Genomic DNA, 144179 nt, shown 5'->3' with positions numbered 1-144179 from the left:
TTGCTCCCTCTCCTCTTTTCCTTTCCTGTACTGGTGTGTGGTGTACGGCACGTTACTCTGACCGGATGTTAGCGCCTGAGTAGCTGATGGCAATGGCATGTTGAGAAGCATCATCTGAGAGCTTCCAGGCACAACCTATGAGGGTCCAGGGCAGGCACTTGAGGAAGCTGCACCATGTATGGTGTTGAGAAGGGTGGAGTCGGTGCAAGGAAGGGAAGAGCATAGTATGGAGGTGGTGGTGGGACCTGTGAGATTGCCACTGGTTGTGAGCTGTTCTGGAGCTTTGCCTCACCAGCAGTGTTTGGTGGCAGAACAAAGTCGTGAGGCTCAGCCAAACTGCCAGGATACAGAGATGTCCCTTTCTGCATTGCCACAAGAAGCTGCTCAGGTCCTGCCATGGGAGCGTCAGGAGCGGAGATACCCTGCTTCAGGATCTGCTCTCCCTGAGACCCGCAACGCCTGTCGAACCTGCGGAAACATGAGACAATCAATATTAATGAACTAAATGGAATATTTGTAATAAAAAAAAGTTGGGATTATTTTGAACGGTAAATCATTTTATAGGGTAAGTATTACTGTGTAAGTATACATGTTTTTGCATGCAGTATGCTTATGCTCACCATTGTGTGACAGTTGCAACATTCACTTCTGGGAGCTGGATGGTGGTCTCAGTCATCAGCTTGGCGTTGGGGATCACGCACTCTCGGGTGTGCTTATATAAGCACGTACCACCATTTTGAACCGGGCCTCCACCACTCTGTTGCAGTTTGGTCACTGTGCAGGACTGTGTGCCCCAATGAAGCACCTGCAAATCCAACAGAATACTTATTAATTACTAAAGATTGAGATGTATTTGTACTTTTCTGTAATTTTACTTCCCTAAAGTTATGGGGGAAACCCAGAAAGTGTTGTTCTGCTTTACTCCATCTGACACACACACTTGCTTATTGTATGTCTCTTAAGTAATTGTTTGTTTTGGACCCAAGAAAGGAAAGGTGGTATTCAAGTAAATAAGGATCCTTTAATAACATTGACTACACTTATTAAGGTGAAGACAGTATTTCAGCCAGTTTCAGTCATGTTAAAATGTTGTAGATAATGTCTCTGTGTTTACTTAATGTAACAACCTCTTGTTTGGGTGTGTGAGGGTGGATGCTGGGGCCTTTGCTGTCTCGAAGGACACAGGCAGTTGGATGAGGTGGGTTTTTTGCCGTGCACGGACCAAAGCTAAATAAAGACAAATTAAGGACAAACAGATAAACATCACAAGTATTGAAGAGTACTACACATAAAAAATAAGTGTTATTGAATAAATGTTTGCTTACAGGGTTTGGTTTTGAGGGGGGGAAACCAGCCGTTTCACTGCGTTTGTCAGGCTCCTTTGATTTGGCACCTTCTGTCCAACCAAAAGGGAGCGGAGTGAAGAGGTTGAGACATGCTGGCTGGTCCCAGCTTGCTGGGTGGGAGCAGCATGCTCTGTGGTGGTCAAGTGCTTGGCAGGGGGAGTGACCTAGGCAGGACGGTGTGCTAGGGAGCTTTGGCAGCATATTGCTCTTCTTTCATGGCAATGGCAATTATACCAGAAGGAAAGAGCTCAATATACTCTTTGAAACAGCCCTTGTTCAGGGCATGTTCTTTGGAGTCTTTGAGTCTTGAGTCTTGGAGTCTTTGCAGCCTCCTGTCGGGTCTCTTTTCATTGCTGCCACCAGGTAAGCAGCATAGCCAAGATAATTTTCCGCCACCCAACGGAAAGTCTGCCCGCAAAACAGACCAAACTGGATTTCAAAGAAACCCAGCAGGTGTCTTCTGCTGGATGGATCGCCACGGTGCTGGGTTATGGCTGTCCTGGCCTTGTCTATCACTTCCTCGGGAGAAAGAGGTTGAATCCACGGCCTAGCTTTGCTTCCAAAGTGTCTGTCATGTTTTCAAAAGCGTGGTTCCATCTAGAGAATAATAAAATAGTCATATTTGAAAAAACTGAGAAATATATCATTTATAATAAATATTTAATAAACAAGCTGTAAAAGATTACATATTGATTCAAAGAAAAACTGATGACTCATACAATACAAATGAAAGATGAATACAAACTAGTACAAATGCAGATTATGCATTTAAATGTAATCAATCAATCAAAATGTAAAAATAGCATATATTTTGTATGAAAAACTTGACTTCATCGCAACTATTTAATAATTTCCTCTCAATTATAGTTTATTAAAGTACCTTACAATGGAAACAGGCCTGCCTAATCAAGTAGAGTACAAGCATTTCGTTAAAAAAAAGGTGGTGTAAACTGCATTGTAACTTCCCTTCACTGTCCCCCCCGGACTTTCATTGTTTACAAGTCATGTTTAGTATTTAAATTAATGGTAAAATAAAAACGGTTGTCCGGTTACAGTCAAGGGCAAGATTTGTTTTGCCCTTGTTTTATTTGTATCTCATGCTGTTAAAGCTCGCTTAAAGAATAAATTAACTTTTAAAACACGTCGGTCGCTGCCATAGACTGTAGATATAAAGGTCGCTGCACCGGTGACGGAGAAAAAAAAGACAACAAAAGAAGTTCCGCTCGCTCGCTCCCTCCCGTCCCGTCCGAGATGCTCTCTAGCTCATACCGTAGTTACGTTAGTCCTTAACTTTAGCTGGGTAATGTCAAAAACAGGCATGTTATTTAGCCAGATATGTCAACATTAAATTGACGATACATGTACATAATAATCCGCTACCGGTAAACATCATATACATGGAACGGGACATGTCCGGTTCGCTAGTCATTCGTAAAATGTCCCTGAGCAACATGTTGTTTACTTAAAATATATCTATACATCTAATATGACAGTTTATAAGCGTTGACAAAATAGTTAAAGGATGATTTATTTACTTGTGATGTTGGGAAACAGTTCATCTCTCGCTCGCGGCGAGTATACCCCGCCTACGGAGACGCTGATTGGTCAATTCTTGGTTGCTGCGGAGCCAATTCTTGGTAGCAATACGGGCGCTGATTGGCCAGAGCTCTCAATTCTTGGTAGCAATACGGGCGCTGATTGGCCAGAGCTCTCAATTCTTGGTAGAATCTTGGTAGAATGTTGGTAGCAGACGTTAAGGTGATTGGCTGTCGCTACCAGGAATGAGCTCGACTCACAGGTGACGGGGAATATCATGTTACAAACTGTACAGTCTACAAGTGTCCTCTCAGATAAGGAATTTCCAGATGTATCCACACGGTTTCCATCATGAATCTGTTTAGCCCAGACTTTAAATTTACATATTTGATTAAAACAACTACATGCCATAAGGGTAGGGTTAACTCCTGTCAAACATATTATAATGCCTCCTATGTTCGAGATGTTTAGGCTTTTAAACGAACATACAGTAGGGAAGGTGCACTATTTGATTTATGTTTAAATACAATGGGGAAAAGTGCATTATTTGATTATGTATGAATGCAATAGGGAAAGTGCAATATTTGATTTATGTATGTGCAATAGGTGTATGTGCAATAGGGAAAGTGCTGTACCTGTATGTTTCTTGTTTGTTTCTTTGCCATGTGATATGTGATCTCTGTTCTGTATCTATGACTGATTGTCCTAAATGTTTATGTTTATTATCTCGATGCCCAAGACAAATGTCTCCTTAGGGAGACAATAAAGCTCTATCTATCTATCTAACAAGGTACTCGCAATATCAGGAAGGATGTCATAGAATGTTTGAAATTACCAAACAAAGTCCATTGGAAGGTTAAACTTTGTGTGTTTGTAATATATCTGGAGGACTTTATACAAACAGATTCAACTTTCAAAATGGAGTTGATTTAAATATGATGTATTGCAGAGCCGGCCCGACCAATTAAGTGAAATAGGCGGCCGCTTAGGGCCCTGCAGCCACTAAGGGGCCCCCTAGCAAACAAAAAAAATAAATAATTTGAAAAGAAAAAAAGATCTCAGTAGGCTACACCGTCGCCGTGATAAGTATGTTTAATTAATGGTGTTAATATGTCTAGATTGCTTACTCTCAAAGTCATGTATTATATTATTGAGTCAATAATATAATACATTAACCGTGCTTTACCTGAACCTCATCATGACACTAGAGAGGACGGCAGGATTGTAATTTCCCGTGTTCAGTGAATGCAACAGAGGCAAGACACCAGACCAACCAGAGAGTTGAATGCAAATAAACATCTGTCTTATTGGCTGACAGGCACCTATCTTGTGAGCTGTGACAATGTTTAAACTAAACTGTCAGTCGGACTCAGAGTTTTTGAAGATGGACATCTTAAAAAGACGACAATTCTCAAGTGGTAGCTCACACAACAACCCCAGATCCACCACTTGAGCCAGGTAAACAAGGTATGTAAATGTAAGTAAACTTCCAAGTTATGCGAACATGTAAGCAAAGCATAAGTTACAGCTACGTTGACGTTACTTTGAATCGCGGGGGTAAGCTAAACTGTTAGCAAGTAGCTATAGCTAGCCAGATATATTAAATAAACACTTTGTCATACAATCTAAATGTAATGTTTTTTAGCGTTACCAGGTGATTTCAAAGAAAGCTCCCTCGGAAATGTTGACTTACTGTTCGACATGAAGCTAGACGCAGCCTTACAGTACACAGTTGATCCTGAGTGAAGAAATTATAATTCTTCTGAATGATATTCCTAGTGACAGCTAGTTTATATGTGAACATTATGAGATGGACAGCCAGAGAGAATAAATGAAAAACAGTTATGAAATACTATATGACAAAACAAGAATACAGTTTAAGTGATTTGTAAAATATCCATAAAGAAAAATCTGTTACAGCTTTGTTTCATATGAGTGTTGAGAGATGTATCCATAGATCTCTTAATTTTGCTCTCAAAGTGCACCAGATTGATGCTTTTAACTTCAATATTTTTTTTTTAAATCCCGGGGGAGCATGCCCCCGGACCCCCCTAAAGGAGGTGAGGACCCCCTTAGAGGAGGTGAGGACCCCCTAGGTCCACAGTGTTTACTTGCTTATTTATACAATATGTATGCTTATGTTAACATCATAAGACAAAAGTTGGTTCCGTGTTGCGTGTAGTGAGAACGCGCTAGAGTGAGGGGGGCCCCCAAGCCAAAGCTCGCTTAGGGCCCCCAAAAGTCTAGGGCCGGCCCTGATGTATTGAATAATAGAGAATTGGATTAAGACGTTTTCAAAATTTTTACACATTGAGTTAACATCAAAAAGAGACCTTTTTAGGAAAGTATGTACAAAGTTGTTTGTAATGTCTCTCTGTAATATGGTTGGCTTTATGTTTATATATATAATATTGGATGGATTAATCTATATCAAATAATGTTTTTCCGAAGTATAGTGTGTCAAAATCTGGATTTATAAGAAACTAGTAAATACATCTGTAAAATAAATACAGGGGAGTAGATACAACATTTGCTTCCAAAATGTAATAGAGTAGAAGTATAAAGTGTTATAAAATGGAAATACTTCAGTTAAGTACAAGTACCTAAAATCTGTACTTAAGTACCATATTTATAAAGGAAAAAGCACTTTAATATGTATACAAGTGCCTCGCATCTTCACAGTGACTTAAAGATGTTAAATGCAATGATTTGTTGTCCTGGTTGAAAAATAATTAACCAAAGAATTCAGTGGTAAGTTAAAACACATACTTTAATTTGCATGTTTAAAATAATAGAATAATCTCCACTTGCAAGACAAAACTAAAACATAACAGTGATGACCGAACAACACACAAAACAAGAACACAATTAAGACAAATAAAAATGAGCTTGGTAATACCGGTGATGGACGAGACTGATGGATAAGTGCTAGACAGGAGGACGAAAACAAACGAAAGGGGAATCATGTTTTTAAAAAAAGGTCACACAAGGCCACATGCTAGCACGGTAGTGTTAAAAATACACAACCCAATACACGGATGGCTTCAAAATCGTAGTGTTCTCAGGTCAAACCTTTTGCATGTATACATGTTACTCTTATAAAAGTGTTTTCAGTTGAAGTGCAGTTGCTTTAATCCATCCCTTGTTTACGAGGCAGGAATCTGTGGCAGGCCGAACTCATCCACCAGAACGCCGTCCTGAAATGACAAAAACAAAACACTTAAAAAACAGAGGCTATCCGAGGCCCCCAACAGCTTAAAAGACCCATCTAATAACAAGTTCACCTTGTTTGCTCAAAGTGAATATGTGGCATGCATACAGTCATCATTTGGGTTATATTGAGCTCGTTTTTATTTGGACTTGGTCTTTTTGTTGATCATTTTTAGTGGAGCAAAACACTGAATATGATTCCAACAGTCTCACACATTATAGCCCGTTAACTGCATGACCATTTTTACTTCAGGAAGCACACATTATGTTTTAAACGTGACGCATGCAAATCTTTATTTTTATTTCCCTTCCATGCATTCTTTATTCTGTAATTCTCCACTTGGTGCCTTCATTATAAAGTGTTAGTGACCACGATCTTCTGAATACTGTTACCTTGTTTTTCTTGGCGTCGCTGGGCATTCCCTCGGGGATGGATGGGGAGGCCGAGGCGTCCTCCAGGTACGAGCTGTCGTCGTCCAGCAGCAGCTCGTCGCCCAGCGCGTCCAGCTCTGAAACACAGTCACACCATCAACACAGTACTGCACGCGCTGTAGCAGGTTTGGCCAAGCTCGCATCCCAACAACAGATTTTCCACCACTAGATTTTTCTCAATTGTTAAAAGAGTGAATATGACTATTTGTATCAATCAATAAGGGCTGCACCATTAATCGCAAACGTATAGCAATTGCAACATGGACTAGTGCAATATTCAAATCGCAGGAGGAACAATATTTGTTAAATGCTAAATATGTCATAAGAATCACATTTAAATCTAAAGTATCGTGGTGCTGCAGAGGTGCTACAAATCCTCTTTTTGTTTGCTACAGATCCTCTTAAAAAGATATCTAAATATGTTTTTCAATGATATTGAGAATAATGATGCAAAATGATCATTCCCTTAAATATCATGAATATCATATCGCAATTGGAATACCAGTCAAAATTATCACAATGAGTTATTTTTCCCAAATCGTGCAGATCTACAGTCAATTACTTTCATGTTTGCCTGTGAGCGTGAACAATAGTTACATTCTACAGTTCTCTACCTGTGTTTTTAATTCTGGTTAAATCAAGTCAAATTCCTCGTACGTGTAAACCTACCTGTTTCTGATTCTTGTTTCAGAATTTTTAAAGTACTTTGTGTTCTATTTTGAAAAGCTTAGAAAGAACCATTAGTTGTTTCTTTATTAAACTAGCAGCATCAAAATGGCGTGGGCCCAGAGACTAAATAAAAAACAAACATGTCAGGTATACCTGCTTCAAGATCATCCTCGTCTATATCTGGAGTGCCGTAGCTGCGGCTCAGCGCCTCTTGGACCTCGCTGGCATCCTCCATCATGTCCCCCAGTTGGTCCTGTAGATCCTGAAATATCAAACACACATGGTCACTCAATATGTATCATACCTCTGAATGAAACAAGGGTACGTCTTGACATAGTTTAGGACATTCTGAGGCACAAATAGAGAAAATAGATGATCCTTTGTTAGCATTGATGTTCAGTGTACCTATTATTGAATTATAATACAAATAGTTTAGCGGTAAACCCACATCGATTTGATCAACTTTGACGTCCTTGTAAGCACTTTTCATTTCCTTTGCACCGATCTTCATGGCCTCCACCTGTAAACAAAAAATACATTGCACAAGGTTTATATTTTGTCATTGGTAAAAAGGACATTATTAGCCCTGGAATAGAATCAGTTATGTGTCTTTTTCAGGTAGAGACACATGGAAAAAGATGAAGAAACGTCTGAATCTGAATATGTGAGATTTCTTGTCTCAGGCACTCCTTAGGTATCTAAGACAGCACGAGAGGACTGTTTGGCATGACAACGTTTCATCCCTTACTTAACACATATGACTAAGTTTGCTTATCAAGTCGTTTGGCTCTTACGGTTGTTTTGGTGTCCTTTAATGTCTGGATGGTGTAGTTTGTCTGCTCCATGTTGAAAGACTGCTGAGCCAGCTGCTCTCTTTGACCTTCATACCTGCGTAAAACAAACACAGGTGAGTTTTAAAACAATGAGCACTTCATATTATTCTAAGTAGAGACATTCCAATACTGGATTTTTTAAGGCTGCAATAGATAGACATTCGAGTGGCCATATATTGGCTAATATTTGTAACATGCAAGCATTTTTTAATGAAGAATGAAGTCCATAACTGTATTCATCATTAATCATAACCAAGGAAACTGAAAAGTAACCCTGTAATGGTGACACAACTTATGAATTATAGTATTGACATATATGGCATTTCCATACAGAAACAAATTGATACAGTACTTATTTATGTATACATCTTAGGGTATAAACTGTGCAGTGGACTCACATTCTCTTCTGCTTCAGGACTCTCAAAGCCTTCTGTTTGACCATGTTCTGTATTAAAAAAAAAATGAATCATGTTGTAGGGCTGCTCAATTAATCGTATTTTAATCGCGATTACGATTACGGCTTGCAATGATTACGAAAACAACGTAATCGAAATAAAACGATTATCTTTTTATTTATTTTTTTGTTTTTGTTTTTTCAGTTGAATTATACTTAAAGTTCAGGGTAATCAACTGTTAAAAACATACTGTTAACATTTTTTTTCTCCAATAAATGGATGTTTTCAAAGTCAATGAATAATAGCATTTACAGAATCGCAATTACAATTATTGACCCAAATAATCGAGATTATGATTTTTGCCATAATCGAGCAGCTTCGAGTAATCTTCATAATTCCTGTGGTTTACTTGTTGTGTTTGTGATACCTTCGAGGGCCCGTCTCTCATCTTCTTCATCTGATCTTTGTACTTCACAAGCTCAACGTCTAGTCTGCCAATCTTCTTCTCTATGGACTCTGATCTTGCATCCACCTGCAGAAAAGAGGGGGTTGATTAGAGGAGTATTGATTTGCAGCATCCTTGCAGAACAAACACACAGCCTTAATACCCGCTCTGTGTGCTGCATGTGGAAAACAGGAAGGGAGACAGAAAGCGCATAAACAGCATAGTCTACTATGTTCCCAAACTCAATAATCTCTTAATTTGGCAAATCAAGGAGAGATGCAAAGAGTAATATGTTTGCATCAATGTTTTTCTTACATTTAGTGTATTTTTCTCTAGGTCAATATGTTTCAAACACCTAAAGCTCGTAGCCTATTATGATAAATACCTTGAAACCACCTCAAAGTTGTGGGCAAGACGATTTTTTCTTAACTTTAGACATTCCCTCGACCCAAACAATATAAATAAATATACATGTAATTTTTTTAATTTGATTTAGTTATATTATCATCTCGTTTATTCTAACAACTAATATTGTAAATCCCTTGTTTTGGTTCTTTCATTGATTGAAATTTATTTCACTGTATTTGTTATTATTATTTGTTGTCATTTTGCTTGAGTTATAAATTATATAAATAAATAAATGTTATTTGCGCTGCCTTTGAATTTCATAATTGTATTTGCTTAGGAAACACATGTCAAATGTCATGCTAATAAATCCCATTAACCTGAATTGATAGCTCTCATTTCACAATCAAGACCCTGGAATATATAAGGATAAGAAAGCTAGAGGTGTAAAAGCATGTGCAAAGGAAAATAATTGACGGCTGTTGGTTAACAAATATATACCTATTTCACAGTCTAAACCAGAATGAAAAATAAAAGCGAGGGGGTATTTATATTGCTGGTAGTGGGGCAGGTGTTTATTAACAGAAGCATGTTAGCAGTGTTAGCTCAGTAATGGCACCTGAGGTTGTAAACAACAAAACAGAGACTCACATTTCCGATACAGTCCGACAGATTTGGAGTAGGCGACTTCGGCTTTCCACGTCCAAATATTCGGTTCATTTTCTAAACGTTTTGTAGCTTTATTTCGTAGCTTTATTTAGATGAAATACAAAGAATCATCAAATGAAAACGGACTTACACCCGGAAGTAACGGTTCAGACGCAAACGGTTCCTATTGGTTGGTGTGAACGGTTGTGGCGAATGAGATGAGGTATTTTCTCCAAACACGCCTGCCCCCGTGTGGCGAATAGCTGAACATGAGCTGTAGTGAAAACCCATTGTCCCCGCAGATGCAATAGTCTTTGTTAAACCTCCACACTGAAGATACAGAGGGATTGAATATAGCTTTTAATTATATTGTTGACCTAACTTTACTCCACTACATTTATCTGAAAACTTTTGTGATTTTAAAGACTTGGATTATTAGCAATACAATAGATACATCAACTAATAAATGATGACATAATAGGTTAATATTTCCAGCATCAGTATACTAAGTATTTTAAATTAGCTCAACATTTACCATCAGTGATAAACCCAATAATGCTTCAATATTCATAATCCGGTATGTTGATATACATTATTCTGAAAGGGGCTATAACACATAATTACTTTTGGTACTTTAAATATATTTTGTTACTAATACTTTTGTACTTTTACCTAAGGAAGATTTTAAATGCAGGAGTCTTCTGTACTGCAAATTGTACTTAAGTGTGAGTATTTCTTACATCTATAGGAATATAACCCCATCTGCATGTAAATATGATTTGGTAGCAAACAAAGGTAATCATAAAAGTATTAGTGCTTTTTTTAAATCAAAATGGTTTCATGATTAAGAGGGTTACTATATGTAGACTTCGCTGTGTGTCATGGATAATTTATTTTAGTTAATTTATGAACCGCTTGTTTGTAAATGTATATGTATCAACACAAGCCAAACTGGCAACCTTAGACCTGTTCTCAATTTATGTATTTTGAAAACCAGTAAATACATAAACAAGTAATAGCACATGCATGTTCAAATTCTGTTTTTGTCAATCATTGTTTTAGGATGTGCTTTATGCAGCTGCAGTGATTTACGGTTTTCCCCTGAACGATGAAGTCTATTAGAGCCTAATTAGGCACAGGAGCCTATTTCTGAACTTGGCTATGTAATGGCTTCCCAATGCACACAGACCTTGACAGACAGAAAACTGCAGTAATCTTCGTCATTATGGCTAATAGCATAATCAATGCACACAGGAACTGACTGATTTAATTTGCCTCTCAAATATCTGAGAATCCCTCTGCACACCACTATGAAAAACCTTTGTCCTTTCCAATTATATCCACAATTTTAAAAAGCGGAAGCCTCAAACTAGCAAAAGCGAGGCGTAGTGGAAGTAGCGGCAGGAGAAAGCAGGCGTGTCAGTAATAATTATATAGCAGTACTGGTATTAGCACAAGTATTGTAACTACAGTATTATCAAATATAATACATCAGTAGTATTTCAGCTGGAGCATATTCCCAATAGACCCAAAATAAACTTCATAGAAACCAAACAGGTCATGCTAATGCACAATTAGACACCATTTACAAGATCATAATTAGATACTAAATACAAATGTCAGTATTAGATTGAAAATATTCTGCAGTTATACGCTATTCTTCCCTAACTACCAAATGATTCTGTAATTAGACATGACACTAAATGCTATCAACATGAACATAGCAATACCATTTTTTTCAAACCAAATAAACTGTATATATCTATAAGGTCATAACGCAATTTAGCGCATGGCCACCAACAAAAAAAGGAAACACTTAGGCTACTTTGGGTTGAGTTGAAGTGAAAACAGAAGATACACTTTGATATTGATCTTTAAATGAAGAAAATTCACTTTTCACCGCTTTAATGTGACACATGGAGCATGTTTTGATATTCAAAGCTAAAAGATACAGCAACATATCCAACAGATACAGTCAATTTATAATGCAGCAGCACATTATACATACAGTATGTGGTGCTCAGACCTGGGCTGATCATTTTAATAGGAAAACAATACTTTCTATTGTTTAAAATACAGTATTTGAGGAATAGATAAGAAATACATACCAGGGGTCCTCAGTAGGACTTCTAGTGCTACAATAATTAAAAGCAGTACGTTTATACCACAACATACTTTCATATCATTAAAGGGAAAGAAAGGCAGCACAAAAATGGATGTGGCTAATTGCTGATCTTTTAAAAATAAGGAAAATATCTGAGTTCAGAGGCCAATTAAAATAAGGCACACAGAAAAAGGCACAACAAAACATGTTCTGCTATAACTACCCTATCAGATTTAGACAGATACATATATTAACAGGTTGCTCTACATTAAGAAAAACCATCACAAGCATGATTTGATTTGATCTAGTGACTCATATGAAAGCTAAAATAATTCAGGAAACAACGACAGTAATCAGTTACATGTACATTTCCAAGACAATAAACTAATGAGTTCATTGTTATTTACAGTATGAACGTTGAATTGCATTGAACACCAAAAGGCATGTTGGATTGATACATATGTGGTTGTCATGTGAGCTGTTTCCTTGGAGCGCTGTAACCCAGTTTTTCCAATAACTAGTATTTCAGACAAGGTGTGAACAGGCCAGGTTGACGTAACAATGTATACAACCAACACCTACTGCCTGGAATAAAAGGTGTGGATCCATGTCAGATGTAATTGTAGTTTGTTAAAATGGCTTCAAAGAACAGACTGTGCACATAGCTTTGAGACCAAAGCCTCATGAAAGTCAGCCATCAGGAGAATACTTAATGTAGTACGTTCTAGTGGTGAATTACACAGGATGATCCCTGAGAGATTACTATATTACATTACATTACATGTCATTTTGTTAGACGCTTTTATCCAAAGCGACTTACATACATTCAGTACTGTGGACAATCCCCACAGTAGCAATTTGGGGTGAAGTGTCTTGCCCAGGGACACAATGACATGCTGACTACAGTGGGACTCAAACTTGCTACCCCCTGATTCGAAGTCCATCACACTACCCACTGAGCCACAGCCTCCCTATATATTTTTCATGGGTTCACTGCCAATGATATATAGACTATTCACACATTTTTACAGCATCAAAAATACAATTCACAAAAATAAACAATCAGTTAAAAACAATGCCCATAATGCAGTTTGTTCCCGAAATAATTAGGGCTGATTTCTTTTTTAAATTTTGTTCACAAACCACTAGTTGACTTACCAAGTAAGGTGAACAAAATCTGGTCAAGCTACATAATAATAAATATGTTTTGGTTTGTCTCATCTTAATCATATGTTCATTGTTCATACCAACAATATGAACAATAATGACACTTTTCTTTTCTTTTCTGGATTTCAGCTTTGTACATTTTATACATTTCAAAATATTAGATTTATTATCTGGGTTGTGACTCCAGAGGCATTAACTACACTTCACAATCACGGTCTCAAAGGCTTAAACCTAAAGTACATTTGAAATGATTGTTCCAACAATCTTTATTTTTCTAAATGTCAACAGATCCCACGGAAAAACAAACTTTAAAAGAAAAATGTCTCACTACTTTTTCACTTCTCTGCCCTGTGTGTAGCCCTTAGCCCCAAGCACAATCATTGTCACTGTTACATATAGTAATAAGAATTGCTATCATGTAGTAAATAGTCAATTAAGTTGTAAATGTAGTAAATGATCAGCGGTCGACTTGCAGTAACACTAGATTTATAATTGTTGAAGCGTAAATGAAATCGCCAGAAGTCCCAAGATGAGGGAACCAGAAGTGCCAACATACTTACGAATAGTTGGGTTTATGACACTATGACACTAAAACCTACACACTTGACCTTTAAGTAAACCTGGCTGTCGAGTATCTGAGCATCACGCTGGATAAATAAATAAAAGCTAGCCCTGGCTTTAGCCCCTCCCTCAGATGGCAGTGGTGACTTGAGTCGGCAGGTCGTTTGAGTCCTCCCAGCTCTGACAGGGCATGAGGGACGTGTCCATGGCTAGTCATACGGGCCGGGCCTGCCTCCCACCCCCCCGGGCCTCTGTGGGACACGAGTGGTCCCGCAGGGTGCTCCTCACCCGACTCACCCCATGAGAGTCTCCGTGTCCTTTGACTCCGGGGCAGCAGAAGTCCCTGAAGCACCTCTTGAAGTTCTCGTCCAAGAAGGCGTAGAGGATGGGGTTGAGGCTGCTGTTGGTGTAGCCCAGCGCCACACAGAAGAAGTAGGCGGCCATGACGGCGGTGGTCTCGGGAACGTTGCCAGACAGCGCCTTGACTAAGATGAAGATGTGGATGGGCGTCCAGCACACCACGAAGACGGCGACCACCACCAGGACCAGGCGGGTGATCCGGCGGAGGTTACGGTCCTTCTCTCGTGAGCCCGACAGCAGGCGCACGCTCTTCAGACGCAGCACCATCAGCGTGTAGCAGACGGTGATGATGATGACGGGTGCCACGAAGCCAAAGATGAAGACGCAGATCTTCATCAGGGTGTCCCAGTAGCTGTAGGGTTCAGGGAACTGCATGGCACACTCTGTAGTCCCTGTTAGTCCCAGAACAACAGTTTTACCAGTCAAACACAAAGAAAAGCCATAATAAACCTAACCCCAAATTCAGAGGAAACCAAAAAGACAAAGAGTACTCAGCCAGAATCCGGTTCGTCACCTAGTCTCATAGTGCATTGAGCTTTATAATCGTGCACGATCTATCAAACCTTTGCTGGAAAAGAATGCCTCCTTTGAGCTCTATTAACTAGAAGGACCTATAATGTCTATAACTGCTTCATCTATTCAGAAAGATGCAATGCAGGATCTCATCAAACCTACAGAACATCCTCTTCAGGAAAGAAGGATACTTGCTGCATCTAATTGAGATATTTAAGGAACTATGGTGCTATGAAGTGGGGCTTGAAGTTTGAAATTGCTTGTTAGAGCCCTTTTGCAGCTGATAGATCTTTTGTCTACTTAGCAGGGAGGGACTGAACCAGAGAGAGATGAGCAGAAAGGCTTATGACTTCTATCAACACACACTATGTCATTATCTGCCCTTAAGAGCCTAGGGGTTGGTGGTGTGGTGAAGTAGATAGGGATCATAGGGTTGGTTATTTTCAACGCATAACCACACCATAGCAGTCAGGGAGGATTTCACAGGAAGCTAAGTCTATTCAAAGATGAATGAGGATTTTAACCATTAAAAACACAATTGAAAGCTGTTACAAGTTAAATATTAGTATTCCCCCAATAATGGAACCGCATATGTTGGCTGTATTGGCTGTGAGCAAACCGCTAATGTTTGTCAAGCTCGTTCCTCTGATTACTTAAGATATAGACATGTTTTACATTAAGAGTAAATTAACTAAAGAGGTCTCCTCTCCAAAGCAATGTACCTGAATTATAATCAGTTTCTAATCAACGTTCAGAATTCAAAATCTGTGTTTCCCCTTGCGTTGCTAAGCTATTGGTAAGCTATTGCTAAGCTATTGCTAAACCTATTGCTAAGCTATTGCTAACATTCGTGAAACTTCTTCCTCTGATAACTTAATGTCAATGTTTAAAATGACTCACATTTTTTTCCCAGTTAAAATATGTAGATGGGAAAAAAAGTTTACAAATGTGGCTAGATTAGAGTAGGGTAGATAATTCACTTCAGAAACACTTTTTGTTATATTCCATGGAATGCTCTTAAAAGTGGGTAGGTAAGTTTGAGAAACCGGCTCGAGATACACTTTTTGTTATATTCCATGGAATGCTCTTAACATCCCGATAGCAATAGATATCTTAAGTGCTTTGACAAAAAATCCATTAAAAAATGTCATCTGTGGAAGCCGTGGTGCTGTAAAAAGCACGACCAATCATTTTAGCTGGTTGTGTACTTTCAATTTCTAGCGCACTCGAGCTGGTTTCTCTATTCTTACCTACCCTACCTTTAATACTCGATACACCAATGATGCACGTTCAAAGGGAATGTGGGGCTATTACAGGCGCCCAACAGGCTTTTGATTGGTACTTTGAATCAGAGGCTACAGATAGCCTACCTTTAGGTTTTAAAATTGTTGTTATAATACAAGAATGCAATTTAATAATATAACAGGGTGTATTATTTTTAGGTTAATTTTAATGCCGAATGGATCACATCAGAGGTGGAGTCCTAGCAGTGTGAATGTATGAAGGTCAAGGTACCATTATTGCTCTTGGTGCTGCCCAGTATCATGGCGGGGATCCCGGCAGCAGACGACAGCAGCCAGATGACCACGTTGATGATCTTGGCCTTGACGGGCGTGCGGAAGTCCAGAGCCTTGATGGGGTGGCACACGGCCACGTAGCGGTCCACGCTCATCATGGTCAGGGTGAAGATGCTGGTGAACATGTTGTAATAATCGATGGAGATGAAGACTTTGCACGCCACCTCGCCAAATGGCCATGAGCTCAGCAGGTAGTCGGTGCTCTGGAAAGGCATGGTGGTGGTGACCAGAGCGTCGGCCACAGCCAGGTTGAAGATGTAGATGTTGGTGGCTGTTTTCATTTTGGTGTATCTGTTGTGAGAAGAAGACATGAAGAGGTTGAAAGGATAAGATAGTCGTTTGGCTCCTTTTTGTGTTGTTAAAGCCTTTAAAGGTGAACAAGGTTAATGAAATCCATTTCTGAGATGGAGTTTAGTGCTAAGCCGTTATCCTATCAAACAGATTGCAGTCAAAATGACACAAAGGGAACTAATGGGGAGAAAAAGAAAATCTGAGTTGTCATCATGTCTTGCCTAAGTAAGTCTTTGAACTGTAATCAGGTTGACAAACAACACTTAAAATGAAAAGACCATTGAGAGGAAATATTGATTTCAAAGCTTTTACACTGTTTAAGGTATTGTTGTCATTGGTGAAGAGAATAAAACGAGCCAAGTTTACCAACTAAAACCTAATTTCAATGCACAGAAAGACAATATGGCCCTACATTCAAGATGTAACTGTTTCCCTTAAAATCCGATTAGTTCTTATGATATAAGGATGCAATTGATCCAAAATATATATATATATATATATTATTGCTATATGAATTGAGCAGTTAATGTGAATTTGCGTGCAACTCGCATTGCTTTTGGCATGACTTGAATAACGGACATATTTCCGAGAGGAAAACTCACCTGATGATGACATACATCACCAAACAATTGCCCGCCAAGCCCACCACAAACACCACGGAGTACAACGCGACTATGATGGGGATGATGGGCGACATGGGCTCGGGTTCAGCGTCCCAGGTGCCGTTGGAGGTGTAGTTGAAGACGTCTGAGGAGCCGGGTAGATCGGTGAAGTTTGGAAAACAGTCCTCCGAGGGACACCTGTCCTCTTTGAAGATGTGCACCACGCTGCTCTCCATGGTGCCGATCGCTGCCTGCACCCGGCTGTTCAACTTAAACAGAAATCTCTCCAAAACAAGCTGAATTTCAGATGATCGCTACCACAAAAAAAAAAAGAAGCAAATGTCTCTATTAGAACAGAATATGTCTCCAACGAAACCGCGCGCAACAGCCTGCGCTCAAGGACACCAGTGCACAAGTGAAACACCACCTTACCTTATTCTCTGCTCCAAATAAAGTTCATGCAAATGCAGCAATACAGATAAGGAGTTTCTTATAAGAAGCTTAGACACTGATTGAAATCCAGAAACTGTGAATATGGCAGAAACAAAGGGTTTCTGGGTTAAAGTGGACGAGCAGAAAATCCACTGCCTGTGCCACCGCTGCGTCCCCGGAGGTGCGCACTGCGAGCCCGCACTGCTCATTCAGTGACATCAGAGGCTTAGCCAGCTGATAGACAGCATCCAGCAGAAAACCATACATTACACACAGCTGGACGTATATTTACCGTACACGATCAGTTATTATTTACTGGTAAAATGGTAAAATGCGTAACTTGTGTTATTATCACACTTTTTACATTCTTGTGTCTCTTAAACTGTTATATTGTGTTGCCAAAAAGGTAGTTTTTTAGTTTGCGATTTGTGCCATTTTGTTAAAAGCACTTTTTATGAGTATTATATACTCCCAAGCTGTCACCTTTACATCATTCAGCACGTTGACCTTATGTTATAGGTATCTATTTTTGTAAGTATTCTGATGAGTTCACAAGTTGCCTGTTGAAAAAGTGAAAGTACAAAATGGTTTGCACTTCTTTCTGAATATGTTTAAATTCCCATCAATGCTGCCATTAGATGTTCCCTAGCAACTCTTGTGAGAACAACGCCTACGATGCAAACATGAAGAGTTCAATTAGATGTTGAAGAGGCATCAAGTCAGAGAGACATCTTCAGATGAATGCATCTCTGAGCTCTGTGTATCATTTATGTTATTACATTTTCCCCACAGAGACACAAACAAACGCAGCACGGAGAGCTCAAAATCAAAAATAAATGCTGTAACTAAAGATTACATGTTGACAAAAATGATGGGTTATTCCTGTCTAACATGTCTCTCCTTTTATCTCCCTCAGCACAACAGAGACAGATTTCCACCAGCACGTAATTAGGTGGATGCTGTTTCCTTTCCTTCGTTTCATGCATTAGCACTTGTTGCTTAGAGACCCATCAGGGCCAGGTGTCATGAGTGACATAGCCTTTTCTAGGTGACTTTCAATTGTTACTGACTATAGAGGCCTGGCTGTGAGATGCTTACGATATTAGGGACAGTCTTCAGCCTCGGACTGACAGTTAATAAAGTATGAGTCACATCTTCCCTCTTTATAGAGCTCTGATCCCGGAAAAAACAAGTTATGGTACCCAGTTATCTCTCAACAGACAAACTCCTGCTGCTCGTGGTTCCAAAATGGTGAAACGAGCCCCCCCCCCATTGATATCAGGACTGCAGAAAGTGCAAATATTTTACGTCAGAGACAGAAAACCCACTTGTTTTAACTGCACCTTAGCAATTAAAATCTTAAAACAAAAACAATTTAATTCATTTTGTTCAAAAACAGTGTGAAAAAAGGTGCAGCAGCACAGTCAGAACATTACAGCATGTAAACACATCACAGTGGAGGCTCAAAATAGAAATATGAACCTGGAAACAGCATCATAGGGCCCCCTTAAAAATACAAGTACAATCATAAAAAATAATAGAGAAATATGAAATTGAACGCCTTGATAAGCTATAGGTGTTTGAGAATAAGGGACCAGACACTCAACAGACATATTCCAAATATATCCTACTTACACATTTAGAATTGAATAGAGTTAATATACTATACAGAAACGGTTACAACCTACAGAACACCTAACCCTAACCCGAATAACCTTAGATATAAACTAATCAAATCCTAACTGCTGAATGATCCCAAAACGTTGATCGTTGTTGTTGTAGTTGTTGTTCATCAGTCTATTTTATTATAAACAGTCTCCCATTTTTAAAATCAGAAATAGATAAAGACATTTTTATGGTGTTAACATCCCATTCCAAACCACACTAAAGCAAACTTCTTATTTCTGTATATTGCACTTAGACGTGTTTAGTTTAATGAAAGCTAATGAACTTCTAGGATAATTGCTGTTCTGAGTTTGTATCTCCGTGGTTGATTGCACCTATGTGAGTCACTTTGGATAAAAGCGTCAGACAAATGAAAGGTCATCAATCCTTAACCCTAATAACGCAGAGATGAAGGTCTGTTTGTGTCAAGATACGAACCGCTCCTCTTCCTCTGGCACTTGAACGTTTGTTTCATTTGAGATCCAGAGGAGGAGAGAAAATCATTGTTATATAACATCCAGTAGACAAGGTCAAGTATGAAATCCTTTTTGCATTTTAATGGCCTTCTCATAATGCCCTGAGGTGATGTCTGTTCAGTGAAATGCTTCAATTAACAGTTTTATGATGAATGCAGGTATTCAACTCAAACACAGAACAGCTTTACCTTTGGAAGAATTATTAGTAACCATGAGGAAAGAAGCTAGAATACTGTTGAAGTTTTCCCAAATGACTTTCTAAAAAGCCTTGGTTTTCAAGTGTGCTTCACCACCAGTCTGGTGATTTTCATTTACGATTTGAAAATGGTCCCAGTACTCCCATGCACTGTGAGCTTACTCTGAAATCCATTGCCTCATTGCAGCAACAACAGAAGGAGCCATCTGAATTTCAGAGATAAAGAAAGCTCTCCTCCACAGTAGCGACATTTCACAGACAGAAACCCCTCTACATCCGAAATGCAATATTCTTTTGATCCTGCAATACTATTGATTACACTTCAAAATATCTGCCTTCCCTCCCACGCTCAGACGGACCTGTTGCACAAGGAAGAAAAAGTGGGCAAAAAATATCACCTCATTTATGACTATAGATCATACATGTCCATGTTAGTCCGGGAGAAAATCAACATCATAAAGCAGCCTGACAATTTCTGTAAAACAAGAAATAAATCAAGCGTGGTAGAGGACCCTGGACACATTTGTGTAGGTGATAAACTGGGTGCTGACCCTCCCAACAGTAATACAATAACTTGTAATGATAAAAATAGCATGATGTCCTTTCGTCTCTCCTCCTCTTGTCCCGTTCCCCTCCCTTTTCTTTCTCCTTGTCTTGTAATTTTTGTATTTCTTCATTACAGGTCAGTACAACTTACATGTGTTGTAAATACTTTGATGTTACCACTGATATATAAGGCTTGTCACAGCCTTTTTGCTTTATAGTTAATCTACTTCTCTGACTATCAAAGCCTGTTTGTTATACGATACGGTGTGATACGATACGATGTGATACGAAACGATGAGACACGATACGATGTGATACGATACGATGTGATACGATACGATGTGATATGATCCGATGTAATACGATACGATGTGATACGATACGATGTGATACGATACGATGTGATACGATACGATGTGATACGATACGATGTGACACGATACGATGTGACACGATACGATGTGATACGATACGATGTGATACGATACGATGTGATACGATACGATGTGACACGATACGATGTGATACGATACGATGTGATACGATGTGATACGAAACGATGTGATACGAAACGATGTGATACGAAACGATGTGACACGATACGATGTGATACGATACGATGTGATACGATGTGATACGAAACGATGTGATACGAAACGATGTGATACGAAACGATGTGACACGATACGATGTGATACGAAACGATGTGATACGATACGATGTGATACGATGTGATACGATACGATGTGATACGAAACGATGTGATACGAAACGATGTGACACGATACGATGTGATACGATACGATGTGACACGATACGATGTGATACGATACGATGTGATACGATGTGATACGAAACGATGTGATACGAAACGATGTGATACGAAACGATGTGATACGAAACGATGTGATACGATGTGATACGATACGATGTGATATGATACGATGTGATATGATACGATGTGATACGATACGATGTGATACGATACGATGTGATACGAAACGATGTGATACGATACGATGTGATACGATACGATGTGATACGATACGATGTGATACGATACGATGTGATACGAAACGATGCAATACAATACAATGTGATACGATACAATAAGATGCGATACGTTGTAATACAATGCGAAAAAAATGCGGCTCGATGCAATACAATATAATGAAATGCGAAACAATACGGTACGATGAGATACAATATGATTAGACTCAGTGCAATACAATAGGGTACGATGCGATACAATGCGATACATGCGAGACAATACAATACAATACAGTGTGATATGCGATACGATGTGATACGTTGCAAAACAATACGTTGCAAAACAATACGTTAGGATGCGATAGATAGCTAAATGGACATTGGCAGGACAACGTGTATGTAATGGTGTAGCCTGCTTTGGGGACCCTATATCTCCTACCAGAAGGTAAGAGCAGGAACTCTGGGTGGAGGTGTGGGTGGGATCAGATAAAAAATGTTTGTCTAATGATGGAATGCTCATATAAGTTTATGGGATGGATGTTTTTTAACTACCATAATTTTGATAGCACTAGGCGAGCGATCTCTGATTTCAGCTGCACTATATACCAGGCTGGAATAACATACCGATGACTTTCTATAATATATACATGTATTATATTTTTAATATCCAGAGCTTATCTTCATTCTTTTACTGGGATGCTTATCAGCTAACAGATAATTTATTCATTTTTAAAAGCTACTTTGAACGGTTCGCTTAATTTTTTACGAGATATATAAAATCTCCACAATGTCGGGGTTTTAGTAATTTGTTCCTATTGATGAGATGTGTAATTTTTATTATATAACTCCAGCTCCAGATCCATTATGCAATCACTATACAGCTCATAACAATGTCTCATTACCCAGATTTACATTCATTGTACAGCTCTTTGTTAGAAATCTCCAGAGTGTGAAAAAAAAGGTGAAATGGCGATTTGTTCATCACAGTCCAGTGAACACCGCGCAGCCTTAAGATGTTAACTTCTCATGAGCCAAGAAAAAAAAGGCTTGTTTCAAGCTTCGGGAGATTTTCCAGATGTTTTTTCTAGTGTAAGGATAGTAGAGAAAGAAATACTTATTTGTTTTTTTAATGTACATAATTTGGAGATATGGATGTACAGATTTTTTTTGTTTTATTTTCACTAAACTGAAAAGGATGTCTTTGGATTTTCTCATATGCTTTAAACAAAAAATGTGCTTAAATGGTGAAATAAGTCAATCTAAAATCCGATAATTTCACTATTTTCAGACACTTTTTGTTTTGATAGAATACGTTCTACCTGAAAAACAGCTTTAAGATTATACAAACAAATCGTTCCTTGGCATCATACCTGTTAAGCATGCCAGAAATTATGACAGTATATGTATGAAATTGGGAAAAGGAACAAAAGTGAAAGGCAGAGAATCACAGAGAAGATTGTTTGTGATCGATACCCAGCGCCGTCAGATGAAACATGTGGAGGCCATCTGATGAACATCATAAACACTTCAGCAGCATAATGGCACCCTGGCTTTGTATGCAGACACTGTGCCGCCTCAGAGATCATCACCTCCTTCACAGGTGTCCAGATGGCGTCACTCCAGGTGTGCCTGTGTCTGCTCTGGGTGAGAATGAGTTGGTTTGTGTTAATGTGATGGGCCTGTGTTTGGCGCTGATGTCCTGTTTCTTCAACAAGAATTGGGTACAAAATGTTCTCTGCTTTTGGTCGAGTTGTTTGTACAAGCAGTACTAGTGGTGACATTACAGCAGTGAAGACAATAGAACATTGTTTGGCAGTAAATGAAAGACTTACATTGTCTGTTAGTTGCTTTTGTGCCTGAAAGAATCACCGTTTTCAGACATATTTTTAATTTTGTACCTGAAGCAGCATCTTAACCCTTTAACTACCAGCACCACCATTTGGTAGAGCACATTTTGCGTCTTGATATATTGTTGAAAAAAAAAAAAAAAGTTGAACTCCATCTGATTCAGCCAGCTCTACCCTTTGGTTGACATGTTATGCACAAAACAACCTCTAGATGTCACTGTGGTTCGAACAGAAAGCCCTTCGGCTAGCTTCAACTGAGAAAGTTGGCAATGCTAAAAATCACTGGTGAAGAAATCACTCTTTTTGGTCAACTTTTGTAAGGTAACCATATCATTTTTGACATATTTTAGTGGCAGGGCACTGACTGAACATAATTAGATAACTTGATGCACAAAAAAAGTTTTAACAAGGGTTTCATTATTTTTGTGAAAATATGCTCAACCAATCGGTTGAATTGGCCTTTTATGGTAAGCTAGCAATATGACTTTTTCAGAGTTTCAGAGATGTTTTCCAATAAAATATGGTAAATAAATGGCTAGATTCATGGTAATATTACTAAATCTAGTACTGCCTTATGAGTCTCAGAGTGATAATAATTTATATAGCACCTTTCATGCATGGCATTCAGCCCAAAATTGCACACAGATGAGCAAGTTAGGCCAACACAGGATATGGACATGTGCTGTTAGGCTAGTGGTTTCCCGTTAGGCCAATTCAGCATATACAGTAAGATGAGCAAGTATTTCTTTTATCATGAAAAACACTTTACATGACTTTTTTCCATTTTTTTTTTTTTACAATTATAATTTATTATCTTTTATGAGTATATCTGGTTGTATATATTGCTCATTTTCAATAAAATAAACAAATATATTTGAGTTTGTGTTTTATTTGAGTTTGATGCATACAAATACTGTACTGTATATGATGATTACTTTTACCATAGAAGGCCAGGTCGACCATTTGGTAGAGGCTCATAAAAACAAAACTGTGTGGTCAGTCAGAAAAAAAAAAAGTGTTTGTGCTTATTTGTGGCCCATTTGATAAGAAAATGCAACAACAAAAAAATGTCCATAGCTTTTTTCTTGGTCCGGCAGTTAAAGGGTTTTTAAATGTTTAAATAAACATGTGTATCTACAGGTATAGGAAAACACTGTTTGTGTTTGCAAATGTCACCTGATGTTTCCTTACATTACTCATTTACATACAGACTTGTATTTTACTCAATAAGCCTCTGAACTAGGCTTTTATTAGTCGTTATTAAATAATGGCACATAATTGTAACATTAACTTTTTATTTATACTACATTTATGAATTATAGCGGCATTAATCCCATTTTCTGGACTTAACAAGCTAGATAGAAGTTAAATATATTATAACCTATTAAAGTTTTATTAACTAATGCTAAATCGGCAACATTATCATTCATTTGGAGTCACGTCTCTGCACATCTCGTAAGTTTATTACGGTCTCTACCAACTCATGGAGAAAATATATTTATCCTACACCCCTAAATACTCCGCTTTGTTCAGAAGATAGTCACAAACTGTGTCTGTCTGCTGTTTTGGGCTGCTCAGGTAGAGTCTTTAAATAGCTTTTCTTTCATTAAATCAGCTGCTTAAATGTTGATGAAAGTGAACCAAAACCGCAATGTTGTGGTATATAGGCCTACATAACATATAAGTACTTTTTTGGTATTTTTCTTTCCCATAAAATAACCCATTCTTAGTAAATAATAACTATGGATTTAAGAATGAAATTGCCATTTGGTTTTTGGTAAATAATACATATTGGGAAGTGAGCCGACCTTATCTATGTAAACAGTGCCAACACTCAGGAGTTGCATTAGGTAAACAGTTGACTGTGTACCACATGGGTTTGGATTTGCTTTCAAAATCACGATAGAATGATCAAGTAGCACTTCAGAAACTAAATTGGAACACGATAAAAACAATATTTTACCAATATAATAAATAATAAAACGTGCACTTTAGAACACGCTGCTATTTTACAAAGACGGTTCAGCACAGGCTTGACTGCACACAGCCCAGTGGGGAAAAGATGTCTCGATCATGAGTTGGCAGAGGCTTGTTTTATTGGTCACTATGGGAACGGACAGTTTCTGACTGCTGGGTGCAGAAGATCGATGAAGTGGGGCAGCAACACTCCTCTCTCAGTGAGATCATATCACACAGTGCAGGCTCGGCACATTGACAAAAACATACCATTTGTAAGCAGGACTCGAACATATCAAATGAAAAACCAAAGCACTAAACATCTTTCTGGGAGTGAAGGACTAACACTGATTTTATAAGTTTAAGGGAAGATAGAAACAAGCACTGCCTCAGAGGATGTTCATGAAGATATCAAACACACACGATTTGGGAGCAGGACATGAATATATCAAATGAAAAACCTTGGCATGAAACCGCTTTCCGGGTTTAAAGGAATACAACTGAATATGAAAGTGAGACAAGATAGAAAACAAGCACTGCCTCAGAGGATATTTATATAACCCAGACCCAAGAGACCAACATAGCCGGATTCACCCTCTGCATTCACTCAGAACAACAAATGTGGGCAGCATAATACAAATAATGCAGCGGGGGGGGGAAACAACCATCTGTTTCAGGGTCCAGAGTTCACTCAGTTGTTGCAGGTGAGTGCCAGCCACTGTAAATAGTGTCCGCAGAGCAGACCACTGCAGACTGAGCCTCTACATAAATATTGACTCTGCGTTCATTAGGGGTGGGCGATACCACAAAATCTGGAAGTATTTCAGGGCCAGTATCGCCTATACCGATACTTTTTTAGATGAAAAGCGTGTACTTTCATATAGGGGGGAGCTGCATGACCTGATTTTTGAGCTGAAAGCATCATAAATAGACTAAATCTGAATTCATTTTCATGAATAAAGACAGAACAGTTTTATAGACAAATAAACGTTTTACTTTTCCAAATTTAAAGTGCAAACATGAAAAATAACAACACAAAGTGGCCAGAGAAGCGAACTGTGTTCTTGCACACATCACAGTTCACTAAATTTTAATTGCCAGTTGTGAAATTGCTCCACACAACGCTCCTCTTTCTCTCAGCCATCATGCGCGTGTGTGTGTTGCACTCGCGAGTCGCTGGCTGCTGCTGTCCTGCCCTGCTGGCTGCTGTCTGTCATCTTGATAATCGGCGTTCAGGCAGGGAGCGCGCTGCGCGTGTGCGAGCCTCCAGGATAGGAGGACAGCAGTGGAGAGAGAAGAAAAGAGCATATACTTGTGTTCGTCTGCACATAGTTTTTTGAAGAAATTGACGAGTAGAGGAGACGGGGAAAAAAGTATCGATCCTATGGGTTCTAGTATCGATATTTTGAAAGGTAACGTAATATCGAAGTATCGATATTTTGGGATCGATCTGCCCACCCCTAGCGTTCATCCCGCTCTCACACCTTTCAGAGCACAAAGCACGAGGGAGGAGAGCATCAGAGTTTGCAAAGACTGAAGCCTGAATTTAATGCTTGCTAACGAAGTTGAAGGACATTTAGATGCTTCAAAACACTGTAGGTGGGAATGATAAACAAATCTTTATCTACCAAGGTAAAAGAAGCAGCTTCGAGGCGAATGTGGAGGTGTGTGTGGGAAAGTTTGAACAGACTTCTTAATAAGATAATATGACTCCCGCAGAGAAAAACATCTGTAATCTCCTTATGGAGTTTCACTTCATCACTGAAGGAATCTGGAGGCACATCAGATGGGCTTGGAAACCAGTAGCTGCTGTAAATACTCAAAAATAATATCTGTTTACTGCAGAGCTTATTAAAAATGACAACATTTTCACGATTGCCTGTACATATTCAGTATCAAATCAAAGTATTAGGGTGGAGATGTTATTCAATATAAATGTTCAATTACCTTCAAAGGAATTTAAATTGTGTTCATTTTTGGTTGTTATGTCACAGCAAACGGTTTCAAATATAAGAAAAATATGAGAGAACAAGTTAGTTTTGTCGGGCTAACAAAGATTTATTGGAGTTATAATATAATATTACTCATGGCTCTCCATACAAATGTGTTTATGTTCTTTAAATGGTAATGCCATTAGGGGATTCATTAAAAAGATAAAATAAATAGCGCCCTGGAACTTACAAAACAAAAAGCCTCGGGTGCTGTTTCTTAGGTATAATTAAAACTCAAGACTCAGTCCCTAATCAACACATGCTTATATAAAGGCAAATTACTTTCAAACAGCTGCTTCTTTCTCCCCATAGAAATCATATGTTCCCATGTTGCCAATTCTGATGGCAGAACACCGAACAGCAGGCTCTGAAAGCTAATTTACTGCATAAGACCGTCACAAATTGAGTTCCTTTCTAAGAGCCTCTCACCCGCAACAAACGGGTTACTGTAATTTAAGGGGAGATTATAGATAGAAGCAGAGAATAAGGTTACACAGGATATAGTCCATGGGCCAGAGGCCAAAATTGGACTTTTTGGTACCACTCAGAGTGGCAAAGTCTAGTAACATTTTTTGAAAAGGTACATGTCCATAGATGATATTTTGGTATGATAACCCATCCTAAGTGGTAGCTTTTTGACAGTTATCAGCTCATAAAGTTATCAACCCCCTGCAAAAAATAGGCCTCTAAACGCCGGGGGCATATTTTGTTTTGTGCTCATTTTCAGAACTTTACTCATATGTTATGAGGGCATGTTTGGTAGCATTTTAAAGTGTACAATCCTAGCTTTCATTTAGACCTAGTTTTGGGCCTATCTAAAAAATATAAAGGTCACATGGTCAAAGGTCAAACTGTCTCAACAACATTTTTTCCACTATTTTCGCCTAAACTGTAGTCTTTTTTATAGCACTGTGAAATGTAGGAACAGCACTGACACAAATAACAAAAACTGAAATACTCACAGGACTGTAACAATTCAGGAAATGTTTAATCTTCCCATAATATCCTGCTATGAGGGAGGATATGGGTCTTTAAGTGGAACATGGGCCCAGGCGAGAATTGACAATAACTGCTAATTATTTGGTATTTGTCACAGAGTTTTTATTTAGATTTCTATATATCTTTGCCCTAATCATCATCATCATCATCATCATCATCATCATCATCATCATCATCATCATCATCATCATCATCATCATCATCATCGTTGTTGTCCAGAGTTAAGACAACTTCTTCATCCTCCTCAACCCTCTGATTTGTGCATGTTTGCAGTTTGCACATTTTCGTGCAGTCAAGATTGTTGGTGAGGCAGGAGAAATCTGGTAGTCTACAGGTCTTCACACACTTGCAGGCCATGAGAGATTTTATTTAGTTTTCTTTACATCTTTGCCCTAATATCAGCAGCAGCAGTCCAAAGTACATACAGTAGCTCTGGAGGTTTGAGCATCCTAGCCCTTTAAATTTGAACAGCCAATGGCTGACAGTTATACTGGAGAGGAAGCATATCAGAAGTTCAGAAGTGAGCGTTTGGAAAAAGAATCACCAGAAACCAAATTCCACGACAGAATGAAAAAACAGAATCTGAAGACATTCTCAAGCCTCACAAAAAGAGACAGAGGAAATCAAAAACAAAACAAGGAGTTGATATTGAAAGCAGACAGAAATCTCTTTGGGCATATGATAATTGTTTCACAAAGTAGAAGTCTTCACATTAAAGATGTCCTGGCTCATCCACTTGGTCCACTGCCTTGGTCACTTTCAAATCCAGACGGTTCGCTGCGAAAGACCAATAAGGCCGCTCTTGCTAGAGAGTTAGAGAAATCAGCATCAGCAGTTGAAGATATTGGAAATCTCTCTGCATGCATCATTGATGGAATGAGCCTTGTTCAGAAACTGAAAGGTGATGGCAAGACTTTTGGAGAGATTGCTGGTTCTGTGCTGAACTTTGCTTTGCATGAAGGAGGAAAGAGTACACGAATAGATGTGGTGTTTGATGTGTACAGGAAAACATCCATCAAGAATGCTGAGAGAGACAATCGAGGTGCAACAAGTAGCACTCAATGGAAGAACATTGCCCCGGGACATAATGTTGTGCAGTGGAGAAAACTCTTAAGCAATCCAGAGAGCAAAACTGCCTTGATCAAGTTCATTGTGGACCAGTGGAAACTGCCAGAAAACCAGGTGAAGCTTCAAGAAAAGCAGCTTTTTGTAACATGTGGAGAGACATGCTATTGTCTTAAGAACAAAGATGTGAAAGTTGTGATGGAGTTAAAGTGTTCCCATGAGGAGGCAGACACCCGCATGCTCCTACATGCTGCTCATGCCAGCCAGAATGGCTATAAAACTACAGTGATTGTGAGTGAGGACACAGATGTCATGGTCCTTTGCTTAGGGAACTGTAAGAAGATAAACTGCACCATGTACCTGAAATGTGGGAGTCAGAATAGAACAAGATACATCAACATTAGCACCCTTGCTGAACTCCATCGAGATGATCTCTGTGATGCTCTTGTAGGTCTCCATGCCTTTACAGGTTGTGATAGTGTGAGTGCTTTTGCAGGAAGAGGGAAACTCTGTGCTTTCAAACTTGTTAAAGGAAACAGGACATATCAAGAGGGCTTCAAATCCCTGGGAACATCATGGGATGTATCAGAGCACTTACACAGAGCCATGGAATCCTTTGTGTGTCAGATGTATGCACCATCATCCGACATATGTGATGTGAACGACCTTCGGTACCTGATGTTCTGCACCAAAAGGGGTGAAATGGAGTCAAGCCTTCTTCCGCCTTGCAGGGACTGCTTACAGCTGCATACACAGCGCGCAAATTACCAGGCAGCAGTATGGAGGCAATGTCTGGAAGGACAACCAGGCATACCAGAGCCAAAAGGTTATGGATGGAAAACAGACGTCAAAGGTATGCTTTTAGTAAATTCACTGCAACAGTATAGGTAATTTCTGTACATTTCAGTTCTTTAGTGAAGTAGATGAGACATGGAAAGTGTGTGACTTGGATCTTACACTTCTTCTTTTACTGTAGGTATGCTGGTGTTGGACTGGATGCGAGGGCTCCCAGCTCCAAAGGCTGTCTTGGAGCTCATGGCCTGCAAGTGTGTAAAGACCTGTAGGCTTCCAGGCTGCTCCTGCCTCGCCAACAACTTCAAGTGCACAGAAATGTGCAAACTTCAAAAATGCACAAATCAGAGGGTGGAGGAGGATGAAGAAGTTGCCTTCACTGTGGACTATGATGATGATGATGATGATGATGATGGATGTGATGATTAGGGCAACCCCCACATGAGACCCCAGGTAAGATACAAAAAATAGTAAAAGGTAGCGATAAATTAAAGATTTAAATAAAATAAGATAAAATAAAATAGAATAAAGATAAAGATCGATCTATATAGGATACAGAAAAAAGTTATTGTGCAAATGTTCCTGTAGTTTTTATTCCTGTGCCCCATGTGCTCCAGGTGCTAGTGCATCAGACGCTGAAGGAGCTGCTGATCCTAAGAGCGGAGCTGCAGAAGGAGGCCACCTCCCACTCCCTGTCCTCCTCCTCCGAACACTGCCCCTCCGCCCACACACACCACAGGAACTCCCCTGCACTTGGCCGTCTGATACACACACAGTATAGTTCATGTTTCAGTGTTTACACTCTGAGGGATTCTTCTTACATTTCTATTAACATTATAACAAAAACCCATATGTTTGTAAAGTTTTTTGAAAAGTATTTAAAGAGAATTTAAAACCTGACGCCCCACCATGCCCCACCACCCCCACCCCACCTTAACGCTCTTAACGCTGACTTCAGATGTTCAATGTTTTCAAAAATGCACAAATCAGAGGGTGGAGGAGGATGAAGAAGTTGTGTCTTCACTGTGGACTATGATGATGATGGATGTGATGATTAGGGCAAATCTAAATAAAAACTCTGTGACAAATACCAAATAATTAGCAGTTATTGTCAATTCTCGCCTGGGCCCATGTTCCACTTAAAGACCCATATCCTCCCTCATAGCAGGATATTATGGGAAGATTAAACATTTCCTGAATTGTTACAGTCCTGTGAGTATTTCAGTTTTTGTTATTTGTGTCAGTGCTGTTCCTACATTTCACAGTGCTATAAAAAAGACTACAGTTTAGGCGAAAATAGTGGAAAAAATGTTGTTGAGACAGTTTGACCTTTGACCATGTGACCTTTATATTTTTTAGATAGGCCCAAAACTAGGTCTAAATGAAAGCTAGGATTGTACACTTTAAAATGCTACCAAACATGCCCTCATAACATATGAGTAAAGTTCTGAAAATGAGCACAAAACAAAATATGCCCCCGGCGTTTAGAGGCCTATTTTTTGCAGGGGGTTGATAACTTTATGAGCTGATAACTGTCAAAAAGCTACCACTTAGGATGGGTTATCATACCAAAATATCATCTATGGACATGTACCTTTTCAAAAAATGTTACTAGACTTTGCCACTCTGAGTGGTACCAAAATCTGGTCTGGCCCATGGACTAATAATAGGATGATAGGATACACAGGTTGGTCTTTCTGTGAAGCGGTTTGAGAACAAAGCTCTGCAGTGAGACCGAAGAAACACTTTTTGGGTGGCTTGCACAACAACCAAAACAAGTTTCCTATATTCATATCGACATATAATAACCTCAGCATACTGTATTCCGAAACTTTTGTGCTGATGATTCACTGATATGTGGATGGCATTCTGTGAAAGACTTAGCTTATCTGCTTCTCTGCAATCGTGGAAGGATTGCACTGGGATAGCGTCCATGATTGGAAGAAGGCAGATTTTCCTCGGGAAGTGTCAGATATAGACAACCTGGTTTGGAAAAGCTGCTGCTTATGAAAGGAAAGCTGGAACTGATGATATCAATCTGTTTTCAAATAACAGAACATGGTGACGGATGGCGATTAAATGTCTCATGTGTTGTTGGTCCAAAATCCAGAAGTATTCACTTTCAAAAACGTTGCAAATAAAAAACACTGCAAAAAGCTCAACACTCAATGGAAACAGAGACAATAAAAAGTGATACACAGCTACTGTAGGGGTGGAGCGCTTGTTGACGTTCAAGGATTATAAACTATTGGCCGGATCAGCCGAACAGACACATGTCCGATCTATTACTGTTTGGACATAAAGCCTGCTTTCATGTTGCCTATAATGTGAATTATTATTTTTCACTTAGCTGTTATTCACAGAACATGTGTTTTGGTTTATGATGGCATTGCACTGGACAGCATTATATTATACAATCAATAGGACCTAAACAGAATCAACTCATTATAATGCAGTCCACTACATCAGCTTGACTTCAATGATTTCTGCATTATTTGAACAACATACCTAAATGTCACAAAGACACAACATTATCGAACGTATCGAATTGTGTGATTTCACGGGTGTACCTAATAACGTGACCACTAAGTGTTTATTTCCGATAGAAGTGCACATTTGAATGGTGAATGCACATTGATTTCCATGCATCTGTACTGCTTTTCAACATCCAACAGGAGATAGGCTGTTATTTATTTTGTCAATTAACTCAACACTGAATAGCAATTCACAAGCAACACAAACTCTTGCATTCATTCCCCCTCACACTTCACCCCTCCAGCGCCGTTAAGTGTCAATTATTCATTCTATATTGTAACACATGTAATTACTCCCTACAGAAAAAGATTCCAGGAAGAACAGATGAAGGTTACATTTAACTTGAGCATGACGAGGGAAACATGAGGACAACAGAACACTCTGACTTCAGAAGTTTTCACCATTTGAGAGCTTTTCGAAAATGGTTCATCACAGCAAATCTCTGTAGAAGAAATAAGACCGCACAGAATCACGATAGATAAGAATCTTTATTGGAACACAGACGATATGTTTTACAGGAAAGACTTAAATAAGTTGCAGTTTTGTACATTATCACAGACATAAAGTGCGACTTCATCACCACACGTCACTGAGTTCACGACACGAAGCACGACAGTCAAATCAAGTTACATCGAGGATCATCCGGGTGCAGATCGAAGGAGGAGACCACACCGTCTGAAGTCATTACACAAAATGAACAGCAGGTAATTCAAATGGAATGGAACAATGTACATACAGGACACACTCATCCACACAGCGAGACACAAACACACGTGTTCAGGAAGTGTTCAGCGGGCGGCCACGGCTGGAGTTTGTTGCTGATCGGACGACTGCAGCTGTCTACCCAGGTACTCCCTGTGAGAAAAAGAAAAACACTTTTATACCTCAGCGCTTCCAACACAAACCAACCAAAAGCTGAATAACATGTATTATAATTCCCCTTCCCCTAATGGTCCAAACTTTCAAATAAAAATAGCATTAATGATTCATGGATATTTCAATAACCTTTTGCATGTTCCAGGAAAAATACAGCTCTTCTACCATCACAGCATTCTTACCTGCACTTTAAAGGGTCCTTGTTATGCTCATTTTCAGGTTTAATAGTTGTATGTGGAGCCTCTACTGTGACATGTCTCCATGCTTTAATGTTCAAAAAGCTCTTTATTTGTCTCATAATGCCTGTGCTACAGCACCTCTTTTCACCCTCTGTCTGAAACCAGAGCCCAGTCTGCTCTGATTTGTTAGCTGGCCGGCTCTGTTGTGATTAGTCAACCGCTTAGAGATGACCCGCCCCTTAGCCTATCACGTACAATGTGTTGGAGCACTAGCCAATAAAAGCACGATTGTTAAATAGTGATGTCTTTTTTGTATGAGTTCAAGTGTGGAGGGAACTTTGGGATTTGAGCCTTTGCGGACTATTTACTTACAAAAACTTGACACACTACAGGAAAGGGGGGAATCCCAAAAGCAGAATGTCTCCTCTGATTGTTGACTTAGTCCCGTGTTTTCTGAACAAATCAAGAAGGTATTCACTGTGTTCCAAGGGACCGAGAATCTCCTTCTACACTTGGGTACTTTAATTAAAGACATATACACATGTTCTTTGTTGTGGCAACAATGAAATCTGCGGACTCTCCAGGGATCCCTCCTCACAGCTGCTAAAGATTCATTCAAATCTACCAAAACCAAGCGGTTTGATACCTCTGAGCTTCACTGAACCATCCCCTGCTTGCTATAAGAGCTCACTCGAACAGAGAATGTCAGCTTTAAGATGAAAATGAATCATCTAAGATGAGATATCTCCACACCTACCCCCTGATGTTGCCACTGATAACCCTTTCGCTGGTCTACAAATAGCAGCTATCTGTTGATCCAGAATATCTCCAGGGAGTTAAAAGAGAATGAGCAAGAATTGGACGGATGAGACGCAGTTATGAAGTTCTGGCTCATCCAGAGCTTTGGAAGGATTTCAACCTACACAGTTAGGTTGCAACAGTAAAAGATTTGTCAGAAAATACAACGCTATCCCGTACAACACTATTATTATTATTATTATTATTATCAGTGACGATGCAATTCAAAAGGAACAAGAGAAGAGTTTAACCTAACAGAATAAAAAACCTAATAAAGATTGATGATAACATGTTTAATTAAAGCATCTTAGTGTAAATGTTAGCAGCACTATAGCAAATGAAATACTCAATGAACAATAACAACAGCTGTGAGCTTTTAAAACATATCCTTTGATTACTGTTTCAAAATACAACATTAGGGCTAATAAATTACAATTAGTTCAATATGAATGAAGAGGGTTATTCAATGATCAGGTCTACAAGGTAAAGACACACTAGCAAATAAACCAGCAGATTGTGTTCAGGGATGTGTTCAGTAAAAAGAGGACTGGAGAGAGAAAGCCTCACCAAGGTCAGTCATTCTTTTTGCCTTTGTGCACAGTGGTTCTGAACTGACATCTGGGTATGTTTGCAGCCCTTGTTCTGCCAGGCTAAAACATCCTGAGATTCACATGAAAACTTTTACAGAGGAGGCTGTGAGTCATCCTGGAGGCAGAGCAGCACAAGGACAACACCACTCTCAATAGCTGATGGGCTTAAAACCAATGACATTTCATGAAAGTTCCACAATCACCATAAATAAAATTACTTTTCAAAAGCAGTTTGAAGGGCGCGATGATAAATAAGATACTTTTTTTTCTCAGATTACACATTCATCTGTGCTGTTGTCATGACAGCAGGGGCGGAGAAACTCTTCTCATGGACACATTGGCAAGGCAACGTGAGGTTAGGTGTGGTGTTGCATTGAAAATATCTCTGCACCACATCTCACCTTCTATAGAAGCTCCAGTATTCTCCTCACTCTGTACGCTGCTTATTACTCAATGTGACGAAACAACCTTGACACAGAACCCTCTCCCTATCAGAGAAGTCCTGTCGAGATACAGTCCGACAGAAAAGCAGCCAATAAATAATAGAGAGAACTGACACCACAACAAAGCAAGAAATATTTACGCCATTGTCCCTTTCAAACCCTATTGTACTATTTCAACACAAAACACTATCAATCATTGCGCTGCTGCCTCAACATATCAAACTGTATTTGTCAGAAGGCGCAGACAAAAACAATTGTCCTTTCTTCTACCTCTTACGGCAGATTAATATAATAAGAACATGAGAAGTGAATTCTGGGTTTCAACAAAAGGCCTATTTCCTATCACTGGATAGACTGGATTTAACTCATTGTTAAAAGACAGTTTCTTCCCCAGAGCAATAATTGCACTAAGCTCCAGCTTGCACTGACACAATATTTTTTTTATACAAATTCAAATATATTCATTTTTACTTAAACCGATATATTCCTGCACTTTAATAACTGTATCTGCATATTGAAGTATGAATTCTTGTTGTTTATATGTTGTTGTCTCCTGAATGTTGTACGTCTCTTGTTGTTGTTTTGAGCTACGTAGCACACGAAAGGACAGGTGATAACCGGAAAAGCATACGATGGGACATTTAAGATATAATTATAGATTAAAACATTACTTTGAAGGTTATAGTATTCAGGATGAAATGAGGGAAAAAAACATCCTTCTTTGTAAGTAGATAATGGAAATCTGCTTTTGTTCCATGGTTACTGAAACCCTTTGTCCCACACTTCAGGGAACAAACAGTGTGCTTAAAACATTAGAGTTCACTTAGATGGGAAAACAGCACTACACTATTATATAGAACACAATACCTCCATCCAGTTACTCTGGGAGCACAATGAGCTTTAGATAGCGGCAGCAGAACAAACACATTTTCACTTTGCTGTTTGATAATGTTCAGTGTTTCCAAGCAATCCAGTAGAGAACACAAGCAAAGACGATGGGCATGTTGAGTGTGTGAATGGGAAGAGTGGTGCAGAGCTGAAGCTAGATAAAGCATATAGAGTTTGTAACGGTGCTGGTGAGAGACTTGAATAGAGAATGTCTAAAGAACCATATTTGAGAGTTTAAGAATTTGATAGTGGAAAAATAAGAAAGAAAGAAGTTTGCTAAAACGTCCGTTATGCAAAATGTTGTTTTCATTGTATTTTCTAAATAAATATGTGTCCCCTCTGTGTTCTGATCCATCTATGTAAAAACATGACCGCAGATTAGCAGATCACATTTGGGCCACTTTGTGATGTTTTGTGCAATCATTAGCCAATCACCAACCAAGGTCACACCCCCCACCTTATCACCTGAATCTCCTCCTTTTTCACTAATTACTTCTCAAAGGGGCGTGGCCAGCAGCAGCTCCTTTGCATTTAAAGGAGACCTATCATGCTATATTTGAATAATATATTGGAGGGCCATACCTATATAAGCAGGGGTGCACATAAGTGGTACGCAGGTACGCATGCGCGGCAACAATCTGAAATGCGTACCGTCACTTGTGTCACAAAGCGCATTTGCGTACCGATGTATATGTGAAGCTTTTCCAGAAGGCGGTTAGATCATCGGACGACGGAGTTGGTCTCCGTGTGCACAGACAGGGCTGCTGTTAACGTCGGCCTGTACAGCAGCACTGCGCTAAAACAGCTGATCACAACGTCTCTACTACTACCCCCCCCCCCGTTGACATTCGCGATACAGAGGGCTTCATCATACTCCACTAGCACCCCCACCCGCTGACATTCGCGATACAGAGGGCTTCATGGGAACTTTGAGGGGAGCCGGAAGTTGGAGTACCAAACACTGACTCCAGGTACTCATCTGAGTACCTCACTGAGAAAGTTGTGTGCACCCCTGTATATAAGGTATATTTATATGTTTTTTTTTTCAAAATACCAAACAGATCATGCATTTTAGCCATGCCTCATTTCGCTCTAGTTTGCTCTCCTCCACCCTGTCTTTGCATGAGCTGCAGCTGACCACGCCCCCCAGCAAAGGAGGGGCCCGAGTTACAAGCGTCATGTTACCATGCTGTTACCATGCTGTTACCATGCTGTTACCATGCTGTTACCATGCTGTTACCATGCCACGGCAACCTCTCATTCCCCTGATTGGTGGAGAGTTGGCCATATAGGCAGAGCTCCTCGTCACTGAAGTCACACTATTTTCAAATCTGTATCAGATCCGTTGCAGCCCCGTTTTTAGAGATTTGTGTACGGAGGAAAAGAGAGACGGTTGTGTGAGTCCCCTGACACACCGGGGACACATATTCATGTATAAAAGACGTACAAAAGGTATATTTTGCATGATAGGTCCCCTTTAAAGCTACAGACGGAGAATCAGACCTTTTGGAACAGGGCTGAAACAATCAGAGGGGTGTATAGGATGCTACAATTAATGATCTGTTTGGTATTTTGAGCCGAACCCTTCAGAGACATGTTTTGCATATATCTATAATATATTGATGAGAAGAGAATAATAGGGGACCTTTAAAGACAAACTCACCGAGCTGACAAAGCCTTGCACATTGAGCCTCGGTTATGACGCTGAATGGCAAAGAAAAGACGTTGAATCTTTTATACTCCTTCGGGCTCTCCCTCTGGAAAAACAGATATTCTCCAAGCTCCACAGAGTGATTGATTTTGTCATTGAAAGTTGATCAGGGGAAAACCCTGACGCTCTCGACCAGTCTGATGTGATTATTTGAGCTGCTAATCCAATGGCAATATTATGATAATGATACTAGAGGTAATGATCATTGTAACATCATTATTCAATTCATTACAAAAACATTAAAATGCTTATGATGTCATTTTTTCTAGAGATCTGTATAAAAAGGAATGTTTTCTTTGCATCTCTGCAACACAGCAATTATTTTAAAGTATTTTAAATACATTTGATCATAAACAAAAACATTGAACCTCCAGAATTTGAAAGTTGCAATAGCCATTTCAATTATATTTAGATGAATCATTTAGGCATGAATAAAATCAGGAACTAAAAAAAAACTTTAAAATGGATCAGCCAACATTTGATTTCCAGCATCAAATCAAAAGTGAGGAAAACTTTTTTTTCATGTGAAGAATAAAACGATTAAATAAACTAATTTCTGTCTTCTATGTTTTTTTAATTAGAATGATCTATGAGCCATATGGTCGGTCATAACCTATTGAACACCGGATGAAGTAAAACATAGATTTGAAGTTGATCTTTAAAGGCCTTAGCATTGCCCACCGACGCAGGTGATGTCATTATTGATCTTGATTCGATTTGTTTCCCTTTAGGACCGAGCGGTCGTGTACAGACAGAGCTTGAGTGACATCTCTTTGAATGTCTTGTTGTTTTTGTTTGAGAAATTGATAGTTGTATCCATCTTATCCCAGCTTCAACATAAGCAGAAGTCTAATCTGTCAAAAAGAACTGAAAAGACCTTTGATTGTGTGCAAGGCCTTTTATCATTTATATGCAAATGTATGGTTGTTATTTAATGTCAGAAAGCCTGTTTTGAATACAATTGGAATTGCTCAAGTTCAATTATGACAACATCTGAACGCCATTATGAGCGTGTTCTTACCAGTTGTGGACCATGAGCTTCTGCACGGCCAGCAGGGCGTTGTAGCGCACGAGCTGGTCCTCGTGGTGCATGTGATTCATCACCAGCTGTTTCCCGCCCAGCTGCTCGATCACCCTGAAATACAGGACAAAAAGGGGATAATGGGAGAAAGTCTTTAACCACACTGAAAACAGGTGTTATTTTACAGGTAATGTTTCAGGTCACTCATCCCCAGGTAACTGAATGCTGCCTGAATGAAATGTGCACTGCATCTAATGAAGGGTCAGTAGCCTTAGAGAATGATGTCGTTTTTGGGGGAGGAAAACAGACATAATGCATGTGATAACAATACATGGTGTGACCAGGAAGAAAAATAAACACATATCGAATTGGGGTGAATTGAATTGAATATAATGGACTTCAATCTGAATGTATGAATACATTATCTATCAAAATCTGTATGAGATTACTTTATTTATCCTGGGGGGGTAAAAGGGGCGTATTAACCCTGACACCTTACTACAGAGTATACGATTCGTATGGGAGACAAGAAACAGTCCATTATTGATCTGTCAATCATGTGATTAGGATGACAAACATTAGGGCAGGAGTGTCAAACTCAAATACACAGTGGGCCAAAATAAAAAAATCGGTACCAGTCGAGGGCCGGACTGGTTCAATGTTTATTGAAATGAACTTATTGAAATGAACTTATTGAAATGAACTTATTGAAATGAACTTATTGAAATGAACTTATTGCACATATTAAACCTGGAACTAACTAATCTTAAATTATTGCCTACAAAAACAACATTAAATAATCAGTTGCATTCATTCCTTATGGCTCTATCTGCAGCTTTTCCAGAGTCATTTCTTATGATTACATTTTTCCACAGGCCAACAGCAGCTTCAACAAAAATATTTCCCTCAAAGAAAAAAACAAACCTGCCCTGTTGTCACAAGAAAGAAAGTGCAGAAGGAAACATCCATTAAACTCAGTGTGCTGCTCTGTGATACACACTAAGCCAGATACTTGGCATCTCATCTCAGGTGCAAGCTCATCAATGTTTGGGCTCAGGCTCTGAGCTGAGGAAACCCTCAGGGTTGAGTGAAGGTGTGTGTGCAATATACCGGCGGGCCAGATCTAATAATAATTAGAAATTATCCTGGGCCTGATTTGGCCCCCGGGCCTTGAGTTTGACACATGGGGAATAGGGGACACATAGGGGAAGCTGACACTAGAGAACTAGCTGTAGCTTCGGAGGATTTCAGAAGATAAATATGATAAACTTCCTGAATGTTGTTCACTAACTGACACGGAGACAAGAATCTCTTATTTCCTGGAGGTTGTGAGCAGATGGGATGAGCTTAATGTGTGCAGGCTAATCGGTGAAAATCAACAAACGTGATTAGTCACATCGGGGGCACTGGCTACTTGAAGGTGTTTTACCCATAGTGGCTTTAAGCTTTGATATGTCTTGCTTTTCAGAGAAATATGCCGTACCGTTTGCCGCGTGGGTAATGTCGCACGTACTCTCCGACATCATGCGCTGCCACTGCGATGACTTGAGGATCATCAGACACCTCCAACAGCCGCGTCAAGATCCTGTTTAAGAAAGGCAGACAAAAGGAAAGGTGTTTGACGGGAAAGGACTTTCTTACATTCAAAGACTGACAACTCATTCACTTCCAAAAAATGACTCCTATGCTTTTAGGCAAAGACTTTTCAGAGAAATACATTTGCTCAAAATTATTTTCCCTGAAGAAGTGTTCCATGTATTAAATAAGTGGTTTCTCTGAAAGCCAAGGTTAGAAACCCTCCAATCTAAAACCCAAGGACATCTGAATGAGTAACACCTCTGGGGTCAGAGTGAGACACAGAGAGGTTGAGAGTAATTTAAGCCAAGATGATGCCTGAGCTGATTACAGAGAGAGGACAATGAGATGTGATGATCAGAGTCTTTACTGAACATCAACAGCCCCAGAGTGTGCTACTGAATAACAAAGAACACAGACATGAACTAAAGTCTTTTCTCTTTTGATCTGTGTCCTTCCATTGGACACAAACACAACAAGAAAGGAAAACAATGTTAAGAGGCTCTGCAATAATCAGACATGATGCTGAGTGCATGGCATTTCCACAGCTGCTAAAAGCACAACCTTTGGGTGAAGTGTTTTGAACATGTGGCCAGGGACATTTCATAGTGACTAAAGTCTTTATATTTTTATTTAGGAACAGCAGAGTTCAAATTGAATTAACTTCTCTAACATCTCAGGTTCAGGTTATGTATTTGTACCTGTAGGTCGATTTGGTTTGCAGTTAAAGGACAAGGTATCCATTAAGACACACATTTCAAACAATACAGACAGCAGGCAAATGTGGAACACATGAACAATTAAATAAATGAGTAGCTGTTGCTTCCACAGCCTCTGTACGACGTGAACCTGTTTTTATACGGCTTTGTTCTCCACCTTGGACTGTGAGTGAGTGTGTATTATGTTTCCCTTCAACTCATGCTTACTTTAGGAGCTCGTAGTTCTTCTCGTTCAGGCGGACAGCGTTCTCACGCCAGAACTTCTCAGACTTGTGGACAGGACTCCATTCCAGGCGGCCAGACTTGAGTTCAGAGCTGTACTCATCAAATGAGCTGTGGAAATAAAATAAAAAAAGATTGTTAAGAGGATAACCTTGTATTTGTCCATCAGCTACTTCCTCTCAACCCATACTGAGAAGGTGGTCGAGAGGTCCAGATGGTGTTCAGACAAGCCTCTCATGTCTGAAGATGTCTGGTTGCTTGTTCATAAATGTTCTGCTTACCTGAGATCCTGCACGCTCTCTGCCAGCTTCTCCAGCAGGAACTTAATGTCCTCGGTGATGTCCTCGTCGTCGTATTTCTGCTGCTCGAGGTTCTCCAGTTGCTTAAGCACTTTGCACTGAATCATGGCCAGGGCGTACTCCTGACGAGTCTCCTTCTCGGCACACTTCTCCAGGAGATTCTGTAAGAGACAGAGACAGTGTGAGGAAGGCCACTTTTATTACGTGATATTAAATACAGTTGTATCCAAAACTTCTAATATAAAATAACATGATTTTGGTTATGAACTTCTTCCAAGGTGGACACTGCATTTTAAAAAGCTCTTAAAGCAGGGTTCAAGGTATTATAGAATAGAATGGGATGAAACCCTCTTTAATGGTCACACATGCAGAGCACACAGTGAAATGTGTTCTCTGCTTTTAACCCATCCTAGTACCAGGAGTCTAGTACTAGGAGCAGTGGGCAGCTATTGCACAGCGCTCGGGGAGCAATGTTGGGGGGGGGCCTTGCTCAAGGGCACCACGGCAGGGCACAAGGTGAACTGGGACCTCTCCAAGTAGTCCACACTCCATTTTTTAGGTCTGGTCGGGGACTTGAACCGGCGACCCTACGGCTCACAGTCCAAGCCCCTACTGACTGAGCCACTGCTGGAGTGATGTGTGGAAAGGTTGATTGCAGAGCTGCACTGCAACAAGCACACATTGTTAGGTATTGTAAAAAGCTATTTCTAAAGCAAAATATCTGGTCAAAGAAACTCCAGGTACCTTGAGAGAATAATAGTGGCTTCAGCTGTGGGACTCGTGACCCAGCATTGAGGACAAATCTACAACTGGCAATTTCCTTCCCAACATCCCTCTCTAGTAAGTCAACAAGTCACAGCAAATGTATAACGCATGCTTGCCTATGAAGGAATATGGCTAAAAGAAAGTTTTCTGGGGCACTTATATCAAAGATAGAGAACATATTTATGTTAAGTTAGGGGGAACACATCACAAGCACAGCAGTGATGCCTCTAAGGGTTGTGTTCAAGGACTCCCAGATGGTTCGGATAATTCAAGTCACAATCATAGTCCCATGCGGTGAGAAGAATTTGCATAATGAGTACATTAGGGAAAACAAATAAATGTGGGAGATTTTTCTAAAAGGATGTGGTAAAAAGACAATTCCCAGTGCATGTGATAATCTTAATTTGACAAAAAACCTGCAAGATGCACTGTGTGGTTCTTCAACTAAATGTGTTGGTGAGGAATAATGTTTTAATCTCACTTTAATTCTCACACACTCACTGCAAGGTACGTTTCAATGACTCTCGGGAAAACCCGCTCAACTCCACGACGTTCCAGGGTTTCCCTTCAATGCACACAATTGATTTTAATTAGCTGTAATATATAACAGTCGAATTGAACTTCAAACTTCTTCCACCAATTAAGAAACCAAGCCCCTTTCTTTTTAACGGGTGCATTCACAGACGATTGATGTGACAGCTCTGCAGCAGGAGGGGTGATGAATGAGCTTTGGGGAAGAATCTAAGAATGAACATATGCGGCGCATTGAGGCGAACATAATACAACACAACATATTCCCTCTGAAATCTGGTCTCAGAGCAATTTCTTAGAGTAAACAAAAGACACAAGAAAGATATTCCATCAGGAGCACAGATGCCCATTCACTGAGGTGACAATGGCAGTGAAATACTGATTGGATCTGGCTTTAGAAATACAAGCAACCTTAAATACCTTCCTGGAAGTTGGGTTTTAAAATGAGCTCTAACTTTCCTCCACTAGTGTTTCGAGCTCATGATTCAATCATGTAATCATCATTTGCCTCCCCATTGTGCTGTGAGCGAGGTCGCTGAGGCTGCCTGGTGTAGCACACAGCTGGGATATCGTTGAAGCCCTTCATTTAAAATCTGCATTCCTTCAATGCTGTAATTCGTTGACTTGGTGTACTTTATGATACATGTTAGAGGTGGCCAGGTATAGCAGGCTGTACAGTCAAATGTATAAGTACACTGTAAGAGAGGTTATCTGTAACATTTGATATAAACATTGATATACTCTTCCAAATACCGAACCCTCTGAAAATCTGGAAGCTATCACCAGTGTTGTAAGAAGTACTCCGATACTTTACTTTAGTGAAAGCTCAAATACTATAGTGTCAAAAGACTCCACCACTAGTTAAAGTCCTGATTTAGAAGTGTCCTTAAAAACAAAAAGGACACAAGTATTAGCATCAGAATGTACTTAAAGCACAACAAGTGCTCATTCTGCACAAAGGCCCATTTCAGAAAAATATAAAGTATTATCAGCTAAATGTATTAAAAGTACTGGTTACGCAGAATGGATATTTTCTTAGCGATTTATTGTTATGGTTTAATATGATCCCTTAAGAGCATTTCAGTTTTGTAGTTTGTCAATGTGGACCAAATTAAGATAAATACTGTAGATGAGTAGCACTTCATTATAACATATCAGCATATCATGTGCTTGTATATGTATTAACTAACTCGAAATACTCAAGTAAAGTACAAATATGTCAAAAAAGTACTTGAGTGAATATACTTTCCACCATTGGTTATCACACAGATTTGAAATGTGTTTTCCCCAGAGGTCCAGACCCATGCTGGTGCCGTGTCAGACTCACTGAGTTCCTTCATATAAAAGCCCCACAGCATATGAAGATAAATGTGGCGTCTTCTGTTTAATTTGATTTAGTCGGAGTGAGTATGGGGAGTTCATTACCAAACGAGAAACAACCGAGCGAGTCCAGACCGAAGCTTTTACTTAGGACCGCATTATATATTCAGTTTGGAGCAATCGCAGCAGGAAGGTGAAAAGGCAGAACAATCATAAATCGTTTTTATGTATTTTGAAGGGCTTTGTAGTTTTATTGGCTGCCTCGTCTGTTGCGTAGGAGGTGTGTTTCACTTTGCTCATGTTGTTATCAAAAGGTGCTGTGCTGAAAACTGCAAACGGGCTGTTTTATATCAAAACTAAAAGGCTGGCACTGAACTATGATCTGAAAACTTTTGCAAGCAATTTAAGTTAAAAAAAAATGTTTAAAGCTCCAAAATTAGCTGAAAATAAAAAGTACCTTGAGATCGGTGGTTTTCAAACTTGATCAAAAGTGCCCCCCTTTCATGTGCCCTTTTTAAGCAGTGACAGATGTTTCCACCAGGTGCTCCAATAGGCTCGTTCTCTGACACATCTGTACCTGGAAAACTCATCATGTTTCACATTGGATCCTGATTTATATGGTGAGAACAATAGTGATTATTATTATTATTAAGTGTTCAGTTTGATACCAGATACATTAAATATCAAATGAAGCTATTGTTATTATTACCTTTTTTTGTTAAATAAAACATGTTGTACTTTGAGATTCAAAAGACATTGGCTTCTTCTTTTCAAATCGAGTTGAATTGATTCCCCTATTTTCAAAGGCAAGGCAAGTTTATTTATATAGCACCTTTCAACACAAGGCAATTCAAACTGCTTTACAAAAAATGAAAGACATTAAGAAAATGGCATTTAAAAACAGTCATTAAAAAGAAAAGCTAATAAAATAAACATTAAATAAAAGTTACAGAGTTCAGTGTGAGATGTGAATATATCAATTAAAAGCAGCGGCAAAAAGAAAAGTCTTTAGTCTGGATTTAAAAGTAGTAAGAGTTGGTTTCTGGGAGTTTGTTCCAGATATTTGGAGCATATTAACTGAACGTCATGTTTAGTTCGGACTCTGGGGATAGAAAGCTGATCTGAACATTATTACCTACTAAAGAACTTTCTATCTCCATTAAAACACTTTATAATAGTTTGGGCTCATGGTAAAAATGTGGGAAAGAAAATACATTTTGCAGGCATGGGAAATAAATCCAACTAGTGTGCTCAAAACTTTTTTAGTGAATAGTGGCATTTGAGATTCCTCCACTTACCCTGAGAGCAGCCAGAATGATCCGGGTGACCTTCTCCTTGACGGACTCCTGCAGGATGTCGGACAGCGCCGGCACCACGTTGTAGCGCCTCAGCTGCTCACAGAGCTGAGGGCTGAAGGCCAGCAGCCACACGCAGAAGATCATCTGGTACTGGAGCTGGAAGCCACACTTGTTGCTCAGCACCGCTGTGATGCTTTAAAGTAAAAACATTATATTAATGATTCAAAAACAACATGAATAACAAAAAACCACTGAGTGCTGGGGAAAAGACCCCCATGTATATCTGCCATCTGTTAACAGCTGTGCGCCTGAATGCGGCTCATCCATTATCTCTTTTAATAACGCAAAGTGAAGGGAAAGGTTCTGACAGTCTTTAGATGCAGAAGAATTGCTTGAAATAGAGAGTAATTATGACTACAGCGAGGGAGCGAGTCGCACATCTGACAAAATAGCATAATGATCAAACACATATCAAGCAGCTGGGCTGGTTTCACAATGCAGTATTAAGGAAAGAAATGGAGTGACCAAGTGAGACGGGATTCAGCTCTACTTTGTGCGAGAGACAATATTGATTATTCACTCACCATAACATCCTCCCCTCAGAAATGTGCCGTCACAATATAATGCATGGAGGAAGGAAGGAAACCGATGGACTGTCCACTCCAAGTAGGGAATGAGTCCTTACCCCAAGTGAAGGAGTTCAAGTATCTCGGGGTCTTGTTCTCGAGTGAGGGAACAATGGAGCGTGAGATGGGTCGGAGAATCGGAGCAGCGGGAGCGGTACTGCAGTCTCTTTACCGCACCGTTGTGACGAAAAGGGAGCTGAGCCAAAAGGCAAAGCTCTCTGTCTACCGGGCCATTTTCGTTCCTACCCTCACCTATGGTCATGAAGGATGGGTCATGACCGAAAGAACGAGATCGCGGGTACAAGCGGCCGAGATGGGTTTTCTCCGCAGGGTGGCTGGTGTCTCCCTTAGGGATAAGGTGAGAAGTTCGGTCATCCGGGAGGGACTCGGAGTTGAACCGCTCCTCCTTCGCGTCGAAAGGAGCCAGTTGAGGTGGTTCGGGCACCTAGTTAGGATGCCACCTGGGCGCCTCCCTAGGGAGGTGTTCCAGGCACGTCCAGCTGGGAAGAGACCAAGGGGTAGACCTAGAACCAGATGGAGGGATTATATCTCTTCTCTGGCCTGGGAGCGCCTTGGGATCCCCCAGTCAGAGCTGGTTGATGTGGCCAGGGAAAAGAAAGTTTGGGGCTCTCTGCTGGAACTGCTACCTCCGCGACCCGACCACGGATAAGCGGGAGAAGATGGATGGATGGATGGATGGAATATAATGCATCAATCACTCAAACAAGTATATTGTGTGAACATGTCTATTAAAACCACAGGGCTTTTTCTCCAAACACAGGAATGATAAACATTTCCTAGCTCTATAGCACTATGGTGTTTTGGTGTGGTGGAAGTCTTCTTTATGGAAGGTTTATTCTTCTATCAACAATGTGACGCAAAGTCAAAAACATGAAAGGTTTTCTGAAAGGGTGGCCTTTGAAAATGCAATAAAGATTGATTCCTGTAGGAAGCTTAAGAGTGTCACACAAAGGTCGAGCTCCACTCATCCTGCTGGACTCCCTTTACAAGGAGAGGCTTGATTTGCTTCCACCTCAGCTGACATTCACCTCTGGAGATGGCACTAACAGGTACATGAGGTCTTTTCTTTCATCAGTAATTGGCTCTTTAAAGATAATGTAATCCAGCTTGTTACGAGCTATGGATCCGACAGGAGGGTCCTCTTATTCTTGCCGCTTTCTAAAGATCAGTTTGAGGAGTAATGATCATCACAATAGTGGCGTTGGTTTTTGACTGTCTACTTTTTTGGCAGAAATTATAGTGTTTACTTATTTCTGTGCTTTTTGTGACATTCATTCTAAAGTGACGGCTACCTTTAAACCAAGATGCCCTCTCTGTCATCTCTCTACAGTTTCAAAAGAAAACTTTTCTAGATTCGGAAAAAATGACGAAACCCGGTTTAAGAGGAGTTATCACCCGGTTGACTCCAGCCAGGCCGACCTTGCACATTTTCTTTCCTTTTGTATACGTTAAAAATGATACAACCATATATTACATCCACTACAAACTGCATACTCTAACCCGGGCATATATACTGTACCCTCATCTGCACCTTTTCTACTCTTTGCTCTTTCTGGTTGGATGCAAACTGCATGTTGAGGTACTGTACTATGTGCAATGATTATAAAGTTGAATGACATTGTACGTGATAGTCTAAGGGGCGGGACAAGTAGATGACCAATTACATCAAAGCAGACTTTGCTCTGGTTTAAGACAGAGGCCGTTTCTCAATGTCGAATAAACCTGCTGCAGAGCCACTATTTCAAGTATACTACGTAATTGAGTGGCACTTTTTAAATGGATGTTAAATGCCCAGCAATCGGCGCCACTCGATGAAGAAGTATACTTGAAATAGTGGCTCTGCAGCAGGTTTACTCGACATTGAGAAACGGCCAGAGGGTGAAAAGAGGTGCTGCAGCAAAAACAGTATGAAAAAAAATACCTATATGAACTTTAAAGCACGTCAACATGTCACAGTAGAGACTCAGAAAACAAATATGAAACTCAAAAGGTGCAAAGAAGGGCCCCTTTAAAATTTAAAAAAATGTGTAGACTGTGAAATACTGGATGAAACCAGTTTAAGAGGAGTTATCACTCACCAGTTGACTCCATCAGCTTCCACCCATGCAAACCTATACTCATTCACCCTCAGCATCAGCTGAAGGCAGCCAGCCACACACTGGACGTACTGAGAGCTCTGCAATAGACAGAAACCAACATTTACTCAAACAGAAGCGTGTGCCTTAGCTGTGTCGTTAGGAAAACCAACACAATGTTAGAAGTTCAATTAGTGCAGTTCTGACACATGGGAGTAGTTGACAAGCAGATACAACACACAGAAGAAGGCCAGTCCAAAACTTGCATCACCACCACCAGTCAATCCTGAGGCATTGCACATGCAGTCTATAGTGTTATACTACATGCTAGATCACACACCCAATAGTACAGAACAAAGCAAGAGCAGGGAAAGGTGTCCCATCACACCTGAGCAGAATAATGTAAATTGAGATTAGAGAGGAGAAAATACATCATATTAATCTGTTAATTGACAAAGATTGAAGAAAAAGCGAAAGTCCAGCAAGAGGAACAGGCAGCGGTGAGGACAGAAGAGTGGAGGTTACCTGGTTGGAAATGCAGAGGAAAATATGATGTTCGATTATTAAATAGCACTCATGTCAAGCGATTACTGAGCACACTTCTCTCTATGCTCGCACCACTGAATGGGATATTAAATGGCAGGATGCTGCTGCTGTGCAAATGTTATTCCAATTTTCTTTTGTATCTCGATGAGAAGTAAAAGCTGTTTGTCATGCGCTTCAGCATTAAAGAGAAGTGGCGTAATGCATGCGATGTCTAAAGTTAGAACCAATCAGTGGCAGCAAACATCATGCTGTCTGAATGAAGAGTTCCTCTACTACACTAACAGTCAGGACTCCAGCCATCTGCAATTACTCATGAAAGAGTTGAATGCAATAGGAGGATGGGAGGGATAAAGAGGGAAGAAGAAAGTATGTGAGAGTCCGGTGACACCTGACAGATGCCAGCTTGCAAAAGCCCTGCCATTGTTTCTTTCGGAAGCGCCCGATTGAAGATGCACTTCACTCATACTCACTTCACTGGGGGAAATAGTTCCTGCTCCTGAGCCTGACTCTGGACCTGTACCATGTAGGTTCTAATGAGAGAAACAAAACAGGTGCACAGTTGTTCAGAATCCATCGCTGTGAGTCTAGTGACAGTGACACTGGACTACGCAGTATATGATGAACTCTTGACCCGAATGCATTTCAGTGACAGTGGACACTCATTGTGTTGATTTGCTGCTGAGGAGAGAAGTGAATTATTAAATGCAGTTTCAAGAAGGAGGTATACTTAGAGAACATATTTTGCAATGACCCAGAATGTTTAAAACAAAGAGAGACTGAAAAGCTTTTCAAAGAGCTGACTATTTCTGAATTTAACTACACCTCCGGATATTTTAGAAGTACCGGTGTTCAATTCAGGAGCACAAAAGAAGCTGGGAATCAATATGGAGGTATTGTATCAGCCCACTCTTTAGTGCATACATCTGCCAAGGCAAAGCCGAGCCCAACGGCGCAGCTTTCATCAAACTGTCTCAAGGTCTAAGAGGCCTGCTCAAACTCACAACAAATAAAGGCATTACAATCTGTCAGATTACGATTTCACTGTGAGGACGAACACAAATAATCAAACCTATTTAATAGACGATTCTACTCTATGAAAAAATGTGAACTCTACATAAGAATTATATTCTATTTTATTTACTTGTGCTATTTTACCTGTTTATTGTGTTGCACTGTTTGAGGAGCCTGTGACCTTCATTGTCATATCTACACCGTAGGTATGTAAACATGACAATAAAAGCCTTGAACTTGAAGAAAGCCTTTCTCAGGAAGCTTAATGTCACAATATCTAAGTTGTTAAACCACGCAATTATACATTTAATTAAAAGGCATTTCAAAACTCAAGTATACAGAACACAATGTCAACACAACATCTGATTTGCATATTCATGCTGCAAAGAGGATGAATCCCAGTGAATTGGACCTTTCTAAATGTCACAATAGTGATAAAGTTGACACTATAAACTCATTTTGGTGACCCCTAATGACGTTTCTTAATTATCAACAATCACACTGTACTGTTCTGTCAGGTAAGAAAAGGTTATATGGCAACATCTCTGTAACGGATGCAGTTAATGACTATTTAGTCCATGATGAAAAGCATTGAATCCACCTCAGTAGTCCAGATATTTAGAGAGAGAGACTTTTATACATCACAAGGTATTTGAGTATTCTGATGTGCATACCTGTGAACTGAGTTGGCTTTTGATCCAGTTGAAGTAGTAGTTCAGGTCACTTCCCTCCATCAGGTCACGCCCCCAGGCCGCCAGCTTAGCAATGATCCTCGCCGCCTGAAAGACAAAGACATTTAGGCTCATTCAACTTTAGAAAGGCCAATATCAAACTTTGCACAAGATCTATGCACAGCATGTGTTACTCATTACTGAAAAGGCAGAAGTGGCAGTCATTTCGACTTGTAAAGCATTTATTTGATAAATACTTCCTATTAGATGTAAATGTAAAAAGTATACGTACAGTTAATACGTATATTCAGCAAAAATAATGAAACAGATTTATGTTGCGGCTTTGATTTAGCCCTAAGTTTAAGAAATGCCTCAACTTTGTATTAATTGAAGCAGCTGCTATACGATCAAGTCTCCTATGATGCATTAGGGACTTTCAATTTAAATTCCAGGAAGAGTGATACATAAAGAAAAGTGATTGGACGAAAGTACTTTGATTTGAAATCCCTTGTGCCCAGACCAAAATACTGACTGAACACAAAACATGATGCACTAAAGGAAAAATATGACTGAGGAAAACAACCTAATAATAAACAATTTCAGGTTGTAAAGTGCTTCCTGAGCCCTGCGATGACACCGTAACAAGCTCTGTTCTCCAATTTCCCTCTTGGCAGGAGAGAATTTGTAGAAATATTGTCGCTCTAATTTAAAAAGCATGAGTCGGCATGAGAGTGGGATTGAGTTTAAGTGCTGTGATGCAGACTCGGGGTCACGTTGTGCCCACCTGCTTTATAATTAATATATGGGAGCCCTGTCATAGTAATCAGTTAGTCTTTGGGTGGCCATCTTTTATGTGAAAAGGTTGGAAGATAGAAATGATTACATGAATTGCTTGTTTTTGTGGAAAAGCGGAAAGTTGCTCTGTCAGGAATTATTGATGCCTTGCTAAGATGACATGAAAAATGTATGTCTGTCAAAAATGAACTATAATCATTTTATCTGAGTAATCTCTGATATTCTACTCAGCAAACTATCATTTGTTCGGAGGAGGCTGTGGCTCAGTGGGTAGTGTGCTGGACTTCGAATCAGGGGATAGCAAGTTTGAGTCCCACTACAGTCAGCATGTCGTTGTGTCCCTGAGACACTTCACCCCAAATTGCTCCTGATTGTCCACAGTACTGAATGTATGTAAGTCGCTTTGAATAAAAATGACATGTGATGTAATGTTGTTATAGATTATGCTTAATTAGTTCATGTCAGCAACCAAACATACCACAGTGGTTAAGCTTTAAGCATGGTAAAAGGGTTATAGGATAGCACTGGGTTAAACATATGCAATAACTTTTCTTATTTCGCAGGGAAAACCGGAAATTGTGATATGAAAAACATTCTGTATCAACCACACACCCCTCACCATGTGGACAGTGAAAAGGTCCTGACGATTCAGCATTGGAAGAAAGTAGGACCAGGCGGTGTTCTTCGTCTTTTTGGCGTAGTCAAAGAAGATGCTGACCCGCTGATGGTTCTCCTGAATCACAAATCAATTAAGATCAGCTCTTGGATTGTTAATGCTCACTGTATTTTCTGCACAGCTGAAGTAACCAACTAATTATCTTTTTGATCTCAAAGAGAATAAGAAGGTTTTGTGGAAGTGATTCCAAAATAAACCAGGATGTTAAAACAAGGATGACTGAGTCGGATTTCTTCATCCGTAAACAATTATAAATAAATCATCCTTTGACTTCAGACAGTAACTAGTAATCTGTACTTAAATCCATTAGTGCCAGTTTTTAATCTGTTACAGCAATAGCTGCTGGGAAAATGCTGTATTAGAGATTACCAATATATTCAAAATGACTGTATATGGTTTATTTATGATAGGGTTTAAGGTACAAAACTGTTTTTATTTTATATATTCAATTTATGGGAGGATAAAATATCAAAAAAGGGCAAATGAGGTGAAAATTCTAAGTTTTTTCCAAATCTTGCAAGTCTGCCAATCCAGCGCATTATAATTAATAAGTTTAAAATGAAATGCTGTGATTTATATTTGCAATCATTATCAAACCCTCCCCCAGTTGGGCCTACAATTCTAACAGAAGAGAGAACTTCATTGTTTAAATGACAATGATGTCCATTTAACTTATATCAATTCATGACATGGCCCAAGACTTTCAATGAAAAAACCTAAAGCAAACTTCTTGCTTAGTCAAGGTCAAATATTTGGGCCAAAGATACATCGTTTTCTGACCACTGTCTTCTTAAAATATATATATATATATATATATATATATATATATATATGCGCAAGCATGTCCTATTTGTCCACAGTCACTGGGTCTGTCTGTGTACCTGCAGAGTGTCATCAATCAGAGTCAGGATGTACTGGACCGTCTGCTCCTTGGAGATGTGTGCCATCAGGTTCAGAAAGGTCTTAGCACACTGAGCAAGAAAAACAAAATAGAAACATACAAAGTCAGAAATACACACCACCCATCAATCAATCAATACAAATTGAAAAGCCTTTGCTTTTTTTTCTGCCTCTTAAAACAGTCCAGAGACTAACTGAGCTCAACAAAACATTCTTATGATACAGCATAGGACTTGTGTGTCAGATAGACAGTACGTCAGTAAAACCATTCATAAGGCTGCAATAGTGTGAGGTACTGAAAACAGAATATGAACCAGGAAGTCCGGTTCAAACGTGTTTGAAAAGCTAAAACAGGTAGTGCAGAGCATTTGAAAGTAGAATTGTACAACACTAAAACATTGAAAGGAGAGCAACATGTTTCCTCTTGACTGAGTGCTTGTATGGTAATGCACAATTTACCATATAAGCACTCAGTCAATAGATAATAGTTGCTCTCCTGTACGCAATACCCAAAAGGACCACTTCTTCCTTAGTGTGAGTAATTGTACGTATAGGCACCAGCTCTGTGAGTCTAAGTCTGAAAAACCATTATTTATGTTCATCCTGCAACTGTCTGTTTGCTTAGTTTAAAAGGTTGTACACTAAAGGTAAGAACAGAAAGAAATCTAAACCAAACTGCTGTATAGATGAGAATGTTATCCAAGAACACAGATAATGTAAAGTTCTCAATACCTGATGTCCTTCATTGGTCAGAATGACCTGTTTCTCCTCAGAGTTGGCCACCTCAAATTTCTTGATGAATTCACAGTCCTCCGCTGAGATCATCTGACTCCTAGGAGAGAATTCATCAGGATTCTGCCATTTTAGCACTTTATGCAATTCATAATGTACATTTCTGATTTGAAAAAGAAGCCAGGCTCACAGTGGATTGGCTAATTGAGTGTGCTCCTAATGATTATTCATGAGACATTTAAAACAGTTCCTCTAACACCTAAGTAAGACATACAACATACATGTATGCTGATCCTCTCACTGAATGATTGGGCTTTGTTTAGTCCCTAGCATGCAGCTTCTAATTGCTAGAGCAGCTAGCACAATAATGGCAACAACAACAAATACCACATGTTCAAGCAAAGGCTAAACCCACAACATGGATTGTACATGGAGGTAGCTAGTTATAGTTATAGTGAAAAGATAATTATATTAGATCCAGACTAAATCAAAGAAGGAATCAAGTCATCATATGATTTTTTAAGAAGTTATAATGTGAGTCAAAAGTTGGCACTGCCTTATTAAAATGCACCGTCTCAAAGAGGAAGTTTCATTCAAGACAGTGAATCACAATACAGGAACTATAGCTGAATTTAGATTGACAAATGCACTTGATCTACAATATTTAGTGTTCATAAAGATTGATGTAGGGAGAGCTTAATTTGTCTAAGAATGGTTTGACATAAAGAGACTTAAAGAAATAACTAAATAAGCTAAATATGCACGTTATTCAGAAAACATATGTATCTGATGTCCTAACTAGTGACAAGTAAAGCACTGAAACCCTCTGAAGCATTAGTTTAATGTATGTATACATAAAACTAAACTACATTTGTCAGCTCGGTTCAAGTAGAATTAATGGCAGAGTTGTTTCGGTTGAACAGCATTAGTGTGTACTGTGTGTACTTACTGCAGGTAGGACTGCCAGTTGACCTGATTGGCCCGCACCTCTGCCGCCTTCGCAGCGATGATGTTGGTGGGCACTGCAGCATCTACTGCCCCGCGGATATCCATCCTGTTAGTTATCTACTACACTAGAGAGAGAAATAAATCCAGCTCCACCTGGATGGAAACACAATAATTAACATTGAATTAGCAGTGACTCGAAATCAGAGTCGATGTGTTGGCCTGGTTGTGTTTACAACTTGCACACTGCGGATCACACTTATAGCCGGATATACACCACCTGATGATGATAGTGACTTAAAGATGGTTCATCAGTTAGCTAGTTTGGTAAGGTGTTACAGAGCTTTACCAGGGGAAATGCTATTACGCAGTTGTCTTAGAGCTATACATAATTTGCCAAAAAAATGCCATGAATGTTTCGACGTGTGTCACAGACATTAACCCAACATATTTCATCTTCATAGTTTGACTAAGCTAACCATCAGCTGAAGCTAAACAGCTGGCAGGTTATCCGACACAATTAGCTTAACCCAATGTCACGACATCTCATGGTGTGTGTTTCCAAAATAAACTACGCAGTATATATTCTGTATCATTAAAATATGTCACGGTTGTATAACAAATATCACGCATATATATAAAATAGTGTAATTATTCCGTTAACGGTGACACGGGTGACAGCGTTAGCTAGCAAAATAAGCTGAGGATGCTAACCAAAGCTAGCTTGGCTAACGTAGCTTCGCATCCCTTCTGTCACTATATGACACAGACACCAGCGCACAGGTTAAACATGTATAAACACAAAATCCGACAAATCACAATACGAATAGTCTTACATATTTCTGGTATTGAATAAGTGTTTTTTACCCACCTAGTTGCTGTCCTGTGCGAACAGCTGACTGACTACAACACCGCGTCACTTCTATCATGTGACAGTCACATGCACCGCAGAGCACGTGACCCAGCAGCATCAGAGAAGAAGGAGAAGTTTTCTACTTTAACATCAGAAATAACATCAAACTGAATGCAGCTGGTAACCTTAATATTAACTATCATCTCTATAATTGTTAGTATAAACATTTAGACGGTAGAACTGTTTGACAAACACTGGGGAAAATAACTAAGTAGGCCTACGTGCTCAACCACTGTATATATGTTGCAGTATCCTATGTAGTTTACTTGGGTATTTACATGAAATGCTACTTTATACCTCTATTTTAGTAGGCTACATATCATTGGTAAAACAAGTTTTTTTAATTCTCAACATTTATGACACTTTCAGTAAGCTACTATGCATATTTAGTTTATTACATTTTAAATCAACTAATTAATGATGATGAACTCATAGGACTCCAGTAGACATATATATTTATATATATATATATATTTGCTTTGTTTTGTTATATGTTATGTAGACATCATTGTAATGCTACAGCTGGTAAAGGTGGGTCCATTTTGTATTAATGTACATGCTGCTGGTTAGCTTGTAATTCATAAACTCTACACCACGATTGTCTTTTTGAATTATTCACTAGCTTTTCCCAAAAACAGACATAGAAAAACAAGTGAAGGCTGCTGCTGTGATATATGAAATCGATACAACCAAGTCCCCCTGCTGCCAAATCCCTGACAGGGCTGCAAACAGCCCCTGAAATCAAAAATAATCTTGGAAAGAGAAGAAGGAGACACATCCAAAATCCTGATTGGTCTGGAAAATAAGTAATTGAACTGGTGGTCAATAACTTATTTTCCAATTGAACTGAATTTTGTATTTGATTAGCTAGATTCTAGCTAATCAAATACGTGTGAGTCTTTAATGAGCGACAAGACCAAGTTCAACACGCCATAAGCTCCTCAGTAAAACACACGTGCACCACAGAGTGTATATCTTTAATAATATATCAACTGTGCCACATGTACACTAAGGTCATATGTTTAATCTACAATGTGTTGTACTCCATTCTCTTACATGGGAATTCATTAAGGAACATGTAGAATCACAAATGAATCCACGTCTGTCACTTTTCTTCCTCTACGTCCCTCTCACTCAGACACTAAGGCCTCCTGTCTTAATCTGACCTAAGCTTGTGAGACGCAGCAAAGCACAGAGGAATCAGGATCCTGTGAGGACATTCTCCTAATCCCCTTCTGCCCCTCCTTTGTAAACACTCTTCACTTTGTCCGGGTCGCTCATGCTCATGCTTTTTCCTGCATCTCTCTCTCTCTCTTTCTCTCTGTCACAATGTGCTTCAGAACAGACGTGAGGGAAACATAGAGAACAATAGTTAGGAGTGTGGATTTCTTATGATCTCGAAGAGACTTGTGCCTCACGTGGCGAGTGAGGCCTCATGGTCGGAGCATGCAATGTGCTAGAGCGCTGAGGCAGTGGGAGATCAGACCCACGTCTGCTCTGCGGGGGATCAGGCGCTCCAGGGCCCTCATGTGGCTCCGGATACAGGGACTGGTCCGGGCCCTCCGGCTGGGTGGGAGATACCCAGTGAACTACAATGACCCGGCAGCAGAGGAACAGGAGATGGTTTGCCTTGAGGTATGGCCCTTACCCCGATGAGTATTTCCATTTTTGATGAAAGCCTCATTATCATATACGCACCACTGATTGCTCATTTGGAGCTAATTTTCATGGAGCAAATGTATGCAGCTATCCAGTCAAATGGAGCTTTTTTCCGCTCCTTTAGAACATATTATAGAAACAATTAGAATAAGGGATGTTGAGTTGCTTATCAGTTCTTGTACTCATAAGAAGCCACAAGTAACAAAATAAGTCTTCCACATCTTTCCTACTGTAGTTGTTTGTTGTTGTTGTTGTTGTTGTTGTTGTAACGATTAGTCAAAGCATCAAGAGCCCAAACTTCTATTTAGAGAAGCACTTCCTGTCTGAAAGAGGCTAAGAAGATTATAGGAAGATGGTGTTTCCTTAAATAGTATGTTACTAGTCATTGGAAATCTAAATAAAGTTGCAAAGTCTCTCACACACACACACACACACACACACACACACACACACACACACACACACACACACACACACACACACACACACACACACACACACAGAGACAGACGGAGAGGTAGACCGATGTACAGACACACAGACAAACAGTATAAACATCACAATGCTTTAGTAAGGGAGTTGTGAATAGATGAAGTTGTTTTTAGCAAACGTGTTAAAAACGTGATATTGCTTGGCAACCAAATCATGGTTTGTAAATGGATAAATTAAGATTTCTAAATGCTCTCTGTACTAAGTAACTAAAGGTTATTTATACACATTTTGAATCGACAAATACCACAGAGGAGAAGGGAGTGCAAGAGAGTGCTCACATATTTTATTGATAGCCAGTAGGGAATATATTGTAGCAAAAGAGATCCAATTGTAATTTCATGACCTTTATAATGTGATCCATTTGTTGTTATACTTTACAAAGAACATAAATGATAACTGACATGTTCCGATGAAGACCATTTCTCTTAATTTGAGAGTTTTTGTCAGAAGAGCAAACTGAGGTTTCCCTCCGCTTTGTGACTATTGATGGTCTCATAAACTGATGCGCTTTTGAAGCAGAGAGCTGTATTGCCTGTGTGTAGAGGTCATTTCTTTGTATGAAAGAGTTATGATATAAGTATTATTATTTTTGGCAAAGCATCAATCCAGCCTGATAGCAATACTTTTGAAACGGAGATCAGAGATGGCATTTTGGACATTACCTTTGCCACCATTATAAATCATTTTGGTTAATTATTTGATTTATATAAATGTTCCTGCAAACTGAATTTCCCTTTGTGGGACCAGAAATAAGTACATTTCGTATGAAATAGCATTACACCACAAAAGACTTCCTGCAACATTTGTGATGATGACTTTAAAGAAAAAGGTCAGGCTGAATCACAACAACATAATGGGTGTGTAAAGCTACAATCATGTTTTTTCCCCTGTAAGGCTAACACATGTCTTTAAATAAGCCCAACAGAATTGTGTTTACCTGGACCTGAGGGTGGTCATTTGGACAATCAGCTAGCAGGGAGACATATCGCTTAGAGTGAGGTTGATTATTTAATGTTAAAGTGAAAAACAAAAGAACAGATGACAGCGTAACTTGGTTACAAGGAAAAACACACTGATTGCATTTCATTAAATTGATCCTGAAATGTAATGTACCAAAGCAACTTGATGAAAGACATGGGGGAAATACCTTATAAGAAGAATAATGATAGCAGGGAATACAAATTAAATGGAGACAAATGAAGTTTCCTATGCTCAGTAGCCAGCTTGTGATTGAAGGACTCATCTTCACATGCAATATGCTCGCAGCTGCCATGCATGATCGCTTGAAGTGTCAAGTTGATAACCACACCTCCTCTCTAGTGCCTATCTGCATGTGTAGCTCCAGTTATTGAATCTACAGTTACATCGTTTTTCCTATAGGCTTTACAATTGTTTAAATCCCCTTTAAACACACCCTGAAAAGACTTGATTCATCCTGTCCCCCTCCAGCTTCCTATGTACAGTATGACCTTGTGTGTTCAGATTTTGTCGTTGGGCCTTCAGAGGGAAAAGTCTGTGCGTTGTGCAGAATCTCACCCGCGTGTAGTGTTATTCGTTGCTTGCGTGTGTATGTATCAATCTATCATGGCTATTTGTGGGTCTGCGTTGCATAACATGAACGCAGAGGAAGGTGTTAAATGAAGTGTTGTGGAGAAAGTCACATGATCGTTTCTCTAGAGGGGAATAAAGATGTGTGGATGCTCAGGGCATGCCCCAGTTCAGCACAGTAATGACTCTGGATAGGAAGGAAATCTCTTCCATTTTATTTTTTTTGGACACGATAACCGAGCAGATGAATCCCTAATCGGCAATTAGTTCAATTGGCAGTATCATAGAGCTGTACCAGGTCTGTATGGATGCTGTGAGTTCTCCACCCAGTTTTGTATTACAGGGGGCTCACATTTTTGCAGCACTTATTATTAAAATTTGGGAGGGATGACATTAATTGTCATGCAATCAAAGAGCATCTTAACTAACAATGTGGCCCAGCCATCACAAAGGTGTTGGTGTAAATTAAGAAGATAATTAGATAAAATACAATATGATATGCTTCACATTTGCAGAATAGGCAGAGTGCCATCTGGTGTTTGTACAAAGCAAATCCGGATGTGCACCAAAATACAAAGCATAGAATAGATTGTATGTGTAAAATTGTACATCCATTAGCTTGGTTTGGCATCAAATATATAATAAAATGTAAAAGCATGTCAAATGTTAGGGAACATATGAAAGAGAACAAATGTTTCAAACGTCTCCGTGCCTTTCATTTTTTTTCACATGACCATCAAGGCTGTATGAGTCAGCCTGTGCTTTACTATGATGTGCAGAGAGAATATTGTGTGTGTGCTGCAGCTTCAGCCGCCTTCAGATGGCAGTGTTGTCTTCTACATCATTACTGGTTGTAGGCCTGCACTGTATTAAACAAGGCACAGAGCAGCCAGGCAATCATCTGTAAAAGAGTTAATTACAGAATGATCCAATGCGACATACTGTGTATAACCTGCATGGAAATGGGAATGTATGCTTTATTTTATACAGATAGACATAGTTGCAGCAATGCAACCAATGTCATGTGTACTAACTTTGAGCTAAATTGCAACTGCCATTCCTGACGTTAGAACAATAGATGTTGCAGATTTAGGATAAAACCATATGTGTATGAAAAGACAGTGTGAATGTGTAAATGCATGTGTCTATGTGTGTGTATGTTGCATGACTGTGCATGCATTAACAGAAGGTTGTGTGTGAGGGTGTATGGTTGTGACAAGATAAGGAAACAGCATTGCATTTGCTTGATTTAATTTCTAACTCATGTGCAATGCAAAAACCTTTTCCGCCTATCAGATCCATAAAGTACATTTTAACTAAACCAAATGTAATCTAAAAGATTAAAAGCCATTGTTCAAAATAAATAAATAAATATATTTGATACGCTTGGATGGATCAGTCAATAATGTGAAAGCACTTAACTGACAGTACAAATGTAAGACTAAACTTCACAAATGATGTAACATGTGCTGCCAAAGTCATGCTATCCTTCAGAGAGGTTCAGTTAAAAAGAAGCTGCTGGCTGTTCAGCACCATAGACAGCGACTTCATGCATGGGCTCACTGGTGCATGTATTTCTGTTTGGTTTTGTTAATATCTTTAATGCAATATGGCCTCCAATCAAGTTAAGTGGTCCTTTTCTACCTAGTGCGTCAGTTTCTAAGATTTGTTTTACCGCCTTTTTTTTGGACTACAAACTGACATAATGCAGGCTATGTTGCTTGAATAGTCTGGTTTGAGATCCTTTCGCATGCAAGGCAGGTTAAAAGATATGCACTGTAAAACCCTATGCCATACTGTCGGGGTTTACGCTCTTCACTGGGCTACTACGAGCTGGAGAGAAGACGCATGCGTACTGACTTGAAGCAGCCGGTCGGGAAAAAAAGCCTTATGTGCCATCGGATGTAATCAAGGCAAAGAATTACCTCTTCTCGCTGTGCATACATGGTGAAAGTGTAAGTACTGGTAGCAAACTGGTTTATCATTGCACGGACATTTCGTAAGCGGAGCATTTGAGTCCGTTTCCCGGTAATTTTAAATGGCATGTCACTATCTTGCTGTACAGTGGGCTTTTAACAGATCTAGGCAGTGTCTTTTCGGTGGTTGTCCAGGGCGAAGAAGCTCTACGGTTCTTCATGGTGGCACTTTCCATTGATGTGTTGTGCAAGCGGCTAAAGCAATGGTTTCTGCAGATAAAATCGTTCAGGAGCCATTACGTCCCAGTGTCGTTCAAATGTCTGCTACGGTAAGATTGAAGAGGAATAGCGCTGTATTTGCTGTTATCATGATTTATTATTTTTGAATGGATACGACCACCCCCACCCCCCATTTCATCGTCTATAGTCAAGCCATAGCGTACTGCAATTGTGTCAGCTTTGAAGTACCCAACGCGTAAAATATGCCATTTGGCAGGACGCACGGAATCTGGAGCTGAAGCCTGCTCTGAATTTGAGTGAAACGGCGCGGATCCATTTTAGAAATGACCAAATGGTATTGTATTCACCGAAAGGCTGTGATAGAGCGATGCTGCGGTTATAGATTTGCAAGCTGCGCCTTCGGGCCCCCCTCCCATGTACAAAATCTCCTGACATTTTTTTTTTTTTTAAAGCATCGTTTCTTGAGTCAGGTAGTATTCGGATGATGCCGTGTGTTGGGAGCGACAGCATTGTTACATAAATGATCTGACAGGATTTGGCAGCGTGTGACCTGGTGATGACACATTTGTTAAAATCAGACAAGAAGTCATTCTGTGAGCCAGTCTGTATATCTATAGGCCTACAACCCTTAATGGGGTTTCTGTTGATATAGAGTCAGAATTATAACACAGTGGTTTCCCAAGGACATGATAGCCTAAATGTGCATGACAAATTGACACTTGACAAGTAAGAAATCCTGAGAAAATGTATAGATATTTACATTATTTTCGTGTGTATTTAATTTGTTTCTCCACTTGGGGCCCAGTGAGCTTTGGAAATCCTTTAATACAATGCTGCAAAGCTTATACAAATGGGATGATTCAAATGTTGGATTATGATCATTGAGCCAATGGTCAACAAGCTTTCCATTTTACACATGCATTTGGAGTGTTTTGGGTAACATACAGCCAGTTTGAGATTAGCGGGACTAAAATGTGCTTGGCCAGTGCACATTTGGTAGCACAAAACCAATATCGGCAAATTATTCTTCCATACTTCCCCCCTGATTTGAGCATTCCTTAACAGTGTGGCCTGCGGGCATGTCAGCACAAGCTCCTGCTAGAGCATCAGCAGCACTGCACTTCCTGCACGCATAACAAATACATAGGTGTCAACTGCTGAGTGGTACATTAAATACATCTAATTAACCTGCTGAAAGTGATCAAAATGCTGATAAAATGTCACAGTGTCCCACTCTACACTGTGCTGTCCTTGGATATTGCACTGGCACTAATTTGTATCATAGAACTCCATTGTGGGTCAAATTTGTTAGAACAAAATTCCAGTTTTATGCTATTCCTGACATGTTTAACACTAAACACAGCGCCTCTCCCCTCTGTCTGTAGCCCATGGGATCAGAGCGGATGGAGATGCGAAAGAGGCAGATGTCGGTGCAGCAGGAGTCGGCAGCGGGAGAAACTGCACCATCCCAGCAGGACCAGCAGGACCAGCAGGACCAGCCGGGCCAGCCGGGCCAGCCGGGCCAGGCTAACCCACGGGGATCAAATGCATGTTGCTTCTGTTGGTGCTGCTGCTGTAGCTGCTCCTGGTAGGTCTTCCAGGAGAACTCGCTGGTTGTGGCGCAGCATGGCCGACATTACTGCACACAGGAAATCACAGCCTGAGAAACTGTGTCTCAGCAGCAGGCTCCGGCTTGTGTCTATATGTTCTCGATATGTTTGCATGTCATCTGTGGACTCTTGTCCTGCAGCAACCTTTTTGCACGGCATTCAGTTAGTTATCTGCAGAAATTGTGAGAAATGTGAGCCCTTGAAATATCTATGTATTCATACTCTATCTGCTATAAGTATTTAATACAAATATTCTTTGTCATATCTGACCAACAATGTAAAACCAAGAGATAATCTATTTACTTATGTAATCCAGCAAAAAAAAGATATTTCAAAAACTAAAAACAGCAAAATGTTTCACATATTTTTCTTTAAAAATAACTGCATTAATAAAACAAAATAATATTTTCAAAGAAAGACTGCTGGGATAAATATAAATTACTCTATTTACAGGGGTAGTTTTATTTGCATGTATATAACGTTTATATTACACATACAGTAAGATAATTCGTTGGTAAGTAACACGATAAATGAATATGAAATGAAGGATGAACAATTATTTCATTATTCCTTGTCACTTTTAGGAATGAAGACCGGGATGAAAGGAACCGAAAGGCTTCTTATGACGTCAAGGAGGGGACCTCAGACTGTGAAGACTGGTCCGTTGATTTAACTGCACCAAAAATGCCAAAGTTAGTAAATGTTGAAACCACTCACTCATTCACACGTTGTCCATGCTCCCTGCAGCCCGATGCCCACGCTGGAGGAGGTGCACTCGTGGGGGCAGTCCTTCGATAAGCTAATGTGTTGCCCAGCGGGGAGGAACTCCTTCCGACAGTTTCTTCGCACCGAGTTCAGCGAGGAGAACATGCTCTTCTGGTTAGCCTGCGAGGAGTTCAGCAAAGATGCCAATAAGACCCCAGTAGAGGAGAGAGCTCGGGTCATCTATGAGGACTACATCTCCATCCTATCGCCTAAAGAGGTATGACAGCTCTTAATATCACTGTTAGGATCAAATGTGTTGAATTCAAACAAGAATCTTTATAATAAATAGAAAGTATATACTCCATCTCTGGGGGAAATTCAGGTGTCCACCAACTCACATAATCTGTTTCAGCAAATACATTTAGATTAGTAACAACACACAATATACAAAGGTAGGCCTGATGATAAAAATTATAATAATAACATGTACAGGTAACATTAAAAAAAAACTTTAAAGCAAACACAATCATAAAAATAGATAAAAGGTAATTTAACCGTTGTTGAATATGTTGAAGGTTGATACCACTATGTTGTCTTTATGGTTAAAGGTGGGGTATGTCATTTATTTCAGAAACACTTTTTGTTATATTCCATCGAATGCTCTTAACATCCCGATAGCAATGAATATATTAAATGCTTTGACAATAAATACATAAAGATGTAATCTGTGGAAGCCGTAGCACTGTAAAAAGCACGCAGCATGTGTGTTGGAGGAGGGGCTCTGTAAGGAAGTGCCAGATGTTTTGCAGTTGTGTACTGTATATTCAAATTCTATCGCACTCGAGCTGGTTTCTCCAAAATGACTTACCCCACCTTTAATATGAAGCTACAGCTGGTTATCTTAGCTCAGCATAACACATAGGGAAACAGCTAGCCTGACTCTCTCCAAAGCTAACAAAATCCAGCAACCCACACTTCTTAAACTGTACAAAAACCTATGCTATGCTATGCTATGCTATGCTGCTATGCTATGCTAAGTAAACCTTGGATTATTTCTGGGCTCTAATCAGTTTCCAGGTAACCAGTTTAGATAACTGGAAGTAACATTTTCCAGCTTAGAAATAATTGATGCACATAAAGCAGCACATTGTCATTTTTACACTTTGTTGAAATGGAATAAAAACAGATGAGATATAACATGCTAAGGTGCAGAAGGTCTGGTAGGTGGATTTTGTTATCTGTAGACGGAGCCAGGCTAGCTGTTTACTCCATGTTCCATCTTTTGTGTTATCTAAGCTGGAAGACAGAATGATATCAATATACTTAAACTCTCAGTAAGAGAACAAATAAGATATATATTAGAATGCCATCTTTCACTGAGAATGTGCACATGCAGTTCTCTCTAATTGAAACCTCTGTTCTTGACTCCCAGGTGAGCCTTGACTCCCGTGTGCGTGAAACGATCAACAGGAACATACAGGAACCCAACTTGCAAACCTTTGAAGACGCCCAGGTGCAGATCTACACACTAATGCAAAGAGACTCGTATCCTCGCTACATGAACTCCTCAGCCTACAAAAACCTGCTCAACACTCTGTCAGAGCAGTCCCCCGAATCTTAGGGTGGTGATGACCTGTGATATTTTAACTCTCTTTACCCCCCTCCCCCCCATTCCCCCTTATCCCCCTTTTTTTCAAATGTTTCTCTGTATGTTCAGTGTAGGATTACATGAACCGGGCCTCGGGCCTGGCCCCTCCCAGGGAACTCAGCGCTATTGTGATCTGCACCTGACCGACGACACTCAGGTCTCAAAATCTCCCGAGGGCTCGACATCACAAGTACTGCTACAGATCAACATAGCAAAACACTCCAAAGGAATATGAATACATTTTGTTTCCGTTTTATTTTTCTTTCTTTTGATAGAAATAATCTATTTTATTTGTGTTCAGAGTTTTTTATGGTCTGTTGTTTTTTTGTATGATTGTTTTGGGGGGAAAATGATTCCTACTGTAGACTATATATTTATGAGTTTGTAAATAGTAAAAATTGAATTGTGGGTACTTTATGTAGAGACGCCTGGTTCTATTTACTGCGTATGAAAATCAAAGCTCAAGTCAAAGGCTAGGTGTTAGCTCTACTTGCAGGCAGCTTTGTGGGGTATTAATGATTTTACCTTGGTTTTACCCTGTTTTGTTACCTAACCTCACACTTTGGTACCTGTGACAGCGACTTGGCAACTCCAGTTAGTGTAGAAAGTGTGTGTGGTTGAAACTGCCGTAACAGAAAGGGACGATAGCTCTTGTCACGTGTGCAACTTATATTCTCAAGAAACTCAAATCAATGATAGAAGAGTATTTATAAAGTATTATCTCAGTGCACCTCATATATTTAATTTAGTTTTACCAGTGTGAACCTAAGCAATTCTATTTACCAGATAAAGTATTTTTTATTTATTGATATTTATTGCCAGTACAGAAAAAAGTACAGATTATATTGAAGCTCTCTGGTGAAGTCAACGATAGTGTTGAGCCATTATTTTATCGGTCTGTAATTGCCTGATGATTTCTAGCACGTTTCAGTCATTTTCTTGAAAGAATTGCCCCAATTTGTACCAAATTGATTATTAATTGATGAGACGGTTGGAAACTTTCAATTTGCTTGATACAGTTGGATTGAAGGATCGGTTCACTAAATGTAAAGCTACAATAAGAATAAAGACTCAAAACAGGGGTAACAGCTAGCATTGCTCTGTCTAAAGGTAACACAATCTGCCTATCTTTATAACATATCTTTTTGTTCTCTATATGTTTCCCCTTTCCAGTCTTATTTATTGCACAGACATCAGAGTGGTATTTACTTCTCTAAAAAAGTAAATAAGCACATTTCTTACAAATAACAGCTTCAATTCTACATATCTGTACATTTGTATATTTGTTCTGGACAATTGATTGACATATTTAGCTGACAATTGTCTGAAGTCATCCATTGGAAGTCTAACACCTACTCTATGTTACCTATAAGAGTATACATAGTTCATTATAGGAATTAAAAAAAGAAAAGAAAGAGATTTCTCTATAAATTTCAGACCGGTAAAATAATACGTAATGTGTGAGGCTGATCTTTTCTGACAGCAGGAAGAGATGTCTGCGTATCATCCTTCAACATATTTACTTAAAAAAGCTCACATGCAATATGAAAACGACTTCAGATTGAAATAGGCGCTGGGGTCAACACCAAAGCTACCACATAAACTGTGTTTTACCGAAGCGTTTCCATTGGCAACAATTGGAGTTGCCAAGTATTAAATACTTTTATGTATTCTCTTTTTAGTTGGATTACTTTGTTGCCTCACAAACATGTCACTCAAAGACAAGATCCTCACATGGGGAAGTGCCTTGACATTCAATTTTATGACATCTTTCTCATGGGCAACAGATGTTTTCAGACTCTTGCCAGAAGGGGGGTTACTGGAGCAGGAGGCCAGTTTACTGGATCGACCCTCTCTTTGGCTAAATGATTGCATGTGTTTTGTCTTGATTTCTTAGTCGTGACAACATCGGTCCGTTTTAGTAACACTACCCAACACTTTGGTGGATGGTGATGATAACACATGTCTTTATTTGCTAAAGAGGTCAATGGATAGGGCTGTTTGAGGGGAACTTCTTGCCAACCTGTGTGCTTTGAGGTGGCACTTCTACTTAGAGTCTTAGAGTTAATTACACTTACTACGTGCAATTTGAGCTGATGGATACACCGTGCAGATCAACCTCAAAACACAATCTAAGCCAATGGTTTGGAGTGATGCCTATAAATGTTGTTTTTTTCTTTTGTTTACTATATGAAATGTGTTATTTTGCGCTGAGTTTACTGAAGAATACATTTCTAAAAAAACTAATAATGTGAATGTTTACAGTATATGGTTTAGTTTTTTTTTCTGCTACTCTCCAAGAAAATAAAGACTTGTGGGCATTTTGATTAAGATAAAATAAAGCACAATAATTTTACTGACTCTCGTATGATTTGATCGTAAAGCTTCACAACCATAGAGTACTCATACATTCCTACAAAACAAGAAATCTAAACACTATTCAAAATCTCACTTGCCATTCATGATAAACATTAAAGGAATTTAATGTGACAGCTTATTAATTAAGATATTGGTCTGAAGGTAAACATGAGCAAAATACTTCAAGAGGAACGTGTAAGTTGAAATGTTTTCAGTGCCGATGTACTCTTCAAACTAATGGATCAGGTGAATCTGAATAAAGAAAATCACACATTTCATTCATGTTCATGAGCTGAGTTGGTTAACTCGATTAAAATAATATACTACACAAGGATAACAGTAAACACATAGCTTGTTCCACACTTGAGCTTCATATTGAAACAGTAGCTTTTAAAATTACATTGTTGAGGCCCTACTTAAGATTAGACTTTAAGCTATTAAGTCAGTTTGTACAATTCTAATAATATTGAGCAGTAAAGGATCTTTCAATTAATTTGCAATCAAGCTAAATGCAAGTAAAAATGGAAAGAAATATTTTCACTAAGCTTGTGAGTTACATTACATGACAAATGTTAGATGCTTTTACCCAAAGCGACTTCGGACACTCAATACTGTGGGCAATCCCCTCAGGAGCCATTTGTGGTGAAGTGCCTTTCCGAGGGACACAGTGGGGATTGATCCAGCGCGCCCCCCACCCCCCCCATCCGAAAATACTGAGCCACACCCTCATCATAGTGTGTGAACCTTAAGCATGGTTCAGTTTCATACAAAATACTTAGTTGTGCTCCTTGTAGTGGGAAACGGCCATTTTCATATCCCACTATTTGTAGTCCTTGTGAACATGCACTGCTGTTTTTTTTCTATGATTATAACAAAAACCTAAATATAATGGGGTGAGAAACATTTTGGAAAGGGTTTGACAGATTCGGAACAACAACAGAATTAGGGGACAAACAGGTTGCTTTTTAAATTAGTAGCTATTCCAATACTTTATTATTATATCCATGAAGACTTACTGAAAGATTAAACACACTTACTGGTGTGTGTTCAGGTTGTGTGAAGACTTCACAACGGCTGGTCACCATAGAGTTTTTGCACCTGGCAGTTAAAAAACAAAAACCAAGAGGAAGGGGAAACAATTGTGTGTCTCCTGGTTCTGCCAATGACATTACCCGGTCCCTCAGCAGATTAATATTCATCACATCCACTTTGATGTGATGAATAATGCGCACGCGCGCGCACACACACACACACACACACACACACACACACACACACACACACACACACACACACACACACACACACACAGAGAGAACATAACCAGAGGACACCAAAGTCTAATGAAAAGCACTTATTTTTTTAATCAAATGGATACACTTTTATTGGGAAATTAAATAAAAACAATTCCATGTCGTGAGGGAAAAGCAAAAAACAACATTTCTCAAAGTGTTAAAACTACATATAAAAAATGCAGATAAATGAAATTGAGACAAGATCGATCGCATATATCTGACAGTGACAAAACAACTAATGACAATAGTAAAAGATTTGGGGGGAAGGGCTTTCGGGTGACTGAAAGTGAGCTCAACCTATGAACCGGATATTTATATTAAACGGTAACCTGTGGCATCTCTGTATGGCATGATGTGTACTATGTACCACAAAATACAAAGCTCCGATGTGTTGCAGAGACACAATCTGGTCCGGGAATTTGCTACTTGTCGGGAGTGTCGCGCAGATTCAGCAAAACTGTAAAAAAACAAAGACACTATTAATGCCAAGACAGTGCAATATTTACATTTAAACACTGATTATAATAAGCCATGAAGGGGCTGGTAGGGGGGAATATAACTCAACAAAGACCATCATTTGTTTTTATTTTAAAAACTATACCTAGTACTTTATTTGATTAATTTTTTCGACTCAATCATCAAACTTATGAAATTGCAGTGATTAAATAAATGTTGATTTAATTTACAAATATTGGTTTTTACCATGGATAAACCTCTATGAATATTAATAAATCCAGTACCACTTTACAATAAAACTACCCTTATAAAGGATTCATAAAGGGGTTATAATTAGGTTATAAACACTTTATTAATCATTAAGAACCATTTATAAACCAGTTCAACACAGGCTCACTATTTGGCAAGATGACTAAGCCTTATATTGGCTACTTAGTGAGAATCAACTCAGTGAGCAACAGATACCAAGGATGCTGGCTGATGAAGGAGACTAAGTAAGCTAGGTAGCCGATATAAGGTTTAGCAGTACAGATAAATGTGGGCTCTCTATTTGGCAAGCAACCGGTCACAGTCGCCCTGTTTATCTTATGTCTTATAAAAGCTTATTAATGACTTATAAAGTGTTCACAACCTAATTAATAAATGAATTATAAACTATTGGTAAACTCTTTATACGGGTAGTCTTATTGTAAAGTGCTACCATAAATTCTAACTCAAATGGACAAATCGAGGTTAATTCAAACTACAACACGAGATATATGTAGACGTTGTGCACGTTACAATTGTCTTAATCATCATTAAATCTATCAATTGGTTATTTTACTAAATTCAGAAATTCTTTAAATATATAAAATGTAAATTATAAAAGAATAATAATAATAATTGTAATAAGGTAACAAAATAAACAGTTTTGATATTAGCTTGATATTTAGATTAACACCTAAACCGATTATCTGTGAAACACATTTCTGTTTCTCGACTTGATTTATAATTTCAGCTTTATTTGATATGCAACAACATTGAGGCGTCACCAGGTGGCAGACTTCTGTGTAAACTAGCATTTAGTCGAGCAGAAGTGGGATTACAAATGAAAAGGTGAGCAGTTGAAGTCTGCATGGAGAGTGGACCAAATGGTCTCAATCTTTTATGTAAGTAAAAATAAATAAAAAAAGATGCTTGATGGCCTTAGTCAACCGAGCGTGAACCAACATACCTTCCATCGATTTCCGCAATCATTGCAGAAGACAAACGTGGTCATCGGTTCATCAGCACTGCGAGTTTGAACCTGGAAAAGACAGAAACATTCACAATCCATTTATAACTAAATCAAACTGCGGTTTAGACTGATTTTAAAATCATGAAAAGTACATTTTGCTCTTTACTAAGTTGAGTTACATGATGAATATGAAGTCAAACCAATTTAATATTAATGTAACCAACCCATTTTAATTAAGTCAATTCATACATCAACAGGTTATTTACAGCACTATTCAAGCTCTTTCAAGGCACCTAAATGTAAAATGTTAATGGCTTTATCATTAAATGTAAAATGTTAATATAAATGCAATTGTAAAATTTAATGTGTAAAGAATTCCTTTATAGGCGTTATTCATAACCAGCTGTTTATATTAACTTTGATTGTGTGTTTGGGTTATTTAACACTTAGCTAGCTCCAGTCCACTCCATGCATTCTGTTTTATAACAAATACCCCTGAATTGTTTCATTTCAAATATGAAAAGACTTTTGGTTCACATGACTGGTTGTGTATATTGAACACCGAATGATATTGAAAATTAAGAACTTTTCAAAATACAAGCTTTCCATACCTTGATAACATTAGGGTCAAAATCTTGCATTTGCCATCTTTCAAGACTTTGAACCAGTACTTTTTTTGTTGTTGCAATTAAATGAATTATCACAACACCTTGCGTTTACTCTTCCAAGGAGATGTAATCTCTTGTAGAACCAATTTTACCATCAACCATAACATCCTTCTTTTACAGCAGGGGTGTCCAAACTATGGCCCGGGTGCCAAATGCGGCCCGCAGGCCATTTTGAATCGGCCCTCAGCTAATTCAAAAGGTATAATGCAATATGGCCCACAAATGAAACTTTTGCTTGTCTTTTATTCTATTGTCTTGTATTGTATTGTATTGTATTGTATTGTACTTCTTAAATATATATGTAAACCAGTGGCGAACCGTCAGGGCCTTCAAGGTATTCAGAGAATACCTTGGAACACTCGGATAAAACAAACAAAAAACCGATTTAATTATATAAATAAAACGTATATAAAATGAATAAATGAGAATCGTATCCGTGTTGTTGATTCTGTAATATTACAGTGTTACGTTGATTTGTTTGTCCTTCTCGGACCATGCACTACGCATTTCAGTGGTTTTGTGTTAGAAAAGAAAGCAACCAATCAGATCTTGTTCTGGGTCTCTGGGTAGAATATCCTTCAACCAAGGTATTCTACATCCTTGACGGCGGCGTGTGTGTCTACAGAAGGTCCAGTTGTGATAGACGCGGTTCGCCACTGATGTAAACATATATTACACAGTAGTATTCATGTGTTAATAAGCCCACTTTCAAATGAATCCCATTAATTAAAGTTGAAAATATTTTCTAACAAATCTAAGTTGATAAAAAACAACTTGTTTCCATAAACAGCTTCATATTTCCCCTTATTATAAGCAATCTGAGGCTTCTGTCTTAAGGAATGAGCTGCAAACTAAAACAATTAAACCCTCTGGAGAGCTGTGAAGTTGGCTGATTTTTCTTAAAGCATTTTCAAGTATAAAGTATAATTTGCCTACATTTGATTGATTTTAGTATGTGGCCCTCGGAGAAAAAGGTTTGGACAGCCCTGTTTTACAGCAACAGTTCAAATGAAGCATGAATGGCCCTCCGTACCTGTGTGTAGGTGCAGCACTTCCCCTTGCACTTTCCACAGGTGAATAGATCCGTCTGACAGCCTCCTGTGGTGGCCATCTGGTGGTCCCGGACAGCCTCTTTGGTCAAATTCTTTCTCATTTCCTTCAGCTCATCACTGGCCATATCCTACAGAAACAGAAGTTAGTCAATCTTTATGTATTCAAAACAATAGATACACAGCCCTGTGACCAAGTTCAATGATCAACAAAGAGATTCAATGTAAGAACAACAGTGTTGGATTATCTCTACTTCTGACTGTGTGCCAGTTCCAGGATCTTTAACACACCTCTGCGGTCATCTTAGCCATCCGCTCAGGGGACACATTCCCGCAGAGCACTGTCCTCCTTAAATTCGGGTTCTTTACGTCCTTTAAGTTCGAGATTCGGCTCCGCACACGGTTCTTGTATCTCATGTCTGTGTTCTTAAACTCTTGAAAGATAAGTGATAGCAAGTCAAGGAATACAATGTTGCAATGGGTTTAAAAAAAGATAATAATCTGGAAACTTTAACGTGACAAAACATGTTTAACACATATTAATCACATTAACAACTCTGACCCAAACTTCCTGTAATTCCATGAATACAAATGTACCATGACCTGCATGGCAGTAAAGAGGCAAACAAAGTAAAGGAACTTTTTCTGCTGATTATTTTTTTTCATTTAATTTCAATCTTTATTTCGAACAGATTAAAAAAAAAAGTGAAAAACAGAATACTGTATTGTTAAAATACAGTATTTATCCACATTCATGATAATATTTATATATTCAAAAAAAAAAAGTCTTCATATTAATAATAAAAAATCATATGTGTCAGAAAGGGAGTAGGAGGAAGCAAATGCTTATTAATTCCCACCCCTTACTTGATCAATGATTGTCCTTTAAATCATTATGCAAGTTATTCCTACTTACATTTATACATACATATAAAATAGCAAGCTAAAAATAACTTTTATATCTACAGCTTCAAAAGCTTAAAGGTTCTCCTAAATACCAAATGCCTTGGCCAGGTCAGTACATACTGCTTCCAAACATCTTCTTCAAAAACACTTTCCATTCAATGTAAAGGATATTTTCCTCGATCTGCGCGCCCAGTTCATCACAATCAGCACCAATAGCAATATGATCATCTGAAAAACACAAGATAAATAGTAAGAGGCAGTTTACCCTATGTTTGAAATGTGTTTTCCACTACATATACCAACAGGTTTACCTCCAGTCTGCAGTGCTTGGGTCATCAGCTCTCGGCACTTGAGCCTGATAGAGTCGGAGGTGCCTGAGGCGCGAGGAAAAGTCGGGATCAATGAGTTGGATGAAACGTCAGCGCGTTCACTCTTGCTGCTGGAGTTACTGCTGGAGCTGCTGTGGGAGCAAGGAGAGAAGAGAACTTGAATTCAGAGAAAAATATGAAAACGTTTAAAATAATTTAAAAAAATCTCTGTTGTTGACGCTTAGTCATAATAGGTGTAAAGCAATAGTATATTATTATCACTCTTGTTACCTTTCTTCTTTTGCCTCTGGACTTCCCTGCGAGGGAGAAGAAGGTGTTGTTTGCTCTTTCCTCTTTTCATCTGACGTTTTATCTCCACCAGTAGGCTCATCTGGAGTAAGAGAATAACAGAAGAGAAAGCAACATTAGATATTTGTTACGTCAGCGCTTCCTAATGCCAGTCAGCTGAATAGCTCTGCATTTAGAAGAAATGGCCAAACCCACAAAGTTCCTTAAATTGTTGCCTATAATGTTTTTGGAGTGTTTATGCGTGGACCTTTATAAAAAAATATATATATGGGTGGAGAAGAGTGACGGATTGTTTAGCGTTATGGACAATATTAGAATCAGATAGTGATTCCCCTGAGAGAAAAACTGTCGTGGAAGAACCTCTCGGGTTGAAATGAGAAACCTACCTAAAAGCTTCTTCCATGACTTGATCAGGGACTTGGCTAGAGATGTCACCTCGTCGTCTGTGCTCTGCTTGCGGATGGCGTTAACGGACATCCCGATTCTGGTAGACTGTGGAAAGACACTGTGTCAGAGCTCCAGGCTTTGAGAAGCGACAGTGAGCCGTGAGAATACATGAGCAAAGATACCTGAAGCAGCTCGAGAGTCATGGGGATACTTCGCAGCTCCTTCAATAAGTCCAAAGCCCCGGCCTGCAGAGGAGATTTAAGTTTGATATATTAACAACAGCAATTCAGACGTAAGAAAGATGTTGACTAGTTTTCCTTTCTGTCTATTTTGTCTATGGGACATTGTACAAATACGGGACATTAGACATACAAAGCTGCAATGAGATATACAGACATTAATAGAATGTATGTTAACAGACTTGGTATATAATGTAGTGGTTCTTTTAGTGGCAGTTTTGTAGGTATTTGTGTGACACTGTTGCCCGAGGGATGCCCCGAGGAGGAGGAATACATACATAGCAATAGCAATAATGTTAGTGTGTAAGTAAATCAATAATAATAAAGTAAAAACAAACAAGAAAACTAACAAATAAATAGTAAAGAGTTTGGTTTGCTTCTGGAAGGATGTGGTATAAATCGGGTTCCTATATTTTTGTAATTGGTGTCATTCTCTACTAATATTATTAAAATAGCTTTATTGGCATCACCTGAATGACATCGTGTTTAAATAAAACAATAATAAAAAACTAGTTCAAAATCAACATTTATAAGTGAAACTCTACACTACTCAATTGACAGTAAATGAAACAGCAACTGTCAGGATAATTGATTCTTCGTTCTAGTTAATTTTCAAGCAAAACAACGAACATTAGCTTGTAGTAGCTTCTCAAATGTGATACATTGGTACTTTTTCACTATAATACATTCAGCAGTGTTATCAGAAACGAATCTGATCGTTACCTCTAGCCCCAGTAGCGTTGGATTACATGTAGTACAATAACAGTAGCTAGGAGGCTAACAGTTAACCATAACAGTTAGTTAACGCACTAGCTAATGTTAGCCGCTTGCAAAACACTACTGAAATCTTAGTTTTTATTGAAGGAATGATTGCAGATGTTGATTTCTAACTAGCTACTTAATTTTGCTCTTCTTTAAATCACCACAGTACATCCAACATGTTATTACGCTGCAAGGCATATCGTTAGCAAGGACTGCTAAGTGGCTAGCTGCTGGCAACACATAGAACTACATGTTGTTAGGGGTAACAGTCCCGTAAATACGTTACGGAAAATACTCAACATTTAGAATCGTGTTTACAATCACTTAACAGGTTCGAGGGTGAATTAGATGCACAGTAGGTAGCTAACCAAATAACAACAATCCATTAGCGCCAATGTTAGCGGGTAGTAGGAACCCATTTTTCTCACCCCGTTTTTCTTCTGCGCCATTTTATCCATTTTTTTCGCAATTCTGATGATCTCCTCTTCCTCCTTTTTACCCATGTTGAGTGATCTGATTGTATCCAAAAGTCGGGAGAAATGGGGATTGGAAATTCCCGACAAAGAACACGCCGAGAGAAGTGAGAGCGGCGGCGGCGGCGGTGTCTACTTCAGGGACCAGGACCGCAGCAGACCTGAGCAGTCGATGCATGATGGGTTCAGGGGCAGTTAATCGAGACGAAACCCAAGATTCCTCAGGACAGTGGGCACATGTGAGAGCTTGTGTGAGAGCCCAGATGGGTTTATTCCATTCTATGGTTTATTCAGAGGTGGGAGAAGTACTCAGATCTTGTATTTAAGAGAAAGTAGAAATAACAGACGGTACCAAGTAAAAGTCCTGCATTCAAAAGGTTAGTCAATTATAAGTACAAAAGTTAAGGACGGTACTTGAGTAAATGTACATTGTTATTCCCAACGCTGCTCTGCAGTGGTGGAAAACGTATTCAGATTATTTACTTGAGTAAAAGTACTAAAACTACAATGTAAGAATACTCAATTCATAGTAAAAGTATTTAAATACGACAAGGGAAATGTACTTATGGAGTGAAAGTAGTCTTTGCAGAAATACATATTTAATTTTTTTTTTAAAGCAGAAGCAGCAAATCTTTACATTTAAGGGGCTTGAACTATGATTTTTTTTTGAACAAACTTCTCCAATTTATTTTCTGCCAACCCACTCATGGTTTTAGATACTTATAAAGGTAGCTTAAAAAAGTGTAACTAAGTAGAGTAGCCTACTTCAGTAAAATATACCTAGCTACTTTCCACCACTGCCTCTCAGTGCATTATTTAGACAAAGGTACAAGTTTTGATCAATACCCAGATGTGCCTGTGTATATTTCATGGATGTAAAATAAGAACTGGATACAGCTTCGGAGGCGGGGTCTCGTTCTTTCCTATGAGAGCTGCTCATTGGCGCATGAGGACAAAATGGCCCAACTTTTGAGAGCGCGAAACGTCACAGATTACCCATCATGCCTTGCTGTACGCTCATAGAGCATGCGCAGTTAAATTGCCCCTTAAGCCCCGCCCCCCGAGCTCCCACTCTCAGATGCGCGTTGCACATTTTATAACTTGAGGACCTAATGTTTTTAATAAAGGCTATACAAACGTTCATACTGGGTAGTTTATTTGGTTAAAAAAGAATTATCCAACGATTTACAGACCACTCTTTCCCAATGTCAGTCAATGGGAAAAAGTATTTCCGGGCCCAGGGACATCATCATCATCATCATCTGATAGATACGGAAGTTGCAGTACCGCCGTTTGGACACAACGAATATTTTCCTCGGTTATGGCTAGAAAGGATCCGTCTTGTGTAAAACTCTCGCGAGAGTTTGGCTGAATGTCACGTGGCTGAATGTTTACGTTTGGCAGGCAGCCTTTCAGTTACGATCGTTAACATCAGTGGGCCACAGCAAATGATGATGAGAAGCTAAACTATCTATTAATTATGTCAATTACAGGGAGTGTGATTGTTGAAATAGGGTGTTAGCGGTCTTGCTGGTGTTCAAAGAAGAATGACAACACTGTAGATCACCAACACTATGGTTTATTGTTTATTCACAGTCAAGTCAACGTTGTCGCAGTAAAAGTCCCAAGATAGCTCCTTGTGCAATAAAATGTTCCCTTGCAGTGTTTTACTATTATGTCTGATGTTTCTCTATTAATATTGCTGCTGCATTAATGTGTATGTTGCATCATGTTACTGCTGTAGATGTGTTTCCGAGCCGCTCCAATTACAACGAAAGTTACAACGAGAACGTGACGTCATATTTACACTAGACGGATCCTTTCTAGCCATAACCATTTTCCTCGGAGTCCGGCGCACTTCCTTGGGGGCTTGGGTATATTTCCTCAAATTCTCCTCAAACATCTGTCCTGCTACCAATGCAAAGCCTTCATTTCGGCAGTATCGCTACCCGGCGGTAGATGGCGCCAACGTGCCACTTGTGTTTTTGCTAAAGTTAACAATGAATGAACTAACTTGCTGGAAACCTTTTTAAGTTCGCAGAAAAAATACCTGGGTCTTCTCATGTTTTCACATTAGTAGTTAATAAGGTGAAGAACTTAAATAGTCACTACATAGAGCTGAAACATGTTTGCAAAAAGACACATTTTCAACTTTTGTCCCTCGACCTGATGTTAAATTTGCCATTAAAACACACACAAATGTACGGCATATACACATATAACATTACATTACATTGCATTTAGCTGACGCTTTTATCCAAAGCGACTTACAATAAGTACATTCGACCAGGAAGATACAACCTTGAAGAAAACAGAATCATATAAGTACATCAGGTTTCATAGAGCCAAACATTTCAAGTGCTACTCAACTGGCTTTAGATAAGCCAGTCCTTTATTAGTATATAAATGCTTTGTTAGTAATTCTATCGCTCGAAGTGAAGTCGAAAGAGATGTGTTTTCAGTCTGCGCCGGAAGATGTGTAAGCTATCTGCTGTCCTGATTTCAATGGGGAGCTCATTCCACCATTTTGGAGCCAGGATAGCAAACCCACGGACAGGAGACAGCACAGGAGACAGCACCGCTCAGCAGGACAAAAGCTTAGAAGAAAAAGAAGAAGAAGACATACTTTTTTAATCCGTCAGAATGTCATGAAGCCAGCATCGTGGAGAGAAGGAAAATTACATTCAGGCAATGATATGAATACAATTTAAGCACCAATCAGCTAAAACATTTAAAAACAGATAAGATGAGATGAATAACATTATAAGATAAGATAAGAAGTACTTTATTGATCCCAATCTGGGAAATGTTTGCATTGCATGCCATTGACAATGTACAATTATTTTTCTAGACATTCCTCTTATGTTTGATTTTTTTCTTGATAATTACAAGTTTAAATTACCTTTCAAGTCCTCTAAAAAAAAAGAGGAAAATATCACCTTTTGGTTAACCAGAGATCATAACAGTCAGTTAACAGCCAAAAACAGAAGGATAGTGCACTTTGTTGTTGTTGTTGTTGTTATAGAGTTCTTGACAGCTAGTGAGTAAGCTTTAGTGTTGCTACCGTCCATTAGTTGGACCTACAGCTTTTGATGAAGGCATGGCTGTTGTTTAGATCAAGCCTGTGACCTTTGAGCAGCAGCTAGGCCACTACACAATTAGATGGCACTGATTTAATTGCTAATTTGGGTCCTAGTAATCCAACCAGATTAGCATGTGACATTATCACCTAGTGATTGAAGGTTGAGCAATCACTCCAAATAATTAGATTTATTGAACTAAGCAAAACAATGCAATGTGCTGCTCATAACATTAAATAAAATATACATTCTGCCTTTACTGAAAGACTAAAAAAAGGTAAAATACTATCCTGAAATTAACATAATATTGGATCAGTTATAAGAGCTAATGGTAACACATTGATACAAGTATCGGACCTCCACAGGCCCTTCCTCCAATGACCACGACAGCAAGTCTCCAGCTTCTTCATGTTGAGGTATTAGCAGCTGTTGAATCAGTCAGAGTTTGTAATTGGGACACTGTCTGGTAACTTTAGTATAGCGACACAGCTCTCACCAAATGATGCATTAAATCCTTAGGCACTGAATAAAAGTGTTTGAAGTGTTAACCTTCAACGTTTTGATAAAAAGCTTCAAAATGATGGTCAATTTTGTTTAAAATGCTAAATCCTCAGAACTCTTACAGGATGTGTATTGTTAATTGTGTAACTTTTTTTATTATAATTGTTGTATCTTTAATACTTTTTTATGCATGCTTATGTAACATCAAGCTGTCTTTGGCTATTTTCTGCTGTAACAATGTACATTTCCCCTCTGTGGCACTAATAAAGATATTCTAATTCTGAGTATTTCATACGTGCAAATACTGATACTTTATTTGTTTAAAAGTCTGATGGTGGATTTCCAATACCTGCTGTGAGGTAAAAGTGCTTTCTTAAGACCTTATTCTACTTTGGGCTGTCAGTAAGTGCGCACACTCTTTAAACTAATCCCTATTAGCGCAAGACTTTTCAAATCTGATTATGCAGGCCACTTGCTAACTAGAAACAGGCCCAGCCACCCGTGGTTTCTGTTTAGATACTTCATTTTATCTCAAAAGTTCATAAACATTTATTAACTTTGACTGTCTCCATACTCTTCTCTTTAATTCATCTGTTGCTCACTAATCCTTTTCACCCAGTTACTGTCTCACTTTATCTTTTAGAGCAAATAACAAAAGAGAAAAATATGCAATATTAACAATATAACCATGAATTTATTATTGAATGTTAAACTGAAAAAAATCCTTCCTTTTTTTATTCTTGATATGCTGATAAAGTGTGAGCAAAGATTAGGCAAATTGGTCATGATGTTGCATGTCCAAAAATAGCCCTCAAACGTCGCTGAGAGGCTTTCACCGAGCGCTCGGAGGAATGACGGGTGCTCACTTTGCTGTTGTTTTATCGACTATAATATAGGTGAAATGTGAAAAACATGGTAAGTCTCATCTACATTTCTGTTGACATATTTCTTTACAAGTTCCTTTTAAAAAAAGAAAAGATCTACATACGGATTTCTTGCTATGTTTCCTGTGTGTGGCCTTGGTCTAAATCTGTGTTTGTATCTAGTTACTTCTTGTGTGGTTCAAAGTAAGAAAGGGTTATTATTACTTTTAAAAGACTGATGTAGGACCTGTATTGAAATATTATTGAGTATTTAATACAATGTTAAGTATTTTTTTTCTTTTTGTTTATTATGCGAGTTCTGAAAATATATAATAAATAACAGAGGCTCTGTACCCCTGTTATCTCTTCATGTACAAATGGTGTTCTTTTTATAGTGCAATGTTTAGAACTAATGATATTATACAACTATAATGTCAATAACCAAAACAATCAAATATTGCATTAATACAAACTACAAAAGACGTTAAAAAAAGAAGAAATGTAACAGAAAATTGTATGTCATATATGCATGGCAGCTTTAAATATCATTATGCAATTATTATTTAGTTTACTATAGTATATATTTATAAATGTCATTTAAACACCACTCAGTATGACAGCAATTATTTCGCATATGCACATGTGTCTAGTTCACTTTGTTCCTAAACAAACAGTAGATACAGTGTTGTCTGTTTACCATTCAGAGATGATGATAGCCCTTCATTGACTGAATCTTAACATACAGTCATAATATTTTACTTCTAGCTGAGGGGTTTTCCTAGTTCTACTTTTATAAGCACCTACATTTTTGATTTACTTTATTGATTATTTAAAAAATGCTGAATTTAAATGGGAATCTGACCTTTTACCACGTTAGCTTAATAACATCCGAAAGAAAATGGAGTAACAAACTGGACGATCTTTAAAGGTCACCTATTATGCAAAATCCACTTTTTCCTATATTTTATACATAAGCATGTGTCCCCTCTGTGTAAAGAGATTCTGAAAGTTTCAGGAAAAAATACCCCCTCTCTTTTTGTCCTGATCCATTTATATTAAAACCTGTCTGATAATGAGCTGATCAGATTATGGCCACTTTATGATGTCATAACGATTTTTTGGGCTGGTCTAACCGTTAGCCAATAACCAATCAAGGTAACCCCGCCCACCTTATCACCTGAATATATTGATGAAAAACAATAGGGGACCTTTAAGTCAAGTGGTTGCATTTTACTGAGTAGACAAGCTCTAAAGTCTTCCTAATACTCTATAACTCATTACTCTACCTATAGCATAATAGTACATGCATTGAACAAAGCACACATAAAAACTAATTAGTTTTCTCATTTATCTTAATTACTAGCCATCCCCACTCAATATGAGCGCTACACCTGTTGAGGAGCCTCCTGCCCAGGAGCCCTTTTCCCAGGAGACATCTGCCCAGGAAGGATCCTACGGCAGTGGGCAGACGTTACCCTTTAGACCCCTGCAGCCAATCTCTGACCCCTCAGCTTCTAAAAGAGTATGCTTCTACAAAAGCGGTGACTATAAGTTCAGTGGGCATCGCATGGTCATCAATGCCCGCACCTTCAAGTCATTTGATGCCCTCCTGGACGCTCTGTCAAAAAAAGTGCCTCTGCCATTTGGAGTGAGGAACATCACCACACCTCGTGGGACCACTGTGGTTAAGACTTTAGATGACTTACATGACGGGGGATCGTATGTGTGTTCTGACCAGAGACGGGTGAAGCCGATAAACCTGGAAGAAGTGAACCGGCGGCAGGTACCATGGAATACCACCAGACCCCCCAGCGCAGGGCGAAAAAGACGACAAGGATCCAGGCTTAGTCCGTTAAAAAGAAGAAATGATGTTGTCACCAACATTGTCCCAAAGAGGGTGACAGTTCGGACACCAAAGAGGCTTGTGGTCATCAAAAATAAGGACCCCAATGTTAAACGCACAATCGTGTTGCAGAGAAAAACAGCACCAACATTCGATGCTTTACTCGACTACCTCTCCCAGAGCATGCTGTTCCCAGTGCTGAAACTCTTCTCTACGGATGGCAGAAGAGTAAGTACATGGAAAGCGGGGATCATCAATGATAATTAAACAGCTTCTTTTGTGCTATTGGTATTTCTTTACCTGTTCTGCATTACGTTTTTACTGGTAAATATTTGCTTAATATTGGTTTCTTGACGAGAGTTAGCTGAGAAGATAGATACTAGTCATCTTTCCAATCATCATGAAGCTGGAACTAACAGCCTGTTAGCTTAGTTTAGGATAAAGATGTGTAACAGGCAAGCAACTAAACTCCACAAAGTTACTGCGACCAGCTACGTCCTTCACACCACTACAAACGGCTAATTGTTAGTTTTCCATTGTTTTGTTTTTTACAGAATAAGACACAATGGGGGAATCAGTAAGGTTTAGATGTGTTTGGAGGAGGATTGTGTTTCCTTCAGTCATTGGAAGGCCAGCTGTTTCGCACGGTGGCCCTGAGCTGAATGCATTGCAAACCAAGAAAACACAAGCAAACATTTCACCTTTTCACCAATTTAACAACACACAAAAACATCAATTTAACTACACATGAACACATTTGAGAAAAAACACTTTTTAGTTTCCAGGGGACAGAAAAAACTGATGCACATGGCTGACACTTCAATAACCTAATAATCCACAAACGGCAAAAACAAGTGTCTCACGTCCCAGTTGTGAATAATATTCTCACCCTACTCTGCAGAAAAAGACATACTCATATTTAACTAAATGTTTTTTTTATCAAGTCCAAGTAAACCTAATGTTGGAGCCCCTTTGGCTTCAGTAATGTGATGTTATTCTGAGTGAACGACAACACAGGCTCCAGGTTTAGTTTGTAGATTTAAAAGAAATCCTTGAGATTTGATTGGATTACTCAAAGTGGTTGCGGTTTAGCAAGGATTGTTGACCTCCACTTATACCTCCCTCAACCAAAAAGGAGGAAAAGAGGTTGGTAGAAATTCATGAATGAAACCTCAACCAGATTGTTTGCTAATGTGAACACAGCTGAAATCAAAACACAATGACCGTTTATGATTTCAGCTAGCTACATCACTACTATTATGTTTTTATTTTCAATTAGCACCTTGCCATGATAATCCATGGCACCTCAGCTGTTGTCCTTGAATGTACTTTCTATTTAAGGGGATTTAAGACTATATTATTTAAATGTCTGGGTTACTAAAATAGAATAGTCTGTCTAGCTATAAGCAGATTGACTGAGTTTACTGTATATTGAAGTTTGTTCTTTTAAAATCTCAGTTAAAAAAAAAAATACCCCAAAAATAGTGTGTGATACTCAGTTAATTTACGATTTACAACCGCCTTATTTATTATCATTAAATATTATGTTCTTAATTTAAACTATAAGTAGTATTTCAGGAATACAGAACCAAGGCTCCCCCTTTAAATCTTTAAACATTACAGTATTCTAAGCAGTGAGTTATCACTCCATAATCCCTTTTTCCAGGATGTGTCCTTAACAGGAAGCCTTTTCCTGCTTAAGCTCATGAGTCTCAGTAACCTTAAAAGCATCTTATTTCTCCAGAAATACCTCGTTGTCTTTGATGGTCTTTTTATTTTGTTTGTTTTCCAACAATATGTTTCAATCTGAGTGCAATATATAAGTGCATTTAAAAATGTGTTTCTGTTCCTTTTTCAGATTGATGGTCTTGCAGGACTTATCCTGTGCTCTGGAGTTGTTGTAGCAGCAGGCAGTGAGCCTTTCAGATTGAGAGACTACAGTTCTCAAGGAGCTGGCCAGATGGCTCAAATAATGTACATTGATCCTGTGGAACCGTTGCAGCCCGGAACTGGTGAGTTTTAATCAGTCAATTGACATATTACAATCTTTATGTAAAAGTCCCTGTGGTTATTATACGGTAGGATCGTTTGGACAGTAATTGCAAGTCACCACTCTTATGCTTTAAAACATGTACATTCATCTTATAAACCAATCAAAGCTGTTTAAAGATCACCTATTCTGCTAAATAATAATAGGGAACCTTTAACTAAGATAGTCCTTTAGTTGTTCAAATTGAGAAAAAAAAAAAAAAAATCTTATTTATTGTGGTAAATTGTGACAGATGTTTGTTTTATTTGTACTGATGTCAGATATAATTTACCCCTTAAAAGTAAATTAAAAAGCAAAAATGTTCCTAAAATATTACTAACAAACCAATATGAATACGCTATGGTGTTTTTATTATGTAATTAAGAAAACGTCTCTTTGGCTCTCCCCTTTTTCCACAAACACCTTCAACCAAAGTCAACAACAAATCTTTCTCGAGTGGAAGAGGCTCAAGGAATTTTTCCCTATCATCAGAGAGATATATTGTCAACCAGATAAACAAGTCCATAAATGGAAGCACAAGCGGTCCCTTGAATCAGCACAACCAATCTTTTGAAACAGAGGTCGAACATCATCCCACATCCAAGGACAAATGTGGAGCTGGGATGGCTGATAATGACTCTCATAATCGAATTGTACCTCATGATGATGACATTGAAAAGTCTTTCCGTGTCAATCAAGACGGCAGCATGACCGTGGAGATGAAAGTTCGACTGACTATTAAAGAAGAGGAGATGCTCCACTGGACTACAACGCTCAGCCGCTCAAGCCTTAGGAATGGGACAGTTAGTGCCTCGGTATCTGAGCCGGGCAACAGCTCACCTGACTCAAACAACATCGTTGCCAAAGAGTCCTCTAGCGTCAGTGAAGGTGAATCAAAAGAGAAGAACCACACTTCTAAGATTGGAAAGGGAGTTGGCTTTAATGATGAGCAAGCATGTGAAGGCTACAATTCCACGGCTTTTAGAAAAACTGGTTTCAAACGAACTCTTACACCAGGTCCTCTGCGCGTCACGAAGAGAGCGTCTCTTGAGAGTGTAAAGACGGTGACAGAATCGGGAGTTCGGGAAAACACCGTGGGACATTATTCCTACATAGAGAGGACAGCTGATGGTGAGACGAGTGAGGAATACTGCGTTTTAAAACACAGCAGCAGCAGCAGCAACAGGATCATTCCAAGACCTAGGCAAACAAAGTCTTCAGAAGCAAGCAGCAAAGGCTCGCCCTCCTCCATCAGTTCGTCAGGAGTAGCCGAGGTGCTTCAGATAGAGAGTAACGGGATGGAGGTTACAGAGACTGTGATGCATATTTATGAGAGTCAACCCTGCTATGACAACTATTTTGCAAATGACGAATATAGCACAGACGGTGGGCCTTTGCATGGCTCTCCTCCAGAGGCAGAAAGCAAACCGTCATCCAGCAATGATTGTGATATTGATTTTAGCGGGCAGCCACACACCTCTAACTCACGAAAAAGACAGAAAGAGGAGATGTTATCATTGTCTTCAGAGCCAATAACTTCAAGACGTGAGATTACTGCAACAAACTCCCAAATACACGATAGAGTAAAAAAAGGCAATACTCCTAAAAGAGAGGCAAAGAAGAAGACAAGTAAAACTGCTCAGAATCCGAAGAGTTCCACTTCAACAAGTGGTTCGGACAAAAAGCTAAAAGGAAGCATAGTCAGCCCCCCAAAAGATAGAAAACATTCATCTACAGACAAGCAGAGCAGCAATACAAGTGTGGTCAGAAATACTCAGAGTTCATCAGAAAGTGCTAAAAGTGGACAAAAGAGTAAAGGAACAGAAAAGCCTCAAATTAAGAAAGTGGGTAAGGGTGAAACAAAGCCTGGGAAAGAGCAAGCTTCATTATTTGACAATGAAAATGTGAGAAAGACCCCGCCTAAGAGACAAAACATAAGTAAAACAGCTGCTAAATTTAATGGCCATAATGTAGATACTCCAACTGTGAGGCCTCAAATGAAGAAGAACATCTCAGACATTTTTCAACCAAAGAAAGCACCGGTGCCACTCCGAAAGACAATGAGCAAGGCAAAATCCATGAATGAAAAAAACGTACCATCATCTAAAAAGTCTTTAGTGGTAAATGCGAGTTTTTCAGTACCTACTGTCAGTCCTTCACCCACTGAAATCCACCAATATGTGGAGAACTGGTTAGAGAAAGTCAGCCCAGACCCCGTGCCATACACTGAGGAGGAACTCACAGAGCCTCGGGTAAAGGTTGTGTTTCAGATCGGCGATGATTCTGATTCCGATGAAAAGAATGAATGCCAGGCAAATCCAGATGGGTACAATACATCGCCAAATGATGACATCGAGAAATCAGTTTCTTGCCTATCAGTATCTTATTTGAATGAAGCTACAGCTCAGTGGCGCAATGAAAGACCTCTAAGAGGGCCGTGTGCTTCAATGCCCAGTGTTAGAGTCGATCTTGTGGCCAACGAGAACAGATTGAGACCAAACAAATCTGCAGCAATCCTCGGAACAGTTGACAATGAATCACCTTCATCGACACCCAAGGGTTTGGACACAAAGGTACCTCTCCTGCGGGAACTTTACTCTTCGATTCACTGCCTCAAAAGTGCATCTGAAACCAACGAAACATCCAACCTAGAAAGGTCCAGCAGTCTTCCTGATTTCTCAAAACAAGTGGCTGGAATGTTTGGCTCGTCATGTAAAGCCGTTGTATCGTTCTTATCAGTGGTGACTCTACGAGACAACCAAATAACATCTGCGCCAAGAGATGGCAACCAATCGAGCACCTCGGAGGCCTTGCTGATGTTGGAGTCACTGCAAAGAATTTCCGCTCCCGAGGACGAGGGAGGGCAGAGGGCAAGTTTGACGGATATGCAAAGCAGAACATCTTCTACTTCCAGAGAACGCTGGAAGGATTTCCAGATTATGAGAGAAAGACTAGAAAGTGAACCGATATCTGTCAAAGCTTCAGAAACAGAATTTGCGCTGGATCTTTCTTCTGAAGGAGGGGATGCGTTCGAAGATATTGAAGAGCTAATGGATGAGTTGAATATGCCACAAGATCTCAGAGCAGAGATTTCTTCAACAATCCACCAAACTAAATGTTTTTACCCTGTAGAGGAGAGCACTTGTGTAGAAAATGAAATAAAACTGTCAGACTCTGAGGAGGATGTTGAACAATTTGTTCAAGAACTCAACGATGTAATAAAAGAATCACCAGAGCCTGATACTAACTCCAGAGCTGAGGACAGTTCTCAGTGTCATGATATAGCAAAGATAGGTACCTTACAATCACTGTTTTATTCTGAACAAGCCAAGGAGAAAACCAAGTCAGAGAAAGAACCTGATAAAGACTCAGAAACATCACAGACAGATGAGCACTTAACAGACAAAGAAAAGGAGGAAGAGGAACAAGTAGAGGAGGAGAGGAAGCTCACGAATGACAGAGATGATGACAGTGAAGACACTGAAAAGGGAGAAAGGGACGAGGCAGAAGTGGGGACAGTGACAGTAGTGGATGATGAAGAGGAGAAAGAATCAGAAGTCAGGAAAGGGTGTTCAGAGGAAGATGTTGAGGAAGTAGAGGAAGGGACAGAGAACCCAATGACAGTGGACGAGGAGGAAGAGGAGGAGACATTAGAAGAAATTCAAGAAACAAGAGAGGAGGATACTGTTGAGGAAACAGATGAGAGAGAGGGTGAAGGGGAGACAGAGGAAGAGGAGGAGGAGGGGGTTGATGAGGAAGAGAGGGGGGAGGAATGGATAACTGAAGAGAGGCAAGGGGACGAGATTGAAGAAGAGGCAGATGGGGTTATTGAGCAGTCAGATAAAGGAGAGGAAGCAGAACATAGATTTGAAGAGATGGTGGAAGAGGAGGAGGAAGAAGCAACAGACTCAGTTACTGTGGAAGATGTAGAGGAGGGGTTTATACAGGAGGGGAAGGAGGAGGATGAGGGGGAGGAGGAGGGGGAGGAGGAGGAGGAGGAGGGGGAGGAGGAGGAGGAGGGGGAGGAGGAGGGGGAGGAGGAGGAAGAAGAAGCAACAGACTCAGTTACTGTGGAATATGTAGAGGAGGGGGTTATACAGGAGGGGGAGGAGGAGGAAGAAGAAGCAAGAGACTCAGTTACTGTGGAATATGTAGAGGAGGGGGTTATACAGGAGGGGGAGGAGGAGGGGGAGGATGAGGAGGAGGAGGAGGGGGAGGAGGAGGAGGAGGAGGAAGCAGAAGAAGCATCAGACTCAGTTACTGTGGAAGATGTAGAGGAGGGGGTTATACAGGAGGGGGAGGAGGAGGGGGAAGAGGAGGAGGAAGCAGAAGAAGCAACAGACTCAGTTACTGTGGAAGATGTAGAGGAGGGGGTTATACAGGAGGGGGAGGGGGAGGAATATGATGATGTGTTTATGGGAAAAGATGAGGAAGAGGAAGATGAGGGGGGAAAAGATGAGGAAGAGGACAACATCGAAGTGGTTAGTGAGGAAAACAATGAGGAGGAGGAAGATGAGGGGGGAAAAGATAGATCTCAAGAGACTGTGGAGGATGGGGAGGAAGAAGCATGTGAGGAGAGTGAGGAGAGCAGGAACGAGTTAATAGAAACTAGTCTTGAGGAAGAATCAGAGGAAGAGAAAGACGTCGTGGAGGAGATTGAAGAACATATGAGAACAGAGCAAATGCTAGATGAAGAGGAGAGGGAAGATGATGAAGAAAAAGATAGGAATGCGGTACATGAGGGGGTTGAGTTAATGGAGGGAAATGCTACTGATGAAGCAGACAGTATTGCTGCGGACAGAGATTGTAAAAACGTACTAGAGGAGGCCTCGTATTTGCTGTCGCAGAGTAGCTGTGATGAAGCAAATGTAGATTCAAAGGTAACAGAACCTAACACTGGATCATCAACCAAACATTCCTCTGAGGGCCAGTGTGAGGATAATAAAGGTAATGGGACAGACACTGTTCATGAACTTGAAACCGACGAGGGAGGAGAGCCTCAGGAACACCCAGTGGAGATATCACAGGAATTGCTTGACTTTGTTAACAACGCCCTGCAGTGCTCTTCACTTAAATTCACGTACGACACTCAGGGGAAAATCCGGATAGAGCCAGATAATGCTAGAGTAACACAAACTAAAACTGTTGTTCCAATATATAACAAGGATCCTTCATATGGCTTAAAGCGTCTGCCATCCCCGACCACCTCCGATTTGTCCGATTACAGGCCAGAATCGTCGGAGAGTGGTGGATATAAAACTCAGGATTCGGTAGATATTGTCACAGAGAGCGGAGAAGAGGTTTCCCCAGGCTGCACCCCTGAGGGGAGAACACATGTCAAGGGAGCCAACTCCAACCTTTCTGTTGACAGTAATATAGAAGTTTCTCCGAATTCTCAAATAAAAAGTGTAGGAAGTTCATCCTCTGATTTCTCAGGCAGTAAAAACTCAAAGGAGGATCTGTCGTATTTCAGTGCTGGAAGCTCACAGAAGGTGGACGCTGATAATGCCGCAGAGAGCATGTCTTCCACGCCGCAGAAGGACTCACCTGAAGGGGTTTTGATCGACCAAGGTAGATGGCTGCTCAAAGAGAATCACCTCATCCGAAAATCTCCTCCAGTCTTGCTGGGAATGTACGATCAGTTAGATAGCACATCTATCGACACAGGTGACGAAAACCATTGCGAGGATGTCCCGCCCCAGCAAGACCTTCTTGCAGGCATTTCCTCATCAGAGCTCGAGGAGATGGCGAAGCCTCTAACTCCAAAGTGCACCTACTACAACATGCCACATGGAAGCGATTCTGACCCCTTTTTGGAGAATTTTAGTGAACAAAGTAGGGGGAAAGATGCAAGCAGTGACAAAGGGAGAGGCTTCAGGGTATCACCTACAATTGACACTTCCAGAACCTGGACCAGAAAAAATGGTAGTCTTTCTTCATTTGTATCAGTTGAGTTTAAATATCCAGACAGAAAAGTCCATCCTGAGGGGGAGTCTTCGGCTGGGACAATGGCAATACCGACCTCTAGTGGAGGAGGGAATGTATTTCAGGCACAGGAATCCCTTGACAGACTACGAATGAGATGTGGCGAATACTGTCCCATACTATAGAACGAAAAAGTAGACAAGAAGCTGTGTCAATGGACATACATACTGTATGTGTGGTGGTTGAAGAGAGTTGTGCCTCTTATTAGTTAATGTCAAAATAACAGTTGCAGCAACTACAAACGTTTTGGGTTATTGATTTAGTGCTCCTGACTGTACATAACTGTATAAAGTGTTGTTACAAGTATTAAAGGTGATCATTTTCTTATTGAATATAATGCAATACATCAGATACTATTATGCCAAGTAAACCAGATTATTCTGATAGGTATATTTGATTTTATCGCTGTCTGGGTTCTTTATCTGTGTGCAATGCATGTTTCAGATATCAAACAAAGGGACTACTGTGTGGCATTTGAGATCTGATTATTCTGTGAAAACAAGATTCAGCTCCAGATGTCTTTAGCTGTAAGATTTTTGATTTAATAAAGCATGTTTCATTTTTTTAATTGTGTTGTGTAACAGTTAGAAAAGGGCTTCAATCCAACTCAACTCAACAAGGCTGTGTTCTGTTTCAGGGCATCATCAATTTTTCTTTCTTTGGAAAGCTCCATACAGAGCCACATTAGGCAATGGGCTGAGAAGTACTACATGACAGGTACATTTAAAAGTACTTCATTTATAGGAGGATCGGGTGTGTTTATTCACATTGTCTGCGGTTAGTTTAGCATACTTCACTTAGCATAATTTTGTATCTGATTAAGATTCATCTGGGTCATTGAGGTAACCATCAGTCTTAAGATCTAGAGGTGGAAGAAGTATTCAGATCTTGTAGTAAAAGTCATTGTTTATTGTTCTTTTTTTATATAATTTCTTTGTTTTGTGTAATTATTGAATTATTTTAAAAGACATTTCTCCAACACGCATTCCCACCAAAAATACAGTGTTGATGGATGGTTACACAGTTGAAACATACTGCCATTATCTGGATTTGTGGTCTGCTGCTTAGATCTGTATTTACTAAATCTTTCGGAGGTGGTGGGGCGACCTTCGGAGAATGTGAACATTATTTTACCCATGGCACACCCACACCTACGTCTTGTATTGATTTTTGATATGTATTTTTTTCTTAATATTATAATTTCATAATAGTATTATTCTTTTTTATTATTATGTTTGTACTATGATATTTTTTATTTAATGTTTTTATTTAATATTATTTATTACATTTGTATTAATATTTGATTTATTTGATTTTTTTTTGGGATATTTTTATTGTTACTAATTTTTATTTAAATATAATATTCATTATTTAATAATTAATCAACCATTTTTTTGTTGCGTCCCCGGAGGTGTAGTCTAGCTAAGGCTGGCCTCCAGTAAAACAAAAAGGTACTCTGTTGTCAGCTTGAAGACATGTTGACTTTCAACCGCAGGGTCCCTGGTTCAACGACCGGTCAATTTGTCTTTTTTTTGTTTATAAAAGCATCAGCTTAATGTAATAGCTAATACATGTATTATTTTATGTTGTTTAACCTTTCTAAGGCTATAACATGGTTACGTTTACGAATGTTATTAAGGAATAAAAATCCCTCTTTGCAATGTTTACCAGCCTCCTTAGGCTTTTCAATCACACCCATTCAAAAGGAATAAATACAATATTGATACAACTTGATTAAATGAAAATATGATTACCTGTTAATTGTTTAGAGTTATTATAAGGCTTTAGTCATTGGGAACTCAGTATAAGAAAGAGCACACTGTTGAGATGTCATATCTGCCTGTTTTACACACTTTGACCAACAGGGGGGTTTGTGCTCTAATTAAGTCTCATGAGATGAAACCTTTAGCGAACCAATTGGCTGGAAAGCTAAAAAGCTTCATAAGGCTTCATCTCGCCATCACTAGTTACTTAACACAACTGTTAATATGTCTAAGTGCATACTTATCCGGATACAATTATCGTTTATTCACCTGTAAGAAAATAAATTCTGTCCGCTGAGTGATTAAGATTATTTACCTGTTTCCCTTGCTGCCATATAAAAATTGCAACTCAAGTCCCAAATCAAAACAAAGATGGCGGCTTCCACCTGTCAGCTACCTCATGGATGTATAAAGAAAAACTACCTGGATAGTAAGCAGAATCTCAAGTTGGAATTTTTTTTTACATTAATACTTGAAACAGGATTTCTTTACACCCATCTGATTATAAGAGTCTCGCACGTTTCCAATTGAACCACCGGTAAGGGTTTTAAAATTACCTTTTGTAAACGTGTCAAACATCCACAGTTAGCTTAGCTTATCTTTAAGAGAGTGAAGACTTACCCCAGTGTCCCAGATGTATGCTAAAAACTGCCAGATATTACAACGCTTAAAGATAACTCCGATTATTAATGTTGCTAAAATATTTGCTGGATGTGTTGATAAAGCACTGTTTGCCAATTGAGTTAAACTTTTAATTGGTATTGTAACGTGTTAAGTAAGCTTAAAGGTAGGGTAGTTAAGAATGGAGAAACCAGCTCGAGTGCGCTAGAATTTGAAAGTACACAACCGAGAAAGATCTACCCCTTCCTTCAGACTTCCAGAGCCACTCCTCCAACACACACGAACGCGCACAAGACCAATGAGGGCACGAGATCGAAGGCTGACAGGCAGGTAGGCCATCCAGTTATTTTAGCCGGGCCGAGGCAGATAATTGGTCGTGCTTTTTACAGTGCTACGGCTTCCACAGATGACATATTTGTATATATTTATTGTCAAAGCATTTAATGTATTCATTGCTATCGGGATGTTAAGAGCATTCCATGGAATATAACAAAAAGTGTTTCTGAAGTGAATTACCTACCTTACCTTTAAGAGGTTTGTTTCTGAGTGTCATAATTAGTAAGCACTAAGCTCATCTAATTTACCCACTTTCAACCTCAACCCGATATACAACATACTACTTTTAAAGAAAAATAAAAGCTGGTTTATTATATTTATAAAAATTGGTTATGAACAAATAAACAAACAGCCTTGAATATATTTCAACTGCATTACATCAGCTGATTTCATGGCTTGAGTCACTGCAGAAGCCAAACAGTCAATTGAAGCTAGTTAGAGGTTTATTGCAAAGTTGATTGCAGTAATGCATTTTGTGTATTCACTAGGGATGTAACGATACCAAAAACTCACGGTACGATAATATCGCGATAACAAGTCCACGGTACGGTATTTATCGCGATATTGAATAATAAAGGTAAGAAAGAAAAAAATTATAATTTTTTTTTCAATAAAACATTTTTTTACTCGGAAAATGTTTCTTTATTACATAATAAATCTGATTTTTGCAGCATTTTTGTAGGATAGCGGTATTTTAAAGTGTCAAAAACAAAGTGACAGTAACAGACTGGAACAAGAAAACCAGTTTTTTTGTACCTACTAGTACTACCAAACAAAGTAAGCATTTTCTTTATGCCACTGCATCTCACAAATAAACAAGGACATTTAATAATCACACCCTGCTATAAAATAAATCAAGTTTCACTTTAGTTTTTCAAGTAACTCAACTCACTAGTCACTCACTCAGCATCATCAGACAGGTTTTTAGGAGAATGTCCACATTTCCAGGTATTTATAAGCTGGGATGTTTGGGCATTTACAATATCCCCTGATCTGGAAAAAACTCTCTCGCTTGGTACTGATGTTGCTGGGACACCAGTGGTCGTGTTAACCGAATATTTTATTTAACAATGACGGAAAAATCTGAAAGCAGTCTGTCATTTCGACAGATTAGAACAAACTCGGAACAGCGCCAACGTTTCCCCAGAGCCAGGCTCTGGTGTTATGCCGTGTTATGCATGCCCTCAAAAAGGAAATGATATAGTTTCCAAACCGTACTTTGCTGTACAGATCAATACATGTCTGGGAGGTTTTGCTTTACGCTGTGCGCGTCCCGCGAGGTGCATGCACACACGGCATAACACCGCCCCCCCCCCACCCCCCGTTGACAGTTCATGAGCATGCTCTATCGTGAACTGTTCAGACCCGACGGGTAATAAGGGATTATGACGGATATTTTACGATCCTGTCTGTCAAAATGACGGACAGCGAAAAAGTCTAACGCCAGGCTTATTGACATGGCGAGATATAAATATATGGTTGGTACTTGTCAATGTCTAGGTGTGTAAATGTAGCCCTGTAAATACGATGTCCTTTTGTGTTATCTGTTGTTTTATTTTCATGTTGTAACCTACTTGCTGCCATGTTGGACAGGTCTCTCTTGAAAAAGAGATCGATGATCTCAATGGGACCACCTGGTTAAATAAAGGTTTTTAAAAAAAAAAAGTGTTTTTAAAAAAAAAAAAATATATATATATTTTTAAAATCGCGGTAGATTTAGTCAGTCTCACGACGGTATTGGGAAGTTTATTTACCGCGATACCGCGATATTCGGTATATCGTTACATCCCTAGTATTCACTAAAGGCTTTTCTCAACAGCAATCTTTTTGTCCCCTTTTTTAAAATGTGGATGCGAGATACATCTTGTTAGAATAAACCCATTTATAATGATTGCCTATAAGCATCTCTGGCCTGTGGTGACATATGACTTTCATACGGGTATTAACTAAGAGTAGCACGTGAATTTTGAATGAGCCTTAGGCCTGGACAATATGTTTTCTTTTTAGAGCTAAAGTCACAACTCTGGCCCCAAACCTAGAAGGATTTCTCTTTAATATCTCTAAATGACCATCTCAAAGTGTCAAAAAGAGGTAAGGAATTGTCAGAGTAAGGAAAGAAAATTGTAATGGTGAGTTATACACAGGTATCGTATGTGTATTTATTTTTTCTCCGTTCACACTTCAAGGGTTTGTGTTTTCCTTATCCACTCACCTTGAGGAAGATGAGAAGAGGAGAGGTGTCATCTGCAGCTGTCAGTCGTCCAGAGAGATGCCCCCTGCAACAGTCAGACATATGTAAGTGACACTTTCTGAAAGACTGGCTCCAAATAGGTGTTGCCAGACACTATACTTGAAATAAGTGTGTGATTTGCCATAGGGATGATCCATTTGAAAATTTGATGCTGTACATTTGCCAACATATGATGTGCTAATGACAGAGGTAAACGCTGGGAAGTTTATCTTGCCCTTTTATCCCTCCTGTTCCCTGACCCGATCACACCCTGCAAACACACACAGAGAGAGACAAAGAAAGAGAAGACAAAGAGAGTGAGAGAGAGGTCTTTGCAAAACGGCCATTCTTGGATACTTTCCAAGGGTTTTGTCGGTCACTATGGTGATTTGGAAAATCGCCACGGCAGTCTAATTCCCCTGTTATTTGGATGAAAGGTATTCAGTGTCAAAAACTCTATATTCCCCGAAATAAACGGCCGTCGTTAATCTGCTCATGTTGTTGATCACTAACACTAACTTAGATGGGGAACAATTTGAAAGTTTTGCCTTCAAAAAACATGTTTTTATCTGAAAAAAAACGTCTGAGCTATGAGGGGTTAACAACTCATAGGCTTGTGAAATGTTCAAGGGTCATAAATGCAACTCTGCTTTTTTGTTAAAAGCCATTACTTGTTGGGAACTACTTTAATCCTTTACAATTTATTTAACTTTTTATTTCTGCCACCAATAAAAAGCTATCAAGGCACAGACTTTGCTTAAGCTCGCTGGTGCTCCGTGGCATTGATATACAGCCCTTCTTTCTCACATTCAGATTTACTTCAGCATCTCCATGCATTCACTGAGGCGCTACAAACCCAATTGTGCTGCAGCACTCCCTCCACTAAATCTACCATGTCATGACCCACAAAGGACTAATTTATCGGACCAAAAATAAACACCAAGCAAAACAAAAAACTAACCAATGTATAATTGGGGCACAGTGTTGCAAACTGCAGAGTACAAACAATATGTATCTGCAACTTGTACACAAATAAATATGTTATTTCCAGAAATAGTTCATGTCCATGAACAGGAATCTGTGTCTGTCTGGGCTTCATTGCTGTTAAATAAAGTTGGGACCATTGCTATGGCTACAGGTCGCGAGGGTCTGTGATTCACAATCATGGGAGATGGAACAAAGGAAGCCTTTTTGCTGCCCAGTGCTTGAGGTTTTCAATCGATGAAACCCAGAAACAAGAACTTAACTGTTGCCCTGTCCCATTACAGGCTGACTTATATTTTTGCCTTATTTGATTCTTCTTCTATTCCTGTTGTGTTATTTTTTTAACGAGCTCCCCTGCAGAATGTATGCCTTCAGTGGGAAACTGGAACCCCAACAACAGAAATAAAAGGACAAACGATACATTCAAAACATTGCCAAGAATGACAGCTATTTGGTCTAAACTATGGCAGTGCCAAACACCGGGCTACAAACAATAATTACGGCCTACTGTCTGCATTCTGTCGCTGCAGTTAGGTGACAGATCAGCAATACACAATCCCTGCTCTGTCTGTGACAATCCCGACTTCCCCTGTATCTCTGTGTCAAACACCGGCAGCGCTGGCTCATAATGGGCCGTGGAGCAGGAATTTGTGCAGCCCCCCCTGCCTCTGAGTGAGTGTTGACCATGAGATTTTCCATTGCCTGCTTTCGAAAGGTAATTCCTCTATGTATTGGACTTGAGCCCTTGTTTAGGTCCTTGCACCCCTCACTTTGCTGCATTTGCATACAAACCTGTAAACAGACCGTTGCTGTGTTAAATCAGGGGAGTTCCCCTTTTTTAACCACCACAACACTTAGCCAGTTTTTTGGTCCAATGCTATACCATATAAAACAAATATAAAACAAATATAAAAACATTGGGTTTTATAAACATAACTCACAAAAACCTAACCAACCAAAATTGATAAAAAGGGAGAATATCTTTGATTAGGTTTTACCTTTTTTAACCATGATTCCAAAATGTTTAAATACCTATATTGTGTAACAAAAAACAACATATTTTTTATTTTGAATTCATAATCCAGCACATCTTAATTATTTTACGTTGCTCTCCAATCTCATTTTGTCTCCCTCCCCAAAACCCTAAAAAAGGGAGCAAAAACTAATATTACGACAGCCCTGATGTGCCTGTAATCACACTTTTAGAATATCATGTCCCGTGACTTCAGTCTTCACAAGATTATTGTGGTACTGTTTCTTAACAGAGTTAGATCTAAAATAGCTTCAGAGCTTGTTCAAAGTGGCGCTTTGCACACTCTGGAAAGTGTTACTTTATTGATTTCTTAATGTCATTGAGTAAACAAAAATAATGTCCAATCATTTCCATGTTCTGGCTGGCATTTTCCAAAGTTACTGCATACGAGCAGTAGTGGAAAGAACATTTACTGGAGTACTGTACTTATGTATTATGAGGTTTGTGTGCTTTATGTAGTTTCATGTATGCTACTCTGTATACTCTATCCCATTTTAAGGTAAATACTCCGCTGCGTTTATTTTAGAGCAAAACTGTCTAGTTATTCTGTTTTTCTACTCTGATAATAAAGTGATCAGAATACTTTTTTTGCCACTGCATACAACAGGAGAAACATCAAATGAAGATGTTTGGCATTTTCTTGCAAATACGTGGATATGGATTTACCTTCTACAACCTTTAACTTGTCCTCCATTTTGCTTAGACAAAGTAAGACTTGATGTTTAACACAGCACTTTTTCCAGCCACTGCTGCACAAAGATAACCCTGCACAGTCATTTATCATGGGCACAGTGCCAAACCTGAAACCTCTGCAGCCCTCGAGGCAAACATGTGAAATCCACTTTAAAAGAAATATCTGTTATCTGTGTATCTGTGCTATAAATCAAAGAAAAACATCACTGAGCACAGAAGACCCAGCAGCACCAGTGCAGTGTGTCTGAGGGGTGTAGTGTCACTGTCTCAGCTCTGCTGCCCTGCGTCTCCCCTCACAATCACTGACCCTCAGCTAGTCAGCAGCACTGCAGCACTGACAGCTCTGTATGGAGAGGAAAGAGAAAGGAAAGCCACATAAGTACAGACAAAGAAAAGGGGAGTCTCATCTGACATATCTGGTATGTTTTGTGATTTGCTGCAGGTCAATCTGAAGAAAAAGAGACTAATAAGAAACAGACAAACCTGCCGGTATTGGATGGCTTTGATTTGTACCCCACCAAAACCTCTGTTACGTTCTGTTTTCATACATTTCTTGAGTGTGTGATCATCAAATACTTATGAGTCAGCAGGATTAATATGTTTGCCTGTTCAGTCCTTTGCATGATGTCCTCTTAACCTGATTAACAATTGTGAAACTGCTGACTTGCCCTTTTCTTTCTCACTAACATACGCAAAAGGAAGTACACATCATATGCACTAATATGAACACACACCCAATAAAACTAAAGTTTGAGCATTTGGAGCAGTCTAACGGTTACAATGCTCCGTAAAATAGATGGGACAAACCTACGAAGGGTAAAAATGCATGTTGAGTGTGTGATTTTATTTTATTTTCTCTCCAAAGCATGAGACGAGGGGAGGAATACATTGATTAAACAGATGAATCAGGTAACAGGAAGCAATTGTCAGTAGTGCATTATCTCAAATCTGGAATGGGAGAATTAAAGTTTCCTTGGACAAAGCCGTGGGAAAACCTTTTTCTCTCCCAGAGTAACACATTTAAATGTGACCTTTTTATTTTCATTTTCTGTGTCCCAATAAATACCAAGTTAAACTTAGAACGTTTTTGAAGAAGAGACCACTATCTTATTTGTTTAGTGCTTTCTATTATTTGTGGACAGATTTTTTTTTTCAAACACCATGAATAACCCAATCTGCATCTACTGACACTCATGTGTTGTTTAAAGCAATGTGATTACCCAAATGTGATTTCAACTCCTTTTTAATGTGACTTTTAATGTTAAATAAGAAAAGAGCAATTCACATCCCTTTATTCTGCCCAATGACGGTGTTGCCTTGTGATCCAGGATCTGTTATGAACCTGAAAGAAAACCTTCGTTTGTTCTGTTCTCTGATTGGATGGTGAGGGTGTCACTCAAGTCACCGTAGAGTAATTTGCATGAGGAGGAGACTATAAATGAATAATGGTGTAGGAAACGCCTTCCCAAGCGCACTCCGCTGATGCAGTTTGGACAAGAGCAGTACTGAGCCATTACCTGAACATAAACCAGCAAGATGTCTCACAGAGTTCCACATTCTTCCTACAAAAAGATGTTTGGCGGAGAGAAAGTAGCGACGAGGAGCAGCTACTCCAGTCGCCAGTTCTCCAGCCCGGTGCGCTCCACCCGGGTCTCCTACGGGCTCTCCTCCGCCCCGACCATGTACACTACCAAGACGCAGAGGCTCCGGAGCAGCGCAGCCATGCCCCGGCTGTCCTCTGACAACTTGGACTTCTCCTTGTCCGAGGCCATAAACAGCGAGTTCATGACGAACCGCACCAACGAGAAGGTGCAGATGCAGTCTCTCAACGACCGCTTTGCAAACTACATCGACAAGGTGCGCTTCTTGGAGCAGCAGAACAAGATCCTGCTGGCAGAGCTGGAGCAGCTGCGGGGCAAAGGTACGTCCCGGGTGGGAGATCTGTACGAGGACGAGATGCGGGAGCTGAGGCACCAAGTGGACCAGCTCACCAACGACAAGGCCCGGGTGGAGGTGTACCGGGACAACCTGGCAGACGACATCGACAGGCTGAGAGAGAAGTAGGAGGCGTGGCTCGTCACTTTTCTGCACTCAATGATGTTAAAGAAACTCCAGATATAGTTGTGTCAGGCTTACAAAGCAGATCCGCTATTTTAATTAACGCCTTGCTTTTTATTCATGAACTTATTATAGGCTTTCATACAGGCTGAGTCTAAATGCTGGGCACTGCGCAAAATCCTGGTCTTGAAAATGCTGCCGCAGCTCTGTCACTGCAATGTTTGCAAGCATGAAGAAGTCGAGCCAGAACAAGGACTGTTTTTGAGGTTAAAGTGTGCCATCCACTTTAAAAAATAATGAACGTTTTTTGTCTCTCTTTGCAGGTTGCAGGATGAGACATCTCAGAAGGAGGAGGCTGAGCACAGCATGCAGAGCTTCAGACAGGTAATGTATGACTCGAGTGAAATTAAGCGTTTTCACTCTCTAAGCATCACGGAAATCTCTGAATCCGTGTTGTTTTTGTGATGGTTAGGGATTTTGAAAACATAGTTATTATAGGTAATAACCTTTTTCAACTGCAGAAATGTGAATGAGCACTGCTATTCCGGCTTAAATATAACCTTAAACAAGTGATGTCAAAGAGATTAGATAAACCTCAATTATCTCTATGAGTCTCTTAGTGATGTCTTCTAACGTTCCCATTTTCTCTCCTACATCTAATTATTGCATGTGAGCTGCAGAGACAGGAATGAGCTTCTCTGATGGCACAACAGCAGATTCTAGCCATGAGCTGAAATAACCATAGAGCAGAACTGACCCTGTCCTGGTACAAAAGGCCAAGTTGTGGCTGTTGAGTTAAATCAGGCCTGCAACGAGACGAGATCTTTTTAAGTCTGACTAGTCATACTGAATAAGCTGGGCACAACAACAGTGTCGAGCCAATGTGATTATCAGAGCGAAAAGACAAGCCACCATGTGATTCGAGTGTCGCATTCTGGGAGAGCATCAGCACATTAAAATCTCACTCTTAATGGGCTAGTCAGTGATTGTTCTATATCACTGCTGAGCTGTGCAAAGAGTTTCAAACGTGTGTCACGGTAGAAAATAAAAGAAATATTTGGTGCATTTCACACAACTCAAACTTTCCAGTGATGTGCTTTTTAGGGCTTGCAGTGCGTTATCAATACATTGTACCATCTCAACCTTATCTATATGAATGACAGGAAGGAAGTCCACCTGGGTCTGCCATGGTGGCACACAGTCAATAATGCAGGGCCAGCAGACGGCTCTCGCCCAGTCAGGCAGACAGTCACTCTTCCAGCCCCGGGCCTGTTGGGAAACCCTGCTGAATAGCACACTTTGTTTGTGGCATTAGAGCAGGGGCAAAGCTCCTTCATTTGCTGATACCTCAATTACCAGCCTGCCAACGCCCTGACAAAGCACAGTGGTGTGTTGCACTGCAATGGCGCATGAACAGAGGAGAAAATACAATAATATATAGTTTGCTGTTTTGATTGCAATACAATGTAGGGCTGAAAAGTATTTAGTCAACTTGCAATTATACACTTACATTGAAAGATCTATAAAACTGAGTTTCTCCTTAAAGTCATGCAAAAGTATGACTCTAACTCATGTGTTTACCAGTCATGTGCTTTTTTAAAAGTAAGCCATTCATCATTTTTTTTTTTAAACACTGAAGAAAGAGCCCCCCCCCCTAATATTTGTAAAATGTATTTTCTTGGTCATAAGAGGACATTTGCATCATTCTTTGCTGCATTCAGGTATAACATGGTAAGATATCCTAATTACTTTGAACAGAACCTTCAGAGGAATTACTAAAAAGAGACTATCAGGTTCAGGGACGTGCACAGACATTTTGGGGGGCAGGGGCTCAAGTGAGAAAAAGGGCACATCCCATAATCATTTATTAAAAAAAATGTAAAAGTGAAATATAGTTGCGCATCTCTGGCTTACCGACCAATTAATTTTAATACCCTCACACTCACGCAATTGTTTAATACTCAAATCAAATCAAATCAGGTTTTATTTATAAAGCACATTTTAAAACGATTTTTGGTCGAGACCAAAGTGCTGTACATGCAAATAATAAATAACACATTACTCAACATAATTCTACAAAATGATCAGTTAACACAGAGACAATGGTCGTCTTTAGTATTCAGTACGCACAAGAGCAGACATCAACAAATGGAACTATGCCACAATGTACATTTTTTCTATGCTACTAGTTAATTGCTATAATAATTAGTTTATTTTAGCACAACATTAAGTCCTTTGAATAATTTTTGTGGTATTAAAATAAATAACACTTCAAAATCAACAAAAATCTTCACACAAAACTGAAAAAGGCTGTTCTCTACATAAATACGCAAACCAACCTACACTCCAAACTACAAGTAGGCCTAAGTTTAGTTACAACAATTACACTTAGTGCATTCTGCTCTCCTCTCCCACTCATTTACTTAATTTAATTGGACAAAACACATCAACAATGCTGAAAAAACGGTGCAAAAAGATTTATTATTTAACAAGGTCTTGAAATCTGAAATTAAATATGTTGTTAATAACTTATTTTGTTACTAACTTTCTTTGTATATTGTATCTTTCTTTGCAATTGGAAGTTGTTAAATATGTTTTCGTGTCTTCACTTGCTGTGTCTCCTTCCTCCCTTACAGAAGCAACCTTCTAGGGGCCATGTCCATGTAGATGTGTATTACTTCACTGTGGATAACATGTCCTTCTCAATAGCGAGGAGGAGGAGATCAGAAAGCCTCTCTTCTGTACTTTGGCTTCTGAGTGTGTCTTTCACACACCGGCAGCTTAGTCATTTGTTCATCACCACTCATCTTCAAAATAAACCAAGAAAAGCCGGCATAATGTGGGACAGTAAAGTGTGAGGTGCTGCTACCTGTCTGTCTGAAGGGACTGCCGATGTCCGCACCGCTGTGCGCGAGACGTGGAGGGAGGGAGGGAGGGGAGAGAGAGCAGAGGAACTTCACAGTCTAATCTCCCGACCTGATATTTAAAATTTTTATTCAATCAATATATTTTTGGAAAGTGTGCGCAAACAGCAGTAGATACATATTCATTTATTAAAAAAAATAAAAAATAAAATAAAAGCACCCCATAAAAAGGGCACTTTCTCTGGAGGAAGAAAAAGGGCAGGGGCTCAAGCCCACTTTGAGGTCTATGTGTGCACGTGCCTGATCAGGTTAAGAATGCAGTTTGGTAATGACACATGGGATCAAGAGCCTCTTGAATAATGTTTTGTGGCTCTGGGTGCTCTACTCCTTTATTAAATCAAAGGAATTCCTAAATATATTGAAACAATCTCAAAGAATATTTGGAGATATACCTGAATCCAAAAATAGTACAACAAGGTCAAATCATGCATTCAGGTAAAAGTAGGCAAATGTATCGGGGAAAAAAAAGAATTATCCTGAAACCCCTTTCAGTGTCATATTATTAATAATATATTATGTCGTTTATTAGTATCACTTCTGGTTGTAATCTGCCAATATGTTGCCTATAATAGGTACTTTATACACTTATACTTTATAGGTACTTATATACTTGTATGACCCTTTAATATGTGTTCCATGTAAGTTATTAACCTGTGAGTAAGCTAGTACCTGAAATGAAATCAAGTGCATTATAGGGATAAACTGTAGTGCAGTTCAACCTCTGCAAATGTGCCTGTAAAGTACTTGAGGACTGTGTAAAAGTGTAAACAACTCATTTAAATCACAAGAAAACATCTGCAGGGACACTTGTCATGTGCCTCAGTTCATTTCTATTGGAGGCATGTGTCTGCAACCTTGCTGCACAATGGGTCATTTTGTGTAGGTAGCTGTTGTGTGAGTGTGCCTGTAAAGCATGTGTGGAAGGGCATTTTCTGTCTATGTCAGCAACATATAATGCAATATTCATGTCACCTTCACAAGTCACCTTATAAGGAGTCATTGTCACTACACAGGATGTGGACAATGCTGCCCTCGCCAGACTGGACCTGGAGCGGAAGGTCGAATCGCTGCAGGATGAAATCAACTTCCTTAAGAAGCTGCATGATGAGGTAAGTTTACTTTTGTTGGGCTAAAGCTCAACCAGTCTACTGCAGAACTACTATGTGTGTAATACCTCATAAACTAAACCACCCCCAATGAATACTGTGCCAAACAATTTGAGGTATTTGTTAATCTGGCCAGGACCAATCTGGTCGGGTTCAATGGATCAGAGCAATTTAATACAGCCCGGAAAGTTATAAGAGCAAAATAAAAATAGTCTACCTACTATTTTGGAAGTATTTGTACATTTTGTTGATTGCATTGCAGGAAATGGTTGAGATGCAGACCCAGATCCAGCAGCAGCATCATGTGCAGGTGGACATGGAGATGGTCAAACCTGACCTGACTTCTGCTCTGAGAGACGTGCGCCTGCAGTATGAGAACCTGGCCTCCAAAAACCTCCATGAGTCTGAGGACTGGTACAAATCCAAGGTAAATACAATGGACTATAATAATAATAATAATAATAATAATAAATTGAATTTATATAGCGCTACTCATCTGCCAAGACAAATCCCGAAGCGCTTCACAACATAAGACACTGATAACATTTCAATCAGGAGAGACTTCTTTTTGTTTAAAAAACATTTATTGACACATGCCATGTGATAAATGTTAGTCTTTGGCGATAAGACCCCGATCCTGAAATCGTATATCTAAAGGGGGATGCAGCCGTGAGCATAGGGAACACCCCCGGGGTCTAGACACTGGTGATGATGCTGAAGATCTGGATTTGATGAGGAGATGGGATGAAGAGGGGATGTGATGAGGTCTTTGGATTAGCTCTCCTGGCACTGGATGTGATGAAAGGAGGTGGATGGGGAGGAGGTGGTCGGCAGCATGAACACCTGAAATCACAGCTGACTGCAGGAGAGAAAAGAACCATTTTAAAGTTTGGCTGCAGCATGATGATTGGCTGCTGAGATTGAGGTGAATGTAATAGGTTAGCAGGAAGCCTGTGATGAGCTGATAATAAGCAACTGCGGAGTGAATGTATACCAGTCTTCCTGAAAGAACTTGCGCTGAGCTTCATCTAAGAGATACAAATGTATTAAATGTATAATCAATGTATTAGTAATTGATCATAATCTTACTGGGAAACTGTTTCTCATAGTGGTAACTCAACCGACCCCGCAGAACCCCTTGAACATTTCAGTGTCTTTCACCCTTGTTGTTTTGGTTTTCTGACCCCCAGCTCAGTTTAATGACCCTCATTGGCATTGTTTTTGGCAGTAATAACAATAATTTGCAGAGACAAAAATGGCTGACCATGTTCCAAACCACCTGTGAAATCTGAATAGTATTTGGATATAAAAACACAGGCAACATGGCGATTGTGGTACATTTCCGTTATCAGGATAATGATAAATATCCTCACATAAGTGATTTTAAAAAGCTGGAAAATAATAACTGATTAAAAAAGAAACACAGCAATACTCATGGGAGAAATAATACTCGTATAATGTTCCAATTTTAAAATTAATTATCCTTTATTTATGCATGGGGATATTCATTTAAAAATGTTCCTATCTGTGATTCAATAATAATAAAAAGCATATTTGTACGATTATTAGTATAATATTGTTTATCTCAATTATTTTGGCCATGCTAATCGTCACATGATATTTTTACATCATCACATGCTTACTGCTTTGACAACCGAGCAGCTGTGTCACGTCTGGCCACATCTTACACAAATTACCCAGTTTACACTATCTGCCAGTCACTTGTCCCTCAACCTCTGACTCATCATTTATTCAACAGTTGATTTCTTAGTTCTCCCCTCCTCTGTCTATGTTTGGTTGACAGTTTGCTGACCTCACCGAAGCTTCAACCAGGAATAATGAGGCCCTGAGAGTGGCCAAGCAAGAAGCCAACGACTACAGACGCCAAGTTCAGTCACTTACCTGCGAGGTGGATTCCCTTAAAGGAACTGTGAGTATTCAACTTCAGTCCTACACTGTATTTTATGAGATAATGATGCAAAAAACTAATGTTTTCAACCAATATATAGCTGGAACCAAACAAACAGAGCCCAAAAGTTCAGAAAAAGCTGCATGCCTTCAAATAATGACACAGCAAATAGAGGAGAGGGCTGTTTTTACAGGTCACAAAAGCAAAAAAAACAACCGTAGGAGTTAAAGTTATTTCCACTGCCTAATTGCCTTTGTTTTCACTTGGCTGCCATCCCAGAATGAGTCTTTGGAGCGCCAGATGAGCGAGCTAGAGGAGAACTTCTCCCTGGAGACGGGTGGTTACCAGGACACCATTGGCCGCCTGGAGGAGGACATTCACAACATGAAGGACGAGATGGCCCGTCACCTCCGGGAGTACCAGGACCTCCTCAATGTCAAGATGGCCCTGGACATTGAGATTGCCACCTACAGGAAGCTGCTGGAGGGAGAGGAGAACAGGTGAAGGATGAAGATTTGAAAGATATGCAAATTAATGTTACAGATATGCAGCAAAACCAGATACTGATCTTCGGACTGTACTTTCTCTTATTTAAGAATTACCCCAATGCCAAACTTCTCATCCCTAAACCTGAGAGGTAGGATAACAGTGTGCATGTAAGCAGGAATGTTAGTATTGCTTATTATATAGGCAGATAATAATCACACTTTTTTTTTTTTTTAGAAACAATGATGGATTCCAAACCTCATTTTGAAGCTACAACAACTAAGAAGGTTCTCATTAAGACCATTGAGACCAGAGATGGTCAGGTAAAATTCACTTCAAGTGGTTTTTAATCAATGAAGTAGTTTTCTGATGGTCTCAGACTAATAACCCTGCTCACCTTTCTCTTTTCTGTATATCTTTGTTCAGGTGATCAACGAGTCAACCCAGAACCACAATGACATGGAGTAATAATGTGTTTGCAAAACAATAAGAGCAATACGAAGAAACACATTTCACTGGGGCTACAAGCAAGCAAACCAACACAAAACACAGAAAGCAGACCGCTTTGAAAAGTGCCTTTACATGTGATGATCCAGTATGCCTGTTAGTTCACACAGACTGTATTTTGCTTCCTCCTCTACTGAAAGTATTACCTTTTGTCACATTTGTTTGGACACAATAATGAAATCAGCACAGCTTAGAAATCCTCATTGAGGTCTACAAAAATCTTTCTTTCGGTGTTATAGTAGTATTTTTGATCAATACCGCATGCACACATTACAGGAAATCTGTATGCTGATAATGTCACAATTGCCTGTATGAAGCAATAAACCAGTGAGACTGATACTCATTTGTGTGCATACTTGTGTTTGGTATTGGTGTGTGCTAGTTTTGCTGGTATTGCCTTTTTGAAAATAGAGTAGTAGGTAGAAGTAGTAGAACCATTCTTCATATGTATGATTAAAACGAAGTGAAGTTCATTTATACACCACCTTATCATATACTTTAAAAGTGCTTGATAGGCAAATAAAATAAAAATAAAAGTACAAGTTGATACATTCAAGCTGTGGAACACTGTCAACTGTATCCATTTTTTATAACTAGCTTAGTTTTCAAAATGGCTTTTGTGGGGCATTCAATCCAATGCAAACTTTTTCCAGCAGTGGGCAGCATAAGGGCTACAATCTGTTTCACTGCGTTTTGAGATACTTTCCAGATTTGCCTGATAATACTGATGTGCTTTTATTTAAAAAAAACATTTGATTGCAGACCTTTTTAATTAAGTGTTCTTAAACTGTTGCTTTGCTACACTTAAGTAAAGGATTTAAAAAGCAGAAACAGATTTCTAATAAGTTAACCAAAATCACATTTTATTATCACAAAATGATGCTCTTTACACAAGTCACTGGTTCCACAATAAAATAAAAATCATTGATGCTACAATGAGATAATGTGCAGTACGGAAAATAAGAGCTGTTGAGTCAGAATCAGTCAAAAACCGATCAAATAGAATAGACCTTCCCTGAGTTCACAGAGACACTGGTTGTATTTGGCTGCCATCTGTCGGTGATGAATGTTAATTGAACTACCTCTGGTGGTGGGACATTACAGCAGGCTTCTTTTTTGTCAGAAGTACCCAGATACTTCATAATCCCATTCTTTTATTTAACTAATTTGACCATGACTAAATCTCGCGATAATTTATCCTAGATAGCTTATACACGTGATTTTAAGAAGGAGGGCGTACTGGTGTTTTTGATTATCATAATCAATATTAGGCTTAATTAAGTCAATGCAATTGGATTTCTGCTCATTTAATAATCAGGGATACTTTCCGGTTAATTAATGTCGCTTGTTTTCGCGGGTTTTCCCCGAGAGATCGGTGTGTTTGTCTACGGACCAACTTTCTCCCCGTGACGCGTCTGGCGGAGGAAACACAAACCGAGGGAGACATGCCGACATGATCCGGTTAAACTCAGTTTTTCCTTCATTAATCATTTCGATATCGTGCTATAAGTTATCTGAGCCCAACATGACAACGGTGTGTGAATGACAGAGGTGGGTGTTTTCTTTTTCCGCGCTTTCTTTTTGTTGGAAATGGCCAGTAAAACAAAAATAGAGTCAAGTTTCAACAGGTTTTGAGTAAAATTAACGGTAAACTCAGAGTAACCGATACCAACTGACGCTTTTAAACGTTTTTTTTATTTTTTATTTAGTGATGGGCTCGGTGACTTCTGCTCTAACACGGACAAGAAATGCGTTGGTGAAAGTGGGTTCAGAACCAGAGAACAACCATGACCCGGAGAGGAGCCAATCTGCCCCGGAGTCGGACCGGGCCGTGGAGCGGGTCCGGAAGAAGAGCGCCCGGTTCAACGTGTCGAGACAAACCGGGCGGCAGAGTTCCCGCCAGTCGCTGTCCGATGTGCTGAGCAGACAAGACTCCGACGGAGGCAAACAAACTTCGAAGAAAAATACTTCTGAAGGACAACACAGCGGTGAGTGCAATACATTCAATAGAGGATAAAGGTCTTACTACTTTTGTCCCTTAAAAATACAATAATACACCAACTTGTGACTATGTAGGTCTGGTCTACTACCTATATACTTTGGGGTACTTGTAGCCTACTTTACTTGAAATGTTCAATCTTATGCTACTTTATACTACTTTCCATACTAAACACATGATAAAAGATAATACGTTGTTCTATTCTATCCAACACTATATTTTGTGGAAACGCTACACTAGATAAACTATAAAAAGTAAAGCATTTCTTAATAAAACATAAATTCTGAACTTTGACATTCTGCATAATAAGCACTTTTGCTTTTTATACTTTTGTAGGCCGACTTTTACTTTAGTCAGTTTTCATTTAGTGGTTGTGCAACACCAAAACAAGGATATATCATCAATGTAATTATGTTATCTAAAGCCAAACTAAGTCCAGATACTTTAGAAGCAACACATATATAATTCAATAATGAAATACAAGTATGTTTAACATCAACTTCAAACATAACAGACCTTAAAAGCAACAAATATGAGACAAACTATCATTTATATTTAAAGCAGCACTTTAGTATACAAAATACAAAATTCTAAATGCACGACTTTTACTAGTGAGAGAGTATTTGGTTTGTGTGGTAAGCTACCTTTAAGTCTTCTTTGGATACTTCCTATAGCAAAAAAAGTTCATTTTGATTTGTCAGACACGGGACAGCACAGGTGGAACTAATAACACTAACGAGCCCAGTGAACCACTTCGGTGAACAACATGTACAGTAACACGTTGCCAATGTTATTGAACGCGCCTGGACCTTTCCTGCTTCGACACGTCCAAATGAAATTTGGCAAAAGCTTTTTTACATTTCAAAGTTTACGTTACCTCTTTCTTATAAGAAATCCTTTAAAAATAGTCTATACGTTTTAACCAATGGATATATAACGGTTTATTAAATTTGATGTATCAGTTGTAATCTAAGGACAAACCTAACAGGGTCCATTCTGCAGCCGAATGGGTGGCTTTACTTTTTCAGAAGTACATTTAGTACATGGGGCTGGAACATATATCCATATTACATTCACGTTGTGTTATGAGACTAAGTGGTCTGTGATTTAAGATAATAATCGTAATATATGGAAAGTGTTGTCTGTTCATGGTTTCAAAGGCTGCATTGCAGTAAAGTGATTACATTTTCTGAACCTACCAGTCTTTTCTAGCTGTCCTTTTGTTTTCCTACACATCTCTAGTCATTACATCCACATCACTGAATATTTATCAAAATCCTCATTGTCACAATATTTAGTGAAATAGGTTTTTGGCCAAACTTATCAGGATATATGATTTTCTTCACATTGCCCAGAACCAGTTGCGTATACTTCTGCATTCTTCAAGGAAAGTATCTACAATTGTACTGTGCTGTACCTACATACTTAGTTACTCATGTACTTCTTAGGCTGCCAGCTGTTGTGTTTCTTTATACTGCACATCTCTTTGGTTCAGTTCATGGATCTGTCTGTAGATGAGAGCAACTGGTCACTTCAGAGGATTACTGTGAATACAATGCTTCTGGAAAAAAGGTGTTCAGTGAATGAATGCAGAGCTCTTTGATGGCCAGCCTCAATGCAGCATATCTCCACTACCAAAGCATCTCTTTGATGTCTGTCACCCAGACTGAAATGGACCAAATGACAGCCCTCTTCATTTGAACACATCCACATGGGAAACTGCAATATAGTAGAAATGGGTTATGTTTTCTATTGGAAATATATAACGTTAAAGTTGACTAAATCAGCAACATTAAGCGCTGGTCATGGTAATAACATATGTTGTAAAGAGAATGGCTTCACCCACCAAACTCCATCATTTAATTGCCTTGTCTTTTTTAAGACAAGTCGAGACGGTTTACCACCATTTCAGTTTTTCCACTTATGAGAGATGGTACAAAGCTTTACCGGCAGTTTAAAGTCATAATTTTTGTTCCTTTAAACGTATTCAATTTTATTTTTTACACATTTTACCTTGTGTTATTCATTGTTCCCTTCAGTTCCTCCTGTTTATCTGCAGCTGTCTACTCTGCTTCCACCTCTAGTTCCAACTCCCTTCATATCCCTCCCAGAGGAAAATCATTCTCCCTGGCTGCCTCCTAAAATACCATCTGTACTGTGGCGTTTCCATGACCGTGTGACAGTGTAGACTCCCGTTGAGTGTCCTCCCCTGTCCCCGATGATGTGCATGTGTTGAGGACTCTCCTCTCTGTCTCTTAGCAGACTGTAAACTGCTTCATGCTGAGAAACAACACACAGATACCTTGATCCAGATCTGCTTATCTGGTCGAGCCCTTCAGTGTTAGACAGTCCCTGCGGTGTAGATATCTCAACTAGTCGAGAAGTTACGTTTCACATCAACTATAATACCTTTAGACTCTGATCTGAGCCGCCTTGCAAACTGAAGCCACACTGCCTTTCAATTAAGATGGATCGATCATTCTGTACGGTGTCAAAGCCACCCAAAATACATGACTACTGAACAGTAACAGTAGCTCTATACGTCTCACAGTCAGAACACTACTGGAGAGAGATATGATGATGATAGGGATGTTGAAGAGCAGCAATTACCATGCTATTTATTGCACAAGAATTGGGTAATCAGACATTTCACTGTGGATGACAAGGAGCTAGAATTGCTCTAAATAATTGCATATATTTATCATAATGAATGGTGTTTTAATAGATAGCTCGATTGCAAGCAGCTGAATTAAGTTGTTTTTGAGACAGTAGTGTCACACATTTCTGAGGGGAAAGATCGCACAATTGATTCAATGTTTATTTACTTATGCTAACAAATTCCTTAACAGGGAGACTTTTAGTTTAGTGTTACCAGCATTTGCAAGTTATTATCTTCAGTAAATCTTCATGAGTGTCACATAAAGGCAGCGTGTATGAATTTTCATCAGGCACCGAAGGAAAACATTTTTAGATGATGATCAGAGTTTGCGGAATGTCAGACTAATGTGTAATAATATTACGGCTACAGTATCTACTAACACATGATGATGCATGCTTCATTAATACATTCATTAGCTCGGCCTATTAGCTTTACATTTGTCTATAATTGGATGTTACACTTGCACACGCAAAAGTTAATACAACACACAACACAAAAGATGAATGTGTTTGAATTGTAATCATACAACTAGCTTATTTAAAAATATGTTGATTGACGGCTTTAATCTGCTTCATCATTGGAATCATCTTCATTCACAAAGTCGTGATTATAGTTTGATGTGTCTGTATGAATCAATAGAACATTGTGCACCATCATATCTTTCATTTTGACTACATTCACTGATCAGGACTCATTTATCAGGGTGTCCGCGGGGTCTTAAAAAGTATTAAAAGTTGATAAATCAATTTAGCGAAAATTAAGGCTATTAAAAAGTATTAAACAGCATTTTCCAAGTTATTAAATGTTGTAGCTTGTTTTCAATAAGTATATAAATTGTCCAAAGAGGTTGTATTCTAAAGTCTGCCTGAATGTAATCATTGCGTAGGTTTGTAGTGTGATTCTGTGTAGTTTATTTATGGCATCCCGTTGGATTTGACGTCATCTGAACAGGAAATGGTTGGAAGATAAGGAGGAAGGACAATCAATACGGTATATAGTCAATGTGAGGTAAAGTCTGTCGCCAAGGTAACCGGTTAGAACTCCAAGTGGCGATGAGGTCTTAAAATGTATGGAAAGGGTCTTAAAAAAGGTCTTAAAAGTTATTACACTTGACTTCAGGATTCCTGCATATACCCTGTTTATACTGTCTGAATAACTGAAAACAGTTCTTTCATATTAATACTTGATCAGAACCAATCGTCAGTGAGAAGCTGCAAGACGCTAAAACAATTCAGAAAATCCACTAGAAGCCCAGTGACATGCGTTTCATCGGTGACACATCAGGCAATGGGTATCTGTTTAAAATGATACTGGATCCAGCAAGTGTGCCACATATGGCAAAGAGGTGTTCAATTGATTCTTTTTTCTTCACACGTCCTTTCACCGCTGCCTCTCAGCTATGGGAGGACCTGTAACGCAGGGAGAAGATGCATGTGAAGCAAGAAGGGAGGCATGAAGAAGAAAGCAGAAAATAAAACTTTAGTGTAGGCTTTGGTAACACGGTCATGTGAATTACAATCATATTTAAATGCATGCAAGAGTTACCTCCATACCCACATTCAGTAGTGTAATGTGATCTGCTGTCATAGTACTATATACGTATGTGTTAACCATAAAGATACCCTGTGGAGTTAATGACCACTATTAGCGCTATGGAAAACATCTTTGTAAATGGTTTCACAATTGATGATGATGATTTACAGTTTGCAGTTATGCACCAAGAAATGCAGCAATGTGTCTCCATAGGCAGTTTATAACTGCTAGCTAGTAAACATGGACATAAACATTGCATGTTTTATGAGGACCGACATGCATTCAACCTTTTCTTTAGACCTCAAGGATTCATGTTATGCATGTAATTGGTGAGGGACTCTTAATGTCGACTTTTGTCATCTGTGTACAAAAGAACTCCATAGGGCTACTTTCATTGAATTGCTTTGTTGTCAAAATATACCTCATGATATAATTGTCAAATTAAGTTATTTTAGGAATAGCCAATTTAAAGATACTTAACATCAAAATTGAAGATGGTGCATAGCCTTTTCACATATAGGATCTACATATATTTACTAATATAATGTCTTTTATCCACATTTTAACCATGAAAAAAATGATTTACTGAATAAGGTATTGTTTTCATAATCAACACATATAGCAAGCTCTGGTGGATGAGCTGTGTGGCCTCTGTGACCGGTGTAATAATCTGCACAGCTTGCAGGCTGTTCAACACTGCATGTGGGACATTTTCATGAAAAGAGCAGAATTGGCGTTGTGTTTCTGACTTTCCTAATCACACTGATTAGTTATTATGGTCTGTTGGGAGGAGGATGTTCAACATGTGTACTAAGCGGACATTTATTTGCCCTGCTGACACTGCTTTTGCCTCTTTGATCTGGAACCATGCTGGTGCCAAAATCACTAGCTAAACTTGTGCACATATAGGCCAAGACTGCAGCAGGATTCAGATGACAGTTCATATAGCTCTCTGTTTTGTCAGCTCATTTCCCTTAGGTTTGCAACAAAGACTTACATTACCCTTAAAGGTGACTCTAATTAGTATGTAGCAGGGGAAAAGAAAAGCTCCCTGGCACCCTGTGTGTCTTAATTACACGGTTGTGTCACTGTGGTGACAGTGGTGTGGGGACTGACAAAGTGCAGGTCGTTCCACAGTCTAGGGGAGACCTCTAATGAGCTTGTTTTTCTGTCTGATTGCAGAGTTGTTGTCTTGATTTGACATGCTACTGGGACAAATTACACAATCAAAAAGCCCCAATACGCATGATGTCTTTGAATGAATGACGCAATTAAATGGCTTGGAAATGTCAGTTTATCAGCGTCCAGAATGTGAGGACAAAGTAGACATAAAATCTGGTTAGTGATTGTAGTGATTTCATTCATAATATGGTTCATTTATCTGAATGTCGACATATCATTTCAAAATGCGGATTGATTGTGTGAAACCTTGACTGTTTTGGAATAATTTGCTACAAGAAGCTTTTTGTAATCCCACAATTTCTCATCCCATTTATCTTCACGACTAATTTACATGTATTGGTGATTGGCTGTCCTGGTGTTTGAAGGCCAGATCAAAGGTTGAGCAATATTTAATTCAATGGAGATAACAGAAAAAGCAGGCAGGCATGTTTTCTGTTTTACCAGCAAACCACTTTCTGTTTCTGTAAAAGAAACATCTACATTTGCTGTAAAGGAAAAACGGCTGAATAAAATGCTACAAGACATTGTTAAAGCCACAATCCCATCAAAGGTAAATGAGCTCTGTCTCTGTTGCATTTTTACAATGAGCACAGTCTGCACAGATGTAAGTAAAAGAAACAGGCACTGAAAATAACACTGTAAAATAACCCCATTATATGTGTGCTACTATTATACCATACAGTCCACATTAGCATCATTCTGGGAATATAAACATACCAGTGGTGTTAGGAAAATATCACTCGTCACCGGTTTGAGTTTCAATAATCAGGATACATGTATTTATTATGCTTGCAAGAATGGAAGTAGTCATCACACACAGAGCATATGGGACAACTCGTTCCCAGAACAGTGTCCTTCACATGCAGGGTTCGAGTTATGTGGGAGCCAATGGGAGCTGAGCTCCCATAAGGAGGTCTGAGCTCCCACGGATGCAGTGAAATCATACATCTGTGGGGGTCGCTAATACATTACCAACAACCATTATTTTAATCAAATAATGCATGTGTCAATGTAATGAGTATTATTTACGTTAACGAGGTAAATAGGCTAAAAGAAAAATATGTTTTCCAAAAGAACTACGCATCTCTTGAATGACAATATGCCTGCACTACACCTCCAAGGTGCGCTATACATTATTGCGCAATCTATGCCTGTGAGCGTGCTGCGCGAGCCGAGATGATGTGTGTGTGCGTAGTTGAACCTTTTCATATTTAAGTTTGTAATAAGTAGAGGGCTGCTGCTGAGTGTGTGTGTGTTTGTGTTTGTGTGTGCGCGCACGTTAGTTTTAAAGACCCCCATAGAGCTCAGTTTATAACTCGAACCCTGTTCACATGCTTATAAACATGGGTGTTACACAGTCATAATATGCAGAATACCGGTTCAAAGCAGTATTCTATGCTTAGTTCAGATTAGCTAAAGGCCCACGTAAGCAATACACATATCAACCCCTTGTCAACCTTAATGTTATGTATGCATTATGCAATATATCCATAGACTGTACAGATAATGGACATTGTCTCTGTGAAGTCACCCATAGCTTTCAGAAGAGCTGTGGTGAAGCTCAAAGTGGAATTCCCGACTAATACAAAAAAGAGCATCACCGGTGACATTTAGACAGGCAGCAAGCCGCTAACAGCCTGAGACGGCACCCACCTGTCCCTTCTAGCGTCAAACCCCTAATGATGAGTAATTTTAAGGCTTAGTACAATTCAAACGGACGAGTTAAATACAAATGTCCCCCCTTTACATCTGCACTGAATAGGGAAACACGAACACCGAATATTATTTCTGCTGCAGAGTTGGGCTTTGTAACAAGGCATCCCATTTGGAGCCAGCTCAAAATGGCCATGGTATGAAACGCAGTTTTTGGCTCCTCACTGCCCAGGGGGTTTCTGCTTGATATTCCTCCCCATATATAAGGTTGCCTAGTGACAGCGGCGTAGACCTATTATTGACCCTTGAAGAAAATGGATCTTGACAAGGACTCAACAGATGTACGGCTATAGGATGCACCTCTCAGAGCAACACTTGTTTACCATGCTCCTTTTAATTTGTGCTCTCGAATTAAAACAAAAGTCTTGGCAAATCTGTGTTGCCATGCTGTATGAGCAAGCCTGAAACCTGAAACCTTCATGAATTGGCTTCATGCAATTCTGAGAAGTAGGGGTCAAATGATTTTTTGAAAACAAGGAGACAGAAATTGAAATGTTGTAAAAAATGTAATACATTCAATAAAAAATGACAGCATTAGAAATAAAACATGCAAATGAAAATTGCAAAGCACGGACCATCTGTAAGAATCATATTATTGAACTTACCGTACTCAATATGCTGTTTCATATTGCTAATAATGTCCAGAAGAATGCATTGAAACAAGAATATGAGTAAATACACCTGTTTGTACTCCCTGGGAACACGAGAGTCTGCCTGAGGGTGGTGCCAGAGGTAAGCTGATGTGATTTGAGATGATCATGTGGAGAGCATCAATACGAGTTTTCGCTGCCTTTTCAAACTTCATGTGTAATTGTGGACTTTCAGATCTCAGTGAAGCATTGAGAAAAGGTCAGAGGCTCAGTCACTATAGAAACAAATATATATTTCTGTTAGTTATCTGTGCATCATTCATATTCACAGTACACTTCTTGTGTTGACAATTCAACCCATAGGTGAGAAGTATCTTCAATTGTGAAGAGTTAGTGTGTGAAGGAGGTGAGGAGTGTGTGAAGGAGGTGAGGAGTGTGTGAAGGAGGTGAGGAGTGTGTGAAGGAGGTGAGGAGTGTGTTCAGGTGAAGAGGTTGGCCTCGTGGTGGGACTTGAGGAGCGCTCATGTGCATATGTCTTGTTGTTTGTGTGCTAAAGTCGTCTGAACACCTCCACCATGCTTACATTATTGAGGCTTTTAACGGAATGTTTTGTGAAAAGCCTTCAATGTCAATTTCAGGGCAATATATAAAGTTGTAGAGCAACATAAATCCTCCCAAAGCATCATAAAAGCTGTTCCCACTCCTCAAGTTAAGTGCATTATGTAATCTCCTCTCTCTCTTATATAACCCCAAATGCATTAAACTGCAGCACACTTTGACCATGATACACTAGAACAAACACTGACTCTCACGGCGTACACTCTCAAAGGACATGTGGCCCTATAGCACCTTTCTACCTCTTTAATTGCCCTTATTATTTGTGACTCTTTATTTGTGTTTGAATAAAAATTGGTGGAAGGATTCTGCAGCAAAAGATAACATCATTATCATAATGACACAGCTGTGGCTTCAAAAGGCCATTCAGTCGTTTTTATATTAAAAAATAAATCACGTACAATTTGATCATATTGTGACTAATGGAAGAATTTCACAAAAATGGGAATCTGCTGACAGATAGGAAAGAATCACAAAGCTGCAGTATTCCAACACGTCGTTATTAACATAAAGGCTTTTTCGGGAGGTGGCAGCCACTTCATGCTGCACAGAGAGAGTGTTGCACAATTAGGCCCCTCTCAAATGACTACGTACAATATGAATTAGTGGCTGTGAAGACAGACAGCAGAGCAAGAGGATAAAGAGCTCTTAGTAGCTACAAACTAAATGAGATGGAGTTTAATTATCTAACAAGTGCATAATGTGCCGCTGGAGTGACTCTGTTATAATTGGACAGATCTCCTGAATGTTATTGGTTTCCTTTTCCTCAGACACCTTGACGGCTACATCTCTCAGAAACCACGCATTCATTACTGTCAATAGGACTAGTGTATGTTCTTGTTTGACTGATCTGGGGTTTATTTAATAACTTGCCACCACTCACCCCTGTGAGACTACACTCTCATTTCAATGTTTGATCACTCCTCAGTGTGTGATTGTGGAGCGTCATTTTGACATAGATGTTGCCTCTGAGATTTGCAGCTACCGTCATCATTTAGGATTCATTACGTGTTTATTAATGTAGAGATATGTTCATTCGTCCAATTCCCCTGTCTTTCTTGTCACATTGTCTACATTATATGACTTACCACTCACATAAATAACATTGATTTATCTTGTATTTTATTAGAAAGTGGCTTAAGGCAAGAACAGAGAGACAAAGACACGCACAAAGAAGGGTTGATTCTGCATTTAGTGTGAAAAGGTCTGGTTTATTTTTCTGCTCTCTGTGTAAACAGTAATCACTGTTCATAGATCAAGTATGGAAAAACTATTGAAATACATGTTGTCTCCTTACCTGTGTGCATTCTACAGTATTATAGGCACATCTAGATCATTTAATAAAAAGGTGCAAGGCAAAACCAGACGCCTTCATAAGGAGCACTCACAGACACGAATCAGGAGGGAAATGAAACAAGGAGAAATTCCTCAGCTAAATGTCAGATGGTGCTAATAAGGGGAGCTTTTGATCCTTTGTTGATCTGAGGTGTGTGTATGTGTGTGTGTGTGTGTGTGTGTGTGTGTGTGTGTGTGTGTGTGTGTGTGTGTGTGTGTGTACTTTGTAAAGGAAGGCCGATTTTAATCAGCATAAAGAAAGGGTTTTTCAAGGATAACACTCAAAATGATGAAGAAGGAAGTGTTCTCGCTGCAGTGTCATTTCCAGCCATGGACACTTGAAGGGAAAGAAGGAATATATTGAAGGCAGTGGCTTGGCTTTTTCAAATAAATCCACAGTATTTACTCTTGTATTGGCTTCAGCTCTGAGCCTGAAGAGCTCATGCTAAATGAAAAGCCTTGGCATTGATTCAATTACTAGTTTTGACTCGGTAGTCGGTACACATAATCACTCTATCTGTCTTTCACTCTTTCCCTTTCCTCTCAGGGCTTGTGCGGCTCAACCCAATTTAAGAGTGTGTGTGTGTGTGTGTGTGTGAGCAAAACCAGAACAGATTACAATAGGCCTGTGTCAGACCAACTCTGAGCTTCCAATGCTTGTGCTATAAATTCTTGACAGTAGGAGGAGTCACGCTCATTTAAAGACCTCTAGAGATGATCTCTCCTCTCAACCACTACCACCGCCGCCCACCACTCACACCTACTGTACCTCTCGGGGAAGAGAGTCGAGGAGAGAAAGCATGGAGGGGAGGGGTGGAGGGAGAGAGAGAAGAAAGACAAATCAAGAGCCATAAGCTCCTTGAAATGAGCCTGTTGGAGTGTGAGGAACGGAGAGAGGGAGAAAAAAGATACACAACAGAGACAAGGGGGTGGAGGAGGACTTTCTCCAGCTCTGTGTTTTTTGAAAAGTGCTAAGTCTTTGACAGTTTTCCTCCAGCGCCAGTCGGAGGACTACATTTTTGTTTTCTCTCCAGGAGGAGAGTTAACAAAACGAAACTTGAACAAGACAGTGCAACTGACAAGAGGCATTAAAGCAGATTAAAAGGGTGACCAGGGGTTACCAAAGCGATGGAAGCTGACTCCAAGAAGCATCGATTTAGGAAGGGTCGGAGTGCAACCTTCAGCATCGATGGCTTCAACATCACCATAGGTAAGACATCACAGGGTAGGCAGAACAGGAGGAAAGGTGAAGTGTGTTTCCATGTGAGCAAGATGCAGGAAAGTGTGTGTGTGTGTGTGTGTGTGTGTGTGACAGGAGCATCATTACGTGTGTGTGAGAGAGAGTGAGAAGCAGAGCAATGAGGCGACATCGTTAAACACATCACATTTCAGCCCGCTGCACAACTCGCCACGTTAGTCCTTTCTACTGAAGTTGATGCTTGTCGCTGTAATACAACCACACCATGGAAACAAGGAGACTTCAGACTAAAGCTCTGTGCTGCTGACGTCACCAGCAATTCATTCTATTGTCTTGACAACCAGAGTGTTGATGAACTTATGTGCCACTTGGCTTGTTTTTGGTGGAGTGCTCATGAAAACTCTCATAGGAGTGAGTGAGTGCTGAACTGTGCTGAACATAGAGGCATTTGTTCTGTGCTGGAGATGGTGGAGGAAATGCGTCTGGAAATCTGTTCTGTTGGTAGTTCATGAGAAGTTGTTTCACAGCTTTATTGTGCACATCGCATTGGTAGAGAGTTGAACCTAATAACTGGATTTTGCTCATGGACATGGGTTTGTGAAACCAACACTGAATCATCAAAGCAGAAAACTGTCCCTCCCACTTTTTGCCACACCCCAATCAGTGTGGTCACAGCAGGGGTTTGCCAAAGCTGACACCTGCTGGGACATAAAGTGCAACAAGCTTAAAAGTCTCAACAAACAGATAGCTGCGACTAACCCAAACCCTTTTCTATGGATAAGGGGAAGCAGTGTCGGAGATTTCACCCAATTTAGAACCGTTCCTAAACTTTGCAAAGCATTTTACGGTCATTCGGCTTCTTGTTTTGGATTTACATCCCCCAACGTTGCTGTTGTGGTTCAGTCTCACTGAATGTAGCAGCTTTTCAGATGTACCAGCTGTTTTCAGTAAAAAAAAGCTCTTATACACCTTGCACAACCCACCTAGCAAAAATGACAGTGAACACAAAACGTTATGTAATGGTGAACATAGTGAAGCTTTTAAAAGAGCTAGACTCACCTACTCAACAAACCTTCCAGTTACTGGATGTGATTATATATTTTAATGCCATGCACATCAGATACTGTACAGATTCTGCTCTTGACATTTCTGTCAACTTGTGACAAGTCAGGGACTTTCAAGTCAACTAAAACAAATACTTTATCCACAAAATTACAGTTTGTATATCAATTATTCATCCTGTGTTGTAGTGAAATCTTGAAGAAGACTGTTTTATTACGTGCCTCCACGGTGACCTAATAATTACCTTCACTGTGGAGGCAAAACTAACTTTGTCCTGAATTCAAATTAACATGGGTTGACTTCTTGATTAGCAAATGTTTATTCTGAGCTACAAATGTTCCTGAAATAGCGTCTCCATGTTGGTCTGGTCGTTGCCGACTTCTGGGTGCATCCGAGTTACATCATGGTGCCTGTATGAAGCTTCCCCTTGATTGAACTGTGGGCCACTGGCCTAGTGCTGTTGTTATTGCTTTGAGTCTAGACATACTTTCTCTTTATGATCTGTAATATACTGATAGGATGTGGAGTGTTTCAGTGTTAATGTTACGAGCTCACAACAAAGGAAGAGAGTGACACGGACGCCATCAAACAATTTCCAGGTATCATTTTAAAAGCAGCCCTAAAAGATTTTATGACCCACAGAAAATAGACTTTGGATTTTCCGCTCGTTTGGACACATCTTGTTACCTAAAAAAAAAAACTGCCTCGATCACATGTGGCCTATATCACCTCCATACTACCAAGAAGCATGGCAGTTGTCATGGTAACACACAAGTGTCACAATCAATTGCTCACTGGGGCTAGGATCCAGTCTGCATCTCCTCCTCTGAAGCGTGACTCCTCAGCGCTGGTAGCTCATTGCCTGGGTGGACACCTTGTGTTCATTCCTCCATTAAACTCTGATCCTCAACTGTAGCTGGCAGCCTCTGCTCGGGTTCCCACTGAGGTGTTTAGTCGTGTGTTAGGGCTTGTTAGCTTTGTTATCTTTTGAGGATGCCACAAGGCTCATGTGGAGAAAACACATTTGAGCTTTTCAGCTCATCATTTGGGGTACAGGGCGTCAGGCTTTGGTTTGTTTATGTGTACATGTATGTTTTGTATCTTATGAGTTATTTTGTGTCTGTAGTTTATTCCTGAATGTATGTCTTGATTATGGCAAACACAGTTATGCTTGGTGACAATTATGAAGATTTTTGGAAGAAATGTATGATTTTATTTCTTAATATCTTTCGTGCTTGACACATTATAATAAAAAAATTTCTGAGATATGTTTTATATAGAGATCTCTCTGGCTTTCTGAATTGCAAGATCACGAATTAAGAAGTAATTATTTAATATTGTCTCCTAAACACTGATTACCATTTTATAACTCTGCATGAAGTAAGTGATCTGAAACATTATCAGTGCATCAAAAACAAACATATATTTAGCGAGCAGTAATCAGGAAAGGCTTGCAGATTGTTAAGCTCTTCCTAAAATAGACACAGTATGGCTGTACTGTAAATGTGCTCTAGGAATTATAGCCTGTGTTTCAGGAATACTATAAAAGATGCACACGTTATACAGTATAGCTTTATGCATTTAATTCAGTTTAATAAATACATATTTCACTTTTACTATACGTGTTGACAAGGTGTTGCCTACCGAGAATCATTGCATCAATCACCACTGACCTTTTCTCCATTTTTCTTTACACATTATTTACTTGCCATTTTAGTTTTCAGCAACCAGCAGTTTGGTAGCTTGGTGACATTTTGCAATCTAATCAATTCATTTCCACTTGTTTTATCTCAAGAGGATAATCCACTTAGTGCCAATGCTACGTTGCTGGAAGTTGTTGGCAGGGCCGTCCCTGGCCAACTTGGGGCCCCAAGCAACATTGTGAGATGAGCCCCCCCCCCCACACCGACATAATCATAATCAATTCAATAATATAAATACTATATTATTTTATTATAATATAGTTGTAATATAGTCAAGACAAAACATGCTTATGACATGCTCAAAAACTGATATTTCTTAAATCTGTATTCAAATGTAGTTCCCTCTGTCAGCAATGTATCAACAACTACACACACATTTCTATCAGTATTTCTCTGTGTTGTGGTTGACATAATGATGACTGTTAGGAGTTAAGGGGAGGGGCTGAGCATCACCATGAAATGTGCAAATTGACATTAAAATGAATAAAAGGGGGAAAAATGCTCCATGTTTTTTAGGCTGTAAACTTTAACTGTTATGTAAGCCAACTAGACAGACAGTTTATCGCTCTTCCTCCGGCACATTAGCAGATAAAAGGCATAAAATGAGAACTGCGCACAAGCCGATCTCATAAGCCGAGGCCCCCTGCGCAATGTGAGGCCCCATGCAGCCTGCATGATCGGCCTGTAGGGAGGGACGGCCCTGGTTGTTGGTACATTGACAAAAACATCTTTAGATTTAAATTCCCAATAGTTTAATTAAAAGACACGTACAGTACAACTCACAGTGTGCTGATTTGGTGTACTGTTCCAGATTTCACAACAACACAACATCTGTCTGTCTTTGTCAACTCACCAACATACATGTATTTATCAAATATACCAATACAAGCATGTGAAATGAAACAGCATGAAATCAAATGACTAATTATGAAACTTTGCCAAACACACATTATTATTATTATATTAAGTTCAAAACGAGTTGCTGTAAAATTATTTATTTAATTTTTTTATTATTTCTTCGCAAGGAAAAGGTAACATTAAGGGTTATAATGCCACATAATGCCCAACTCTCTCTTTCATGTCCCTTTTCTTGTTTGTTGGGAGAAAAAATCAGCTTAAATCTAAACTGGAGAATTTCAGATTCACAGACAAACTTTATCCACATGAAAGAAACCTTATGTCTGTTTCCATGGTGAGACCATTGTGCTGCTTTTCCGTGTTCTACTTATTTTTGGCAGTGGCTTAATCCTAAATATTTCCCAATTTAACCAACAGCATACATTTGTTAGACTTTCTCTGGCTGGTAAATGTGCTCATCTCCAAACTCCGTGAGAAAATGATGCCGTTTATACATCAGACTTCTTTGAAAGCTGTTAAATCACAGGAGAAATGTTACGTTTTTCACAAGCTGATTGAGGGTCCGTTGTGAAAATACCTTTGGGTGTCAATTGATGGATGTGTGACCCTTTAGCATTCAGTAAATAAGCTTTCAATTTCACTCCAGTTGAGCAGGATCAGGGCTCAACGCAAACTTTTAAAAGCGGTTGCCAGGCTGGCAACCAGGCATCAGCTTTTGGTTGCCAACACTGAAAATACGGTTGCCATTTTTAGAAACCTTATATTTTAAATAATTAAGATACTATACAGTTATACATCAACTTAATAATGAACACGTGACACAAAAGAATGTGCAAATGCTTTACAATAAGTCATTAACACAATTATTTGAAACTAAAGTGGTAGTAAAATTGTCCACCCTCAATTGCTGGTATACAAAACACCAGTAGTGCAGCTGTTGTTCTTCACAGATCCCTCACAAATGAATTGAGCAAGTCACTAGTTTCTTGGTCATCCGTTGTCTCCCGACCATAGATCCATTGGCCCTTCAGCTTTGAAGTCTTGGATTGGCCAGACTAATACATTTCTAATGTTAAATAAATGAAAACCATTCACAGTTAAGAATTAGATATTAATTATTAATGCTGTAAATTACCTTTAATATGTCTAACTATATTTAAAATGTGTTACCTTTTTATAGAAGTGATTGTATTTGTATGCCAATATTTTCCTATGGTAAAGTTTCGTTTAGCACTTTTATTTTGGTAGTAATAAGATCGGGACTCTTATTTTGAAGGAACTTTTACCAGAAGTGAATGGACAACATTCCTCTTTGCTTTTCGTTCGGGTTCACATTGCCTTTAGCAGTTGAATCACTTTGAACAGGTTTGGTATGAATAATACAATACTTACTTACCATGTTAACGTCTAAGGCCCCGTCCACACGGAGACGAAACGGGTGTTATCCGCTATAGTTCTTTATCGTATGGACGGTTCGTCCACGTAACGGAACCGCGGAAATGGAGCCCTCAAACGATAACGCATTCCAAAGTGGGAAGGTCTGTTAATGTAACGCTTGCGGCACCGTGTGTACGCCCTAAACCAGGGGTCTTCAACCTTTTTGACCAAAAGAGCCATTTTGCTCCTTTTTCCCAAACATTTTTTTGTCTGGAGCCGCAAAACATATTTCATAGCTTGATAGCTAATAAAGTTGCATTTATTGTTATATCAGACAAAAACTACAGTTTTTTTGCATTTATTAGGCTATTTATTACATTATATAAAACTGTTAACCTCTAATAAGAAACAAAGAACTCCTATAAGGACTGCTACAGGATTTGATTTGTAGATTTGATTTGTTTTTTATCTGTATTTTTGAAAATTATCTAACTTTTTTATTTTATTTTTAGCATATTGTTTATTATATTATAACTTAGTACTTTTTTAGCATATTGTTTATTGTTTATTATATTATAACTTAGTACTTTTTTTAACGCATTTCAGACATGCTACACTAAGCTGTCTGTGGCTCTTTCCTGCCGTAACGCTGCAAATTTCCCCTCTGTGGGACTAATAAAGGGATTCTGATTCTGATAAGGAGAATTAAAAATAATACACAGGCCTAGGCCTGTCACGATAATTAATTGTGTTGGACGATACATTTTTCTGGAAATTATTGCGATAAACGATAATATTGTCGGCACCGTTTTAAGACCATTTTAGAAATAATGATAATATATAATAATAATTCAAGTACATCCTTTCAAACATAACTTTTTATTGAACATTCAACATTGCAAATGAAATGTGAAATAATATTAAAATATATAAATTATATATAATAAATAAAACAAATTAATTAAATTATAATAAATTAATTAAATCACACACAACCAAAACAATACATTAATTAGAGTCAGGCTGGAAAACAGCTCTCTCTCTCATATACAGGACTGTCTCAGAAAATTAGAATATTGTGATAAAGTTCTTTATTTTCTGTAATGCAATTAAAAAAACAAAAATGTCATACATTCTGGATTCATTACAAATCAACTGAAATATTGCAAGCCTTTTATTATTTTAATATTGCTGATTATGGCATACAGCTTAAGAAAACTCAAATATCCTATCTCTAAATATTAGAATATCATGAAAAAGTATACTAGTAGGGTGTTCAACGAATCACTTGAATCGTCTAATTAACTCGAAACACCTGCAAGGGTTTCCTGAGCCTTGAAAAACACTCAGCTTGGTTCAGTAAACTAAATCACAAGTATGGGGAAGACTGCTGATCTGACTGCTGTCCAGAGGACCGTCATTGACACCCTCCATCAGGAGGGTAAGACACAAAAAGAAATTTCTCAAAGAGCAAGCTGTTCACAGAGTGCAGTTTCAAAGCACATCCACAAAAAGTCTGTTGGAAGGGGGAAATGTGGCAGGAAACGCTGCACAACCAAGAGAGATGACCGCAGCCTTAACAGCATTGTGAAGAAGAGTCGCTTCCAGAATTTGGGGGAGCTTCAAAGACAGTGGACTGAAGCTGGAGTCCAGGTATCAAAAGTCACTGTTCACAGACGTGTCCGGGAAATGGGCTACAATAGCCGTATTCCCATGGTCAAGCCACTTCTGAACTCAAGACAACGGAAGAGGCGTCTGACTTGGGCTAAGGAAAAGAAGCACTGGACAGTTGCACAGTGGTCCAAAGTCCTCTTTTCAGACGAAAGCAAGTTTTGTATTTCATTTGGAAGTCAAGGCGCCAGAGTCTGGAGAAAGGCTGCAGAGGAGCAAAATCCAAGTTGCTTGAAATCCAGTGTGAAGTTCCCACAGTCAGCGATGGTTTGGGGAGCCATGTCAGCTGCTGGTGTTGGTCCACTGTGTTTCATCAAGCCCAGAGTAAATGCAGCTGTGTACCAAGAGATTTTAGAGCACTACATGCTTCCGTCTGCTGAAAAGCTCTATGGAGATGAGGAATTCATTTTCCAGCATGATCTGGCACCTGCCCACAGTGCCAAAACCACCAGTAACTGGTGTACTGACCATGGCATTACTGTCCTCGATTGGCCTGCAAATTCCCCTGACCTGAACCCCATAGAGAATATGTGGGGTATTGTGAAGAAGAAGCTGAAAGACACCAGACCCAACAATGCTAATGAGCTAAAGGCCGCTATTGAAGCATCCTGGGCATCCATAACACCTCAGCAATGCCACAGGCTGATTGCCTCCATGCCACGCCGCATTGATGCAGTAATCCGTGCAAAAGGATTCCCAACCAAGTACTGAGTGCATTAATGGACATTTTCAAATGTTTGATTGTGTTTTGCTGTTATAAATCTTTTTTTTTTACTTGGTCTGAGGAACTATTCTAATTTTTTGAGATAGGATTTTTGAGTTTTCTTAAGCTGTATGCCATAATCAGCAATATTAAAATAATAAAAGGCTTGCAATATTTCAGTTGATTTGTAATGAATCCAGAATGTATGACATTTTTGTTTTTTTAATTGCATTACAGAAAATAAAGAACTTTATCACAATATTCTAATTTTCTGAGACAGTCCTGTATATATATATAAATAAATAAATAAATAAATAAATATGAGCACACATTATCTCACAAGCAAAAAAAACCTCCTTAAAACAACAGTCAAGTGTACAGTCCACTGTCAAACACCCAGATGCCTCAACAGGCCATATGCAAATCTGTTTTTCTAAGTTTTCGAGCAAGGAACACCAACATGTTTGCATTGTCGGGCTGGGGGCTCTCCATCTCCAGCTGCCATGTTTGCTCCCAGCTGGGAAAACGGAATGGGGTGGTTGTGTTTTAGGTGGTTTAAAATGCGTGGTATTGCCTGCTTTTGTCGCTACCTTTTTTAAACCAATGCGACACACCGCCCGGCTCATTTAAGTCCATAGGTTCGCCTCGTTGATTTGGTTTGAATCCAAAATACTGCCACATCGGAGAATCGAGATGTGTAGTTAGGTTTTGTAACCAATTCCATTTCACTTTAAATTCCCCGCGAGTAAGTCACACGTTGTCTCCCGCTTGTCGCTATATTATTAATTTGGCTGCTACGCTGCTGCACGCGGAGTGTCCTGACCTGGCTGTGTGTCAGCCCCGCCCCTCACAGCGCGCCTGGCAGCCACAGCGCTCCAGGCTAAAATGCTGGTCACATCTTTATGTAAACGGCAATTTATCGAGCTCAGAAAAGTTATCGAGTCCATTTTTATTTATCGTACGATAAGTCCATTTATCGATTATCGCGACAGGCCTACACAGGCCTACTTTAAAATAAATTAAACACAGCACTTGGGGAGTCCTCTGCACATTTGAAGGGAAAAAATATTATTAAAATGGGCCCACTTTGAAATAAATAAAACATATAGCTGCAACCTAAAAAGAGTTAAAAGTAGGGTAGGTAAGAATGGAGAAACCAGCTCGAGTGCGCTAGAATTTGAAAATACACAACCGGAAAAAATATGCCTCTTCCTTCAGACTTTCTTACAGAGTCCCTCCTCCAACACACACGAACGCGCATCATCAACAAGGCCACGAGATAAGTTTGTGCACAGATGGAAGGCTGACAGGCAGGTAGGCCATCCAGTTATTTTAGCCGGGCCGGCTAAAATGATTGGTCGTGCTTTTTACAGCGCTACGGCTTCCAGAGATACATTTTTGTATGTATTTATTGTCAAAGCATTTAATATATTCATTGCTATCGGGACGTTAAGAGCATTCCATGGAATATAACAAAAAGTGTTTCTGAAATGAATTACATACCCCATTGAATTATGACTGAAGATCGTCAGCTGTTTTCCTCTCCCTTGTTGTTCCTCGATACGTAAAGGCTGCAGCACCGTTGACAACTTCTCTCTACATATCAAACATACCGGTAAACCAGCATCGTTTGCTGTGAAAGCATATAACTCTGTCCACGCAGAATTAAATCCTGTGTTCCTCCGGTACTTTTCTTTGATTTAACCATAGTTCGCTCATCGAGCCGGGGGTCCCCGCGCGAGCGCCTCCAAGAAAAGGTGCTCGCGCGGGACCGTAGCAGGATGTGACGCATATTTTAGTTGAGTTGACCTAATGAAAACCGTTTTGTTTTTTATTTATGTGTCACAGTATCACCTCAAAATACAAGATACGAAACATTTTCAACCATGCAACAAAATATAAATAGTCCTACAAATACTTTTATTTTATATCCTTCTTATTTTTGTCTAAGCTCAAGGGAGCCAGAGCAGAGGGCTTAAAGGGCCGCATGTGGCCCGAGGGCCGCGGGTTGCCGACCCCTGCCCTAAACGATCATAGCCCCGCCTCTCCCCACCTCTCCTGCTCAACCCCGCGTCATTGCTGATGCATTTCGCCAACAACAATGGCGGCTTTCGCCACAGGGTTGCTTTCGTGCTACTGACCATGCTACAGATGTTAGTGCAAAATCTACAGCTCCTGTACAACAACCATCAGCAAAAAGTGGAAATGGGGAACTACATGCTGCTAAGTCCACCATGGAGAATAACCAGAAGGAAACCCGGCAACCAGGGCAACCATGCTCGGAGGGTCTTCTTCGCTGCTTTTGGTGTATTTTGTGGCGGAAGTACAGTGCCCCTTGAAGGCCCGGCATATGTACTTCAGCGCCTCCAGCGGGTCAAGCAGTCTCGTGTGGACGGACACGTTTCTTGAGCCGATTCCGTGGGGACGGAAGACTTTTTTAATATCGACATTGGTTAGTTTTCATTTTCGTTTCCGTGTGGACGGGGCCTAAGTTAGCAGCTTTAGGGATATAAAGCGTGGTTGACTCAACATTTAACAGACGGTTTCCAAACCATATGATAGTTCATTTGTGGGATGGCAAACTAAAGTGCATTTTGTGTTTGGACTTGTGTTTTCAGGATAGGAAAATAGTACAGCCACCTGTAAACAGATTGCATAACAAAGCAAATATTGATTTTCCAAAGGTCGAGTTGAGGTGTGTGATGCAATTACATGATGTCATGATGAGTTTATATCATGAGCCATATTCCTGTAGGTTAGTGGAGAACATAAGGCCATCTTCCATAAAGGTACGAGCTTTGTTGTTAGCATAAATGTGTGTAAATGCTATAACTCAGTGAGAGAGTTTTTTAGACCCTCCAGAAAAACGCGATTCTGCAATCGCAGAATTTACCGCATAATCAGCAAAATGGTGCAGATTTTTAAAAGGCCGCATAATCCCCGCATTTTTCCACACAATGTTGAGAAAAAAAAAACTTAACTCGTCTTGACGTGACGTCATCAGCTCGCGCATCACAGAATGTAAACAACACTGTATAGAGTGAACGTGTGGAGCTCACACGAGAGAGAAAACACCAAGATCAAAAAATCGAATCCATCTCATTTACCGACAAACATTTCTACTAAAGACCGTGCAAAAAGTGCGTGCGTGCGTGCGTGCGTGCGTGCGTGCGTGCGATTAAAATAGCCCAATTGCTTTTACAATAAATAAACATTGAATGTGTTTAATTGAATAGTAAAGGGGTTTAACGTTAGTGGCAGCTTGTGTGTGAGAGAGAATAAATAAGACAGCCCAATATTTAAAAAAATTGTTATTCTTTCCCCCCGCATATTTAGCATATTTCGCATATTTCGCAACTTTTCGCATATTTCGCAACTTCCCGCAACTTCACCGCATAAAATCACATAAAAACCCTGCATGTTTAATCGCATAATCAAGGATTTTTGCCCGCGTTTTTCTGGAGGGTCTAGTTTTTACATGAAATAAAATACTCTCACTCTGGTCGTAGTAAGCATCATATTTCTTCTTCACGTTTTTGCTTTATGATCATTTATGGATACATTTCTACGAACATTTCCAATCAAAATACTTATAGTTCATCTCCTCTGCGAACAGGAAAATAAAAATGGTGGGGGACACACAATATTACCTTTACAAGCAGTCATCAGAGCAACAGAAAAACACGACAATTGACATATTTTTAATGCCTTGGAAAAACTTTGTCATATAACCTTTTTTTTTTATCTCCCAGTAGTTATAGATTGTTCAATTTACTGGACATGGACAATCTGTGGACAATCTGATTATTGTTATAAGCCTAAATCAAACATTATTGCTCAAATTCATCACAGGCTATAGCTCTGCAAGCGGAAGAGATGTAATGATGTCTACGAACAAACACATGCATCTTTAATATCGCAAATGGCCTTTTCTAAGTCTTTTATCCCACTTTATAATGTGTAAAAACTCACTGTCACAATAGGATGTCCATTGTAGGAATATAATTATAAATGCACAGCTGCAGACTGATACAGAAACGGACTGTAGAAAAGCCTCAAGCCTCATTTCTGCTGCCTGTACAGATCCATTTACGGACACAAACGTGAAGAATGCAATGTCCAGATGGTACACTATAGAGTCCAGACCACTAGGACAAAACTAGAAATACCATTTCTGGAACATGAACCAAAGGAGGGAAGGACAGTGTAGTAGATGATGGTAATTACAGAAAACAGAATATTAAAGCATTTTATCACAGACTGTTCAGGAATAAAGATATCTTACAATGAATACAATTAAATTAATTTGTCTTTATTTGAAGACAGCTGTGAGTTTGCATTGGGCCAATTTTAAAATGGGAAAATGATGACTCAGGCTGCTCTTTTAACTCAGGGATCTGGAAGGTATTTTCCTTCTTATGATCCTCTAATGAGGGTCCACAAAGGATAGAAAAAAGCCCCATCTCTGATAAGCCTGATCATCCACCCGTTGTGGAACTAAGCTTTGAGCAAGCAGACATCCGTCTCAATCCTTGATTTAGTCCTACTGTGAGCCAGGCTAAGAGTCAGAGGCAGTGCTTCATTGAGTGGTGCTCTGTCACCAACTAGGACACCATCACGTTACATTCATTTTTTTAAAGCATGTATAGATATTTTTAGCATCTATTTATGAACACTCAGTCATATTACAACTGTGTAGTTTGTGCATTTAAATCGTGTTGTTGGTCAAATGTGTAAATATGTAGATTTCCATTTAATTTAATCTATGAAGTGCTTTCTCATTGCTGCTACTGCTGCTTGTATCACGCCTTTTAGTTATGTGTGCCTATATCTATTTCTATTACTACAGTGAGAGAAGCCTACGTGTTTTTTTTACCTATATATGATGATAATAAAGATATTCAGATTTGAATGTGATTCTGATACCCAATGTCCTGGACAATCCATGAAGTAAAATAAATCTGTGATTTGTAGCCTGCAGACACTTGGCTTCAACAGCAGTGATGATGTAAGCTCCATCACATGTAATCCTGACTGTTCAGAAGAGTTGTGGTCATTAGTTGCATTGTTATGTGAAATGAAGCTCTTTACAAGGAGATGATAACGCACTCTGCATTCACCTGCACCTTAATGCAGCAAGCGACTTCCTTTTCACAAATCAGACTCATTTACTTTGATGGCTATGTGGGAAATATATAATTACCTGATCAGGCAGAAAGACCTTCACATAGAATACGTTTTTGTTAAAACTGGAAAACTTGTGACCTCTTCTGAGTGCTTTTCTTTTGAACTTCCCGGGTTAAATTCCAGGAAAAAAACTCAAATGTGCCCTCTTTCTGGTCTTACCCGACTCTTTATGAAACAAGAATGAAAAAAATACCACCAAGACCAAATTAATATTTAGTTTTTAACTGGGGAACACATTTATTGACATTCTGTTGTTGGAGGGAGGGTTCTGTCTTTCTTAAGCTGGCATCTAGTGGCTGATAAAGGAACTGCATCTTCAGGCAAATAGCCCTCAAACACTGAGAGATGCAGCATTATCAGAAAGATTGACTAGTTTGCGTCTGTCAGGCATGTACTGTTGTACTATATTGTCATACTGTACTTTTGACTTGTTGACTTAATGAAGTTTATCTTTCTGCTCTCATACCAGGTGCTTTTTAACCTCAAAACCCCTTCTAGATGTGGGTGCATATTTGACCATACACAGTTAACTCGACAAACTGTGCGCAGTGTTTAGTGGGCACTGGGCAGAAAATAAATGGAAAAGCCTGTGAGGGCAAGATGCTGTTGATGCTCATTAAAGTAATTGGGCAGCATGTAGCGATTTGGTTTTGCGGTTATGCAAGTAACAGTCTGAACTAATAACCTTTCTTCATAGTTAAGATTTCCATGTAAACTGTGAAAAGTCCTACTGTTTTTGTTGCACATTTAAAGATGGCACATCATTTTGCAGCGAAACAAAACTTACAGGCGAATAGATTTTCACATAAGCCTCAAATAACTATAGGTTACTTACGTAACCCCAGTTCTCAGAGTAACATGAAGTGAGATGTCTCACTATGGGATTCGCCTCATCCGCGGAGCAAACAGAAGCATCAATCTCATTACGCCAATCCTGATTGGCTGTTGATCTTGACGTCAGCGTCAGGGAATCCACCCACCCTATAAGTAGCTTGCGCTACGTCGCATGCTTCATTCAAAATAAGCACCTCTTCTCGCTTCACCATAGCAAGGAGGGCCGTCTCACTTCATGTGACTCTGAGAACTGGGGTTACGTAAGTAACCCATAGTTTTCATTCATAACATTCCGTTCGATGTCTCACTATGGGATATTGTAGCTCCCGTATTGCCAGACGAGCTTATCTCGAAAATCACCAAACCAACCAGAACTTAACAGGTAGAGCTCTGACTCAACAAGGTGCCCAGCACTGCTCGGGCCACACTGGGAGCAGAGACGGCTAGCCTGTAAAAGCGGACAAAAGTGAGCGGCGAGGACCAGCTCGCTGCTGCACAAATGTCTTGGATGGAGACACCCTTGAACAAAGCCCAGGATTTAGCCAGACCACAAGTTGAATGAGCATGCAAACCCGAAGGTGCCTGCAGACCCTGACTCGTGTAAGCCAAAGCAATTGCCTCCACAATCCAGTGGGAGAGCCGTTGCTTAGTAACAGGCTTGCCCTTCTGAGGGTTAGCCCAGAACACAAAGAGTTGGTCATTATGACGAAACTCTTTTGATCTGTCCATATAAGTGCGTAAAGCACGGACTGGACATAGCAAATTCGGCTGCTGTTCCCCGGAGGGACACAGCGGCGGAAGAAATGCCTCAATGTCAATTGGGGTACATGAACCAACCACCTTAGGTTTAAAGGCAGGGTTGGGCTTCAGCAACACTCTCGTTTGCCCTGGAGCAAACTGAGTGCATGAAGGATGTACAGATAGCGCATGAATGTCACTGACTCGCTTGGCGGATGCCAGGGCCAGTAACAGCACTGTCTTGAGTGACAGGTGCTTCATGTCAGCTTCTTCCAGGGGTTCAAATGGGGTTCGAGTGAGCCCATCTAAAACCACTGTCAAGTCAAATAAGGACACCAGTGACCTGGAAACAGGAAGGAGCCTGCGAGCTCCCTTCATAAAACGGCAGACCAGAGGATGTTGGCTAGCCGTCTTACCCGCAAAGCCCACATGGCATGCAGCAATAGCAGCCAGGTAGACTTTGATCGTGGAGAAAGCTCTGTGTTTATCAATTAAGTCCTGTAGAAATGATAAAATCACTCCCACAGGGCATTGAAAAGAGGTGTGCCCTTTTTGAAGGCACCATTCCTCAAACACCCTCCACTTACAGTCATAAAGAGACCTGGTGGAGGAAGCTCTCGCACTCTGAATAGTAGCGGCACGCTGACGCACGGCCTGCAGGTCCAAACTTAGACAGGGCGAAGCTGGTGTGCTATCGCCCGGGAGAGCAGCCATCGCTCTCGGCTTTGCAGCCTGAGCCGATGACATGAAGACGTTGTCTTCCTGCTCATCCGAGTCGGACAGGAGGAATCCAGAGGCATCCTTTTCGTCCTCATTGTAGTCCAACTCCAGTACATCTTCCGCGGGCGAGACCATGGTGAGGTCCAGCCGGGAGCCCCAGCTTGGTATAGCGTGGGGCTCCGCTCTCGCGTCTCACGCTGCCACCGAGTCCCAGCCTGACACGGCGCGGGACTCCAGTTCTGCAGCTGCCACTGCTGATGAGCTCCAGACCGACACAGTGCGGGGCTCCATCTCTGTGGCGGACGCCCCCGTGTCTTGATTTCCGTCCGGCAAATCAGGGGACATGAGGGGGTCCTGACCCGACAAGCTAGCTTGGCGAGCTAGCCATCGGCGGAGGCTCTTTATGGTGAAACGGGCACAGTGCCCGCATAAGCCGGGGTTGTCGATAGCCTCCTGGGCATGTTGCAGCCCGAGGCAGGACGAGCAGACCTGGTGTGAGTCTGCGTCCGAAATCTTCAACCCGCAGCCGCAGAGCCGAGCCTCCGATTCCCTGACTCCTCTAGTGTGAGGGAGAGACGTGTCCATCTTGTTTGCCATTATGGCGACGTGGGAAGGACGCGCTCGTAGCAGGTACTTCACCGAGAAAAAAATCTTCTCCAACCTGTCGTCAGTCCGAAGAAAAGACGACGGCGTAGGATTTTTTCTCGAAGAATATTACCTGGTGTGGTAATATGTGGTAATATTCTTTTATTCCTATTCTTCTCTGGTGTGAGAAGAAAATAAAAAACGTCCTCGCTATCGTGGTGTCGGTAGCGAGGGAGGCAAGCTAGCAACAGGTGTGCTGCTAGCTTGAAAGTCAAAACCTTACCTTTTTAATTTCCGGAGAAAATAAAAAACGGCGAGGTCGATTGTAGTATTACCGGCATTTTAATACTAACAGTCTTCTTGCAGAAGCATAAAAGTAGCCGGCGAGCGCCCGTCGACCGAAGTTAGCTTGGGTTCAGTCTGTGGACTGTTAAGCTAGCCCGGCTACCGATATAGAGATGTGCTCTGAAGCGAGAAGAGGTGTTTGAATGACGTAGCGCAAGCTACTTATAGGGGTTGGATTCCCTGACGCTGACGTCAAGATCACCAGCCAATCAGGATTGGCGTAATGAGATTGATGCTTCTGTTTGCTCCGCGGATGAGGCGCATCCCATAGTGAGACATCGAACGGAGTGTTATGAATGAGAACCCATATTTTCTGCCATTATTTTATTGTTCTCATCTATATTTCTTCTTCCAGTGGCAAATGAAGAAGGAGAGAGCTCCAACAGACCGCAGGCCAGTTTTGCACGTAAGTTTTATCACTATTAGACATACTATATTAATTTCATATAAATATATCTATTTATAAATAATAAGATATAAGCTACTTAGACATCTGACCAACTCCATGAATTGAAAGCATTATAAATAAATAACTTACATGATTTTCCAGAAAGAATTAGCTGTTACTAATAATCATCTCATTGTCTGTATATTTGATTGGGAACTGTTTCGTACCAAAAGTAAATTAATATTAAATTACATTACATTTCACTTGTTAGACACTTTTATCTAAAACAACTTACATACTCAATACTGTGGACAATTTGGGGTGAAGTGTCTTGCCCAGGGACACAACGACATGCTAACTGCAGTGGGGTTTGAACCTGATCCGAAAACCAACGCACACCCCACTGCACCACACGCCTACCTAAATAAACAAATACTGTTAATACTAATAATATTAATACTGATTAATATCAACATTAAATATATTCTGTTAGTATATTTTATTGTCATAAAAAAAAAGAATACAGACATGGGATCAGGGACTAAATAATGGTTGCGTAACCGTGCAACAATGATAGTCCACTAAAGCTACAGCAGAATAAGTGATAGTAGAAGTGGAAATAGTGTAGTTAACTACGTTGTACTAAAAGTGGTCCTTAAAAACTAGCATTGACAGCCTACAGCCACATGGGGGCAGCATTACAAAGGCGTACACTTGTCTAACTCCCTTTTACTGAGACTGAAAGCCATGCAGTGGAGACTCAACAACACTCCTTTTGTTAAACACAGCCATGTTTACAACTAACACCTGTGTCACAAATTGAATTGTGATCCATGGCACTATACAAAATAACTCCAATACGACTAAGGCTACCCTCTTTTTATTGAATACAAACAAGATAAATCACAGCATTACACAGTATTCAGACAAAGCCTTTTTGTTGTTTTGTTTTTTTGCAGGCTCAAAGTCACAGAGTGCTTTGTGGAACGCCATCACGGCGGGGATGGGGATCAAAGGCAAAGAGCAGAAGCCCCCCCTGTCGGACCCTCGCAGTCCTGAAGAGATTCTGGCTGACGATCTCCCTGCAGCCGACCAACCAGACGCCACAGAGAAAACAGCCACCAGGTTTGCTGCTTTAGCAATAAATAAATCAAAAAGTTACTTTATTATCCGTTAATTATTATGGATTCAATCCTGTGTCAGGGTGCAGCGGGACATCGGCAGCCACGTCCAGCTCATTATCGTACACAGGTGTAATTTGCATACACTCGATATTCCTCTTAGCAGAAGGACAAAGAAAGGATATATACATAAGCTGGCATCCTTCTGCTTTGTGTATTCATTTGGTAATTTTGGACTTTGATGAACTTGATTATTAAGATGCCTGTTGATTTGAAGTAGGCCCTGCTTGCTTTTTATGAAGAGGAAACCTTCTTTCTGAAATGTAACATTCTTGATACACACACACACACACACACACACACACACACACACACACACACACACACACACACACACACACACACACACACACACACACACACACACACACACACACACACACACACACACACACACACACACACACACACACACACAGTGCTAATTGCTATGTATGGCTGCTGACCTCAAGGGACGTGGGCAAGATTGATTCCACCTTGATAACAAGGACTTCAAACCACCATTAACATAATTTGTTGTCACTTTTGGAATATTGAACGTCTTTTAACGCCTGATTCCAATTAACCTTGATGGCTCTGGAGACCGTTACAAATGCCGCAGGTGGCGAGAATAGAGCGTTTGTAAGAGGATACTAAAAATGCACCTAGTGTGAGCGATAACAAGCTTTTGATTTTATGCTAAATAGACAAGGAGTTATAGCAAGCCGATTTGGAAAGACCGCTTTTTCCCCCACACGTTTGTATAGCAAGCATTTCAAAGAGATTTATCATTTATGAGGTTTTTGGTACGAGATTGTGAAAATCCCATTCGACTATTGTTTCATTTTCTTTCTCTACCTTCCCTGCAATGTCTCACTGCTGTAACACACACTTCTTCTGTAGTGCTTCTCATGCTTTCTCACATGCTTTCTGTTGTTACTCGCCATAGTTCCTTCCTCAGAACGAAGGCCCTTCTTCCAGAGCAGAGGGGTGACAAGGAGAAAGTGATTTTCCACTTGACTGGACTCAGCCTGTTCCTTCATTTTAAAAGCTACAGCCTAGATTTGAAAGAAAAACATAGTCAGCGGAGGGCAGCTAAAAGCACTCTCACCTTCCTCAGAGGAAACAGTTCATTTGTCCGCAGAGACAGTGACTTATTTCAGTGTCATATATTACTGTCATATTAAGACATAGCTTTAGCTTTTAATCAGGCTGGGGCGCAATGCCAAGCACAAGCCAAATGCTGCTAAATCTTTGGCTGGAGCTGAACGATTTGCATTTGTCTTCTGGCCTGCATGAGAATGATTGAATTCAGTACCCTACCTGCCAATGTCTGGTTACCTCCGCCAAGGAGCTTAGGTTTGTTTGTCTGTACGATTCACACTCCTCAGAAGCCAGCTATCTTCTTCTTTACATCTTTGAAATCCAACTAAGATAAGAGACAGTCTTCGACCTGGAGAGCAGTGGTTAATAGAGGCCAAACCCACAGGGAATAGGAGGGATCTACATCTGAATGACAGATGGCAAGATTATGGCACAAGGTGATTAAATGACCAAGGAACTCGCAGTAATCCATAGAACGATGTAACCACCATGTCACCTCCGAGGCCAAATGCTGGCTGCCGTCCTCCAGGCGATGATAATTAGATTTTATTGGAGAACGGAGCGAGGCATCACGTGAAGTGTGGCAGGCAGGATGGGAGTGAGTGAGTTAAAGGAAAGCAGTCATTACCTTGCGTTGATCGAATGAACATTTTGGTTGTGTTTTTTCAACCATTGCATTATTTTGCTTAAACTCTTCAGTGAATTTCTCTCCAAGTATTCTAATCAGTCATTTATGTTCTTTGCTGGCTGCAGTTAACAATTAAAAAAAAAGGTACTTTATTAACTTTTCACCTATTTTCCAGTTTTCTGACCAGCTGAAAAGCTGCCTGACACTTACGATCCATAGCAGCTGCTGAAATCCTTTTGTTTTAACAGCTTTTCCTACAACACAATGGAGTGCATGCCTACTTGTCACACAGTGAGGGACAGAAAATGAAGCCATTAGTGTATAAACACACGCTGACTCATCTGTGTGGCTGGTGTCATGCTGTTGTTTCTGCTCATTAGGGCTGCCTTATGCATTTTAAAGCACTTGCTTGCTGCACAATAGGCTACAAGAGAGTTTTAACGCAGAAGATGAAACTTGCACATTTTGAATGTCTTTGTGTAGAGCATGCTATCGTTCCACTTTTCACCCCAAGGTCCACAGTCACTCACAATTTGACACTTTTAGTCTACTACTATGTTTGTATGCAGTGTTGCTATCTTTAATGTACTACTTACTTTTCTTCATGAACACGTTATAACTGTAAGGTGTTTCTTCTTTGTTGATGTAATTTGTGAACCAATCACCTCACTTCACCAATATCAATGTATGTGTGATGGTGTTACTATGACTTCCCTCACCCCGATGTTTCCCATTAGGTAGTATAGCATGTCAATGTTTATTTTAATTGTCTTCATTCTGCCTGCTGAGCCAGATACTGGTTCTCATTTAGATATCAGCATGTGATTTGAATACAGTATTTTCACTCTGATTTCCATCAGTAATCTTTAAATTGCAACTTTGCTTTCGCAGCAAGACCTTTTAAAGGGCTAAGACATAACAAGCAATTAAGGTTATTGTTATTCTCATCCCAAGAGACGGGGAAGAGAAAGGGAGAACGTATAGGTTATAACTCATTAGTCAAAATTAGCTTTTTATTACAACCTAAACACTATTGTATTCCACACTAGTGATTATTCCATTGCGATATGATGCTAAGAACCAGTATTTGACCATTGTAAAACTTGTAACAGCGAGTCAACATCACTTTCATAATAACATGAATGATATTATAAATATTAAAATCTCTACTAAAGCACTAATAGTTAGAGAGCTTTAACAAGGGACAGAAATATGTATTTGTATTTACTAGATCATTTTGAGTTTTCAAGTTGGTATTCACCGTCCACATGTCAACAAAAACAGCGCTTTCATGTCCAGGGATCTGTTCCTCTGTCCTCCCAATAACAAGAAAGTGACGAAAAACAAGAAAGCAAACAGACATTCAGTCGCCAGAAGCCTCACAGACACACTCCAGCTCTCACAGCCGCTGAACCTCAGACAGTCTTCTGTGGTCAGCTGTGAGATGTATCTGCTGGTTAATTGGATGCTGTGTGCCGCTGTGAACTTTACAGTTGATTAAGGCGGCTGTCTCAATCCTTGCAGCCCACAGTTTTGGAGGCTGACCCGCAGGTTCAGAGACCCCCGCTGACATCCCCTGCGCAACAACAACCTCCATCACTAGCCTCACTAGCCGGCTAATGAGCCTCCGCTGGTCAGTGTGACTGCGAGCACATGGGCGAATGGCAGCGCTATCCATCAATGTGATTGAGGCGTGACCTCACAGTTATGATGTTAAAGAGCTGTATCACTGACGTGTGCCACATGACCTCACAACATCTGAATTGTGTTTTGATACACTTTGAATGGGCAGTGTTTTAAGCAACAAAAACAAAACAAAAATGTTACCTATGACAATCCTCTTATGACTTTCAAAGACAGAATTTCAAAAAGTCTGAACTTCTAGCTGCAGAGACAGTATATATATATTGTTTGTGGTTTGCATAGATCAATATGTTTATTCCCTTGTGTCAAGCATTCAACCTTTCACACTTTTTTTGGTTATTGATTCAAGTATAAATCAATAGAGGCTCTTGAGGGTTTTCCATCTTGGTTTATTTAAATATATATTTGTATTTGTTTTTTTAATAATGGGCAAGTATAAATGTGAGTTACATATAACTCCTTTATAATCAAACCAATTAATTTAACAATTGTTGATCCACGAATAGTCCTCTCTTTCCAGGCTTTGCCCAGACAGTACAGTATGTCGTTGTCAGGTTAATATAGTAATAGGATCGGAACAGTAATAGGTTGAAGGTTCTTAGGCAGGCAGTCTTCTGTTGTGATGTTTGTCACTTTGAGCTGCGTGAGTTACAGTACAGTGAGTGGTGTGTCCACAGCCTTGAACCTGAAGTGACCTCATGGACAGAAATGTAGCATCTTTCATGGACTATTTCTATGGTGGTCAGAATTATAGTAGGGACCGAGACAAAATACAAACGTGTAAATATCAGCCATTGCATCAATAAATAGTGCTTTGAATAGCTTTTTATAACAGTGTGATTTTTGGAGTGTGACGATGTACATTTTTCATAATCTTTTTTATTTTGACTTTAAAGATAACATTGTCCTCTTTGGTTAGGGAAATGTGCCGTCACTGCTGCTCGGATTGAACATTGAATTGTCCAGTTAATCGAAAAGCTGAATGAAGTGGTATTCTGATATACAATTCACTAAAACCCAATTTATCCATGTAGTGTAAACGACAATTGTTTACATCAGCTCTTCACCAAAATAAAAAGATACACACAGCAGACAAGATATTGGCAACGACTAAAATAACTCTTCTGTGAAAAGGATTCTATTACTTCGTATCTCAATGAGTACACCCAACGCCAGAGCTATTAGCTCTAAGCTGCTTTAAAGACGTTGTTTGGGTTATCCAGTCTGTATTTAGACTAAACGGTCTCCTCCGAATGGCTCTCACTAACACTAGCTTAGACAGCCTACTTTACTCTACCTGTCCTGTGGGAATGAGCGATAAACCAGTGGACAGTTGAGGAAATACTCTCCCAAGGTGGCATCATTTAGTGACCAAATCAAAAGTTAAACACATTTATGGTGACTTGATAAGATGGTCTGAAACTTGGCTGAAATGAGATTGTAATGTTGCTAAAGTACAGTAGTAGAAAGTGGACATGTTATTGGTCATAAATGCGCACATAATAAGCCATTATATCAGAATGTCAGTTCAACACAAATAGGAGTGTACAGCCATGCTAGCAGCTGAGCTAAGGTTTTACTCTGGAACAGCAGTAGCTTTTGAGATATTTTACTGAATGAATGAAAACGTGAACCTGGTGTTGGAACTACAAGAAAAGTCATTAGTCTACTTTCAAGGGACTTTTATAATGCTTATGTAGCAAATGTCATGACATTCATTGGATATATTATCATTACATTTTCTAAACAGACAAATCCGGATTGTAGGCAGAAGGAGACAACAAACCCAGATGACACAGTCGCACTGAACTATACATCATTATAACAACACATCAGAGAAGACGTGGATGGATGGAATAAACTCCCAATCTCTGTAATTGGTCGTGTTTCAATTGTCAAAAATGAAACTTCTCCCGAAAATTAACTATCGATTTCCCATGACCCCTGTTAACCCGCCCCTGGGCTCTTTGTCCTCCTTAAATGTAACAGTCAATTCATTCTATTGGAATGGTAAAAGGCTCATAATATAATTAACTGCACTCTAAAAATCCAAACATCACATTTTAAACACCACTTCCTTCCCACCAGCTTCAGTGAACGGAAGCAGATTCTTCATGTCATACAACTAAAGAAATCAGCATACTCAATAAAAGGCGGAAGGGCATAAAGTAATGATCAGCTAAATATTGTTTCAATCTAACATTTATTAACAAAAAATAAGATTTGATTATCGAAAAAAATGTAACGTTTCAAAAATGTTTTCAAGAGAGATTTGTTTACTGTTCTGTGCTGTTTAACAGCTGCTCCAACAAAAACTGAGAGTAAAGCATTAAATGAATGTAAAGTTGCCTAAATCTCCACCTTTTATTGGCCTTCCCAATGAGCTAAAGACATAGCAATCCTTGCGATTATTGTTATTATCCTGACTGTGAAGGTCAGACAGATACGGTTATGAATGTCATTTCTCCCCCACTTCCTGAGTTAAAATCTATTTCCGTTTAGTGTGTAAGACACTGATTTACTTTCATAGTTATTGAAATATGTGGTTGACTGAACGTCCGTACTCAAATGCTTAAGCCTGGTTGTTTCCTTCCTCATGTTAGTCTTCAGTTGAGCTGTTGTAAGCCTCACCTTTGACCTATATGAAGCTCTCTTGGGGCGGAACTAATGGGAAGTTTCTTCTCAGTTTATTTTTTTCACCTCCATCACGCTGCAAATAAATGTAGCTTTATGGCCGGATGCCCTCAATCTCTCCAACCCATCCTTCCATCTCCACTACATCCAATCCAGAAAAGTAAACTAAGTATAGATAGAAAACCATACTGTAATTTGTGATAGATGATGTTCACCAAAATGTGGTCATTACTGCAAAGGCGATTGGTATTTTGATGCATAGATATCCTTATCACCATGCCTGGGAATTTAAATGAGATTTAAATTTTTCATGTACCTCCAAATGACCGGGGCTGTTAATGTCTTGAATTCGATGTGTGAGCTTCGAGGGAGAACGAGCACAGTGACAAGAATTCGTTACCAGAGCGTAATTTCCCTGCACGTCCCTTTGTCATAGTCATGCGAGTAATTCATTCTCCCAACACTTGATTCATTAGGCCTTTTTGGTGAGCAGTTCTAATTAATCAGGGACATATTTTGATGATCATTATGAGAAGGGACACAATCAATTTTGGCTCTTGTGTTGGTTCATCAATCTGGAGATTGAAGGAAATGCTGGCTTCATGACCCATTCAGACATGTGTTATTGCTGTGTATGCTCCCAACACAATTTGCTATATTTGCTTCAGATCCTTTGAACTTGTTTTTGGAGGGCTATTTTTGTAACATTTTGCATGCTTTGTGTGGACGGGTGTCTATCGGTCAGCTCATTCCTCAGATCCCTCAGCAAGAAATAAGCAATTGGCGACAGACGTCCATGTATCCCTAATATGTAATGGCACGCTCAAAATGTGTCTACCCTAGCCCAATTGCCAAAGTCCACAAGGTGTTTAAATAATTTGGCGATGTAATTAAATACATCTCATAGATTCCTTAAGTGCTAAGGCCCGGGGGCCACATCCCTCTCAGCAACATTGCATTCTTCAAAATGCTTTTTTTTTTTGCATCAGAGAAATGTTGTTTTGCTAGTGAATGTGGGATGCTATACATATTTTCTTTTAATATTAATTAATAATAGAGCTTTTTGTTCAGCAAGAATCAAACATCTTGAGAGTTGTCAAATATGAGAGATCCACATCATAGAAGCTGACGGATATATACCTAATGTTA

The 144179-nt window shown here is 39.6% G+C and overlaps 10 protein-coding genes across 19 annotated transcripts in view; 5 read left to right on the top strand and 5 right to left on the bottom strand.

The window, feature by feature from the left end:
- LOC307020515 (uncharacterized protein) overlaps positions 1 to 3023 on the bottom strand; it is a 4446-nt gene extending 1423 nt beyond the window's left edge. The window contains exons 1-2 of the mRNA XM_079651929.1: positions 621 to 3023; positions 1 to 468 (exon numbers count right to left, since the gene is read on the bottom strand). The exon at positions 1 to 468 is cut by the window's left edge and continues 1423 nt beyond it. Coding sequence (XP_079508055.1) covers positions 111 to 468; positions 621 to 676 — 414 coding nt within the window. The 5' untranslated portion in view covers positions 677 to 3023 and the 3' untranslated portion in view covers positions 1 to 110. The remainder of the gene's footprint in view (positions 469 to 620) is intronic.
- A 2270-nt stretch (positions 3024 to 5293) lies between these two features.
- Positions 5294 to 10041, bottom strand: chmp5a (charged multivesicular body protein 5a). Of its 2 annotated transcripts, none has more exons than XM_079651919.1 (8): positions 9863 to 10041; positions 8831 to 8953; positions 8425 to 8471; positions 7988 to 8081; positions 7642 to 7713; positions 7347 to 7455; positions 6486 to 6601; positions 5294 to 6079 (listed from the first exon to the last, which is right to left on the bottom strand). In XM_079651919.1, exons 1-8 carry the CDS (start codon positions 9929 to 9931, stop codon positions 6029 to 6031), a joined length of 681 nt encoding a protein of 226 aa, XP_079508045.1. In that variant the 5' UTR covers positions 9932 to 10041; the 3' UTR covers positions 5294 to 6028. The 2 variants fall into 2 exon arrangements, with proteins under 2 accessions (XP_079508045.1, XP_079508046.1); XM_079651920.1 differs by having other exon boundaries at positions 5297 to 6079; positions 8849 to 8953.
- A 1706-nt stretch (positions 10042 to 11747) lies between these two features.
- Positions 11748 to 19245, bottom strand: oprk1 (opioid receptor, kappa 1). The gene is made up of 4 exons (XM_079651913.1): positions 17467 to 19245; positions 17035 to 17348; positions 16080 to 16432; positions 11748 to 14443 (listed from the first exon to the last, which is right to left on the bottom strand). Exons 2-4 carry the CDS (start codon positions 17268 to 17270, stop codon positions 13905 to 13907), a joined length of 1128 nt encoding a protein of 375 aa, XP_079508039.1. The 5' UTR covers positions 17271 to 17348; positions 17467 to 19245; the 3' UTR covers positions 11748 to 13904.
- Positions 19246 to 27658: 8413 nt separating this feature from the next.
- LOC307020502 (uncharacterized protein) lies at positions 27659 to 31648 on the top strand. Its single transcript, XM_079651908.1, has 2 exons — positions 27659 to 30050; positions 30174 to 31648. Exons 1-2 carry the CDS (start codon positions 28607 to 28609, stop codon positions 30416 to 30418), a joined length of 1689 nt encoding a protein of 562 aa, XP_079508034.1. The 5' UTR covers positions 27659 to 28606; the 3' UTR covers positions 30419 to 31648.
- A 1345-nt stretch (positions 31649 to 32993) lies between these two features.
- On the bottom strand, positions 32994 to 55767 carry atp6v1h (ATPase H+ transporting V1 subunit H). 2 transcript variants are annotated; one of them, XM_079651909.1, is made up of 14 exons: positions 55629 to 55767; positions 54762 to 54913; positions 53813 to 53912; positions 53062 to 53151; positions 52124 to 52237; positions 50713 to 50817; positions 49498 to 49557; positions 48485 to 48582; positions 45760 to 45952; positions 41828 to 42006; positions 41532 to 41657; positions 40514 to 40615; positions 39031 to 39144; positions 32994 to 33379 (listed from the first exon to the last, which is right to left on the bottom strand). In XM_079651909.1, the coding sequence occupies exons 2-14, from the start codon at positions 54863 to 54865 to the stop codon at positions 33313 to 33315; spliced, it is 1452 nt and encodes a 483-aa protein (XP_079508035.1). In that variant the 5' UTR covers positions 54866 to 54913; positions 55629 to 55767; the 3' UTR covers positions 32994 to 33312. The 2 variants fall into 2 exon arrangements, with proteins under 2 accessions (XP_079508035.1, XP_079508036.1); XM_079651910.1 differs by lacking the exon at positions 49498 to 49557.
- Positions 55768 to 56579: 812 nt separating this feature from the next.
- On the top strand, positions 56580 to 67844 carry rgs20 (regulator of G protein signaling 20). 3 transcript variants are annotated; one of them, XM_079651916.1, is made up of 5 exons: positions 56580 to 57305; positions 62911 to 63113; positions 63720 to 63794; positions 63883 to 64117; positions 65273 to 67844. In XM_079651916.1, exons 1-5 carry the CDS (start codon positions 57117 to 57119, stop codon positions 65459 to 65461), a joined length of 891 nt encoding a protein of 296 aa, XP_079508042.1. In that variant the 5' UTR covers positions 56580 to 57116; the 3' UTR covers positions 65462 to 67844. The 3 variants fall into 3 exon arrangements, with proteins under 3 accessions (XP_079508042.1, XP_079508044.1, XP_079508043.1); XM_079651918.1 differs by lacking the exon at positions 56580 to 57305 and adding an exon at positions 60754 to 61324; XM_079651917.1 differs by lacking the exon at positions 56580 to 57305 and adding an exon at positions 61336 to 61614.
- Positions 67845 to 69185: 1341 nt separating this feature from the next.
- On the bottom strand, positions 69186 to 76116 carry tcea1 (transcription elongation factor A (SII), 1). Its single transcript, XM_079651915.1, has 10 exons — positions 75870 to 76116; positions 74623 to 74685; positions 74440 to 74545; positions 74036 to 74135; positions 73748 to 73896; positions 73608 to 73664; positions 72822 to 72976; positions 72515 to 72661; positions 70811 to 70882; positions 69186 to 69598 (listed from the first exon to the last, which is right to left on the bottom strand). Exons 1-10 carry the CDS (start codon positions 75942 to 75944, stop codon positions 69590 to 69592), a joined length of 933 nt encoding a protein of 310 aa, XP_079508041.1. The 5' UTR covers positions 75945 to 76116; the 3' UTR covers positions 69186 to 69589.
- A 106-nt stretch (positions 76117 to 76222) lies between these two features.
- On the top strand, positions 76223 to 90671 carry LOC307018376 (uncharacterized protein). Its single transcript, XM_079648606.1, has 5 exons — positions 76223 to 76291; positions 81722 to 82429; positions 84060 to 84213; positions 84666 to 87941; positions 88506 to 90671. Exons 2-5 carry the CDS (start codon positions 81737 to 81739, stop codon positions 90338 to 90340), a joined length of 5958 nt encoding a protein of 1985 aa, XP_079504732.1. The 5' UTR covers positions 76223 to 76291; positions 81722 to 81736; the 3' UTR covers positions 90341 to 90671.
- An 8650-nt stretch (positions 90672 to 99321) lies between these two features.
- Positions 99322 to 107208, top strand: LOC307020504 (vimentin-like). Its single transcript, XM_079651911.1, has 9 exons — positions 99322 to 99935; positions 100257 to 100317; positions 103871 to 103966; positions 104226 to 104390; positions 105768 to 105893; positions 106152 to 106372; positions 106469 to 106509; positions 106596 to 106681; positions 106785 to 107208. Exons 1-9 carry the CDS (start codon positions 99412 to 99414, stop codon positions 106824 to 106826), a joined length of 1362 nt encoding a protein of 453 aa, XP_079508037.1. The 5' UTR covers positions 99322 to 99411; the 3' UTR covers positions 106827 to 107208.
- Positions 107209 to 108086: 878 nt separating this feature from the next.
- Positions 108087 to 144179, top strand: part of pde1cb (phosphodiesterase 1C, calmodulin-dependent b) — a 101527-nt gene continuing 65434 nt past the window's right edge. For 2 of the 6 annotated variants that reach the window (XM_079651906.1, XM_079651905.1), the window contains exons 1-3: positions 119300 to 119701; positions 135828 to 135878; positions 136820 to 136985. In XM_079651906.1, coding sequence (XP_079508032.1) covers positions 119620 to 119701; positions 135828 to 135878; positions 136820 to 136985 — 299 coding nt within the window. In that variant the 5' untranslated portion in view covers positions 119300 to 119619. Of the gene's footprint in view, positions 108854 to 119299; positions 119702 to 135827; positions 135879 to 136819; positions 136986 to 144179 lie in introns of those variants that run through there. The other 4 variants (XM_079651902.1, XM_079651903.1, XM_079651904.1 and 1 more) reach the window with 4 other exon arrangements.

This window comes from Notothenia rossii (assembly GCF_949606895.1).
Source record: "Notothenia rossii genome assembly, chromosome: 9".
NCBI classification, from domain to species: Eukaryota; Metazoa; Chordata; class Actinopteri; order Perciformes; family Nototheniidae; genus Notothenia; species Notothenia rossii.
The sequence above is the reverse complement of the archived record's forward strand: the minus strand, read 5'-3'. Positions and strand labels throughout refer to the sequence as shown.

Bases quoted from the DNA above. Each gene is read 5' to 3' on its own strand.
- rgs20 (XM_079651916.1), top strand. From the start codon at position 57,117: ATGCAATGTGCTAGAGCGCTGAGGCAGTGGGAGATCAGACCCACGTCT. The intron at 63,114-63,719 runs GTAGGTCTTCCA...TGTCACTTTTAG, and splicing joins TGCTGCTGTAGCTGCTCCTG to GAATGAAGACCGGGATGAAA. The intron at 63,795-63,882 runs GTCCGTTGATTT...TGCTCCCTGCAG, and splicing joins ACCTCAGACTGTGAAGACTG to CCCGATGCCCACGCTGGAGG.
- tcea1 (XM_079651915.1), bottom strand. From the start codon at position 75,944: ATGGGTAAAAAGGAGGAAGAGGAGATCATCAGAATTGCGAAAAAAATG. The intron at 74,546-74,622 runs GTATCTTTGCTC...GTCTTTCCACAG, and splicing joins TGACTCTCGAGCTGCTTCAG to TCTACCAGAATCGGGATGTC. The intron at 73,897-74,035 runs GTAACAAGAGTG...TTGCTCCCACAG, and splicing joins CCAGAGGCAAAAGAAGAAAG to CAGCTCCAGCAGTAACTCCA.
- atp6v1h (XM_079651909.1), bottom strand. From the start codon at position 54,865: ATGGATATCCGCGGGGCAGTAGATGCTGCAGTGCCCACCAACATCATC. The intron at 53,152-53,812 runs GTATTGAGAACT...TTTCTTGCTCAG, and splicing joins TGACCAATGAAGGACATCAG to TGTGCTAAGACCTTTCTGAA. The intron at 39,145-40,513 runs GTACGGCATATT...CCTGTATTTCAG, and splicing joins CATTACCCACGCGGCAAACG to GGTGATCGAGCAGCTGGGCG.
- chmp5a (XM_079651919.1), bottom strand. From the start codon at position 9,931: ATGAACCGAATATTTGGACGTGGAAAGCCGAAGTCGCCTACTCCAAAT. The intron at 8,082-8,424 runs GTGAGTCCACTG...TGTTTTACGCAG, and splicing joins GTCCTGAAGCAGAAGAGAAT to GTATGAAGGTCAAAGAGAGC. The intron at 6,602-7,346 runs GTATACCTGACA...ACTGTGTTTCAG, and splicing joins CGAGGATGATCTTGAAGCAG to AGCTGGACGCGCTGGGCGAC.
- LOC307020504 (XM_079651911.1), top strand. From the start codon at position 99,412: ATGTCTCACAGAGTTCCACATTCTTCCTACAAAAAGATGTTTGGCGGA. The intron at 103,967-104,225 runs GTAAGTTTACTT...ATTGCATTGCAG, and splicing joins TTAAGAAGCTGCATGATGAG to GAAATGGTTGAGATGCAGAC. The intron at 106,510-106,595 runs GTAGGATAACAG...TTTTTTTTTTAG, and splicing joins CTCATCCCTAAACCTGAGAG to AAACAATGATGGATTCCAAA.
- LOC307018376 (XM_079648606.1), top strand. From the start codon at position 81,737: ATGAGCGCTACACCTGTTGAGGAGCCTCCTGCCCAGGAGCCCTTTTCC. The intron at 82,430-84,059 runs GTAAGTACATGG...TTCCTTTTTCAG, and splicing joins TCTCTACGGATGGCAGAAGA to ATTGATGGTCTTGCAGGACT. The intron at 84,214-84,665 runs GTGAGTTTTAAT...CTTCAACCAAAG, and splicing joins ACCGTTGCAGCCCGGAACTG to TCAACAACAAATCTTTCTCG.
- oprk1 (XM_079651913.1), bottom strand. From the start codon at position 17,270: ATGGAGAGCAGCGTGGTGCACATCTTCAAAGAGGACAGGTGTCCCTCG. The intron at 16,433-17,034 runs GTGAGTTTTCCT...TTCTCACAACAG, and splicing joins GTGATGTATGTCATCATCAG to ATACACCAAAATGAAAACAG. The intron at 14,444-16,079 runs GTACCTTGACCT...TGGGACTAACAG, and splicing joins CAGCACCAAGAGCAATAATG to GGACTACAGAGTGTGCCATG.
- LOC307020502 (XM_079651908.1), top strand. From the start codon at position 28,607: ATGGCTGACAGTTATACTGGAGAGGAAGCATATCAGAAGTTCAGAAGT. The intron at 30,051-30,173 runs GTATGCTTTTAG...CTTTTACTGTAG, and splicing joins ATGGAAAACAGACGTCAAAG to GTATGCTGGTGTTGGACTGG.